This window comes from Rana temporaria, chromosome 7, assembly GCF_905171775.1.
Source record: "Rana temporaria chromosome 7, aRanTem1.1, whole genome shotgun sequence".
Classification (NCBI taxonomy): domain Eukaryota; kingdom Metazoa; phylum Chordata; class Amphibia; order Anura; family Ranidae; genus Rana; species Rana temporaria.
In genome coordinates, this window is record NC_053495.1 from 16,350,025 (window position 1) to 16,494,203 (window position 144,179).

General features: G+C 46.6%; 3 protein-coding genes and 1 pseudogene across 6 annotated transcripts in view; 3 read left to right on the forward strand and 1 right to left on the reverse strand.

Annotated features, from left to right (window-relative positions):
* Window positions 1-349: 349 nt before the first annotated feature.
* Window positions 350-79,668, forward strand: MGLL (monoglyceride lipase). Of its 4 annotated transcripts, none has more exons than XM_040358976.1 (8): window positions 350-472; window positions 10,800-10,940; window positions 29,862-29,968; window positions 65,129-65,265; window positions 69,631-69,741; window positions 71,228-71,317; window positions 74,313-74,528; window positions 78,659-79,668. In XM_040358976.1, the coding sequence occupies exons 2-8, from the start codon at window positions 10,816-10,818 to the stop codon at window positions 78,803-78,805; spliced, it is 933 nt and encodes a 310-aa protein (XP_040214910.1). In that variant the 5' UTR covers window positions 350-472; window positions 10,800-10,815; the 3' UTR covers window positions 78,806-79,668. The 4 variants fall into 4 exon arrangements, with proteins under 4 accessions (XP_040214910.1, XP_040214907.1, XP_040214908.1 ...); XM_040358973.1 differs by having other exon boundaries at window positions 363-449; XM_040358974.1 differs by having other exon boundaries at window positions 388-476.
* Window positions 43,432-43,534, forward strand: LOC120946322 (annotated as a pseudogene).
* A 1,519-nt stretch (window positions 79,669-81,187) lies between the features above and the next one.
* On the forward strand, window positions 81,188-89,007 carry LOC120946176 (uncharacterized PE-PGRS family protein PE_PGRS46-like). The gene is made up of 3 exons (XM_040360997.1): window positions 81,188-81,257; window positions 87,032-87,667; window positions 87,932-89,007. Exons 1-3 carry the CDS (start codon window positions 81,188-81,190, stop codon window positions 88,297-88,299), a joined length of 1,074 nt encoding a protein of 357 aa, XP_040216931.1. The 3' UTR covers window positions 88,300-89,007.
* A 25,048-nt stretch (window positions 89,008-114,055) lies between these two features.
* The window catches only part of ABTB1 (ankyrin repeat and BTB domain containing 1), a 49,062-nt gene continuing 18,938 nt past the window's right edge, over window positions 114,056-144,179 (reverse strand). Inside the window, exons 7-12 of the mRNA XM_040358977.1 lie at window positions 142,569-142,685; window positions 139,524-139,639; window positions 124,418-124,516; window positions 121,511-121,678; window positions 116,710-116,910; window positions 114,056-114,395 (exon numbers count right to left, since the gene is read on the reverse strand). Coding sequence (XP_040214911.1) covers window positions 114,189-114,395; window positions 116,710-116,910; window positions 121,511-121,678; window positions 124,418-124,516; window positions 139,524-139,639; window positions 142,569-142,685 — 908 coding nt within the window. The 3' untranslated portion in view covers window positions 114,056-114,188. The remainder of the gene's footprint in view (window positions 114,396-116,709; window positions 116,911-121,510; window positions 121,679-124,417; window positions 124,517-139,523; window positions 139,640-142,568; window positions 142,686-144,179) is intronic.

A 144,179-nucleotide genomic window follows, 5' to 3' on the forward strand; every position in this document is an offset into this window, starting at 1 on the left:
AGGATCTGCTTGTCTGTGTCCAGATCTTCCCACTGACGATCTTTGCAAACATATCATGATACACAAGCCTCCCCACCAGACAAGGAGAAGACATCTGAGCAAAAAAAAAAAAAAACAATAAAAAAAACGTAAAAAAGAAAGAAAAAAAAAAGAAGGACCGTCTCCTTTAAGAGCTGGAGCATGCAATTGAGAAGTCACCCGCCCCCTACTTAGCATAATCCCGCCCCGCCCCAGTGACAACCACGTGCTGTAGCCAGAGCTGTAGGAGAAGTGACAGCGGGGAGGGAGACCCCGCCCGCTCATCTGCCTATCCCCGCCCCTCCCCTCTTGATCAGCTGCACAGGCAGCGCTGGCTGTCAGTTAGAGGGCTGACACCGAGCTGGGCACCAGCTGCATCACCAGCATGGCACTCCAGGGCTAGGACACCTCACTGCTGGCTCTCTGGCTGGGTAAGGCTGCCAACCACAGCTTGGTGGGTAAGAGAGTACACCCCCCCCCTCATCCTCTTCCCTTCTTTCCTTTCCTAGGTGGTGGGTAAGAGCTGCCAGTGTTGGAGGGTAAAGGCAGCACCCTCATCCCTATTGTTGGGTAAGCAGCAGCAGCAGCATCCTTTGCAATGCTGGTGGGTGAAAGCATCCTGCAGGGTAAGGCAATGCCAGTGACCTGTCTTTACATGGGCAGTGCCAGGGGTAAGGGAAGGTACAGTACCAGGTGGTCAAGGTGCAGCCTCTCCAGCTGTGCCAGGTGCCCGGTCCTCTTCTCTTGGCTCCCCTCTATTAAATCTATTGATCCCCCAGCAGATAAAACATTGTGTATCTCTGATTTTTTTTATAATTTTTTTTCCCCCTTATCGACCCCCCCAAGAAAATATGCTTTCCTCAATTGATCGTTAGGCGAGCGAGTGAGCTAGCGTGCCAGCTGGGTGGATGAGATGGTGGTGGTGGGGGGGTAATTCAAGTGTCTGTAGGTATTTAACGCTCCTTGGCTCGATAAGGCAATATTGCCTCCTACTCTCTGTAGTAAAAGCAATTCTTGGCTCCGCTGCCAGACATGTCTTTGCTATTTTATTTTTTTTGTTGCCTGTGTTTGCTGGAATAGGTATGTGCAATTGCTCTCTTGAAACGGCAAAAGCAAGTCAGGGGTCTGTTGGTGGCACATGCTGGTGGGTACAGGGCGACCTGGGTTACCGGCGCTAGTTTCTTGGCATGCCTATGAGTCCCCCCCCCCCCTGCTGTGAGTGCAGATTGTCATCTTTTCAGATGCTGAGCATGGCTTTTTATGTTTGGAGATGGTGGCCGTTTTATTTATTTGTTTCAAGTTAGGCAACCAACCCGAAGAGCTGCGGTGGTGTGTGAAAAGCGCACACAAATGGGAAAGATGGTCGTTATTGGTTAATATAATTTGCGCTTTGAATAATGGTCTTTGACTCAGCGGACCCAGTTTTGTGTGGCTCTTGTGGAACTACAAGTCTCATCATCATAGCTCCCAACTGTCCCTAATTTCGAGGGACTGTCCCTGATTTGGATCAATGTCCCTCTGTCCCTCATTCCTCCTCATTTGTCCCTCATTTTGGTCTGATCTATAGAGTTGTATATAAAATGCACCTTTTATCTATCAAAAAGTGTTTCCCAGCGCTAAACCTTTCATCTGATTTCTAAATTGCTGCATTTTTAAATTTCAAAAGCCAATATAAAGGAAAAGTAGCAGTAAAAAAGCACTTGTGGGTTTAACCAAGCTTGTTTTATTGTACAATTCTCCTTTAAGGGGGCGTGGCAAGGGGTGTGTGTCTTATGCCTGCATACTTTTGCTGATAGGTGTCCCTCATTCCCATCTCAAAAAGTTGGGAGGTATGTCATCATGGTCTTCATCAGGGCTTCCCAACCTAGGGTTCCTGTAGAGCAGTGGTTCTCAACCCTCTAGTGCCGTGACCCCTTCATAAAAATTTTCAAGTTGTGGGGACCCCTAACAGTAAAATTATTTTTGTATCATGGGTTGTCAGCACCCAAGGCAAGACAAGTAATTTTCGCCCCTAACCTGCAGACATTTAGCGCTCCCAGAGTCCTTTTAATGGCAACTATAATCACAGGTAGTGTTACTCACTGTCTCAGGCTTCACTGTGTCTCCGACTTTGTGGTGTCTCGTAGCAGTGACACCTATGCCGAAATCAGGAGATAGGGTCTCCTCCAGCCCCTCCCACTTTACATTCCTCACCAGTCAACTGACCTCTAGTCTCTGCCCCCCAGCCATGTCATGAACTGAATGGGCGCCTGTGAAGAGGCTGAGTGGCTACAGGAACAGCCCCTGCTGGGTGGCCACAGGATCCAGGGATAGCCCTGCTGGGCGGCCGCAAATAGGCTGGGAGAGCAGTACAGGCTTCAGGAACAGCCCAGGATATTGTGACCCCTGGCGAATCTTTATTCGACCCCCGAGGGGGTCCCGACCCCCAGGTTGAGAACCACTGCTGTAGATGTTGCTAAGGGTTCCTTGAGCAATTAGAAATTTCTGCCTCTCAGATAAGTTCCCACTGACACCATTGATCCTTTTAGCTATCTATAAGGGGGGTAATTCTCCCCAATAATAAGTGTAAAGAGCTATTTTCCCAATCACTATGAGTGTAAAGAGCTATCTTCCCAATGACCACGAGTGTAAAGAGCTATCTTCCCAATGACCACGAGTGTAAAAGCATTGTTCCCAATGACCACGAGTGTAAAGAGCTATCTTCCCAATGACCACGAGTGTAAAGAGCTATCTTCCGAATGACCACGAGTGTAAAGTGTTATCTTCCCAATGACTATGAGTGTAAAAAGCATTGTTCCCAATGACCACGAGTGTAAAGAGCTATCTTCCCAATAATAAGTGTAAAGAGCTATCTTCCCAATAACCACGAGTGTAAAGAGCATTCTTCCCAATGACCACGAGTGTAAAGAGCATTCTTCCCAATGACCACGAGTGTAAAGAGCTATCTTCCCAATGACCACGAGTGTAAAGAGTTATCTTCCCAATAACCACGAGTGTAAAGAGCATTCTTCCCAATGACCACGAGTGTAAAGAGCATTCTTCCCAATGACCACGAGTGTAAAGAGCATTCTTCCCAATGACCACGAGTGTAAAGAGCTATCTTCCCAATGACCACGAGTGTAAAGAGTTATCTTCCCAATGACCACGAGTGTAAAGAGCATTCTTCCCAATGACCACAAGTGTAAAGCGCACTCTTCCCACTGACCATCACACTAATGTATCATGAGTTGCAGGTATAGTAACTGTTAGTAGGGACTCCCTGAGATCAGAAAGTTATTTCAAGGGTTCCTCTGTTTCGAAAATGTTGAGAAAGGCCGGTGGTCTACAGCCTTGGCTTGATGGCATTCACCATAATCCACTATTGAGTTGTGGAACAATAAGACCCAGCATGCCTTTGAAGGTTCTCTTTGCTATGATAAATATCCAAAAAATATATATATACATTTTTTTTCCTTAGTTTAGGCCGTATTGTACGTATTCTTCTACATTTTTTGGTAAAAAAATTGGTTTGCGCAAAAGTTATAGCGTCTACAAAATAGGGGATCGATTTATGGCATTTTTTTATTAATTTGTTTTTTATTAGAAATGGCGGCGATCTGCGATTTTTATCGTGACTGCGACATTATGGCGGACACATCGGACACTTTTGCCGCTATTTTGCGACCATTTATACAGCGAGCAGTGCTATAAAAATTCACTGATTCCTGTGTAAATGACACTGGCGGGGAAGGGGGTTAACCACTAGGGGGCGAGGAAGGGGTTAAGTGTGTCCTAGGGGGTGACTCTAACTGTGTGGGGGCTGGGCTACCAGTGACACGACGTTGATCACTGCTCCCGATGACAGGAGCAGACGATCAGTGTCCTGTCACTAGGCAGAACAGGGAAATGCCTTGTTTACACAGGCATCCCCCAGTTCTGCAGCTCCCTGACACGATCACGGGACAAAAAAACATCAATTGCAGCCTCACTGTGCCATCAAATACTGCCACTGTGCCATCAAATACAGCCACCGTGCCATCAAACGCAGCCACTGTGCCATCAAATACCGCCACTGTGCCATCAAACACAGCCACTGTGCCATCAAATACCACCACTGTGCCATCAAACGCAGCCACTGTGCCATCAAATACCACCACTGTGCCATCAAACACAGCCACTGTGCCATCAAATACCACCACTGTGCCATCAAACGCAGCCACTGTGCCATCAAACGCAGCCACTGTGCCATCAAATACCACCACTGTGCCATCAAACGCAGCCACTGTGCCATCAGACACAGCCACTGTGCCATCAAATACCACCACTGTGCCATCAAACGCAGCCACTGTGCCATCAAATACCACCACTGTGCCATCAAATACCACCACTGTGCCATCAAACGCAGCCACTGTGCCATCAAATATCAACACTGTGCCATCAAAGGTAGCCACTGTGCCATCAAATACCGCCACTGTGCCATCAAACGCAGCCACTGTGCCATCAAATACCACCACTGTGCCATCAAATACCACCACTGTGCCATCAAACGCAGCCACTGTGCCATCAAATATCAACACTGTGCCATCAAAGGTAGCCACTGTGCCATCAAATACCGCCACTGTGCCATCAAACGCAGCCACTGTGCCATCAAATACCACCACTGTGCCATCAAATACCACCACTGTGCCATCAAACGCAGCACTGTGCCATCAAATACCACCACTGTGCCATCAAACGCAGCCACTGTGCCATCAAATACCGCCACTGTGCCATCAAACGCAGCCACTGTGCCATCAAATACCACCACTGTGCCATCAAACGCAGCCACTGTGCCATCAAATACCACCACTGTGCCATCAAACGCAGCCACTGTGCCATCAAACACAGCCACTGTGCAATCAAATACCGCCACTGTGCCATCAAACACAGCCACTGTGCAATCAAATACCGCCACTGTGCCATCAAACGCAGCCACTGTGCCATCAAATACCACCACTGTGCCATCAAACACAGCCACTGTGCCATCAAACACAGCCTCTGTGCAATCAAATACCGCCACTGTGCCATCAAACACAGCCACTGTGCAATCAAATACCGCCACTGTGCCATCAAACACAGCCACTGTGCAATCAAATACCACCACTGTGCCATCAAACGCAGCCACTGTGCCATCAAATACCACCACTGTGCCATCAAACACAGCCACTGTGCCATCAAATACCACCACTGTGCCATCAAACCCAGCCACTGTGCCATCAAATACCGCCACTGTGCCATCAAACCCAGCCACTGTGCCATCAAATACCACCACTGTGCCATCAAATACCACCACTGTGCCATCGAACGCAGCCACTGTGCCATCAAATACCACCACTGTGCCATCGAACGCAGCCACTGTGCCATCAAATACCACCACTGTGCCATCAAACGCAGCCACTGTGCCATCAAATACCACCACTGTGCCATCAAACGCAGCCACTGTGCTCTACACTACGACCTGGATAAATGAGAATCTTCACAGAGATGTTGGGTCTTAAAGTTCCATAACTCAACAGTGAAACCCCGGCGACATGTCAATTGACTCATTCATCCATGTAAATCCAATGATTAACACCTACGCAGACCCCTGACAACACCACTGATAGGATTATGTAACCAGAGCGCAGCAGTTTCCCAACTCACTTCTCTCATCCTGTTCTTGGACAATCAACATCTGCCTTGACACATTACTTAACCACTTAAGCCCCGGACCTTTAGGCAGGTAAAGGACCCGGCCAGTTTTTGCGATTCGGCACTGCGCCGCTTTAACTGACAGTTGCGCGGTCATGCGACGTGGCTCCCAAACAAAATTGGCGTCCTTTTTTTCCCCACAAATAGAGCTTTCTTTTGGTGGTATTTGATCACCTCTGTGGTTTTTATTTTTTGCGCTATAAACAAAAATAGAGCAACAATTTTGAAAAAAAAAAATATTTTTTACTTTTTGCTATAATAAATATCCCCAAAAAAGATATAAAAATGTTTTTTTCCTCAGTTTAGGCTGATACGTATTCTTCTACATATTTTTGGTAAGAAAATCGCAATAAGCGTTTATCGATTGGTTTGCGCAAAATTTATAACGTTTACAAAATAGGAGATAGTTTTATTGCATTTTTAATATTTTTTTTTTTTACTACTAATGGCGGCGATCAGCGTTTTTTTTTTTCGTGACCGCGACATTATGGCGGACACATCGGAAATTTTAACACATTTTTGGGACCATTGTCAATTTCACAGCAAAAAATTCTATAAAAATGCATTGGGCTAGATTCAGGTACAATTGCGCTTTTTTTACGGAGGCGCAGGGCAACGTTTTTGCCCTGCGCCCCCGCAAATTTACTGCGCTGCCCTTGATTCACAGAGAAGTAGCTCCGTAAATTGCGTGGGCGCGCCGGCAAAATGCCCGGCGTAAGCGCGCGCAATTTAAATGATCACGTAGTGGGCGGGAATCATTTAAATTAGGCGCGTTCCCGCGCCGATCGTAGAGAGCATGCTCCGTCGGGAAACTTTCCCGACGTGCATTGCGGCAAATGAAGTCGCAAGGACGTCATTTGCTTCAAAGTGAACGTGAATGGCGTCCAGCGCCATTCACGAATCACTTACGCAAACTACGTAAATTTAAAATTTTGCGACGCGGGAACGACGGGTATACGTAACATTGGCTGCCCCTGCTAATAGCAGGGGCAGCCTTACGCGAAAAACGCCGTACGGAAACAACGTAAACTGCGTACGCAGGGCTCACGTAACGTTGTGAATCGGCGTTAGTATGCAATTTGCATACTATACGCTGAGCACAACGGGAACGCCACCTAGCGGCCATCGCAAGAATGCAGCCTAAGATATGCGGGCATAAGAGCCTTATGCCGCGCATATCTTAGGCTGCAGTCGGCGTAACGAGGTTCCTGAATCAGGAGCATTTGTTACGCCGGGGCAAGTAAGCAATTGCGCTGTGGAACCCTTTGGTTACACAGGCGCAATTGCTTCTTGAATCCAGGCCAGTGAGTAAAAAGCTGTAAAAAAACACCTCATACTCACTGATCACCGGCCGGCTGCAGCGATCGGCTCTCCTCTCCTCACCGACAACTTCTGTGAGAGGAGAGTCGGTCGCCTAGCAACCGACTCTCTGTTTACATCACATGTCCAGGTGACACAAGCGCATCGGGATCGCGCAGCTGCAGTTCCTGAACATCCACTCAGAAGGGGAGAGCGCCCACCCGGGCCGTATATGTACAGTGGCCGGGTGGTAAGTAGTTAAGCAATCTTAAGCCCCATACACACTATTAGATTTTCTTTTCGATTTTTGTCTTTTAGATTTTTGTTAAATCTGAAGACAAAAATCTGCAGAAAATCTAATATCAGTAGATACGCCGTCGTAAGTCCGAATGCGCGCCGTCGTATCTTTAAGCGTATTCTCAAACTGAGATACGCTTCACCGTTGCTAAGATCCGACCGGTGTAAGTCTCCTACGCCGTCGTATCTTATGTGCATATTTACGCTGGCCGCTAGGGGCGTGTACGTGGATTTACGCGTCGAATATGCAAATGACCTAGATACGCCGATTCACGAACGTACTTGCGCCCGATACGCTGTTTACGTAAAGGGGTTTTTCCGGCGTAAAGATAAACCACCAAAAAGATGGCGCAGCCCATGCAAGGTATGGACGACGTATTTTACGTCGTTTGCGTAATCGTACGTGAATGGGGCTGGGCGTATGTTACATTCACATCGAAAGCAATGAGTATTTGCGACAGAATGCAGAATACTATAACACACGTGCATAGCCAATTTGTACATACATAGGGGGGTATGTATAAAAATAAATAAAAAATAATTACATAACAATATGCCAAGTGGAAAAGCATGTACATCCATTCTGTGTAAATTGGGCAAAAGAAAAACAGAATGTTATTTGGCGATTTCCTGATTGATTTAAAACATAAAATACTGCATTTAGCCACTAGATGGCACTAAGTATGGTGGAAATTTCCTATGATACCTAGCGCCATCTAGAGGGATCCAATTGCAATATTTTCTATTTTAATGAAATACATTCGACCAGTACAGGAAATAGCTTAGTAACATTTGTTTGTTTGTTTTTGGCCCCATTCAGCAGGTCTTTGAAGTGTGGAAGGAAACCAGAATTTCTGGAGGAAGTACAGGGGGATGTGCCTAGATATCTACAGGTTTAATAGGGTGAGGAGCAAAGTTCAGTGGCCCGCAGCAACCAATCAGCAGTGAAATGGCTCTAATGGATGGAAAGTGACATCTGAAATTGCAGGTTGCATATTATGCGAGTTTATTGCATTTCCTTCCTGTGTACAGAGCACAGATGATCGGGACGCTCGCCGTGTTTGCGGTCAATATCTCTATTTGCATGTAGGGCAGACGTGGGACAGGTGTAAAGCGGGACCGGGGGAGCACCAGCCAGGTAACTGGGTGAGCTGTGTGTGTATATCCATCTACCAGACCCACAATGAGTGATATACGAGAGGGGGGGAGGGGGGGTGTAGCTGCACCTGTTTCCTTTGTTGTTTGCATTCAAGGCTCACATATCTCAACCAACGCCATCCGCCCTTTGCCGTCTCCTTGTAGCTTAACCCTGACTGAACCAGGAGAGTTTCTATACAAAAGAATGGCTAAAGAAGTCCTGGAACCTTTACTTTAAAAAAGCGCAGCACCTGGTATCACATGGCATGCGTTTCGGTGCGTTTCGGTACCGTGTGGTTTGGTGGCCACAAATGCGTTGCATTGCTAGGGTGCCAAGAACAATGAATGGCATGCGTCTGGCAAGGGCAGCGTGTTCCTGGGACTTTCCCACACCGCGTTCTGGTATGAAAGGGGCCCATAGGCTAGGACGGTTCACTCCTATGCAGGTTGCGGTTCGTGCGTTTTTCCTTTATTTTTTTTTAAACACACTTTTTTGATGCAATTTTTTAATGCGTATTTGATGCGTCAGGGCTGTGGACATTTTTTAAAAAGCTACTTGTCTAAGGGACTAAATCGGGGGTTCCCATCTACTTGTCCTGACTAAAAAAAAAAAAAATCCCAGGACGGAAAATATGAAGAGTTGATGTTTTTTATTATTAGGCGCTTTTAGAAATGTCTGAGGCTCTTACAATTGAAAGCTGCTTAAAAAACTTTTAGGGGCAGATCCACAGAGCAAGTACGCCGGCGTATCTACTGATACTCCGGCGTACTTTCAAATTTCCCGCGTCGTATCTTTAGTTTGAATCCTCAAACCAAGATACGACGGCTTCTGGGTTAGATCCGACAGGCGGACGGCTTCGTACGCCTTCGGATCGTAGGTGCAATACTTCGGCGCCCGCTGGGTGGAGTTCGCGTTGTTTTCTGCGTCGGGTATGCAAATTAGCGATTTACGACGATCCACGAACGTACGCGCGGCCGTCGCATTTTCTAACGTCGTCTGTAGTCGGCTTTTTCCGGCGTATAGTTAAAGCTGGTATTTTGTGGCGTATAGATAGACTTGCCATGTTAGGTATGGCCGTCGTTCCCGCGTTGAAATTTTTTTTTTTTTGCGTAAGTCATCCGTGAATAGGGATGGACGTAACTCACGTCTAAGTTAAAAAAATGACGTCGTTGCGACGTCATTTCGCGCAAAGCACGGCGGGAAATTTCTGGACGACGCATGCGCAGTTCATTCGGCGCGGGGACGCGCTTTATTTAAATGAAACCCGCCCCCTGATCGCCGATTTGAATTCCGCCGCCAGAAATACACTACGCCGCCGTAACTTACGGCGCGAAATCTTTGTGGATTTGAAAGTACGCCAGGTAAGGTACGGCGGCGTAGCGTATCTCTGATACGCGACGCAAGTGTAAATGTATGTGGATCTGGCCCTTAATGTTTTTTGTTTTTTGCTAGAAAAATTTCTAGAACCCCCAAATATTATATATATATATTTTAGCAGAGGCCCTAGAGAATAAATTGGATAGATACCAAACATGTCACACGCCTACAATGGCAACAAACAATGTAATTTTTAGCCTGTACAGGTTACCACTTTAGATTTACATGGGAGGTCTGGTGCTAGAATTACTGTCCATAATTTGACGTTCGCAGTGATACCTCACATGTGTGGGACAATCCCTGTTTGCGTACGTGACCGACGCATGCGTTCGCCTTTGCATGGGGGGAGGGCGGGGGCGCTTAAATTAATTTTTTTGCACTGTTTCTTTTGAATTTTTTTCTTATTAATTTTTTTTATCACTTTTATTGCCATCATTAGGAATGTGAACATCCCTCGTGACAGCGATAGGCAGTGACAGGTACTCTTTATGGAGAGATCTGGGGTCAATAAGATCCCAAATTCCTCAAAAGCAATGAAAACGCCAAGAACGGTGTGATCAAATTTCATTTTAAAAATGGTGCCGGGGAACCCGGAAGAGATAAATGTTCATTGCTTCCGGGCTCCTAGATCATAGAGATGGACAGAGCGGTTCTGATCTTTGTCCGCCTCTATGATCAGCCGGCCAAACCGCCGGCTGGGCAATTGAGTGTCCCAATGGGGTGGAACAGCCCACGGAAGGCGGCGGAAGAGAGGGAGGGGGGAGGTCCCTTTCTGCTGCTTGTAAAAGCAATCCAGCGGCTAGTTAGCCCCTTGGATTGCTTTTACAAGAGGGAGCACTGGAGGGATGATCTGCTTGGTATCAGCAATGGTAGGCCACCCCTTTCCACCCTGAGCACCCCCCCCCCCCCAGGTCGTATGACTCACCCCGTTTTTTCACATATTCTCTTCTTGTGATTTTAGGCGGCACCCTTCCACCATGCCTGAAGACGGCGCCCCCGACGCGAGTCCTCCGGAGGCCCCAGAGAAGGAAGCGCAGCATTATGTCAACCAGGACGGGCAGAAGATTTTCTGCAGATACTGGAAGCCGGAAGCACCGCCAAGGTACGGCCCGAAATCTTCTCTTTGTAAAATGATGGGGGACATTTGTAAAAGATTTGGGGGGGGGGGGGGGGCGGTCACTAATTTGAAAAATTTGAATAATTGGCAGATGTATTGATAAGTGTCCTCCATTGAATAAGCCGAACACCAGACACATGCAAACTCCATGCAGATAAAGTCCTGGCTGGGATTCAAACCGAGAGCTCCAGCGCTGCAAGGCAGAAGTACATAATATTATATAAAAATAAGTTGCGCTCATATAAGTGAAAGTAAGTAATAAGTGAAAAAAATTGTGATTTTTTTTTTTTTTAATGCTTTTTGTCTTTTAACAAATATGGCCCAAAATATAAAAAAAAAAATATGGCCCGGATTCACAAAGCACTTGCGCCGACGTATCTCCAGATACGCCGCGTAAGTGCAAATATGCGCCGTCGTATCTATGCGCCGGACTCACAAACTAAGATACGCCTAAAAACAGGCTTCATCAAACCGACGTAACTTGCCTACACCGGCGTAGAGTGGGCGCATATTTACGCTGGACGCATGTGGCGTTCCCATTGATTTTCGATTCAAATATGCAAATGAGGGAGAGACTGCGATTCACGAACGTACGTCCGCCCGACGCGGGAGGAGTTATGCAAATATCAAAATGCCTTGATGGGCGGGTCTCAGAGATTTCATAGGTCGAGATTTTTTTTTTTTATTACACCGGCAGATAATGGCTGGTGGGCGGGGCTATATATAGCTTCCTAAAACCATCACAGCACTCCTCTCGAGAGCCCTCAGGCTGCATTCACACCTGAGCGTAGCGTTTTGCAGCGTTTTTTACCGCGATTTTCCGTGACAAAACGCAGCATTTTTTACCGCGATTTGCCGCGACAAAACGCAGCGTTTTTTACCGCAATTTTTTTACAGGTCTAGGGTCACCAATGTAAAACGCCCAAATTCGAGCGACCAAAAAAGGGTCCAGAACTTGTTTAAGGCTTCAGGCGTTTTGGAGTGGAGATGTGAACCATCTCCATAGAGAACAATGTATTTTTTCCCCCTCTAGCGTTTTGGGGCGTCGCGCTTAAGGCGACAAAACGCTCAGGTGTGAATGCAGCCTCAGTCCTGATAACAAGCGGTGGGCTGGATCTTGGGAGGAGTTATGCAAATATCAAAATGCCTTGATGGGAGGGTCTATTTTTTTTTTTATTACACCTGCAGCGCATAGAGAAGCACTTAGGGCCAGATTCACAGTGGAGATACGACGGAGTATCTCCTGATACGCCGTCGTATCTCTCAGAGTATCTATGCGGCTGATTCATAGAATCAGTTACGCATAGATAGCCCTTAGATCCGACAGGTGTAATTGTTTTACACTGTCGGATCTTAGGATGCAATACCGCGGCCGCCGCTGGGGGGAGTTTGCGTCGTAAACCAGCGTCGGGTATGCAAATTAGCAGTTACGGCGATCCACAACGGTTTTTCACGTTCGCTACGTCGCCGCTACTCTAGTTTCCCGTCGCAATTTTAGTCGTCGTTTGACCTGCCCTAACTTTACACAGCAATCGTGTTGCTGTATAAAGTATGGCCATCGTTCCCGCGTCGAAATTTTAAAATTCACGTCGTTTGCATAACACGTCCGGGAATACGGAAGTACGCTACGCTCGTCGCCGTTCGAAAAAATGACGTCACTTCGCGCAAAGCACGGCGGGAGTTACGAAACGGAGCATGCGCAGTAGGTCCGGCGTGGGAGCGCGCCTAATTTAAATGGCACACGCCCAGCGTAGTTTTCATCGCAAGTGCTTTGTGAATCAGGCACTTGCGATGAAAACTTGCGGCGGTGTAACGTATCTACAAAATGCAATGTTTCCGTTTTTATTCCATACCTTCTATTAGACCTGGTGATGTCATCACTGGGACTATGGGCCAGATTCACGTAGACTAGCGGCGGTGTAACGTATCTACGATACGTTACGCCGCCGCTAGTCTACGTGAATCTGGCCCATAGTCCCAGTGATGACATCGCCAGTTCTAATAGAAGGTATGGAATGAAAACGGAAACATTGCATTTAATAATTTCATTATCCTGTTGATGGGGGAGGGGGGGAATTATCAGGGAAGGCACAACATATAAGCAGATTAAAGCTTATATGAGAGTTTAGTGATTGGATTTCGATCTGTAATTCACGAATATTCTTCTATAAGTTATGACTGTCTTCCTCTAAGGCAGCAGAGAAGGGGCATTTATGAAACTAGGACATCGGGGGGAAAATGTCATTGGAATTTATTGGTAAATACAAGAAACCTTACAGCTGAATCATTATGCAAATTGAATTATCATTAAACTGGGCGGGGGAGGGGCAGAAAACGATCGAAAAACAATTCCTGACGTCTTCATTTAGAAGCTCTGCGTCGTGTGACGTATTTAAATATCTGTGAGCTATGTATACATTCTATATTTATTCTACATAGGACCTCCGCCTATAATAGATTCCTTCTGTACGTTCCTGGCCGTGTCGGCCCTGCGGAATGCAGCTGGGGAAAAAAAAGGGCGATCGTTGTCTGAAAAAAGGGCGATCGGGTGGAGCCGGCGTGTCAGCATTGCTGGAATACCTTCACTTTGGAGACCGGAGCCGCTCAGGATTGTATTGTTTGCTGGGCTGTTATCGGTCAAAAGTTTCCCTGCTAAAAGCCAGGGCCGTCTTTAATATTGATTGGACCCTGGGCAAACATTTTCTTGGGCCCCCCCCCCCCCCCCACACCGACCACCAATGTTAGGGGGGGGAGGGATTTACACTGACCACCAGTGTTGGGGGGGGAGGGATTTACACTGACCACCAGTGTTAGGGGAGGGGGGGGATTTACACCGACCACCAGTGTAAGGGCAATTCTGCGCTTACCACCAATGTAAAGGGAATATACTGATCACCAATGTAATGAAGAATTTACACTAACAACTAGGGGTGCAACGGATCAGAAAACTCACGGATCGGATCGATCCTCAGGTCAGAGTCATGGATCGGATCATTTTTCGGATCAGCAAAAAAAAATCATAAATGTACACATCAGATTCCCCCATCAGAGCCCCCTTACATCAGATTCCCCCATCAGAGCCCCCTTACATCAGATTCCCCCATCAGAGTCCCCTTACATCAGATTCCCCCATCAGAGTCCCCCTACTTCAGAATACCCCATCAGAGTCCCCTTACATCAGATTCCCCCATCAGAGCCCCCTACGTCAGAATACCCCATCATAGTCCCCTTACATCAGAATTCCCCATCAGAGTCTCCCTACATCAGAATCCCCCATCAGAGTCCCCCTACTTCAGAATCCCCCATACATCAGAATCCCCCATCAGAGCCCCCTACATCAGAATCCCCCATCAGAGTCCCCCTACTTCAGAATCCCCCATACATCAGAGCCCCCATACATCAGAATCCCCCATCATAGCCCCCATACATCAGAATCCCCCATACATCAGAATCCCCCATACATCAGAATCCCCCATCAGAGCCCCCCTACATTCGAAGCCCCCATCAGAGTCCCCCTACTTCAGAATCCCCCATACATCAGAGCCCCCATACATCAGAATCCCCCATCATAGCCCCCATACATCAGAACCCCCCCTACATCAGAATCCCCCATCAGAGCACCCTACATCAGAATCCCCCATCAGAGCCCCCTACATCAGATTCCCCCATCAGAGTCCCCTACATCAGAATCCCCCATCAGAGTCCCCCTACATCAGAATCCCCCATCAGAGTCCCTCTACTTTAGAATCCCCCCATCAGAGCCCCCTTACATCAGAATCCCCCATCAGAGCCCCCATACATCAGAATCCCCCATCAGAGCCCCCATACATCAGAATCCCCCATCATAGCCCCCATACATCAGAATCCCCCATACATCAGAATCCCCCATACATCAGAATCCCCCATCAGAGCCCCCCTACATTCGAAGCCCCCATCAGAGTCCCCCTACTTCAGAATCCCCCATACATCAGAGCCCCCATACATCAGAATCCCCCATCATAGCCCCCATACATCAGAACCCCCCCTACATCAGAATCCCCCATCAGAGCACCCTACATCAGAATCCCCCATCAGAGCCCCCTACATCAGATTCCCCCATCAGAGTCCCCTACATCAGAATCCCCCATCAGAGTCCCCCTACATCAGAATCCCCCATCAGAGTCCCTCTACTTTAGAATCCCCCCATCAGAGCCCCCTTACATCAGAATCCCCCATCAGAGCCCCCATACATCAGAATCCCCCATCAGAGCCCCCATACATCAGAATCCCCCATCAGAGCCCCCTTTCATCAGAATCCCCCATCAGAGTCCCAATACATCAGAATCCCCCATCAGAGCCCCCTTACATCAGAATCCCCCATCAGAGTCCCCCTACTTCAGAATCCCCCATACATCAGAGCCCCCCAACATCAGAATCCCCCATCAGAGCCCCCTTACATCAGAATCCCCCATACATCAGAGCCCCCATACATCAGAATCCCCCATCAGAGCCCCCATACATCAGAATCCCCCATCAGAGCCCCCTTACATCAGAATCCCCCATACATCAGATTCCCATCACAGCCACCATAAATTGCATGCTATTGCTCAGTGCTCACCTAGGCTGCCGCCGCTGGGTGGGCAAAGATGGCTGCCGCTCCGCAGCTAGGCTAGGCTCCTTTCGGAGGGATCGGTGACGATCCGTTGCACCACTACTAACAACCAATGTAATGGGGGATTTTACATCAACAACCAATAAAGGGGGTTTTCTACACTGGCCACCAAGGTAATGCGGATTTGCACTGACCACTATTGTAATATTAGCATTCACAGTGACTACCAATGTAAGGAGGGATTTACACTGACCACCAATTTACTGTACATATTAATGCAGCCTCTATTTACATATCAATGCCGCCGGTCAGCAGATATGTTACATATTAATGTAGCCGCAATTTACATATCAATACAAGTTAATTGCGTGTAAACACAGGGATACACTACGCCGCTGTAACTTACAGCGTATTTCCCGGATTCTTAAAGAATTTGCGCCGTAAGTTACGGCGGCATAGTGTAACTGTGTCGGCGTAAGGGCGCGCAATTCAAATGGATGAGATGGGGGCGTGTTTTATGGCAATACATCTTGACCCAACGTAAATACATTTTTTTCTGAACGGCGCATGCGCCGTCCGTGGGGGTATCCCAGTGCGCATGCTCAAAATTAACCCGCAACAAGCCAATGTCTACGACGCGAACGTCATTCTACGCAAAGCCCTATTCGCGAACGGCTTACGCAAACGATGTAAAATTTTCAAAATTCGACGCGGGAATGACGTCCATACTTAACATAGGATACGCCTCATATAGCAGGGGTAACTATAGGCCGAAAAAAGCCTTATGGAAACGACGCAAAAAAATGCGCCGGCTGGACGTACGTTCGTGGATCGCCGTATCTAGCTAATTTGCATACTCGACGCGGAAATCGACGGAAACGCCACCTAGCGGCCAGCGTAAATATGCACCTTAGATCCGACGGCGTACTAAGACGTACGCCAGTCGGATCTAGCCCAGCTTCAGGCGTATCTTGTTTTGTGGATACAAAACAAAGATACGCCGGAGCAAACTAGAAGTTACGTGGCGTATCAATAGATACGCCAGCGTAAACGCTTCGTGGATCTGGCCCAGGGTCTGTAGATGAGCAATCTGTACACGGCAATAGGGTAGAGCTGGGCAGCATTAGTAACAGAACTTCACACTGAGATATCAGGACACAGCACGGGACTAAAACTTCAAGGGAATTTATACTGGGATAGTTGGCAAGTATGGGGCAGCTGCTTTGGGCCTCACAACAATGACATAGCCCAGGGCAGCTGCTCCTTTTGCCCTGCCTTAAAGACAGCACTGCTAAAAGCCAGTCTAAAGCTGGCTATATATGGATCAAAATTCAGGCAAACTTCGATCCGTCGATGGCGTTCCCGCTCAAGAGAAGTTGATCTAATGATCGGCTTTTCTTGAGCGTGAAAAAACTGACATTCGATCAGCGCATGCAGCCACCGTCCAGGTATTCTGACAACTGCGTCCGTGGTTACTGGAGATCCCGCCCACCTTCGGGTGCCCCCCGCTCTTCTCCCCAGTGTAATGATAAAAGGACACAGATTGATGGAAGTCGCAGATCACGTCCTACGCCGACCCACATGTACAGATTTCATCGGCCGATAAATTACTCGGATGACTTTTTGATTCAGGCAGAAATCGATTATTTAAATATAATTTGTGCCCAATGCAGATCCTGATCCGATCGATCGTTCTGCAGTTACTTCCACCATCTTCAGGCCGTTCTCATTAATGTTCAGCTGATTGTAATTACTTCTGTAATCCGAGTAACAGCTCAATGATCGTTTAAGCACATTTTTTAACAAAATCAATCTATTTAGATCAATATCTGGCCAAAATTGATTGAAAATCAATCACCTTGTGTGTCTTTCTATTTCTCGACACCTTTCTTTTTATTTTTTTTCCTTCCTCTCTTTTCACGTGATGTGATTGTATTTGCAGTGTACACGAGTCGTGTTATATTTATAGATAAGAACAGGTAGAACAGGTTCTCTATACAGGACTGATACCCGAGGAGTATTTTCATGCACACTTAGTTGGGGAGCGGTTGTGTCATCTCTCATATTTGGGGAGCAGTGATGTCATCTCTCATATTTGGGGAGCAGTGATGACACCTCTCATATTTGGGGAGCAGTGATGACACCTCTCATATTTGGGGAGCAATAATGTCATCTCCCATATTTGGGGGAGCAGTGATGTTATTTATCACATTTGGGGAATAGTAATGTCAAATATCATATCTGAAGAGCAGTGATGTCATCAATCACATTTGGGGAGCGGTGATGTCATCTCTCATATTTAGGGAGCAATGATGTCATCTCTCATATTTGGGGAGCAATGATGTCATCTATTATATTTGGGGAGCAATGATGTAATCTCTCATATTTGGGGAGCAATGATGTCATCTATTATTTTTGGGGAGCAATGATGTCATCTATCAAATTTGGGGAGCAGCGATGACATCATTGTTACCCAAATATGATAGATGACATCACTGCTCCCCAAATATTATAATATTTGGGACCAATAGTGTAATCTATAATATTTGGGGAGCAGTGATGTCATCTCTCGTATTTGGGAGCAGTAATGTCCTCTATCACATTTGGGGAGCAGTGATGTCATCAATCACATTTGGGTAACGGTGATGTCATCTATTATATTTGAGGAGCAATTATGTAATCTATAATATTTGGGGAGCAGTGATGTCATCTCTCATATTTGGGAAGCAATGATGTCATCTCTCATATTTGGGGAGCAGCGATTACATCATTGCTCCCCAAATATGATAGATGACATCATTGCTCCCCAAATATTATAATATTTGGGACCAATGATATAATCTATAATATTTGGGGAGCAGTGATGCCATCTCTCATATTTGGGGAGCAATGATGTCATCTCTCATAATTGGGAAGCAATGATGTCATCTCTCATATTTGGGGAGCAATGATGTCATCTATAATATTTGGGGAGCAGTGATGTCATCTCTCATATTTGGGTAGCAATGATGTCATCTATAATATTTGGGGAGCAGTGATGTCATCTATAATATTTGGGGAGCAGTGATGTCATCTAAAATATTTGGGGAGCAGTGATGTCATCTATAATATTTGGGGAGCAATTATCTTCTATAATATTTGGAGAGCAGTGATGTCATCTATTATGTTTGGGGAGCAGTGATGTCATCTCTCATATTTGGGGACAAGCAATGTCATCTATTATATTTGCATCAATGTAGTGCATGTTATCTCAGCGTGGAAAGCTTGGATTCGTTGAATGAGTATTGCAGAATACACAGCCTCATGCTACATAACTAAGCTCCATTTCATGCTGAATAAACTAAATTATTAATGTATCTTAAATAGCCAATTTTCTTTAGAAAGATTTTTACTCCAAAAGCATTTTATTAAAATAAATTGAATAAAAATCAAAACAATCAGATTTAAATCAAATCATTGATTTGTATCCACCTTGGTGGCAGCACACTAAGGTGCATTGCACTGCTAGAGGAATATTTCCTGAAGGTCCATTGGAAGGTGTGTTGGGTGCAATTCAGATGAATGTGGCGCCATCTTAATATAAATGGCACTGCTGTGCACCAACGCATGTAACCTGCATTGCAGGAAGGCCCGTGGTGCCGCCTGTCCGGGGCCCTTCTAATGGCGGCCTTGCATGGTGATATATATATTTTTTCCCCAACAAGGATACCTTCCTGTGATTGGTGCAGAGCAGACAATAGATCTCCTGTGCCCACCCTACACAGACAGTACCCAGCGATCTATAGTACGTTGTATATTGGGGGGTCCCATCAGTCTAACCTGGAATGCAAATTGCTTTTTATATAACGTCCAGCAAAACTGGCTGGGCGCGGTCACTGTGCCAGAGGTCGGCCATTTTTACATCGGGTCACGTGAGCGCTGGTCAGGGTAACCTGAACCCGTGACCCTTTGTCATTATTACTGAGTGACCGGCGCCCACCATGCGACTTTCCACCATCGTTTCTCTGATAGCCGAGGTGACTGACCTTGTCATCTGATATATTATCTGGGAACTGTGTGTGGGAAGCCATGGATGGGGTCAGCTCATTGAAGCGTGTCGCCGGCTCTACTGCTTTTTTTATTTTTTTTAAATGTATTGTGATTCGTTAATATTTATACTGAGAATAAATTACACAGGTGGACTCTATTTACTAATTAGGTGACTTCTGAAGGCAATTGGTTCCACTAGATTTGAATAAGTGCCGGTTCACACTACAGCGACTTGGGACCCGACTTGTGTTGCCCCACGTGAGAAATTCAATGTAAGTGAATGGAGCCGTCTTAACCACTTAAAGTGGAGGTTCACCCAAAAACGTAATTTTTAACATTAGATTGAGGCTCGTTTTGTGAAGGGGAATCGGGTGTTTTTTTTAAAATCGAAGCAGTACTTACCGTTTTAGAGAGCGATTTGATTGACAGGCTTCCGACGGTCGCATACATCGCGTCACGATTTTCCGAAAGTAGCCGAACGTCGGTGCGCAGGCGCCGTATAGAGCCGCACCGACGTTCGGCGTCTCGTGACGCGATGTATGCGACCGTCGGAAGCCTGTCAATCAAATAGGAACGCCCAGTCCCGCAGCCCATACCCGGAAGCGGCGGAGAAGATCGCTCTCTAAAACAGTAAGTACTGCTTCGATTTAAAAAAAAACACCCGATTCCCCTTCACAAAATGAGCATCAATCTAATGTTAAAAATTGTTTTTCGGGTGAACTCCCGCTTTAAGACCGGACCAAAATGCAGGTAAAGGACCTTGCCCCTTTTTGCGATTCGGCACTGCGTCGCTTTAACTGACAATTGCGCGGTCGTGCGACGTGGCTCCCAAACAAAATTGGCGTCCTTTTTTTCCCACAAATAGAGCTTTCTTTTGGTGGTATTTGATCACCTCTGCGGTTTTTATTTTTTGCGCTATAAACGAAAATAGAGGGACAATTTTGAAAAAAATTCTATATTTTTTACTTTTTGCTATAATAAATATCCCCCAAAAAATATATAAAAAAAGTTTTTTTTCTCAGTTTAGGCCGATACGTATTCTTCTACCTATTTTTGGTAAAAAAAATCGCAATAAGCGTTTTATCGATTGGTTTGCGCAAAATTTATAGCATTTACAAAATAGGGGATAGTTTTATTGCATTTTTATTTATTTTTTTACTACTAATGGCGGCGATCAGCGATTTTTTTTCGTCAAAACGACGACATGAAAAACGACGAGAAAAAATAGAGCATGTTCCAAATTTTTAACGGACATTTTTCTCGTCGAGAAAAACGCTCTGGAGACTACACACGACCGTTTTTCACGACCAATTTCAAAAATGGCATTTTTCTCGTCATGAAAAACGGTTGTGTGTACGCGGCTTAAGGCTCATAAATGGAGAGTGAAGAGAGAACCTATTGAGCTCAATGAGCAGAAGGTGAGACGGGGAGTCAAGTTCATGGTTTTTCAGCGCTGTCGTTTGACGTGACGAGTTATCTGGTAATTATTATCCTAACCGCAGTAAATTCCGCTAAGCCTGGCTGCAGGTTGAGCTCTCCAAGGTCGCAGATGCCTGTCAAGGTCACTCCAAAGCCCTCGGCCTGCTAATGGAAATTTTAGCAAAGCAGACGCTTGCCGTAAAGAAGAAGTGGACGGAGCAATCGCAGAAATCGCACATCATTTCACGGCTACTTGTGGCCGTCTCGGTGCCGCTGTGTGCGCTCGTGTATAGTGACCCCCCTTCCTGTCTGACGGTTATGGAGCCCAGAAAGGACACTTCTTTTAGATTTATATATTATATATCTCTTTCCAGCGAGCAATTTTAGAAAAACTCAGGATGAGATCAGCCGAGATGAGCGTCAGCATCGCCCCGCGTCCCCCACGGGAGAACATAACCCCAGCTGACGGTGTCCCCCTGGAACTGATAGGAGAAACACGGCTATAAGCTGATTTCCAGGCAGATATAAAAGACACAAATTAACGCAGCTCTGAATGCATGAATGCATCGCTTATGTATTATAATTTTTTTTTAAAGTGGAGTTCCACCCATAAATATAACATTACATCAGTAGTTTTAAAAAAAATGTCATTAGTCCTTTACGAATTTTTTTTTTTTAGATGCCTTCAAAGTGTTGTTGCTAGGCAGAATAGTTAATCTTCCCACTTCCTGCACCTAGGTGCTTAATGCACCGCACAGACTCCTGGGAATGTAGTGGGTGTAACTTTCCAGGAGTCTGTGCATTCCCCAGTCTCAAAGAATCATGTGACTTGGACAGCACAGGTGCTGAAACCTGATCTCACACTGCTTGTGCAGCACTGAGCATGTGCGAGATTTGCAAGGCTGAAATCCAGGAAGTCATACAGATGCCCACACTTAAGATGGCCCCAGTCAATTTCTATTTTATAAAGTGTCTAAATGCTGTAACAACCTAACAAAACGGACCTTAGTTTACAGACTAACTTTACTAGAATACATTAAGCTTGTGTATTACAGGGGTATTTATATTTAAAAAGTGAAATTGTGGCCGGAACTACGCTTTAATCCTTGAATTTGACTTATTATTAGGCTCTTGCTATCTCTGTAAAGCAGAGCTCAGACTGGGAGAGAAAGAAGCAGCATGAAGAGCCAATGGGGGAGATTTACTAAAATTGGAGAATGAAAATCCTGGTTGCATTGACCAGGTTTTATTGTTTAAAGCAGAGTTCCAGCCTTTTAGTGTTTATTGTAGCTGCTGACTTTTAATAAACAGACACTTACCTGCTCCATGGTCCAGCGACATGGCCGCCCAGAGCTCCGCTCCTCTCCCCCCCTCTACGGCCGGCGCCTCCATTCATAGTGTGGGCACCCGGCCGTGACAGCTTTTGGTTTCACGGCTGGGCACTCACTGCGCATGCGCGAGCCGCGGCTGCCCTCTATGAGTGGACAGGCGATCTCCTGGGACCTGTCACGTGCCCCTGGGTGGAAGGAGGAAGTGGGACAGGAAGGACCACTCCTACCAAAGCCCCCACTTCCCCCCCCCCCAAAACAAAATGACATGCCAAATGTGGCATGTAAGGGGGTGAGGAGTGCTTAAAGTGGAAGTTCCACTTTTGGGTGGAACTCCACTTTAACCGCCTTCCTGACCGCCCCACCCCCGCGTGTATATATAATGCAGCAGGGCGGCCCTTGCTACCTGTACGTGTTTTTTCTTCTTCGGGTCAGGGATGCGCATGTGCGCCGCCGGCGACCTGCTCCCACTGTGATTGGTCACAGTGGTCCGCCGGGAACCATCAATCGTTCCCGAGGCAGACAGAACAGCGGTCTGCCTATGTAAACAAGGCGGATCACAGTTCTGTGAGAGGGGAAGATGGAGATCTTGTGCCTCTGCTAAGCAGGAACACGGGTCTCTGTCTCCCCCAGTCAAAGCACCTCCCACACACAGTTAGCAAGCACTCACTGGATCAACTGTGGGAATAGGATTGTGTATATGGGATTGTATTTTATGAATTTATTTGGTTGAACTGGATGGACTTGTGTCTTTTTCCAACCTGACTAACTATGTAACTCCCAGGGAACACATTTAAAGCGGAGCTCCACTCTAAAGTGGAACTCCCGCTGATCGGAACCCTCCCCCCCTCCGGTGTCACATTTGACACCTTTCAGGGGGAGGGGGGTGCAGATACCTGTCTAAAGACCGGTATTTGCACCCACTTCCGGCCACACAGTCTCGGGCAGACTGCGGGCATGACGTCACCTCCCGTCCCCCGTCCGCCCGTTGTGTGCCCGATCGTGTGTAGGGCCTAGCGGACAGGTTTCCAGCAAGCAAAAGTTCCAGCGGACAGGTTTCCAGCGGACAAAAGTTTCTTAGCATGCTTAGAAACTTGTCCGCTGGAAACCTGTCCGTCGGACATGTCCGTTGGTTAGTACGTCTAACCAGCAGACCGAAATCCCGCGCATGCGTCAAATTGAGAACGTCGGTGTCTTCTACGTCACCGCGTTCTCTGTCCGCGGGGATTTTGGTCTGATGGTGTGTACACACATCAGACCAAAAGCTCCCAGCAGACATGTCCGATCAAAACGGTCCACAGACCGTTTCCATCGGACATGTCTGATCGGACAGGTTTCCAGCGGACAAGTTTCTAAGCATGCTTAGAAACTTTTGTCCGCTGGAAAACTGTCCGCTAGCCCCTACACACGATCAGACATGTCCGCGGAAACTGGTCCGCGGACCAGTTTCAGCGGACATGTTCGGTCGTGTGTACGCGGCCTCAGAGTACATGTGCCAGTGATGCCGCTGGCTGCATGCAGGGTGAATATCTCCTAACGGTGTATGTTTATTCATTTTACCTACAGGTAAGCCTTATTATAGGCTTACCTGTAGGTAAAAATGGCCAAGAGGGGTTACAACCGCTTTAAATTAAATGTAAATTTAAATAAAATGTAAAAAAGTGTATTTTTTTTAAATTAATTAATAAAAAAAAAATGAAAGTGTCCCCTCCCTACCCATGCTCACGCACAAATGCGAACGTGAATCTGGCTACTTGTCTAGTGCAGGAGACTTTTTTTTTTATAGACTGACAGGTTCTCTTGAATGCTGAGATATGTTCTGGGACCCGTTTCTGACTTTTCCTCCGTAATAAAAGGTAGTATATACGATCCTACAGGTTTACTGTCAGCAACATAAAGCCATCATATAAATTTATTGAACAGTTCCAACTTCCAGCACCATAAAACATTGCCCGTCTTATCGGAGTTTTGCAGGCTCTCTAGAAAATTTTACAGTATCTTTTACTACCTTGTTTATTCAGCGGTGATGGGGTTAAGCCTTGTATGGCAGGCAGATGTAGCACGTGCCTTTGCTGTACTTCACCGGCTGCCGGATAAATCAATATGGATGTTTAAATTGCATTGTGGAGCTGTCAGATTAGAGACGTGCCTTTGTGATTTGCAGCTTAGCGGAGACTGCTGTGCAACCTTCAATAGCTACCTGTCTTCTCAAGGGGTTTGCATTCCACGGCTGGTGGAGAACCGCAGATCCTTATTTCCCTTTCTGATGTCACAAACAGCGGAAACGAGCCGCACAGACTGCGACTCATGGTCAACCGCATGGAGATAAAGCAGGAGGTGTAGTCACGCAATTTATTTATTTATAACACAACATTTTTACATACTATAGATTCAATGACATACCAGTGGAACCTCGGATTGCGAGTAACGTGGTTAACGAGCGTTTCGCAATACGAGCGCTGTATTTTGTAAAATCCTAACTCGGTTTGCGAGTGTTGACTCGCAAAACGAGCAGGATTCAGGCCAAAGCGGTGTGCAGTACCGTGTTTGGCCGGAGGTGGGGGGCGCCGGAGCCGAACGGTGCGGTTCGGAGACATTCTGAAAGACTCAGAAATACTACGTTCACGAGTCTTTCCAAGGTTTTTCCGAGGTCAGCCGAGGTGTCCTCGGGCCTTTCCGAGGCTCTCCGGCGCCCCCCGCCTCTGCAGTATTACATGCATTGACTTCAATCACGTCTGCAGCCCCTGACCATCTCTTGTATCATGTCTGCAGCCCCTGACCATTTCTTGTATCATGTCTGCAGTCTCTGACCATCTCCTGTATCACGTCTGCAGCCCCTGACCATCTCTTGTATCATGTCTGCAGTCTCTGACCATCTCCTGTATCACGTCTGCAGCCCCTTACCATCTCTTGTATCATGTCTGCAGTCTCTGACCATCTCTTGTATCATGTCTGCAGCCCCTTACCATCTCTTGTATCATTTCCGCAGTCTCTGACCATCTCTTGTACCATGTCCGCAGCCCCTGACCGTCTCTTGTATCATGTCCACAGTCTCTGACCATCTCCTGCATCATATCTGCAGTCTGACCATCTCTTGTATCATGTCCGCAGCCCCTGACCATTTCTTGTATCATGTCTGCAGTCTCTGACCATCTCTTGTATCATGTCCGCAGCCCCTGACCATTTCTTGTATCATGTCTGCAGTCTCTGACCACCTCTTGTATCATGTCTGCAGTCTCTGACCATCTCTTGTATCATGTCCGCAGTCTCTGACTATCTCTTGTATCATGTCTGTAGTCTCTGACTATCGCCAGTATCATGTCTGCAATCTTTTTTACCATCTCTTGTATCATGTCCGCAGTCTCTGGCCATCTCTTGTATCATGTCTGCAGTCTCTGACTACCTCTTGTATCATGTCCACAGTTTCTGATTGTTTCTTGTATCATGTCTACAGTCTCTGATCATGTCCTGTATCGTATCCATAGACTTTTACTATATCCTTCTGTGTGTCTGCTATCTCTGACGCTAAGTATTCACAGAATTTTACGTTTGTCCCTTTCGTTGACGTCGGGGGGCCGCACTTGAGGCCCCCTATATCAATAAAGTTGACCACCACTGTGTAAGCTGAACTGTTAGAATAAAATACACAGTTTTGATTCCCATCACTCTGTGACCAGCGGCTGTTGGAAAAGGTTAATCTCCAAACATCTGCTGTTGATGAATGTGCATCGTCCCCAGAGATGCAAAAGCAGCGGAAGGGACATCAGACCTATCGTTATTTATTTTTCCACCGGAAAATTAGAGTGTGTGTATCTTTGCCGACATCAGAAGGGACATCTGCGTCTAGCGGGGAGGAATTTTCCTGAGCGGTCCTCGCTCTCTGCTCCGGAGGTCACATCGACGTATATAGCACATAGAAAGGAAACATTGACTGCGACCGCAAGAAAAATCACCGTGAGCCAATCAGATATTCTGGCGCCCAGGAGGTTGGAGAAATTCCTGTTCTTGTCACCGGAATATCGTTTCTCTGCTAGATCCACCCTTTGTTCCATCTCCAAATAATAAATAATGTAGAGGTGGATTGATGTATATGTATGTGTGTTTATTTATTTAGAAATATCTAATCAGTGGAAAACATTCTATACCAGTGGCGGCCCCTGACACCTTCCAGGGGGCCACAAAGTAGCCCAAAGATTTTGGTCCCACTGCATTTTTTGCAGCGTATCGCAATGCACACTAAGGGCCAGATTCACGTAGAATCGCGGTGGCGTAACGTATCCTAGATACGTTACACCGCCGCAATTTGTCATCGCAAGTGCCTGATTCACCAAGCACTTGCGATGAAAACCTACGCCGGCGGCCTCCGGCGCAAGGCGGGCCAATTCAAATGGGCGTGTGCCATTTAAATTAGGCGCGCTCCCGCACCGGACCTACCGCGCATGCTCCGTTTCCGAACTCCCGCCGTGCTTTGCGCGAAGTGCCGTAATTTTGAACGGAACGGCGACGCGCGTAGCGTAATTCCGTATTCCCGGACGGCTTACGCAAACGACGTTATTTTTTAAATTTCGACGCGGGAACGACGGCCATACTTTATACAGCAATACGATTGCTGTGTAAAGTTAAGGCACCAAAAAAAAAGGCTAACTTTGCGACGGGAAACTAGACTAGCGGCGACGTTGTGAACGCGAAAAACCGTCGTGGATCGCCGTAACTCATAATTTGCATACCAGACGCTGGTTTACGACGCGAACTCCCCCCAGCGGCGGCCGCGGTATTGCATCTTAAGATCCGACAGTGTAAAACAATTACACCTGTCGGATCTTAGGGATATCTATGCGTAACTGATTCTATGAATCAGTCGCATGGATAGAACAACAGATACAACGGCGTATCAGTAGATACGCCGTCGTATCTGCTCTGTGAATCTGGCCCTAAGTAACCCCCAGAATTAGAGTCAGTGAATGCAGTAATAACCCCTATATTGGTGTAGGTGGCCACAATAATAACCCCTAGCATCGGTGTAAGTGAGTTCAATAACCCCAAAATTGTTGCCAGTGAGTGCAATAATAACCCCCGGCATTGGTGCCAGTGGATACAATAATAACCCCAGCAATAGGGTCAGCGGATGCAAGGATAACCCGACTGGCAAAGTCCTATTTGACGTAACGCGTATGGGGGGGAGCTATGTGTTGAATGATGTCTCCCGCTGCCATCCTATTAGACAGAGATGTTACGGAGTATCAATTTTACATTTGAGACTTTTTATTGTTGGATGACACGTCCTTTACTATTTTTAATAAAGCCTTAGTTTTAAAAAGCAGATGGGGCACTTGGTTTCTTTCTCATTCATATGAGACCCCAATTAAGTACCATATATTTGTTTGCGTTGATTGTACTTGTTTTTTTAATAATAACCCCCATGTTTGGTGCCAGTGGATGCCATTATAGCCCCCAGCATTGGTGCCAGTGATTGCAATAATAACCCCCAGCAATGGTGTCAGTGAATGCAATAATAACCTCTGGCAGAGGGGTCAGTGGGGAGCAAGAATAACCCTGAATATTGGTGTCAGTAAGTGCAATAATAATCCCCAGCATTGGTGTCAGTGGATGCAATTACCCCCAACAATGGGGTCAGTGGATGCAAGAATAACCCCCAGCATTGGTGCCAGTGAGTTCAATAATAATAACCAGCATTGGTACCAGTGAGTGCAATAATAACCCCCAGAATTAGTGTCAGTGGATGCAATAATAACCCCCGACAATAGGGTCAGTGTAAGCAAGAATAACCTCCAACATTGGTGTCCGCAAGTTCAATAATAACCCCCAGCATTGCTGTCAGTGGATGCAATAATAACACACTGCATTGGTGTTCGTGAATTCAATATTAATCCCCAGCATTGGTACCAGTGAGTGCAATAATAACCTCTAGAATTGGTGTCAGTGGATGCAATATTAACCCCCCAACAATGGGGATAGCGGAAGCAAGAATAACCCCCAACACTGCTGTCAGTGGGTTCAATAATAATCACCAGCATTGGTGCCAGTGAGTGCAATAATAACCCCCAGCATTGGTGCCAGTGAGTGCAATGATAACCCCCAACATTGGTGCCAGTGAGTGCAATAATAACCCCCAACATTGGTGCCAGTGAATGCAATAATAAACCCCAGAATTGGTGTCAGTGGAAGCAAGAATAACCTCCAACATTGGTGCCAGTGAGTGCAATAATAACCCCCAACATTGGTGCCAGTGAGTGCAATAATAACCCCCAGCATTGGTGCCAGTGAGTGCAATAATAACCCCCAACATTGGTGCCAGTGAGTGCAAGAATAACCTCCAACATTGGTGCCAGTGAGTGCAATAATAACCCCCAACATTGGTGCCAGTAAGTGCAATAATAACCCCCAGCATTGGTGCCAGTGAGTGCAATAATAACCCCCAGCATTGGTGTCAGTGAGTGCAATAATAACCCCCAGCATTGGTGTCAGTGAGTGCAATAATAACCCCCAGCATTGGTGTCAGTGAGTGCAATAATAATCCCCAGCATTGGTGTCAGTGAGTGCAATAATAACCCCCAGCATTGGTGTCAGTGAGTGCAATAATAACCCCCAGCATTGGTGTAAGTACTATTAACTCCCCACCCCTGCATTGGTGGTCATGGCAGTGAAAGTGTGTTGGGTACCTGGGCCCAGATTCTCGTAGGAGATACGCCGTCGTATCTCTGAGTCTGAGCCGTTGTATCTTGGCGCCTGATTCAAAGAATCAGATACGCCAGAATCTGTATAAGATACGACCAGCGTAAGTCTCCTACGCCGTCGTATCTTAACTGCATATTTACGCTGGCCGCTAGGGGCGTGTACGCTGATTTACGCCTAGAAATATGTAAATCAGCTGGATACGCCAATTCACGAACGTACGCCCGGCCGTCGCATTACAGATACGCCGTTTACGTTAGGCTTTTCCCAGCGTAAAGTTACCCCTGCTATATGAGGCGTAGATGAGGCGTACCAATGTTAAGTATGGACGTCGGAACAGCGCCGAATTTTTCACGTTTTACGTCGTTTGTGTAAGTCGTTCGCGAATAGGGCTGTGCATCATTTACGTTCACGTCGAAAGCATTGGCTTCTTGCGGGTTAGTTTGGAGCATGCGCACTGGGATACTTTCATGGACGGCGCATGCGCCGTTTGTAAAAAGCGTCATTTATGTGGGGTCACATTAAATTTACATAACACACGCCCACATCTTCCACATTTGAATTATGCGGGCTTACGCCGGCCTATTTACGCTACGCCGCCGCAACTTTGGTTTGAGAATACTGCACTTGCCTGTTAAAGTTGCGGAGGCGTAACGTAAATAGGATACGTTACGCCCGAACAAAGTTGTGCGCTTCTACGTGAATCCGGGCCCCGGGATCGAAGTAAACGTATTCTACAAATGAATCCTAAGGATATACTGTATATAAAAAAACACTATGCATCTGTTTATTTATTTAGTTCAACATAGGTAAACATTCAATAACCAATCAGTGTTCTTGTTTCAGGGCTCTGGTGTTTGTGGTCCACGGCGCTGGAGAGCACTGCAACCGATATGACGACCTGGCGAGACTCCTGACCGGCCTGGATTTCCTTGTGTTTGCCAACGATCACGGTGAGTACCCGGAACATGCCGTCATCGACCTGACTGGCAGCCAAGTGGTTAATCTTCCCAAATGTTCTGATTTACCTTTCCAGCCAATGAGAAAGCGGTGGGAGTCATGTGGGGGTGTCTGGACGTTGCTTTATGTTGCCGAGTGAAAGGCCGTCAGATTTATGTTACTATGCAATTTTGTTGGCAGGAAAATGTTTCCTTCCAACCTGAGTCTCGTACGGCAGTTATGTTGCCTGGAGCCGCTTCCTCCTAATCAATGGGAATAAATTGGCGGCAGCTGTGATTATCGCTCTGCTTTGTCAAAGATACTTTATCTAATCTGCGTCCTAAGGGACTTCATAAATAGGCTCCTCCCACTAGTCAAACCACCGTACCTAGAAAAAGTCACATTTGGGCGCGAGGTTCACAATATTTTGGTGCGTTTTTGCAACCCAAATCTCAGGGTCACCAGCCCATGTACAGGAGGACGACCATATTCAGATCTGGAAATAATTGTCTACAGGCGCAGTGCGGCTTTGTTGGGTGCCTCCTGGGTGACCCATTTCAATCACTTTCCAAAATGGTCCCAATTTTTCCCCCCAGATACCGCCAGCTAAAGGAATTGTTTATATTTCTACTGTGTGACAAGGCCCCTCATTGTAACCTTTTATACAGATTACTGATCCAGCACTGCTTCCTTCTCCACTATAAGACCCATTATATGGAATATAGTGATCCTGCACTGCTTTCTCCTCCACTATAGGACAAGACACCTACTGACCCATTATTGTTTATATTTCTACTGTGTGAAAAGGCCCCTCATTGTAACCTTCTATACAGATTACTGATCCAGCACTGCTTCCTCCTCCACTATAGGACTAGACACCTACTGACCCATTATATAGAATATAGTGATCCTGCACTGCTTTCTCCTCCACTATAAGACAAGACACCCACTGACCCATTATATGGAATATAGTGATCCTGCACTGCTTTCTCCTCCACTATAGGACAAGACACCCACTGACCCATTATATAGAATATCCAGCACTGCTTCCTTCTCCACTATAAGACCCATTATATGGAATATAGTGATCCTGCACTGCTTTCTTCTCCACTATAAGACAAGACACCCACTGACCCATTATATAGAATATAGTGATCCTGCACTGCTTTCTTCTCCACTCTAAGACAAGACACCCACTGACCCATTATATGGAATATAGTGATCATGCACTGCTTTCTCCTCCACTATAGGACAAGACACCCACTGCCCCATTATATGGAATATAGTGATCCTGCACTGCTTTCTCCTCCACTATAGGACAAGACACCCACTGACCCATTATATGGAATATAGTGATCCTGCACTGCTTTCTCCTCCACTATAGGACAAGACACCCACTGACCCATTATATGGAATATAGTGATCCTGCACTGCTTTCTCCTCCACTATAAGACAAGACACCCACTGACCCATTATATGTAATATAGTGATCCTGCACTGCTTTCTCCTCCACTATAAGACAAGACACCCACTGACCCATTATATGGAATATAGTGATCCTGCACTGCTTTCTCCTCCACTATAGGACAAGACACCTACTGACCCATTATATAGAATATAGTGATCCTTCACTGCTTTCTCCTCCACTATAGGACAAGACACCCACTGACCCATTATATAGAATATCCTGCACTGCTTCCTCCTCCACTATAAGACAAGACACCCACTGACCCATTATATAGAATATAGTGATCCTGCACTGCTTGCTCCTCCACTATAGGACAAGACACCCACTGACCCATTATATGGAATATAGTGATCCTGCACTGCTTTCTCCTCCACTACAGGACAAGACACCCACTGACCCATTATATAGAATATCCTGCACTGCTTCCTCCTCCACTATAAGACAAGACACCCACTGACTCATTATATGAAATATAGTGATCATGCACTGCTTTCTCCTCCACTATAGGACAAGACACCCACTGACCCGTTATATAGAATATAGTGATCCTGCACTGCTTCCTCCTCCACTATAGGACAAGACAGCCACTGACCCATTATATAGAATATAGTGATCCTGCACTGCTTTCTCCTCCACTATAGGACAAGACACAATGGGGTTGATTTACTAAAGGAAAATCCACTGTTCACTTGGAAATGCAGTCGCTGTAGATCTGAGGGGAAGATCTAAATTGAGGGGAAGCGCTGCTGATTTCTATCATCCAATCATGTGCAAGCAAAAATACTGATTTTCATTTACCTTGCATGTCCCCATTAGATCTACAGCAACTGCACTTCCAAGTGGATTTGCCTTTAGTAAATAAACCCCAATGTCATCTTTTATACAGATTACTGATCCAGCACTGATACTTCCTTCATTATCTGACAAGACACACACTTACCCATTATATAGAGTATACTGATCCAGCACTGCTTCCTCCTCCATTATTTGACAAGACACACTGGCACCTTATATACAGCTTACTGATCCAGCACTGCTTCCTCCTCCATCATCTCACAAGGCACACAAGGTCACCTTATATATAGATTACTGATCCAGCACTGCTTCCTCCACTATCTGACAAGGAACACACAGTCACCCTATAGATAGCTTACAGGTCCAGCACTGTATCCTCCTCCACTACATGACAAGGCACTCATTGACACTTTAAATACAGATTACTGTTCAAGCACTGCTTCCTCCTCCGCTACAATCCTGAGGCTATTCTCTTGGCTGTCTGTCCCTTTAACATGCATTTTCAGCCCACATTAGAGTGCATGTTTATGCCCTTAGAACAGCGACAAATAGCTTGAAAATAACACCAATCATACCATAATACCAATACAATATTTATCCCGCCATGGTCAGTTTACCAGGGAAGTCTGGTGGTGATGATGGACAAGTCAGCTAAAAATGAGAATCGATCTACTGTCATCTTTACGTCTATGGGGATCTCAGATATGTAAAGCATTGAGAGTAGGATGATATTGCTTCATTAATCAATATAAGTCAAACTCATCAGGGTGGTGTGTCTTAGGAGAGGAGGGTCATGCCTCGTACACACGACCGGTTTTCAAGACGAGAAAACTGCCATTTCTTATATTGGTCGTGAAAACCGGTCGTGTGTATGCTCCCTAGCAGTTTTCTCAACGAAAAAAATACCCACAAAAAAATTGAAACCAGCTCTCTTTTTTCTCATCGTGTTTCCCGTCTTTTTTTTTTCTCGTCGCGAAAAACGGTAGTGTGTATGCTTTTCCGAGGGGGAAAAAAACGTGTATGTTCAGAATCAAGAATGCAGCCCAAAGGTTGGCGCCATTTGAAAGGAACCTCCCCTTTATAGTCCCGTCGTACGTGTTGTACGTCACCGCGCTTTGGTCGGATGTTTTTTTGCATGAACGTGTGTATGCAAGTCAGGCTGGAGAAGGATCACGTCGTTTTTTTTCCTGCCGAGAAAAATGGTCGTGTGTACGAGGCATGACAGTCCTTGAAAAGGAAATTATGTATTGTGTTTGCAGAGTTTCTATATCGGGATGACAGATCTAAAAAACTGAAAGTTAAACAGGAAATCCGAGTCATCATCTCCTAGCAGGGTGGTGCAGCTGGAGATCTCTAAAGTTGCTGTTTTCTTCCATCTGAAGGTCTTGTCCTGCCGGTAACCTTGGGGGAGGTTTGAGTCAGCCTGGTCTTGCCTTTGCCATTTCAAGAGGAATAAGTTACATAGCGCTCCCCATGCTATAATTACTGCGTGCTGGAAGAACATTTGCAATCTAAAAGTAGAATTTGATTTGAGGGTTTCATACTTCAAGTAAAACTCTTTCCAAAACTTTTTATTTTTAGTTTTGGATGGGTAGTCAGGTTTTTTTTTGCTGTCTGCGTCCCTGTCGGGTAGAATTCCATTCACTTATTGTGCTGGTGACAACAATGGTAGTGTGGCTAGCTATATTTCAGTTGTCCCTCTCCAGTGGGCTTTCTTCACAGTTTAGAGAATTCCTTTGGTATATTCCAGGGGTATTGAATTAAAATTCATGGAGGTCCGGTCAGCAGTGTCCTCAGTTTCCCCTTCACTTAAGTGTTCATCACCCCTGCCCCCCTTCACATCATTCCCCCTCCCACAGCACTTCCCCCCTTTACATCACCCCCCACACACACAGCACTGCCCCTCTTCAAATCACCCCCCCCACAGCACTGCCCCCCTTAACATCACCCCCCCCCCACAGCACTGCCCCCCTTAACATCACCCCCCCCCCCCACAGCACTGCCCCTCTTCACATCACCCCCCTCAGCACTGCCCCTCTTCACTTCACATCACCCCCCTCCACAGCTCTGCCCCTCTTCACATGGCCCCCTCCCACAGCACTCCCACCCTTCACATCACCCCCCCTCCCACACACACAGCTCTGCCCCTCTTCACATGGCCCCCTCCCACAGCACTCCCACCCTTCACATCACCCCCCCTCCCACACACACAGCACTGCCCCTCTTCACATCACCCCCCCCCAACAGCACTGCCCCCCTTCACATCACCCCCCCACAGCACTGCCCCCTTCACATCATTCCCCCACAGCACTGCCCCCTTTACATCATCCCCCTCCACAGCACTGCCCCCTTCACATCACCCCCCTCAGCACTGCCCCTCTTAACTTCACATCACCCCCCTCCACAGCTCCGCCCTACTTCACATCACCCCGTCCCACAGCACTCCCCCCTTCACATCACCCCCCTCCCACACACACAGCACTGCCCCCCTCTTCACATCACCCCCCCCCACAGCACTGCCCCCCTTCACATTACTCCCCCCCACAGCACTGCCCCCCTTCACATCACCCCTCCACAGCACTGCCCCCTTCACATCAACTCCCCCCCACAGCACTGCCCCCTTTCACATCACCCCCCCCCCCCCCACAGCACTGCCCCCTTCACATCAACCCCCCCCCCCCCACAGCATTGCCCCCTTCACATCATCCCCCTCCACAGCACTGCCCCCTTCACATCACCCCCCCACACAGCACTGCCCCTTCAAATCACCCCTCCACACTTTTTTTTTTTAAATAACAAACATGTTATACTTTCCTCCACTGTGCAGCTCGTTTTGCACAGAGTGGCCCCCGAACCTGGTCTTCTGGGGTCCCTCTGCAGCTGTCTCGGCTTCCCCCCGAAAGGACTCAACACCTTCATGCGAGCGAGCTCGCATGGTGTTGAGTGCTTGCGGGCACGCTCCCGTGATACAGCCGACCGCCATAGCGCTTACTGTATCACTCGGCCCCACCCCCCGGCCCGCCGCTTCATTTGATGTGATTGACAGCAGCGCAAGCCAATGGCTGCGCTGCTTTCAATCAACCAATGAATGAGCCGGGAAGACGGCCGAGAAGCCTGCTCGTTCACGGCGCGTGACTTTCGAGGGGTCAGGTAAGTAATCGGGGGGGGGGGGGGGGGGGCTGAATGCATTAAGGTAAAAAAAAAACATTTACCTTTACAACCCCTTTAATGTTTGCTTTTAGGTTTAATATCGCTTTAAGTATTCAGAGAATTGTAGGTCCGACAAAGAAGCAGAGGGCAGGTTGCCCGTGTCTCCCGTAGACTCCCGCACAATGTCATCCATTTACAGGCAGCTCACCCAATCACAATCATCGCTTGTTCTTTTGTTTGCAGTTGTTAATGTAATCCTGGACCGATTACAGTCTCTCCAGACCGGTTTGTTGAGCTCTCCTCTGCATAATTCATCATTGTCCTCTCTGCAAAACTGTGTCACAGTGACAGGGCTGGAGGAAAAGCCTTTCAACATTCCGCCCTCTCCTGTGTCTGAAGAAGTCTCTGCAAAGAGCCGGGCGGGAAAATGATTTCTAAAAAGGATATTATTCAGGAACAAGGGACCTTACAAGATGAAAGGAAATGGCGATACCTTAAAGTCCTGCGTACATTTACATTTTATCCCAAGCAGCCTTTTCTTTAAAGCGGAGGTTCACCCACAATCTAAACTTTATATTAATACGATCTACAGACTTAAAGTGGAGTTTCCATCCCAAAAATGTGTTTTCATTATTGTGCTCATTAGACCTAAAAAAGTTAAAAAAAATATATATATATATTTTTTTTACTCATCTGAAAATGCCTGTTGCTATGCGGTCCCACGAAATCTGCCTTTGAAAGCACCTAGGATTCTGACATCTCCCTCTAATGCTCCTGGGAAATGTGTGTCATAATTTCCCAGGATGCAGTGCGCTGTCCAATTATCACTCCCCATCCAAGACTTCCAGGAAGTAAGTGCTTGTAGGCTTCACAATGCCCACAAGCAAAATGACAACGGTGTAGACATAGTTTTATAAACTATGGCCCAGATTCAGGTACGACTTGCCCATTTCTTACGGAGGCGCAGTGTACCGTTTTAACACTGCGCCTCCGTAAATTTCCTGCGCTACGATTGATTCACGGAGCAGTAGCTCCGTAATTTGCGTGAGCGCTCCTGAAAAATGCCCGGCGTAAGCGCGCGTAATTTAAATGATCCCATAGGGGGCGTGGATCATTTCAATTAGGCGCGTTCCCGCGCCGAACGTAGTGCGCATGCTCCGTCGGGAAACTTTTCCGACGTGCATTGTGGCAAATGACGTCGCAAGGACGTCATTTGCTTCAAAGTGAACGTAAATGGCGTCCAGCGCCATTCACAATTCACTTACGCAAACAACGTAAAATTTTTAATTCGCAACGCGGGAACGACGGGTATACGTAGCATTGGCTGCCCCTGCTAATAGCAGGAGCAGCCTTACGCGGAACCCGAAGAACGGAAACAACGTAAACTGCGTACGCAGGGCTCGTGTAGGGTTGTGAATCGGCGTTAGTATGCAATTTGCATACTATACGCTGACCACTACGGGAACGCCCCCTAGCGGCCATCGTAAGAATGCAGCCTACGATATGACTGGCATTAAAGCCCTATGCTAGTCATATCTTAGGCTGCAGTCGGCGTATCGAGGTTCCTGAATCAGGAGCATTCGAGACGCCGGCGCAAGTAAGCAATTGCGCTGCGTAACTATGGTTACGCAGACGCAATTGCTTGTTGAATCTGGGCCTATCTTTTTTGAATATCTATGCGGATCAGTGGCGGATTGTAAAATAGTAAGTGACCGGATTTATATTATAAAATCGCAGGATGAAAGGACATGCATTTAAAAAATGCTAATTGTGGTTGGAACTCCGCTTTAATACATTTAAAACCCACTGTTGTTTTTTTCCGTTGGTCTCTTATTATCTTTATTCTGAGGGATTACAGTACATCTTGCTTCCGGGTATTCTTCCCCGCGGGAGTGGGCGTATCTCTCCCTTTCCCCGACGGCCCAGTGTGTGCTGGGAGCTGTGCGCAATGTCTCCTGGGAGTTCTGTGTCATGATTCCCAGGAGACGATCTGTACCTGTAATAATAGAAGTCACTCACAACAGGGCGTGTATCTGAAATGACGACACCCGTTGTCATGGTAATCAGGAAGTGTTGACGGCGCAGCTCGCCGTCAACACAGCGCATGCGCAAGATACTGCGGTGAATGATGGGAGCATAGCATCACTGCTTCCTGGAAGTCTTTGCTTGTGGGCTTCAGAATGTCCACAAGCAAGATGGAAAACACCTGGCTGAATTTTGATAAGTTCTTCTTTCAGACGGAAACAGATGCGATCGTTTTACAAGTGGCTAGCAAGTGAGTCTTAAGATGATATCTGTAACGCTATAAATTGCACCTAAATAGAAAAAAATGAGAAACCGCGGAACCTCCGCTTTAAGGATAGGCTCACACCAACAGTGAGTATAGAAAAAAATCAACCCCCCCCAACCCCCCAATTATGTTGCTTTGCAGCCTGAGATGAAGGCAGACTCAGTGCAACTTATAACATCTAAGTGAAAGATATATCAGATAAAAAAAAAACACAATCACTGAGTTGGAAAAAGGATCACCCCCCTTGTGTCAGTGTTTTGTTGGACCACCTTTTGCTTTCATTCCAGCCTTTAGTCCAGGGGTCTCCAAACTGCGGCCCGAGGGCCAGATGTGGCCCTTGCTAGCCTTTATCCGGCCCTCAGGGCTTTATTCCTCCCACTGATATGAGGCACTATTCTTCCCACTGCCTCCAACAAGGGGGCACTTTTTCTTCCAGTGATACCAATGATGGGATACAATTACTCCTACTAATAGGGGCACTAATCCTTATCCTACTGATCGCAAACTATGAGGCCATATTTATTCTCACCAATGCTGGGCCCGGGGCATTTTCTACCCCGGTAGCCACAATCCGGCCCTCCTAAAGGCTGAAGAACAATAAAATTGCCCTTTGTTTGAAAAGTTTGGAGACCCCTGCTTTAGTCTGTTGGAATTTGTCTCTACTAACATTGCACTTCTAGACTTTGCAATATTTGCCCATTCTTCTTTGCAGAACTGCTCAAGTTCAGTCTTCAAGTCATTCCACAGATTTTCAATGTGGTTTAGGTCTGGACTGTGACTGGACCATGCAAAAAGATTCACCTTTTTCTCCTCCAACCACTGTGTGCTCATTGTTGCTGTGTGCTTTGGGTCATTGTCATGTTGGAAGGTAAAACCTTCTTCCCATTGACAACTTTTTGGTAAAGGGCAGCAGATTTTCCTCAAGAATTTGATGGTAATTGGCCCCATCCATTTTTCCTTCTATCCAGACAAGTGCTCCAGTCCCTGCTGCAGAGAAACTCCCCCATAACAAGAGATTACCACCCCCAAAATACAATATTACCACCCCACCCCCCACCCCCCCATAACACGTCATTACCACCTCAATGCTTTACTGTAGGAATGGTGTTATTTGGATGGTGAGTTGTATTGGATTTCCACCAGAGATATTGTTTGTGGCCAAATAATTAAACTTTAGTCTTATCAGAATACCTTTTTCCATGTGGTCTCAGGAGTATAGACTTATGGTTCGAATCTCGGCCTGGTATTTAATGGCCCTTTAGGGTTGGCCATAGACGGACAGTTCGAATTTCGGCCAGGTATTTAATGTTCCTTTAGGGCCGGCCATAGACAGATTGTTTGAATCTCGATCTGGTATTTAATGGCACTTTAGGGCCAGCCATAGATGGACGGTTTGAATCTCAGCCTTGTTTTCAATGCCTCTTTAGGACTGGCCATAGACAGATGGTTCGAATCTCTGCCTGGTATTTAATGCCCCTTTAGGGTTGGTCATAGACGGATGGTTCTAATCTCAGCCTGGTATTTAATGCCCCCTTAATGCCGGCCATAGACAGACGGTTCGAATCTCGGCCGGTTCAGCAGGAACTGGCCATGATTCGAACCATATATGGGCAGGCTGAATGTACCCAACTTGATCGATCAATCAACTTGGGTACAACCAGCCTGCCAGATTTTACATGCAATTATCGCTAGTGGCTCTAATAGCGGTGACGGCTTGCTTTTGGGTTTAATAGCACTTTAAGCCAGGTTTCATGATAGTGTTATGTATCATTGTAAAATCACAGAACAATCATCACAAACTTGGACATTTCTAAGCCCATAAGGGAAAAAATGTCTTCTTCCTGCTTATAGTTGACTGATGACATCATCGCTGCCTAGGCAAAAGTCAGTGACTGGAGTTTAAGGGCGGCTTTTTAATGATAGAAGGCGGAGCTTTTTTTAATGCTGCCGTTGCTATATGCTGTGACATATCAGAAATGTATTTCTTAGGACGGTACAGTCAACGAAAGGGCCACTTTAAACGCACTCTTGTTTTTTTAATGTACAAATGAGGGACATTTGGCAAGGAGTATAAACACTTAAACATGTAATGAAATGATTGGCAAGGGTAACAGACCCAGAATTGTGAATGGTATGTTGGAAGCAAAGAAATTGTGCAGCAGATGGTGCCAGGCTCCATGAACCGGTTATCCTGGCACTGGCCGTCGCTGGTGCCTGTCTTCCAGCCAATGCCTTTCGCAAGCTGTGTTCTTGAAATACACACACGGGAATGAGATATTAATACGGATACCCACTTCTCACCGTCCAACAAGGAGGGACCGTGCGCTGGCACCCGATTTTTTGTATTTACTAATCTGACGCAGCTTGGCAAGCCCATCAGAGATCCTAGGACCGTGCCAGGGATAGACGCACCAAACTGCCTGTATGGGAAGGAGGACAGATTCAGTCTAGTCCTGTCTGGACCAAAAGCGTCTAAAGCTGAACTCCAGGCAGATATAAAAGACGCAAATCAATGCAGCTTTGGAATCATTAAGGCCCCATTTAAATCTGTATGTAGCGGGAACTCGCAATTGGGGTCAATAATGCGTTTTGCGTCATTCACTTAAATAGGGTGACCTACATGCGACAAACTCTTAAAAGAAGCTTCTTTGCTTTTTTTTTAAACTGAGCACGTTTTATTTTTTACCGCACTTTGGGTGTGTTGGCAGCTTGTTTGGTGCACGACAAAACACGCGGCAAACACGTGCCCGGGCTGACATTATCATTTAATGTTAAACCAATCTTGATGCGCATTTGCAGCATGTTTCTACTAATGTGCGGCAAAGTGCCTTTTTAGTTTGTGGTTTGCCACGCCAATAAGAAACGTGGATACGTGAATGGAGCCTGACAGATTATTAAAGCCCCATTCACATCTGCCCCCGTTTCTGATTGCACTGCAAACCGCGCACAAAACATGCGCTTATTTTGGAAACACGCAGCAAATGAGTATTGCACTTGCATTACCGTTAAATGTTAATGGGCGGGCGTTGATTTGCAACAAGATTTGTCCCATGCAGTGACGGCCCGTCCATATAGGGCGCAAGGGCACTGCCCCTCTAATCCATGTGCCCGGCCCCTAATCTACATGCAGGGTGCCGGACGCATTGATTTCTATGAGTTTTTTTTTTTTTTGGAAGCACATGATTAGAGCCTGAAGCTCTAATTGGCTTTTGCATCCAACTGTGTTTGGTATGAAAAAACCCTTAGGGCCTCAAAGACTATGGACTATGTACATGATACAAGAGATGGTCAGAGATTGCAGACATGATACAAGAAAGACTGGGGACATGATACAAGAGATGATCTGAGACTATGGACATGGTCTATAGACATGACACAAGAGATGGTCAGAGATTGCGGACATGATACAAGAGATGGTCAGAGACTATGAACATGGACTTTGGACACAATACAAGAGATGGTCAGAGCCTATGGATATGGACTATGGACATGATACAAGGGATCATCAGAGATTGTGGACATGATACAATAGATGGTCAGAGATTATGGACATGGACTATGAACACGATACAAGAGATGGTTAGAGGTTGTGGACTATGGACATGATACAAGAGATGGTCAGAGTGCCAACTTGATACAGGAGATGGTCAGAGACTATGGACATGTACTATGTACATACAGGGCCGTTTGAAGGAATTTGGGGGCCCCAAGCAAAATGGGGGCCCCCAAGCACCCCCCGGATGCAAAGCCTACGTTAACGCTACACTAATTTTTTTTCTATTCTTACCTCCCCTTCTTCCCTGTAGGCTGCCGCTGTAGCTTGGCCGAGCTCCTCTTCCCCCTGCCTCTTCCCCAGTCCCCTATCAGATAGTGCCCGAGCCGGGCCGGGTATCATGCGGTACAGGAGACACTCAGTGTGCACTTCCTGTCAGTCCGGCCGGGAACAGTAAACTGAATCTCCTGTACCACACGCGGTACCCAGCCAGACTGACAGGACTCCAGGTGGAAGGAAGAGGAACTCGGCCAAGTTACAGCCTGGGAAGGGGAAGTTGGGGGCCCCAGGCCAGCTCGGGGCCCCAAGCAATTGTTTGTTTTGCCTGTCCTGTAGCGACGGGCCTGTGTACATAATGCAAGAGATGGTCAGAGATTGCAGACATGATACAACAGAGACTGGGGACATGATACAAGAGATGATCAGAGACTATGGATGTGGACTATGGACATGGTACAAGATATGGACAGAGACTATGGGCATGATAAAGGAGATAGTCAAAGACTGCAGACATGCCGCAGGAGACTGTCAAAGACTGTGAACATGATAAAGGAGCTGTTGGAGACTGGTAACCTACTTCGAGAGACAGTCATAGTCATAGAGACAGTCATAGAGTGGAGACACATTACATGAGACTGCTAAAGATTGCTGCTGTAATAGGCAATAGGGGGGAACACATATATATGTCTTTAGGGGTCCCAAGGGAAGGCTGCACACACCAGAGGGCTTCATGCAGTGTCCAGGCCACAGGTAGGTCACCAGGGCATTAGACATTCCCTGAATGTCTTACAGAATAGAAAGTCTAATGACCACACCAGATCAGTCCAAACATCTGATAAAGCGGCCAACACGTTTCAGAGGCGCAAAACTATCCCCATTCTTCAGGGCTCAATTACAGTATGTGGTTAGGAGGACTCAAAAACGAGAATGAACAGTGGAAAGTGCCTAGGGTTAGTATAGCAGTAGCATGTTGCTGAGGAGCCTTAAGGAGGTTGCGGCGCTGGAATAGAGGGGAGGTAGGAGCCACAAGCCACTGGAGAGGTAGGTATGACACCTTTTCCTTGGGAACTTTCTAATATAGTAGTGGTAAAGGGTTTCCACATCTTAGATGGCTTGGCCATGTGGTAAATATGAAAGTAAAGATGGGGATGGCGAAGGAAAGAGCCCTGTGGGGGCTACAGGGAAAAAGGCATAAGTAAGGCGGAAAACTGCGCTTTATCATTCGTTTCCATTACTGATCGTTAAAAATTGGTTTTAAAATAATAATTTCTACAACCCTGCTTTCATATTTTTTTTTTTCATGGAGTTACTTGCCCATCGCTCCTTTTGCCAGCCTTCTTCCCCTTTGACAGCACATTCCCCCCCCCCCCCCATGCTCCGGTTAGGCGCAGATGCTATTTTAAGTACATAAAGGCAGAGCGCGCCGAGGCTGTTTGCTGAGACGACAAACAGATTGATCAGTAAAGTGCATTAGATAATCGTAGCCCCAGGCAATGCCCGGAACATTATTAAAATCTAAATCGCCGTCAGGCACAGTCAAGAAGCAATAAATGATTTGACAGCACAAGTGAACCACCCGTTGCGGCATAAAAGCTGTGAAGCCACGCAGGAGGGCTGAACGGTTAAAGGGACATTGACATATTTTTTCTTTCTTTTTATTGCCTAAATGGAAGTCTTTTTTTTTTTTTAAAGAAAATAATTCCTAATAATCTGTAACTCCCACTTCCTAGGCTTTTCCCCTGCAGTAACAGTAATTGGGGATTTTCTGGCTGCCCAGATGAGGTCACAGGTCCTTCCTCACGTCTCCTCCTGCAACGATAATTCTTATTGAGAGCCTTTTTAGTGCAGTTGTACTCTGAATCCGATCTGCGGGTCCATGACAACCTGGGCTCACAGTAAGTGGGTTGAATGATACTGATATGTTCATACAACCTAGAAGACGCAGGACACCTAGAGGCAAATATGATAAGTACAAAATTAACCAAACCATTTAAATCATGGAATCGCTTTTCGGCTTTTTGGCTAAGATCAAGTGTAGCATCTGTTCTTATCAGTGTCCAGTAGGGGTGTTTTGCTGCTATTTCGGACTTTTGGCAGGAACGGTTGGCTGTATAGTGTCCTTGCTTGTATGATGAGGACTCTGAAGGCTAGAACCGGGGCATCTACGGGATATATGGCACGTGAGTAATTCCCCACCGGGAAGTGCCTCCTGATTTGAATAGGTCTAACGTGTCTGGCCATGGACTGGGAAGGCAGAGAATCCACGGTGTCAGTGCCCCCTGGTAGTTGGTTGCCCCAGGGGTGCTCTTAGTAACAGTCGGGTTTGGGAACCCCACTGTGTGAAAAGGCACATGGCCTTGTCAGTAAGTTTTTTTCCTGCACCACACCTTTTAGGGCTAGGTTTTTTGGCAGGGGAATTTTTTAATTTAAAAATAAGTGAGCGCTCAGTGTACCTATAAAAAAGCCGCTAGCCCAAAAAGGTGAATATAAAATCCTCGGACTATAAATAAATATTTATATGCTGATTGGTTCAATGACAGTCCAGGTACAAGGCAGGCAAGGTTCAGGATAGTCAGGGTGAATCTGTAGCCAAAAAGGCAAGCAGAGTTTAGAGCAGTGGTCTCCAAACTGCGGCCCGAGGGCCGGATGTGGCCCTTTGCGTGCCTTTATCCGGCCCTTGGAGCACTATCCCTCCCACTGAAACGAGACACTATTCTGCCATCCGACAATGGAGCACCATTTCTCCCACTGACACCACTAATGGTGCACTCATCCTCACTATGATAACAGCAATGGGGCACTATTCCTCCCCCTAATACCAGATGCCAGGAAAATGTTCACTCCCGCTGGCCAAAGTCCAGCCCTCCAAGAGTCTGAAGGACAATAAACCGGCCCTTTGTTTAAAATGTTTGGAGACCCCTGGTTTAGAGAATAGTAGATATCCGGGCAGCACAGTGGTGTAGTGAGTAGCACTCTTACCTAGCAGTAAAAAGAGTTGCTGGTTCGAATCCCGACCAAGACACTACCTGCCTGGAGTTTGCATGTTCTCCCTGTGTCTACGTGGGTTTACTCCAGGTACTCCGGTTTCCTCCCACATGCCAAAAGACATGCTGGTAGGTCAATTGGCTTTTGCCTAAATTGGCCCTAGTATATGAATGTGAGTTAGGGACCTTAGATTGTAAGCTCCTTAAGGGTAGGGACCGATGTGAATGTATATGTAAAGCGCTCCGTAAATTGATGGCTCTATATAAGTACCTTAATAATAATAATAATAATATCCAATCTGAGGTCGTCAAAGAGGAAATTCAAATAGCAGAGCAGGGCAGACAAACCGGGAGCTTGATCAGGTATTACACACGCCATCACAAGCATGAGACTGAGAGCTTGACTGGCTTTTATCAGGTTTGGTCTCCACCCAGGGTCTGGCCACATCAATCACTTTACTGGTGGACATACAGACAAGGAAAATGCCACAGCCAAAACCAGGATGCTGGAATGAGGAGCAGAAGCGCTAGACGCTTTTGACACCAGGCCCAGGGCCCAGACCAGCACCGGCACTATTTATTTTTTTCCTCTTATGTTTTGTCACTTTACACTTTTGTCTGCTTCTCTTCTTATTAGGATGGAGGGTATGTGTCCTCGGGCCTACCATGAAGTCTAGGGGGAGGATGTGTGGCCATTACATTCCATTCTCCCCTGAACTGGGGGGGTCTCTCAAAAGACCACCTCACCTAGTAGTCGTTGATCTGCTTTGGCTGACCATGAGGACAGGGGTCCGCCAGACTTTTTGGCTAGATGGACCAAGTTGAGCCTTGCCCCATCAGAAGCCATTAGGTTCCTTTTTCCCCTGAACCAGGAAGTCTTTCTTCAGGAGAGCTTCTCACCTGGTACTCGTTGGTTGACTTTGGCTGACCAAGAGGAGAGGAGTCCACCTGGCCTTTTGGCTAGGTGGGCTAAGTTGAGCCTTGCCCGTCAGGAGCCATTAGGTTCCTTTTTCCCCTGAACCAGGAAGTCTTTCTTCAGGAGAGCTTCTCACCTGGTACTCGTTGGTTGACTTCGGCTGACCAAGAGGAGAGGGGTCCGCCTGGCCTTTTGGCTAGGTGGGTTAAGTTGAGCCTTGCCAGTCAGGAGCCATAAGGTTCCTTTTTTCCCCTGAAGCGGGAGGTCTCTCTTCAGGAGAGCTCCTCACCTAGTACTCGTTGGTCGGCTTTGCCTGACCAAGAGGAGAGGGGTCCGCCAAGCCCTTTGGCTAAGTGGGCCAAGTTGAGCCTTTCCCCTGTCAGGAGCCCAGAAGTTTCAGTGTAAGGTCCTATTCCTTTGTGGGGTGGACAAGGGACACACCCTTAGGTGCACTTTTTTTATACACTAAGAATGGAATCCATTTTAAAGAATAGTTTTCCCTCCCTGGCTTGAGTAAGCAACTAGGTAAGGAAAATACAAACTACTTTCTTTAGAGGCCCCGAGGGCGGCACAGTAAGGGCCACGGTTTGGGCACCTGGTATGGTAACGTGTAAAAAAAAATGGAAATGGTGATGGAGCTGAATGGTATAGTGGATGCGTTTTAATTATCACTGGAAGCAGGCTTAAACCCATTCTTTTAAATATAGGAAACAACCTTCATCCCTGCAATATCTTCTTCCTCTAACCTCCCTCATTGGGTATTTGCATTGAACTACATGTGCACCCCATCAGCCGGGTTTGGCATGTCTTAGTATTCTTGTCCTTCAGGCCTACTAAAAGTCTTTAAAAGCGTTCTTTCATCCTTCAGGTGTTTAACGCCCCAGAACCATTCCAGTTCTAGAAATCACCATGGGCGAAATTTGACAATGTGAGGTCTGTTTTCATAAACAGCTGCAGCACCGTTTAATTAATGTGAAATATTCTGACTTCTGCGCCAGATGGGTTTGGTTTGGTTTTCCTTTCTTTCTTTTTTTTTCATTACTGTTTTAAATAATCAACAGACGGAATGAAAAAAATAATAATGCTCAGCTATGTGTATTTCTGATTTACCTCTTCACCTGCAAGTCACTCGTTGCAGAGGACCAGGGTGGTGGTGATGGGGGTCTTTAGCCTTTTTCTGATGCGATTACTTTCTTTGGAGTGCCACATTACCTCCTAAATAATGCAGAACAGACTCCGCTCCTCCCAAGACCTCCTGCTCTCTAGCTCTGTTGTTACCACCTCCCATGCTCGCCTTTAGGACTTCTTCACAGCCTCTCTCATCCTCTGAAACTCCCTACCCCAGTCTGTCTGGTTAGCTCCTACCATATCCACCTTTATGCGATGCTGCTTGACAGCTCATTTATTCAGGAAAGCCTTCCCCGCCTTCACCTAAAAATTGTACTTTGGCCCCTGCAGGTCATGAAAACTGCTTGTAGTGCCGCTCCAGGTGCTCAAACGTGATGACAAGTCTGGTGATTCAGAGTGTAATGAAGGTGGAGACATCCGTGTATGCCAGATCCAGAAAGCGGTGTATGCATGTAGAAAATTAAACAATGCCACATACACCGCTAGCTCAACAAGTGCTGTGGAATGTAAAAGGCCTCAGCCATAGACTCCTTCTAAGCCATGTAACTGGGAATTAATCTGGGCTAATGAAATGGACTTTAGACGGTACAAGTAAATATAGTAGAAAATCTATAAGTATATTTATTCATAAGGAAGTATACGAAAAAAAAAGATAATATACAGAACTTCGTGAACACAATAATACAATATCGGCATATTTATCACAGTACATACATTAAGAAATATTACATAAAAGTTTATACTAGTGCACATATGCTAATATATCAAAACCATACAGCACCAGGAGATATATAAAAACTTTTACATCCTTGGGACTGGATTGAATATGCGGAGTAATGGATGTTGCTTTTACTCGCTTTTACTCAACATGTTTCGCGTTCAAAAAACGCTTCATCAGGAGCGTAACGGTCTAATGATAAACAGAAAATGACACGAACAAGAAACATCAGAAAGATGTCAAATTAATTACATAGTTCAAACATAACAAAATACAAGAAAGAGAAAACCAAGTATATGGAATTAAAAACTGCTAAAAGGTTATTAGTGGTGTATAGCAGAGCAAAGGTACACTTCCTTCTAAGCCATGCCGCTGACGCGTTTCCCCCTGCCACCAGGGTTTAATCACACAGCTATTACTTTTTTCAGCACCTCCCCCCTCCCTTTAGATTGTAAGCTTCATGAGCAGGGCCGTACTTTTCCTTCTGTATTGAACTGTATTGTAATTATACTTTTTCCCTTTATATTGTAAAGAACTGCGCAAACTGCTGAATAGAAATCCTGTATAATAATAATAATTATCTTGAAGATCACTGATCATAGGGCTTGTCCTCTGATGTGCCTCTGCAAGTATATACTGTACAGAATATACTGTATGTGTGTGTATATGTGTGTATGTACAGTGGGGATCGAAAGTTTGGGCACACCAGGTGAAAATTTGTATTAATGTGCATAACGAAGCCAAGGAAAGATGGAAAAATCTCCAAAGACATCAAATTACAGATTAGACATTCTTATAATATGTCAAAAAAAGTTAGATTTTATTTCCATCATTTACACTTTCAAAATGACAGAAAACAAGAAAATGGCGTCTGCAAAAGTTTGGGCACCCTGTAGAGTTAATATCTTGTACTGCCCCCTTTGGCAAGTATCACAGCTTGTAAACGCTTTTTGTAGCCAGCCAAGAGTCTTTCAATTCTTGTTTGAGGTTTCTTTGCCCATTCTTCCTTACAAAAGTCTTCCAGTTCTTTGAGATTTCTGGGCTGTCTGTCACGCACTGCTCTTTTAAGGTCTATCCATAGATTTTCAATTATGTTGAGGTCAGGAGATTGTGAAGGCCATGGCAAAACCTTCAGTTTACGCCTCTTGATGTAATCCCTCGTGGATTTTGAGGTGTGTTTAGGATCATTATCCATTTGTAGAAGCCACCCTCTCTTTAACTTCAGCTTTTTCACAGATGGCATCAAGTTACCATCCAAAATTTGCTGACATTTTATTGAATCCATTTTTCCTTCTACTCGTGAAATGTTCCCTGTGCCACTGGCTGCAATACAACCCCAAAGCATGATTGATCCACCCCCATGCTTAACAATTGGACAGAGGTTCTTTTCATTAAATTCTGTGCCCTTTCTTTTCCAAACATACCTTTGCTCATTCCGGCCAAAAAGTTCTATTTTAACCTCATCGGTCCACAGAACTTGTTTCCAAAATGCATCAGGCTTGTCTATATGTTCATTTGCAAAGTTCAAACGCTGATTTTTGTGGTGAGGACGTAGAAGAGGTTTTCTTCTGATGACTCTTCCATGAAGACCATATTTGTACAAGTATCTCTTTATAGTGGAATAGTGTACCACAACTCCAGTGTCTGCCAGATCTTTCTGGAGGGATCGTGCCGTCAAACGTGGGTTTTGAATTGCTTTTCTCACAATCCTGCGAGCTGTTCTGTCTGATATTTTTCTTGGTCTTCCAGATCTTGCTTTAACTTCCACTGTTCCTGATGACTGCCATTTCTTAATTACATTCCGAACAGAGGATATTGACATCTGAAAACGCTTTGCTATCTTCTTATAGCCTTCTCCAGATTTGTGAGCGTCAACTATTTTTACTTTCAGTTTTCTAGACAACTGCTTAGAAGAACCCATGGTGCTGATTGTTGGGGCAAGGTCAGATGAGTCCTACTAACGATCGGGTTTGACCTATCGGTTAGGAATCCATCGGTTAAATTTAAAGCAAATTGGCTTTTTTTTAACCGATGGTTAAATTTAAATAACCTATGGGGCCCACACACGATCGGTTTTGACCGATGAAAACGGTCCATCAGACCGTTGTCCTCTGGTTAACCTATCGTGTACGAGGCCTTAGACCCTTTTCACAGGACTGTGTTGCGATAACGGGGTAAAACATGGATTTTACAGTACATTACTGCAGCAGATCGACATCCCAGTGCAGGAGGCCACCAATGGACGCGCATTATAGGGTACCACAATGCATATAAAGAAATGCACTTAGGACCCTAAAAGTTGCACAAACACCGACTCCGTCCCGTACAAATCTCGACATCACCCGCTTTTGTAAAACTCGACCTGCCGCAGCACCGAATCCTTACAGCTCTGCTCACATCTTAACAGCACCGACATCCCGCCGTTCAAAGCTACAGATCCGCTGCTGAGGAGAGATAGCGCTTTATCAGCACGCCCCAGAATGAAGAATGATGTTCTGGCAGTGGGGTGCCTAGAGCCTACACACAACTAAATCCTGCCCTGAGACCCGCTCATCGTCTTCACCGTTCAGCGTATTGTGCCGAGCAGGAGAACGAAGCAAACACAGGATAAAGGTGGGGGGAAAAAAAAGAGCATGAAGATAAGCAGTTGTTACAGAGCAAAGCCGCCGATGACTAGAATAACTGTATAAGGAAGATAATGCTTTAGTCTCATGGAAATTTTTTGAAAAGCAATGTTCCTTGTCGGCACATGTGCATGGAGCACACCTGATTTGGTTAAAACAGGCAGTTGTCTTCATTTGAAGGCCACATGACAGGGCAGGGCTGTCTTAATGAGAGGGCACACCTGGGCACTGCCCAGGGGCCCCAGGTGCATGGGGGCCCCTGCACTTTCCCCAAAGAAGCTGGTCCTTGAGCCCACGCTGCCCCAAAATTGGGGGCCCCATGATGGCACTGAGAGAGATAGATGCAAAGGGGAGGAAGTCTGCCTCCTACCTACTTAATGTCTGTTTACCTGCACTGTCATCATTGTAGGGGCCCCAGAGCATTACTTTGCCCAGGGGCCCATGATGCTATTAAGACGGCCCTGTGACAGGGCCCAACTTAGGAGCACGATCAGGGCCGGTGCTACCACTAGGCAAACTAGGAAGCCGCCTAGGGCGCACTGCTACCTAGGGGCGCCCGGCCGCTGGTTTCCCTCTGCGTCTGCATGCTCTGTAACTAACTCAGTCCCAGGCAGCTGCTCCGTCCAACCAGTGGTGTAATTAGAAGCATATCGAAGCACTGGAGCCAGCGCTAGAGGAAGCAGAAACAATGCTTTTGTATAGCGCTGCTTCCTGTCGCAATGGATAGGCAAAGGTGGTGGAGTCAGGGATAGAGCCAATGGGGCCGTCAAAATTAGGTTTCGCCTAGGGCAGGGGTCTCCAAACTTTTGAAACAAAGGGCCAGTTTATTGTCTCTCAGACTTTTGGGGGGCCGGACTGTGGCCAGGAGAAGTGGAAATTTCCCTGGCATCAATGGAAATAAACATTGCCACATTTGGTATTAGTGGGAGGAATAGTGCCTCATTGTTGCTTTCATTGGGAGGAATAGTGCCCCACTGTTGGTATCAGTGGGAGAAATGGTATCCCACTGTTGATGTCAGTTGTCAAAATAGTGTCTCATATCAATGGGAGGGATATGCTTCAAGGGCCAGATAAAGGCAAGCAAAGGGCCACATTCGGCCCCCGGTCCGCAGTTTGGACACCACTGGCCTAGGGTGTCAAAAATCCTTGCAACGGCTCTGAGCACGATTGGGGGACAGAAACACCACCTAACAGGAGGTGCCTGAACAAGGACCTTCATGGCAGGATCACCAAGGATTCATATGTTCAAAGCTTCAGATTCGGAAATATTAAAAGAATATCTTTTGTAATGACATTGTGATCTAAATTCGATCATAGGAGCCTTGTGATATCGTTTAAATAACAAACACGTTATGCTTTTTTGTAATGGTTTTGCACAGAGCAGCCCTGATCCTTCTCTTCTTGGGTCCCCCGCTCCTAGACCACCTCCTCCCACCAAGTGCCCACCATAGCAAGCTGCTTGCTTTGGGGCACTCTCGCATGCTCGCTTCTGATCTGGCTCCATATGTCCATGTGTGACTCGGCCCGCTGCTACCTCAATGGCTGTGATTGACAGCAGCAGGAGCCAATGACTATGAACACAACTGTCATACTTTCCTATTAGTCAATAGGTTCAGGCACTTCCTGTTAGATGGCAACAACACTTTTTCTGTCTCCCAATTGTGCTTCAGAGTTGTCATCCTGTCACATGGGCTTCCGATTAAAAGTGGTTCTAACGGCAGAAGTTTTTTTTTCTCTGAGCCAATGAGGAGGGAGAGAGCAGGCAGAGCCTCGGCTCTTGTGCACATTGCTGGATCGAGATTGGGTTTCGGTAAATATAAGCAGGGGCTGGGGGATGCCCCCCATCCCCTGCTTATATTTACCGCTGCATGCGGAAGGTTTTTTTCCCCATAATTAATTCTATAAATTCCTTCTGCATGCAGCCCCCCCATCCCCCCAGCCCCTGCTTATATTTACCTGAGCCCAATCTTGATCTAGCAATGTGCACAAGAGCCAAGGCTCTGCCCGCTCTCTCCCTCCTCATTGGCTCAGAGAAAAAAAAACTGAACCAGGGGAGGGCTGGGCCGGGGGGCAGGGTGGCAATTGCCTCCCAGGCCGCTCTAACTTATGTTCATAATGGTCGGCAGCCTCTGCCCTTTACCATCTTTTTTTATTCTGCACTAGGAAGTTGGGCCGGGGGCATGGCCACAGCGGCTTGCCATTAGCTGTTGCATTCTGGGAGTTGTAGTCCACGCTCAAGCTCCCGGTGGGTAGAAAACAGAGCAGCGCAGAGGAAACTACAACTCCCTGGGACCGGATGGTGAGCTCATTCGACGGTTCAATGGGCCACTTGACTGGACTTTCCCCACAGGCCTAAGGCTGCCAGCCCTCCCCTGGTCTGAACCTATTGACTAATAGGAAAGTGTTCATGGAGTGCAACTTTGATGCGACTTAAATGCCAGAGAGTGTCAATTGCATCAAAATTGCATCAAAAATGCCTGACTGAAAGAAAACTAATGCAGCCACCACATCTAAGGACTGGCAAGCTGCATTATATTACATTTTTATTTTTTGGGTTTAGATACGGTTCAAATTCCCTTTAATAAAAATACAAAATGTGAGTTCAAACTTATATTTGAATGCATGCCGCTTTTTTTTTTTTTGATGTTCTGCATGGCTTAGGCGGCCTGATTTATTCTCGGCTGTCTCCATGAATATTCATTCATACCTTTCTCTCCCTGTGAAAGTCCCTTGCCATGTAGCCATCTCCGTCATCTCCACGATAATTACATTACATTATTCTCCCGTCGACCCACCGGGAGCCCCGCGAGGCTACGCAGACGGCGGCGTATTAGCGGAAAGGGTGAGCCTGGGCTTGTTTGTATAGAAAGCCATCGGGGGGGGGGGGGGGAGATTATGTTCACCGCTGATCAATGGCCCCACGTTCATTTGTGGATCTTGGTAAAACCCGTAATGGAATATAATCGCCTTACCTAAAGTTCAAAGTATGTGAATCATCGCGTTAAAGTGAAACGACCAGGTAGGAATATTCGGAGCTTAAATTTACACTCATTCCATCTTCATACCTTCCTGTGTCCGGGAAATAAGGCTGTGCTACTGATGCATTTTCGCAAATGAGGCCAAAGTTTGCCAAATGTATCTTAATAAGCAAGAGCGGCCGGTCCATAAGGGGTGCAGGGGGGATTGGCTTCAAAAAAGGGTGGGCTCTGGGAGCAGGGCACTGCGCCCTGAGCCCACCCAGTTGTCTGACAATAGCAAATTAATCTTCGCTATTGTCTTCCTGATTCTCCTCCCAGCCAATCAGGAAGTGGGTCCTGAGACCCGATTGGCCAGGGAGTCTTAGGGAGGAGAAGCAACGGCCCCCGACTCTTCCCTGGAGCAAGGAGCAGCATCGTCCACCTAATGACGTAACTTTTCACGAAACGTGTTGGGTGGAGTCCGTGCTCGTGACGTCGCCGCGCCCACCGATCCCACGAGGTTGTTGGCTTGATTCCTGGGACTGACTTTTACTGCAAATATGCTTGTTTTTTTAACCGCTGTTCAGTGAGTAGCTGGTATTTTTTATTTGTAATACATTTTATATAGTTTTACATGGAGCAGCATCAGCCTCCTAAGGTAAGGCAACTGATCGCCACTGTCCATCTCCCATGGGGGGGTGGAGCACTGATCGTTGCCGTCTGTCTCCCACGGGGGGGGGGGCGGGCTCAAAAATATTAAGCACCAGCCACCAGTGTATACTAATAAGGCCAAGTTGTTTTTTTGCTGGTCACTGCCGGTTAGCGTCACAGCCCTGGAACTAGGATGAATCATACCACCTGGTATGGAAAGACACAAAAACAAACAAAAATTTGCTGCACTAACATAAGCAAAAATGTTTTAGAAATATGTGATATCAGCTAAAAAAGACAAAGTCCCATAAGTAATACAGTCCTGTGATGAGCGTGGCTCCTATGCCCCCAATGACGTGACCTTTCACGAAACGCATTGGGCGGAGTCCATGCTTGTGACATGGTCACGCCCACTGATCCCACAAGGTTATTGGCTTGATTCCAGGACTGACTTTTACTGCATATAGGCTCATTTCTTTTAACGGCTGTTCAGTAGTAGTTGGTATTTTTTATTTGTAATGCATTTTATAGTTTTACACTCTGTTTCATCCTGCATGTATGACCTTTGGAGTGTGAGAGGAAACCCACGCAGGCACAGGGAGAAACATCCAAACTCCAGACAGGTAGTGCCATGGTTTGAACTGACGACCCTGGTGAAAGTGCTAACCACTTAGCCACCATGTTGCCCAATACACTGAGCTGGACTGGATTTAGTAAGCATTCCCCAAAACCCGAAAATTATTTTAAGGGTTCTTCTGGGGTAAAAAGGTTGAGAAAGTCTGCTGTAGGACAAGAAATGTTAATGGCGGGATCACCAGGTGAAAATAAGGGGCCAGATTCACAAAGAGATATGACGGTGTATCTACAGATACACCATCGTATCTCTGACTTACACTGGTCCTATCTATGCGCCTGATTCATAGAATCAGTTACGCATAGATATGGCTAAGATCTGACAGGTGTAACTGTGTTACACTGTCGGATCTTTTTTTCGATTTAAAAATGGCGCCGGGGGCGTTCCCGCTGATTTACGATAAATAATATGTAAATCAGCGAGATACGCAAATTCACTAACGTACGCGGACCGGACGCAGTCTTCTGTAGCGGCGTACGTCGTATACTTACCCCTGCTTTCATCAGGCGCAGCCAATGTTAAGTATAGCCGACGTTCCCGCATCGAATTTACATTTTTTAACGTCGGTTGCGTAAGTCGTTCTAGAATACGGATGGACCTCGTTTACGTAAGCGTCGAAACCACTGACGTCCTAGCGACGTCAGTGGGAGCAATGCACGCCGGGAAATTCCCCGGACGGCGCATGCGCATTTAAATCGGCGCGGGAACGCGCCTGATTTAAATAGTACACTCCCCTAGCCGCGGAATTTGAATTCCGCCGGGGGATTTAGGATCCGCCACCGCAAGTTTGGAGGTAAGTGGTTTGTGAATTAGCCACTTGCCTCCTAAACTTGCGGGAGCGGATCTTAATTCACGTAGATCGAGCAGATCTATAGATCCGCTGCGCTACGTGAATCTGGCCCAAAGAAAGCAAATTCTGGATAAGGAAAGCCTAAAAGAAATAAAACTAATGCACCCACTACATCTAAGGACTGGTAAGCTGCAATTGGATGTTTTCCATACCCTGGAGAACAATATATTATCCAGATAATGTACCCTGCAGTTGTTCTTCTAGCAATCCAGCAGGAATCATGCTGACTTTACCGCCTTGCATTCAGTTAGCTAGTAAAAGGCATGCCTTTAATGATTGCATATAGTGCCATATACTGAAAAGACGTCACAGCAGGCGTACGATCGCCGTCCTCTGCAGCTTATTATCTTGGTGTGGAATCACAGATAATAAAGATATGTTTTACTGTAAATGAACACATCTTTATTGACTCTTCTCTGGTGCTGTCACGATATTGCCGCAGCAACAAATGAAGTCGGTGATTAGGATCTGCGACTCGGGCCGCCCGCGGAACGCAGTCGGATTCACCGCGCATGTTGCTGACAGAAGGAAAAACAAAGTGAGAGAAACTGGTTTACCAGCCTCATTACCGGAGCTCATCGAATGAGCCAGAAACAGAGCATAGAGCCATTTGTGCTCCGTCAACTGTTTTATGCTAAGTTGCATCATTAGTCTTCCTGGAGAGCGGTTAACTGTTACAAGGAAGAACGCATTGGGCCTGATGTTTGAGATACAAGGTATGGGGTGGGGGGAGTGCACTGTGATGTAAGGGAGGGTGGAGGGCTCTTGAAATCTGATGATGGAGGGGCTCTTGAAATCTGATGATGGAGGGGCTCTTGACATCTGATGGTGGAGGGGCTCTTAACATCTGATGGTAGGGGGGCTCGTGACATCTGATGGTGGAGGGGCTTTTGACTTCTGATGGTGGGGGGGCTCTTGACATCTGATGGTGGGGGGCTCTTGACATCTGATGGTGGAGGGGCTCTTGACTTTTGATGGTGGGGGCCTCTTGGCTTCTGATGGTAGGGGGGATTTTGACATCTGATGGTAGGGGGGCTCTTGACATCTGATGGTAGGGGGGGCTCGTGACATCTGATGGTGGAGGATCTCTTGACTTCTGATGGTGGAGGGACTCTTGACATCTGATGGTAGGGGGGCTCTTGACTTCTGATGGTGGAGAGGCTCTTGACTTCTGATGGTGGAGGGGCTCTTGACATCTGATGGTGGAGAGGCTCTTGACTTCTGATGGTGGAGGGGCTCTTGACATCTGATGGTGGAGGGGCTCTTGACATCTGATGAGGGGGGGGCTCTTGACTTCTGATGGTGGGGGGATCCTGGCTTCTGATGGTAGGGGGGCTCTTGACATCTGATGGTAGGGGGGCTCTTGACATCTGATGGTAGGGGGGCTCTTGACATCTGATGGTGGAGGGGCTCTTGACTTCTGATGGTGGGTGGGACTCTTGACATCTGATGGTGGAGAGGCTCTTGACTTCTGATGGTTGAGGGGCTCTTGACATCTGATGGTGGAGAGGCCCTTGTCTTCTGATGGTGAAGGGGCTCTTGACTTCTGATGGTGGGTGGGACTCTTGACATCTGATGGTGGAGAGGCTATTGACTTCTGATGGTGGAGGGTCTCTTGACATCTGATGGTGGAGGGGCTCTTGACATCTGATGGTGGAGGGGCTCTTGACATCTGATGGTGGGGGGGGGGCTCTTGATATCTGATGGTGGAGGAGCTCTTGACATCTGATGGTGGAGAGGCTCTTGACTTCTGATGGTGGAGGGGCTCTTGACTTCTGATGGTGGATGGGCTCTTGACATCTGATGGTGGGGGGGGCTCTTGACATCTGATGGTGGAGGGGCTCTTGACATCTGATGGTGGAGGGGCTCTTGACATCTGATGGTGGGGGGCTCTTGACATCTGATGGTGGGGGGGCTCTTGACTTTTGACGGTAGGGGGCTCTTGACATCTGACGGTAGGGAGCTCTTGACATCTGATGGTGGAGGGGCTTTTGACATCTGGCAGTCCCAGGTTTATTGCTGGGATTACGGCTATCATCCCTTTTAGTTAATAGTACACACTGTAACGAAAAATTATTGGCTGTATCTGGTCTGCGAATTTAGGTGACAGTGATCTTAACCATATGTAAGCAAGCAACTTTGTTTGACACAACTTGTCATAATGTAACTAAAAGTGATGATAGCCGTAATCCCAGCAACAAACCCGGGACTGCTAGAGAAAAAAAAATCCACATAATTCCAAGGCAGGTGTGTAAATTTTAATTTCATTGTGGGCCACATTGGCATTATGGTTGCCCTCATAGGGTCGGTTGTATCTGTAAGAAAAGATGTCCAGAGCACCCCACCCCCCCCCCCCCTTACATCAGATGTCAAGAGCCCCCCTACCATCAGAAGTCCTCCACCCTCTCTTACATCACAGTGCAACCCCCTCCCCCCCCTTACCTTCTGGGAAGCAGAAAGTGCTGGGCAAAGGTGTGTGCAGCCTATTGCATTAGGGTGTGCACCCCAAAGCTCAAACGCACGTGGGTGTGTGTGTATATATGGTGTGTATGTATGTGTGTGTGTGTGTATATATGGTGTGTATGTATGTGTATATATATATATATATATATATATATACACACACACATACACTATAATACCAAAAGTATTGGGACACCTGCCTTTACACACTCAAAAACGTTAACCACTTCCATACCAGGCTCTTACGCACCTTCATGTCCAGGCCAATTTTCAGCTTTCAGAGCTGTCGCAATTTAAATGACAATTGCGCGGTCATGCTACGCTGTACCCAAACACATTTTTTATCATTGTGTTCCCACAAATAGAGCTTTCTTTTCGTGATATTTGATCATCTCGGCGATTTTTTATTTTTTGCACAACAAATTAAAAAAATACTGAAATTTTTCTAGGAAAACAAAGTTTTTCTTTGTTTCTGTATTTTTTTTTGTAAATAAGTACCTTTTCTTCTTCAGTGATGGGCACTGATATGGCTGCACTGACAGGCACTGATAAGGTGGCACTGATGGGCACCGATGAGGTGGCACTTATGAGGTGGCACTGATGAGGTAGCATTGATGAGCACTGATGATGGGTACTGATAGGCTGCACTGATGGGCACTGATAGGTGGCACTGGTATGCGGCACTGATGGGCACTCATAGGCGGCACTAATGGGTACTTATGGGTGGCACTGATGGGTACTTAACTGAACCACCACCCAGACGTTATTTTGCTATAGGCCGGGCGGTAAGTGGTTAATGACATCCCAGTCTTAGTCCGTTGGGTTCAATATTGCGTTGGCCCACCCTTTGCAGCTATAACAGCTTCAACTCTTCTGGGAAAGCCGTCCACAAGGTTTAGGAGAGTGGGGTAGATTCAAAGAGCAATTGCGCCTGCGTAACCATAGTTACGCAGCGCAATTGCTTACTTGCCCCGGTGTATCGAATGCTCCTGATTCAGGAACCTCGATACGCCGACTGCAGCCTAAGATATGAATGGCATAAGGCTTCTTATGCCATCGTATTGTAGGCTGCATTCTTACGATGGCCGCTAGGGGGCGTTCCCGTAGTCGTCAGCGTATAGTATGCAAATTGCGTACGCAGTTTACGTCGTTTACGTCCGTCGGGTTTTGCGTAAGGCTGCTCCTGCTAATAGCAGGGGCAGCCAATGTTACGTATACCCGTCGTTCCCGCGTCGCGAGGTTTAAATTTTACGCTGTTTGCGTAAGTGAATCGTGAATGGCGCTGGACGTCATTCACGTTCACTTTGAAGCAAATGACGTCCTTGCAACGTCATTTGCCGCAATGCACGTCTGGGAAGTTTCCCGACGGAGCATGCGCCCTACGCGCGGGAACGCGAATAATTTAAATGATTCCCGCCCCCTACGGGATCATTTACATTAGGCGCCCTTACGCCGGGCATTTTTGAGGAGCGCCCACGCAAATTACGTGGCTACTGCTTCATGAATGAAGCGTAGCGCAGATAATTTGCGTAGGCGCAGGGTTAAAAGGGTACACTGCGCCTCCGTAAGGAGCGCGCAGCTGTACCTGAATCTACCCCAGTGTCTATGGAAATGTTTGAGCATTCTTCCAGAAGAGCATTTGTGAGGTCAGGCACTGATGTTGGACGAGAAGCCTCCGCTCCGATTCATCCCAAAGGTGTTCTATTGGGTTGAGGTCAGGACTCTGTGCAGGCCAGTCAAGTTCCTCCACCCCAAACCCGCTCATCCATGTCTCTGCGCACAGAGAAGCGCAGGATCTGTATCTGCGATACCAGTTTGGTGGCGGCAAGCCCTTATATACCTTTTACAGTTACAGTACTAACAGGCCCTGTGACTTTGCAGTGAGTGGACAAGACGACAGGGTCTCTTTAAGTCCTAAAGTATCTATTCACAGATCCACAAAACAAAGCGTAAAATGCCGCCAAAGCGTAATAAAACCTCAGCCTGTGAACGGACTCCATGTAAGGTCAGACGTCCTCAGATTGCATCCTGGTTAAATAAGTATATAATTAACACCATCTGCTAACGACGTACTTTGATATGAATTGCACCGCCGCCGTCACGGGTGTCTACCGTCCAGTCGCATGTTATTATTAAATCTGTTAATCATTTTCCACAGTCCTTCGTCCTGAAGAACATTCTCAATTTTTCCATTTCTGAAGGCTTGGATCACTTGTAAACCTGACATAGATAGGCGTGCCTTCAGTCTTGGAATATTTCAGTGAAATCAAATGCACGTTTCAAACATTTTTCTATAATCAAGTCAGCATGGGTCAGATCACGGCTCCTTGGGAGGGAAGAGGATTTTTGGGGGATTTAGTGTACTTTTTACGTCATTCAGTTTGGGGTCAGATTTCGATCTTGGAAGAGGTCGTGTAGACCTGGGCCCAAGGACTGCGATTCCATAGTGACCTTGGGCTCAGCAGTTGTGCCCAATGGTACAGGAATACAGGCTTGTTCCATGTAATTATTGGGATATACTGTAAAGTTGATCATATTCATTACAATACGATTGGGAAATCTCCTTTAGATCTGGCAACAACTAAGCTGTGCAAAGGCCCGTCTGAAGTTCCTTCAGAGGTTGCTAGAGGTTCCTTGAGCTGTGGTTGATTGACCTCCCATCCAGGGCTGGACTGGGACAGAAATTTGGCCCTGGACTTCATCCAGACTGGCCCACTTTGACAGGTCTCTCCCATGGGGGCCGGACAACTCCCGCACCCCCCCCCCCCCGGCCACCCAAGCCCCCTCTCCCCCTTCACTAGCCGTTCTACTTTATTAGAGTAGAACGGCTGGTACTGGTACTCTTATAGGCAGTACCAGTGGGGAAGCTAGACATTATTTCACCCGGGGCAAAGAATCAGTTTGGTGCCCCCCCCTTATGGGACAAGATTAGGCAGAAGTGAGAAACTTCAAGGCCAAAGCTGTTGAGTCAGCTGTCTGTCCCCTCCCCCATGCTCCTCTGTCGTCCCCCCTGCTCCTCTGATCCTCCACCCTGCTTCTTTGTTCCCCCCCCCAGGTGAGCGCTGCGGGGAGGGAGAGACAGAGAAGCGGAGGGGGACAGCAGTCCGCTGTCACTGAAGCCGGCCCACTGAGCCATCGGCCCACCAGGAAACTCCCTGTAGTCCCAATGGCCAGTCCATCCCTGCTCCCATCTGATGGTGCCTACAGAGTTCCAGGGCCAATGCTACTTAACACAAGCGCCCAGAGGCGATTAAATTCGTATGTGCTGCGCTATATAAGTTTTCATTCATTCATTCATTCAAATTAGGAGTTACGGCGATCCGCGACGGATTTTCGCGTTCGCTACGTCGCCGCTAGTCTAGTTTCCCGTCGCAAAGTTAGGCTGCATTCACACCTGAGCGACAGCCGCGTTCGGCGTACGTGGCGTATTTTGCCGCGAGTGTGAAACTTTCATTTTTTTTTTTTTTTTTTTAACTCTTCCCATTGCTGTCAATGGGCGAACGCCAATGTCGCCTGAAAAAAAGGGTCCGGGACTTTTTTTCAGGCGACAGGCGTTCGGCGTCTATGAGATGTGAACCATCTCCATAGACAGCAATGGGAATTCTCCCCTCTAGCGGCAGAAGCGTCCGGCGTCGGGCGTTTTGTCGCTCAGGTGTGAATGCAGCCTTAGTCGTTTTTTTTGGTGCCCTAACTTTAGTCAGCAAACGTATTGCTGTCTAAAGTATGGCCATCGTTCCCGCGTCGAAATTTAAAAATGAACGTCGTTTGCGTAAGACGTCCGGCAATACGGAATTACGATACGCGCGTCGCCGTTCGAAAAAATGACGTCACGGCGCGCAAAGCACGGCGGGAGTTAGGAAACGGAGCATGCACGGTAGGTCCGGCGTGGGAGCGCGCCTAATTTAAATGGCACACGCCCATTTGAAATGGCCCGCCTTGCGCCGGAGGCCGCCGGCGTAGGTTTTCATCGCAAGTGCTTGGTGAATCAGCCACTTGCGATGAAAACTTGCGGCGGTGTAACGTATCTACGATACGTTACGCCGCCGCTCACCTACGTGAATCTGGCCCATTCTTCCCACTGATCACCAATATAAGGAACATTCTTCCCACGGATCACCAATGTAAGGATCATTCTTCCCACTGATCACCAATGTAAGGAGCATTCTTCTCAGTGATCACCAATGTAAGGAACATTCTTCCCACTGATCACCAATGTAAGGGACATTCTTCCCACTGATCACCAATGTAAGGAGCATTCTTCCCACTGACCCCCAATGTAAGGATCATTCTTCCCACGGATCACCAATGTAAGGATCATTCTTCCCACTGATCACCAATGTAAGGAGCATTCTTCTCAGTGATCACCAATGTAAGGAACATTCTTCCCACTGATCACCAATGTAAGGGACATTCTTCCCACTGATCACCAATGTAAGGAACATTCTTCCCACTGATCACCAATGTAAGGAACATTCTTCCCACTGATCACCAATGTAAGGAACATTCTTCCCACTGATCACCAATGTAAGGAACATTCTTCCCACTGATCACCAATGTAAGGACCATTCTTCCCACTGATCACCAATGTAAGGAGCATTCTTCCCACTGATCACCAATGTAAGGAACCTTCTTCTCACTGATCACCAATGTAAGGAACATTCTTCCCACTGACCACCAATGTAAGGGACATTCTTCCCACTGATCACCAATGTAAGGAACATTCTTCCCACTGATCACCAATGTAAGGAACATTCTTCCCACTGATCACCAATGTAAGGACCATTCTTCCCACTGATCACCAATGTAAGGAACATTCTTCCCACTGATCACCAATGTAAGGAGCATTCTTCCCACTGATCACCAATGTAAGGAACATTCTTCTCACTGATCACCAATGTTGTCACCTCATAACAGGAAGTGCTTGAACAAGGTCTTTTTAGGGCAGGATCACTAGATAATATTTTAATGAAAGCTGAAGATTTACAAACATGGAAAATGACCTTTGAAATGACGGTAACATGTTAAAGGTTGTATGAAATTTTAGCGATCGGGTTTTCATGCACTTTAAATCCGCCATCACAGATCAGTTGGACACTTTAAACAAAGCCGGAGTCTCTTTTATGGGATTTATTATCGGCATCAACATCTCCTGGCTAATCTGCAATCCCGGCCCTGAGCGAAGACTGTGTATTAATTAACACATCCTTATCGGGGCTCGTGATAGAATCTGCAGGTGTAAGCTTTGCCACTGAATATTTACAGAAGTTGTCAAAACTTTCATAAAAAAATAAAAATAAAAATGGCAATTAAAGCTGAACTCCAGCCTAACTACACACGATCATTTTTCGGCATGAAAAAAACGAAGTTTTTAAAAAATGTCATTTAAAATGATGGCGTGTGGGCTTCACAACCTTTTTTGGGTTCTGAAAAATGACAAAAAAAAAAAAATCGAACATGCTGCTTTTTTTAATGACATTAAAAGTTTTATTTTAAAATGTTATCAGCATGTTGATGAGGGGGGGAGGGAGGAACCAACAAAGGCAAAATATAAGCTGATTAAACTTCAGCTTTAAGTGGCGACTCTTCAGCTGATGGAAAATTGCACTTCCTCATAATACTGATTGCTGGAGTTATGATGACACGGCAAGTTTTAGGATGGCTATGCCCTGTCCTGAACTGAACTCAGATAGGCCAGCTGTGGGAAGTCACATTGTAAAGATAGATAAGGCCACTAATGTGTCACAGTCAATGTTGGCTGATCAAAGAAAAAACAAACAGGTTTCCCTATTTAAACAATACTTCCCAACAGTCCCGGATTGGGCGGGACTATGCCGCATTTTAACCTTTGTCCCGCAGTCCCAGAGTACAGGGGCTTTGTCCCGCATTCCCACATTACTCCATTATATGGTAACACGGTAACAGAAGAGCAGGACCTGCAGCAGCGTATAGTACATCTAGCACAGCCAGGGATTGGTGGGAAAGACCGCTGGGGTACGGCCGACTTTAATTAGACAAAGTGTAGCTGTCAGATTCTGCCTCTGATGTCGGGGATGGGCGAGCCAATCAGGTGTCCCCTCCCCTTTTGTCAGGCACACTGTGCTCAAACGGCCTCCTGACTCCCCACACACAGAGCGCCACCCTGCCCCTCCCTGTCCCCACCCACCACAGAGGGGAACCCCGCTCCTTCTCCGATCATCACAGAGAGGCCCCCTGCACGTCCTTTTAACTCCACCCACCACAGAGCGCCACCCGGCCCTTCCCTGACCGCACCCACCACAGAGGGGAACCCTGCTCCTCCTCCCTTCTCCGATCATCACAGAGCGACACCCTGCACGTCCTTTTAACTCCGCCCACCACAGAGCGCCACCCGGCCCTTCCCTGTCCCCACCCACCACAGAGGGGAACCCTGCTCCTCCTCCCTTCTCCGATCATCACAGAGCCACACCCTGCACGTCCTTTTAACTCCGCCCACCACATAGCGCCACCATGCCCCTCCCTGTTCTTGCAGAATCGCAGTATATAATAATATGCAAAGTGGTTGGAGGGAAGCTTCAGAATGGCAAAGATGTTTTTATTACAAATTGTGTGAGCAGACTGCAGTTCCTCTTTAAAGTGAAGCCATAAATGGATCAAAGTTTCAGCCTGTCCCTGCTGAACCAGACGAATATGGATCCATCTATGGCCAGCTGAACTCTGGTGTTTGCCGGTGTTCTGTCAAATACTCCAACCCGTAAGAAACTCCAACAACGTCACTTCAGGTTTCTTTAAAACATCAGAAGTTGGATATTTTTTACGAATTACTGTTTGGACGCAACACCGGCAACCGAATAGAGTCCGGTACAGGATGATTTAGCTATTTTGACACCACCGCGGCTAAAGAAGACAAAGTTGTCCCCGCCGCGGAGGCTGACATTTCATAATAGCGTGCACCGGACACTATTTGGTATCCCGGTGTTGTGTCCAAACAGGAATTCGTCAAAAACTCCGATTACCTTTGGTTTGAAGAAAGCGGAAGTTACGTGGTTGGAGTTTCTGACAAGTTGGATAATATGACAGAACACTGGGCAGCACAGAAGTGAAGAAAGGTTTCTACAACAAAGGGAAGAGAGCTGTCAAGTAAAACGGTTATTACCATGTATGGGTTCGATGCAATGCCCGTTCTTAAAGCGGAGTTCCGGCCACAATTTCACTTTTTAAATATAAATACCCCTGTAATACACAAGCTTAATGTATTCTAGTAAAGTTAGTCTGTAAACTAAGGTCCGTTTTGTTAGGTTGTTACAGCATTTAGACACTTTATAAAATAGAAATTGACTGGGGCCATCTTAAGTGTGGGCATCATGAAGCCAGACTGTATGACTTCCTGGATTTCAGCCTTAGAGATCTCGCACATGCTCAGTGCTGTACAAGCAGTGTCAGATCAGGTTTCAGCACCTGTGCTGTCCAAGTCACATGATTCTTTGAGACTGGGGAGTGCACAGACTCCTGGAGAGTTACACCCACTACATTCCCAGGAGTCTGTGCGGTGTAGGTTAGGAAGCATTAAGCACCTAGGTGCAGGAAGAGGGAAGATTAACTATTCTGCCTAGCAACAACACTTTGAAGGCATCTAAAAAAATATTTTTTTTTCATTAAGGACTAATGACATTTTTTTAAAACTACTGATGTAATGTTATATTTATGGGTGGAACTCCACTTTAACATATGATGACTGTAAATTGAGATGTGAAGATTTCCAAGTCTCATTTCCCTTTTTTTTAATGGATTTTGGCAGTTGGCCACGGGCAGAGCGAAGGTGACAGGATGATGGTTTCCGACTTCCATGTCTTTGTCAGGGACGGCCTTCAGCACGTGGACCTCATGCGGAAGGAGCACCCCAACGTACCGCTGTTTATCTGTGGACACTCCATGGTAAATATCACACCAGTATTCATTTTCACGTCAAATTTCAATTTAGTTGTTGTCATAGGGGGGTTATTTACAAAAGGAAAATCCACTTTGCACTATAAGGGGTAGATTCACATACAGCGGCGCATATTACCGCCGGGTGTAGCGTATCTAAGATACACTACGCCGCCGTAACTTACTGTTTTCTTTTCGAATCCTCATAGAATTCGCGCCGTAAGTTACAGCGGCGTAGTGTATCTTTGGCGGCGTAAGGGCGCGGAATTCAAATGGATGTGATGGGGGCGTGTTTTATGTAAATACGTTGTGACCCGACGTAAAATACTTTTTTTTTTAACGGCGCATGCGCTGTCCGTGGGGGTATCCCAGTGCACATGCTCGAAATAAAACCGGAACAAGCCAATGCTTACGACGGTGACGTCATTCTACGCAAATCCCTATTCGCGAACGACTTACGCAAACAAAGTAAAAAATTCAAAATGCGAGGCGGGAACGAAGGCCATACTTAACATTAAGTACGCCACTATATAGCAGGGGTAACTATACGCCGGAAAAAGCGAACGCAAACGACGTAAAAAAATGCACCGGCCGGACGTACGTTTGTGGATCGCCGTAACTAGCTAATTTGCATACTCAACGCGGAAATCGACGGAAACGCCACCTAGCGGCCGCCGAAAAAATGCACCTGAGATCCGACGACGTACTAAGACGTACGCCTGTCGGATCGATCCCAGATGCCATCGTATCTTGTTTTGTGGATACAAAACAAAGATACGACGCGGGAACTTTGAAATTACGCGGCGTATCAAGAGATACGCCGGCGTAATTCTTTTGTGGATCTGGTCCTAAGTGCAAACTACAAGTGCAAAGTGCACTTGAAATTGCACTTGGAAGTGCAGTCGCTGTAATCCTCCCTTGGACTACAGGAGAGTCAGGACACTCTCTACGTTGCAGATAGAGAACGGAGCTGTGTGTTAGTGGGCGTCCCGACTCTCCTGTAGTCCAAGGGAGGGGGGCGAGCACGACACTCCACACCAGGGAGAAAGCCTCGCATTACCGTGTGGAGTTACAGACAGAAGAACAGGAAGTGAGGATTTCTCAGAAGAAAGAAGGACATTTAAAAGCAAAATGGAAGGATGAGGTAAGTGAAGGAGGACTGCACTAAGGTAAGGGAAGCTATTTAGGGAAAAATTGTACCTTTACAATCCCTTTAATGTACATTGCATTAAATGTTGTCAGATAGACTCGCTGTCTCCTAATAATACTCCATAAGTGCTGTGACACCCATTTAATTTAATTGCTCACACACCCACGCTTTCATCACATTATTATATATATATATATAAATCCTGCACAATAATAATATAATGTCGTCCTGCCAATTAAACTTGTCTCTTAGTGTGATTCTATTTTTACTTCTTAAATATTTGATAACAAAAAATCGAAATAAATAAATAAAACATAAATAAATATTAAACTGTATTTAAAAAAAAGATATAAAAACATGATGAAGATAAATTGTTTTAAAACAAGTTGCACCCTGATTTAATTTATTTGCACACACACCCTTCATATTAATATTAAAGTGATACTAAACACACACTGATTCATTTACATTGTCCCTTCTATTTCTGTATGTGGATGATGGCCCTGTAATTATTTTAATTAACCACTTAACCCCCGGACCATATTGCTGGTCAAAGACCAGAGCACTTTTTGCGATTCGGCACTGCGTAGCTTTAACTGACAATTGCACGGTCGTGCGACGTGGCTCCCAAACAAAATTGGCGTCCTTTTTTTCCCACAAATAGAGCTTTCTTTTGGTGGTATTTGATCACCTCTGCAGTTTTTATTTTTTGCGCTATAAACAAAAATAGAGCGACAATTTTGAAAAAAATGAATATTTTTTACTTTTTACCATAATAAATATCCCCCAAGAATATATAAAAAAACATTTTTTTTCCTCAGTTTAGGCCGATACGTATTCTTCTACATATTTTTCGTAAAAAAAAATCGCAATAAGCGTTTATTGATTGGTTTGCGCAAAAGTTATAGCGTTTACAAAATAGGGGGTATTTTTATGGCATTTTTATTAATATATTTTTTTTACTAGTAATGGCGGCGATCAGCGATTTTTTTTCGGTACTGCGACATTATGGCGGACACTTCGGACACTTTTGACACATTTTTGGGACCATTGGCATTTTTATAGCGATCAGTGCTATAAAAATGCATTGGATTACTATAAAAATGCCACTGGCAGTGAAGGGGTTAACACTAGGGGGCGGGGAAGGGGTTAAGTATGTCCCTGGGTGTGTTCTAACTGTAGGGGGGGGTGGCCTCACTAGGGGAAACACTGATCTTCTGTTCATACATTGTATGAACAGAAGATCAGCATTTCCCCTGCTGACAGGACCAAGAGCTGTGAGTTTACACACACAGCTCCCGGTCCCCGCTCTGTAACGAGCAATCGCGGGTGCCCGGCGGCGATCGAGCCCGCCGGGCACACGCACGGGAGTCGGGGGCGAGCGGGGTGGCCGCTCGAAGAGCGGACGTATAGCTACGGGCTCTCGCCCAGGAGAGCCGACCTGCCGCCGTAGAGTGACGGTGGCTGGTCGGCTAGTGGTTAAAAAATAATCGAAGTATCTTTTTTTTCTAATCGATATACAGCTGTCACATGACCCAGATCTTTCCTAGCCTGTCTGCAGGGAAACATAAGCAGGAGACCTCTGTTGCTGGTCACAAGTTAAAAAAAAATAAAAAAAATAACAGCCTTTGGAATACAGAGTAAAAATAATTAATATCAATAAACTGTTTTAAATTGTCATACAAATATATATTTGAAATCAGATCTTTGTTACGTTGTGGAAATAACATGGTCATACCTCCCAACATTTTGAGATGGGAATGAGGGAGACCTACTAACAAACGTATGTAGGCATAGGACACGCCCCCTGCCACACCTCCTTAAAGGAGAATTAACCAAAAAAAAAAAGGTTAATTAAATCCACAAGTGCTTTTTTTTAACCACTACTATTCCTTTATATTGGCTTTTAAAATGTACAAATGCAGCAATTTAGAATTTGGATGAAAGATTTAGCCCTGGGAAACACTTTTTTGAAAGATAAAAAATGCATTTTATATACAACTATAGAGATCAGACCAAAATGAGGGACACGTGATGAGGAAAGAGGGACAGAGGGACATTGCTCCAAATCAGGGACAGTCCCTCGAAATCAGGGACAGTTGGGAGCTCTGACATGGTGTCTGTGGATCTCTGCCAGTCACAGGCTGTGTCACACTCCTCCAGCCTGCGTCTTAGAATAACAGGAAGACGAAGCCTCCATAAATCTACATGTAATATCCCACCCCCATTGTGTGCTAGTTGGCATGGAGGAAGGGAGTGGGCTGTCATTCAACCAGTGTGTATACGCCCACATGTGTGACTTTAGCATAGCTGCCAACTGTCCCTGATTTCAAGGGACTGTCCCTGATTTGGAGCAATGTCCCTCTGTCCCCCCCCCCCCCCTCATTTGTCCCTCATTTTGGTCTGATCCATATAGTTGTATATAAAATGCACTTTTTATCTTTCAAAAATTGTTTCCCCAGTGCTAAAACTTTCATCCAATTTCTAAATTGCTGCATTTGTACATTTTCAAAGCCAATATAAAGGAATTGTAGTGATAAAAAAAGTCCTTGTGGGTTTAATTAACCTTTTATTTTGGTTAATTCTCCTTTAAGGAGGTGTGGCAGGGGGCGTGTCCTATGCCTACATACGTTTGTTAGTAAGTGTCCCTCATTCCCATCTCAAAATGTTGGGGGGGGGGGGTATGCTCCAGGGATGTGCAATTAGGGGACCTCCAGATGTTCTAAAACTACAAGTCCCATCATGCCTCTGGGTGTCATGCTTATGGCTATCCGTCTTGCTCTGCCTCATGGGACTTGTAGTTCTGCAACAGCTGGAGGTCCGCTAATTGCATATGCCTGCTTTATAATCACATGGGCTGCTCAGATGTGATAGGGAGGAAATACAACACGCCCCCAACCAGCCTACTTTGAATTACGCGCGCTTACGCTGGCCCATTTACGCTACGGCGCCGTAACTTAGGACGCAAGTGCTTTGTGAATACTGCACTTGCCTCTCTAAGTTGCGGCGGCGTAGCGTGAACAAGATACGCTACGCCCACACAAAGTTACGCCGCCCTACGTGAATCTGGGCCTTAGTGTGCAATTCTGTTTTAACTTCTTATATATTTGATAAAAAAAAAATGTAAATGCATATTAAAATGTGTAAAAAATTATCATTACATGAATAAGATAAATAGTTTTTCCGAAAGTTGCAAATTAATTATTATAATTTTTTTGGCCTAGGGGGGCGCTATTAGCATTTTGATGGCCAATGAAAGGCCAACTGATTTCTCTGGCTTGATCCTGATATCACCGCTGGTGTTGCCTAACCCGGAGTCGGCGTCTTCTTTCAAGGTAAGTTCAGGGATCTTTCCAAAGATCTGTCTAATTATCTGTGGGGGGAGGGGGGCTTGTAGCCTGTGCGGCGGCAGTGTCCGGGCCATTGGCCCATGCACCCCTTGCCAAGGCAAGGATGATTCTGTATGCAGAAACAAGCACTATCAGGGCTGGTGCAATCATTTTTGACACCCTAGGCAAAACCTAATTTTGCAGCCGCCATTGGCTCCACCCCTGACTCCACCCCCTTTTCCCTGCCCATGGGACAGAAGGTGTCGCTATACAGGAAACATTGGCTCTTCTTCCTCTAGCTCCAGTGCTGCGCTGCACCGCTAATTACACTACCGGTCGGACTGAGTTAGTTACATGCTGCAGCTTGCAGAGCATGCAGACGCGGAGGGAAACCAGCCGCCAGCACCCCTAGGCAGCAGTTAACCACTTAAGGACCCCCTACCGACGCATATGGCACAGCTGGGCACAATGACGTACCTGTACGTGTCTCTTTAAGCCCAGCCGTGGGGTCGCGAGTGCGCCGGCGCTCCGTGACTGCGCCCACGGGACCCGCGGACCCGATCGCCGCCGGTGTCCCGCTCGGTCACCGAGCTGAAGAACGGGGAGAGCTGTGTGTAAACACACCTTCCCCGTTCTTCATTGTGGCAGTGTCAGTGATCGTCTGTTCCCTGATATAGGGAAAGACGATCACTGACATCACACGTCCAGCGCCGCCCCCCTACAGTTAAAAACACATATGAGGTCACACTTAACCCCTTCAGCACCCCCTAGTGGTTAACTCCTAAACTGCAATTGGCATTTTCACAGTAATCAATGCATTTTTATAGCACTTTTTGCTGTGAAAATGACAATGGTCCCAAAAATGTGTCAAAATTGTCCGTTGTGTCCGCCATGATGTCGCAGTCACGAAAAAAATCGCTGATTGCCGCCATTAGTAGTAAAAAAAAATATTAATATAAATGCAATAAAACTAACCCCTATTTTGTAAACGCTATAAATTTTGCGCAAACCAATCGATAAACGCTTATTGCGATTTTTTTTTTTACCAAAAATATGTAGAAGAATACGTATCGTCCTAAACTGAGGGAAAAAAAATATTTTTGGGGGATATTTATTATAGCAAAAAGTAAAATTTTTTAAAATCGTCGCTCTATTTTTGTATATAGCGCAAAAAATAGAAACCGCAGAGGTGATCAAATACCACCAAAATAAAGCTCTATTTGTGGGGGGGGAAAAGGACGCCAATTTTGTTTGGGAGCCACGTCGCACGTCCACGCAATTGTCAGTTAAAGAGACGCAGTGCCGAATCGCAAAAAGGGGCCAGGTCCTTAACCTGCATAATGGTCCGGCTCTTAAGTGGTCAAGTGGTTGTGGGACTCAGACAGTATTAAAGCCTTTAGAACAGTATAAGAGCCAGGAAACTGGCATTTTCAGAGGCAGGTCAGTATTTTTTTTTTTTTTTACATTACATTATTTTTTTTTTCCCTAACAGGTGTTTGCAGCTAAAATCCTAAACCACGTTCTGCCAAATTTGTCCCTCGGCGGTATTGACCCCAATTGTTTGTCTCGGAATAAACAGGAGGTGAGAAGAGTCAAAGCTTTGTACAATGATTATACTTTCACTTGCCTAACAATTGGGTCTTCCATACATGTGAAGGTAAAGCGCAGCTCCAGACAGAAGGGGGTAGATTCACGTACCTTTTTACGGCGGCGTATCTCCAGATACTGGAGATAGTATCTGTAGATACGCCGCTGTAATTTGAATTCCGCGCCCGCGTATCGTTACGCCAATTCTCAAAGGCAGATACGCTAAAAAAATAGGCTTCCTCCGCCGACGTAACTTGAATGCGGCGGCATAGAATTGTGTGCAATATTACGTTGGCCGCTGGGGGCGCTTCCGTTGTTTTCGGTGTAGAATATGCAAATTACCTAGATACGCCGATTCACGAACGTACGTGCGCCCGGCGGTAGTTTTTTACGTCGTTTGCGTAAAGGCTTTTTCTGCGTAAGGTTGCTCCTGCTATTAGGAGTCGCAGCCAATGTTAAGTATGGACGTCGTTCCCGCTTTGAAATTTGAATTTATTTTCGTCGTTTGCGTAAGTCGTTCGCGAATAGGGCTGGACGTAATTTACGTTCACGTCGAAACCAATACGTTGTTGCGCCGTACTTGGAAGCAATGCACACTGGGATATGTACACGGACGGCGTACAAAACGTCAATCACGTCAGGTCATCATACATTTACATAAAACACGGCCCCCTTCCACATTTGAAATACGCGCGCTTACGCCGGCCCCATTTACGCTACGCCGCCGCAACTTACGGAGCAAGTGCTTTGTGAATACTGCACTTGCTCCTGTAAGTTACGGCGGCGTAGCGTAAATACTATACGCTGCGCTGCCATAAGAAGAAGCGCACGTACCTGAATCTACCCCACTGTCTTTCTTGTCCTTCAATCTTTTAGGCCTCCATATGAAGAGAATGCAAAGTCCTAGTGCACATCCATTGTTTAAAGCTGGACACCAGGCAAGCAGCCAAATGCACGCTTTAATTACACAGACTGTCTAATGCGCCAAAGGATTTAGAACTCTGTCTAGCAACTTTTGTGATTTGTACACCTCTGCCAGGCAGCACAGCCAGGATGGTGACACTGCTTTCGCTGTTAGATTTAAAGTGATTTTAAATCTCTTTTTCCTTAAAAATAACAAACATACCATACATACTTACCTGCTCTGTGCAGGGGTTTTGCACAGAGAGCAGCCCTGATCCTCCCCTTCCCGGGAATAGTGTCCCATTGTTGGTGTCAGTGGGAGAAATAGTGTCCCAATGGTGTCAGTGGGAGAAATAGTGCTCCATTGTTGGTGTCAGTGGAAGGAATAGTGTCCCATTGTTGGTGTCAGTGGGAGAAATAGTGCTCCCACGCCGCCGCAAGTTTTTCAGGCAAGTGCTTTATTCACAAAGCACTTGCCTGTAAAGTTGCGGCGGCGTAGCGTAAATCACCCGGCGGAATTCAAATTCGGCGGGTAGGAGGCGTGTATCATTTAAATGATGCGCGTCCCTGCGCCGAACGAACTGTGCATGCGCCGTCTGTAAAATATCCCAGTGTGCATTGCTCCAAATGACGTCGCAAGGACGTCATTGGTTTCGACGTGAACGTAATTGACGTCCAACCCCATTCACGGACGAATTACGCAAACGACGTAAAATTTTCAAATTACGACGCGGGAACGACGGCCATACTTAACATTGGATACGCCACCTAGGGGGCATGTTTATCTTTACGCTGGCATACCTCTTACGGAAACGGCGTATCTTTACTGCGACGGGCAAGCGTACGTTCGTGAATCGGCGTATCTACTCATTTGCATATTTCTACGCCAAACTCAATGGAAGCGCCACCTAGCGACCAGCATAAATATTGCACCCTAAGCTACGACGGCGCAGGCCGTCGTATCTCAGGCAGGTTTAAGTGTATCTCAGTTTTAGGTAGATTCACAAAGAGTTAGGCCGGCTTATCTACAGATAAGCCGACCTAACTCTGAATCTAAGCCGACCTATGTTTAAGTGTATTCTCAAACAGAGATACACTTAAACATATCTAAGATAGCAATGTTTTGGCTGACTGCTAGGTGGCGCTTCCATTGCGGCCGGCGTAGATTATGTAAATGAGGGGATACGCTGATTCACGAACGTACGCCAGGCCTACGCCGTCGAATTACGTTGTTTCCGTAAGGCCTTAAGCCCTTACAGGTGTAATGACTGTACCCCCCTGATGGCGGTTCTGGATGTCTCTGTAATCGCGGCCGAACTCGGGACTGACAAGCGGGAGTGAAATCGTGTGAGTTCAGCTGAAATCGCGCAGCTTCATTCCCGTAGCCAGAGCTGTCTTAATGAGAGGGCACACCTGGGCACTGCCCAGGAGCCCAGACTGCATGGGGGGCCCCTGCACTTTCCCCAAAGCAGCTGGTCCTTGAGCCCACGCTGCCCTGAAATTGGGGGCCCCATGATGGCACTGAGAGTGATGGTTACACAGGGGAGGCAGTCTGCCACCTACCTACTTGATGTCTGTTTACCTGCACTGGCATCATTGTAGGGGCCGCAGAGCATTACTTTGCCCAGGGGCCCATGATGCTATTAAGATGGCCCTGCCCGTAGCCCAGTGTGAACCTGGGCTACCGCTCGGTACACACTGGATGCCGATGCGGCTCCCAGCAGGGGTTTTGTGCGTCCTGGTTCACCGTTTCAGGTGCGATTTCAGACCATTTAGGATGTGTAGAGTAAACATACAATGGATTCCAAGTTCCCTGCATGGTGATCCTGAAGTGCTGGAATTTTCGGATAAATGCCATCTAAAGATGCTCTCTGCATGTAGTTAGCAAGGTTTTCCACAGGATGTTCCTCACACAGATCGGCCCTTCCCTGTCTAAATGTGCTAGGAACTTTAAACTGTGAGCTCCTCTGGGGCGGGGACTTCATTGTGTTAAAAAAAAATGAAATTGTAAAAGAAGTGATATAACATAAGCTGTCTAAATTTTAAGCCCATGCCCTGTGTAAATATTTTATTGTTTGTCCATCTAGGTGGAGTGTTATGTCACCGACCCCTTGGTCTACCATGGCGGGCTGAAGGTTGCCTTTGGAGTGCAGCTCCTGAACGCCACGGCCCGGGTGGAGAAGGCACTTCCACACTTCAGGCTGCCCCTGATATTGTTTCACGGCACCGCCGACAAGCTTTGCGATTTCAAAGGCTCTCAGTTCATGATGGACACCGTCCCCAGCGAAGATAAAACACTAAAGGTAAATACTTCAACAGCAACATTATCTCCTGCTAACAAAGGTAAAAATCAGAGCAATTACAAAGAGCAACTGTGTCCTCTTTAAGGCCTTGTTCACACAGGTGTCGTATCTTAGGGAGTATATGCGACGTGATTCTGAGCATGCGCGCGCATGCGCCGTTCGTTCGGCCCTTCATTTACATGGGGTCACGCTTCATTTTAATAGATCACGCCCACTACCTTCCTACTTTGAATTAGGCGGGCTTACGCCGGCCAATTTACGTTACGCTGGCGCAACAAAGGGAGCAAGTGCTTTGTGAATACTGGGCCAGATCCTCAAAAGAGATACGCAGGCGGATCTGCTGTTCCGCCTGCGTATCCCTGTTTCTATCTTTGGAACTGATCCACAGAACCAGTTTACAAGAGATAGACAGAAGATCCGACATGTGTAAGAGACTGAGGCCCCATACATACGATAGAATCCATCCGCTGAAAAATCCCAGCGAATGGGTTTCAGCGGATAGATCCCCTGGTGTGTACAATCCAGCGGATCTGTTTCCGTGGATTTTTCTCCCATGCGATGGATTTCCAGCAGATAAATATTTGAAGACATGTCTTCAAATCTATCCGCTGGAATCCATCCCAACAGATTGATCCGCTGGTCTGTACAGACTCACCGGATCAGTCCGTCCAAAGGGATCCCCCGCATGCGTCGTAATGATTCGACGCATGCGTGGAATTCCTTATATGACTGCGTCGCGCACCTCGCCGCGTCATCATCATCGCGGCGACGGCGCGACACGTCATCGCCAGAGGATTTCAGCGCGGATTTCGATTCGATGGTGAGTACACTCCATCGCATCAAAATCCGCGCAAATCCTCGAGAGGATTTATCCGTGGAAACGGTCCGCTGGACCGTATCCGCGGATAAATCCTCCCGTGTGTACTAGGCCTTACACTGCCGGATCTTAGGATGCAGTACCGCATCCGCCGCTGGGGGCATTTCGAGTCGAAATGCCGCGTCGGGTATGCAAATTAGCACTTACGGAGATCCACAAAGCTTTTCAGCTTCGCTTTTTTCTCCGTAAGTATTAGTTTGCAATCGTAAAATTAGGGCTGCTTTTACAAAGTGTAAAGTTAGTACACCTTGTAAAAGCAGACCCTTCTTTCCAGCGACGCTGTCTTTTTTTTTTTTTTTTTCCGCCGCAACTCGTTTTTTTTCCCGACGCAACTTTTTTGACCCGGCGCGATTCACGAAGCTCGGCGTAACGTAATTTTGCGCTATGCACGTCGGGAAAATGACGTCACGAGCATGCGCAGTACGTCCGGCGCGGGAGCGCGCCTAATTTAAATGGGACTCGCCCAGGGCTGGACTGGGACAAAAAATCGGCCCTGGACTTCATCCAGACCGGCCCACTTTAATTCAATAAAATGCTGCCCCCCCCCCCCCCCCCCGAAAAATCACGCCCACCAAAAGGCCCCTACATCCATTCTTGTATATCATGAGAGGGTGAGAGAGAGGGGAATGAGAGAGGGAGGGTTGAGGGAAAGGGGGTGAGTGTAAGAAAAAGAGAGCGAGTGTAAAAGAGAGGGGGTGAGTGTAGGACCCCTTTTTACACTAAGGCGCTTTTGGACGCCTGTAAAGCGACTGAAAAACGCTTCCGCTGCAGTCCCAGTGTGAAAGCCTGAGTGCTTTCACACTGGGGCGCTGCCAGGGCGTTAAAAAAAGTCCTCCAAGCAGCATCTCTGTTTTAAAAAATGGCCCACTGAGCCATCGGCCCACCGGGAAACTCCCTGTAGTCCCTATGGCCAGTCCATCCCTGGACTCGCCCCATTTGAATTGGGAACGCCTTACGCCGGCCAGGTTTAAGTTACACAGCCGAAAATTTCTAGGTAAGTGCTTTGTGGATCGGGCACTTAGGTAGAAATTTTCAGCCAGTGTAACTTAAATGGGAATATTTAAGTTACGGCGGCTGGCTGTGGATCTGGCCCACTGTTCTTGCCTCTCTATGTTACGTCGGCATAGCGCATATGAGATGCGCTACGCCACTCTAAAGATGCGCCGATCTATGTGAATCCGGGCCATACTGTATATATAGACCTGTAACAACAGGACCTTCTGAGCCTTCTTGAACTGTACGGCCTCCCTCTATTTTGTACCATACTGTTGGCGCTATATAAATCCTGTGTAATAATATAATAATAATGTGCATATAATGTATCCATGGGACCGTGTCCAGTATATCAATATAAATTTGTATGTGCTAGTATGAATTAAATCTAGCAATATGGGAAATTGAATGTACAAGCTGCACATCATCTTGTTAGCGGGATTTATGTCTGCTTCTGATAATATCCAGCTGTCACGATGACTGCGGGCACTCGCGGTTTGCGCTGCAGCCAAGATATAAACTCTGCACTGTAGATACCATCTGTGTTGATATTAATATTGTATAGTGAGAGCTCACAGATATTGAGGCTGTCGACAGAGGCTGAAACACCAGCAAACCCTACACCATGGATTGCACAGAGTAGACCATTTTAAAGGAAACTTGTCACTGACAGTTGGGATGGGAGATTTCCCTTCGAGCCAAAACTAAAAAGTTAAAGCCAAACTATTTTTCTTTCATTTTGGATGGAGTGGGGAAGGGTTGGAAAATGTGTCGCCTTTATTTGTCTTGGTGACCATTGACAAAGAATGATGGCTAAATCCAAAATGTTGGAGTTTTTCCAGGAAGAGGAGGTTAATGGATACCCTCCAATAAGGACATCAGTTGTCCAAGAGGGTATTTACCCAGGGCTGGCTTAATGAGTGGGCACACCTGGGCATAACCCTGGGGCCCCAGCTGCACTTTCCCCGAAACAGCTGGTCCTTGAGCCCACTCTACATGAAAATTGGGGGCCCCATGATGGAACAGAGTGATGGATACACAGGGGAGGCAGGCTGGCAGCGGTGTGCTGTGCTGTGCAGGACGATACCTATTATTTCACAGCCAGAAGGGAGGGGCAGGGCCAGAGCACCAGTGATGCTCTGACCCCGCCCCATGCAGCTTGAATGATTGGGACTCGGAGGCCACGGTGAAGGAGCTAGAGTGGGAGCTGCTGTGTCGGCAGCACTGAGAGCCCACCTGTGGAAGTAGCATTGTGGATGGTGTCATGGTGAGCCCAGCTGTGCAGCACTGTTTGCACCGAAGGGCTTGGAATGCCCGGAGGGATGCTCCCTCCTCCGTCCCTCCTTCTGCCTGCATGACTTGGTTAGTATAGGTGAGTCCTTGTCACAGTGCTGAAGGTGGGCACATAGCCAAAAGTTCCAATAACATATTGTCTACATGTAGGGATGAGCTTCGTATTCGAGTCGAATTCATGTTCGACTCGAACATCGTATGTTCGATTGTTCGTCGAATTACGAACGTTTTGGGCCGTTCACGCCACATCACAGCTCACAAAAAAACGGAGAGCCAGCACAAGGGACATATCTCACTGAAGGCAATTTGTGTCTCTTGTGCTGATTTTTTTCATTTAATTTTAGCTAAATTTAGGTTTTAACCATTTCCCACATTTTTTTTTTTTTTTTGGGGCTTTGTCTGCTCTTTAAAGCGGGAGTTCACCCAATTCGTTTTTTGTTTTCTCTTTTCCCCTTCATGCTCGTTTTGTCTAGGGGAATCGGCTATTTGTTTTAAAATATGAGCCGTACTTACCGTTTTCGAGATGCATCTTCTCCGTCGGCTTCCGGGTATGGGTCTTCGGGAGCGGGCGTTCCTTCTTGATTGACAGTCTTCCGAGAGGCTTCCGACGGTCGCATCCATCGCGTCACTCGTAGCCGAAAGAAGCCGAACGTCGGTGCGGCTCTATACTGTGCCTGCGCACCGACATTCGGCTTCATTCGGAAAATCGTGACGCGATGGATGCGACCGTCGGAAGCCTGTCGGAAGACTGTCAATCAAGAAGGAACGCCCATTCCTGCAGCCCATACCCGGAAGCGGCGGAGAAGATGCATCTCGTAAAAGGTAAGTACAGGTCATATTTTAAAACAACTAGCTTATTCCCCTAGACAAAACGAGCATGAAGCTACGGGGAAAATGTGTTCTCTATGGGTGAACCTCCGCTTTAAGATGTTTTGGTGTTCATTCATCCACCTTTTTTATTTTGCAGGTGTATGAAAATGCTTTCCACGTTTTGCACAAAGAACTTCCCGAGGTGACAAATGAGGTGCTCCAGGAGATCAAGAGCTGGATCCTTCAAAGGCTAGAGGCGTCCACATCAGCTCCAGCAACAACAGAACAGGAAAAAAGTACTTAGGTGGCACTATCCCCAACAACGCCCTGGCGGACTCTTGTACCCCCCCCCCCCCCCCCCCCCATATAAGCCTACTTCCAACTAAGCCTCCATTCAAGTCACTTCTCAGCTGAGCCTCCACACCATAGTAACTCCCCTTCTGTATGGCCTCCAGCTCCGATTCCAAAGTCACAGGAACCGACGGGGAACTTTGATGGTGTACGACAACACTTACTGGACAAAGCACAAGAAAGCCACTAATGCAGCCCATGGAGCTCAGCTGGGGGTGGATGCGTAGTGAACGGTGGGGGCCGATTTCAGACAAAAGTCTCTCGGAAGGATTTGGGCATTTAAGTTCTCAGCAATAATTTTACAATGTGCATCCACCTTTCTCGGAAGCCGACTTCACAGGAACCGCATTGAGGAAAAGGCTTCCAAAGTCTACAGAAGCGATCTGCCACCGTAAAGCACAAAGCAATATATGATATCGTCCATAGGAAGAAAAACAAGAATGTATATTTTACCATTGCTTGTTTTGCTGGCGGACATCCGGGGGAAAGCGCGGCGACTGTGTTTAAAGATCAGCTATGAAGGAATCCTTTGTACATATCCCCTTTTTCCCCTTTTTAATAGATTTTATTACACATTATATAAAAATAATAATAATTTAATATGTTAATATATTTTCTGCCTGCATAGGACACGGCGGAGAAAAATGTAGTTTTTTTAGATTATTTTTTACATTCTAGAAAAAGTGAATTTGTGGCCTTTTTGCCTGCTAACCGCTAATGTATGTAAATTTTTTATCCGACCAAGACAACACAGTGATTTTTTTTTGTTGGGTAATGTGCTTTAGGTTATCTTTGGCAGTAACAAAAAAAAAAAAACCTAAAGATACACTCCAGATGAACACAAAAGGATGTCATTTAAAGTGAACCTGTCATCTTTAGATGTTACTAGCTCCCTAGTAAGGTTCATTTTTTTGCATTCCCTACTATGGAAAATTAAGGGTAAAGCCGCGTACACGCGATCAGTCCATCCGATGAGAACGGTCTGAAGGAATCCTTTGGTGCATAGAAGGCGCCATCCCAAAATCTAGATACTTTTGTTTAAACACCACTGCAATACCAATGGATAGCAATACAAGCAGGATAATCCCAGGGTTCCAGCTCTAGATTTCCATTCTCCCCCAAAAAAATCATCCATGTGTCTGAGGCTTGGTTCACACCTATGGCATTTTTAGTGCTTTTTGCAGATTTGCTCTACAGGACGTGATCCATAGGAAACCGTGTTAAATGGCATGTAGTGCAAATCTGCAAAATGCAAAAAGCACTAAAAATGCAGCGGTGTGAATTAAGCCTAATGCCGCATACACACGATCGGATTTTCCTGTCGGAAAAAAGTTCGATGGTTTTTCCAACGGAATTCCTCTTAAGCTTGGCTTGCATACACGGTCACACAAAAGTTCTCGGAACTTTCGACCGCCAAGAACCCGGTGACGTACAACACTACGACGAGCCGAGAAAATTAAGTTCAATTAGGTAGATTCAGGTAGATTGGATTCAATTTAGGGCGGCGTAGCTTAGTGTTTTTAGGCTACGCCGCCGTAAATTACCTAGGCTAGTAGTGATTTTCAATCAATTTACCTGCTAATCTACGGCGACGTAGCCGAAAACAAGCGGGCGTAAGGGCGCCTAATTCAAATGACTTGGAGGGGGGCGTGTTGTATGGAAATGAGGCTTGACCTCACGTTTTTCGCCGTTTTTTGCTACTGCGCATGTGCCGGGCGACTACATTTCCCAGTGCGCATTGCGGCTAAGTACGCCGTACGGGCCTATTGATTTTGACGTGGACGTAAACGACGTAACTCCCGATTCGCGGACGACTTACGCAAATGACGTAAAAAATTCGAACCTCGCGGCAGGAACGGCGGCCATACTTTAACATTGTTATTCCACCTCATAGGTGGAATAACTTTAGGCCGCCTAAGGCCTTACGGAAACGACGTTAATCGACTGCGGCAGGCTCGCGTACGTTCGGGAATCGGCGTAAAAGCTAATTTACATAATCTACGCCGGCCGCAATGGAAGCGCCACCTAGCAGCCATCCAAAAAATTGCAAGCTAAGATAGAACGGCTTAAACATACGGCGGCGTAGATTCAGAGTTAGGCCGGCTTATCTACCGATAAGCCGGCCTAACTCTTTGTGAATCTACCTAAATGATTCCGAGCATGCGTCGGAATTGCTACAGACGATCGGATTTTCCGATAGGAGTTTTTTAATTGGATCACATGGAGTGGCGTTTATTGTGTAAATGCATTTTACTACTTTTTACCTCTGTTCCTTTTTGGTGGGAAAACAGTGCGTCTCAAAAGCAAGCCACTTACCTTAAACGCATGCTTTCGTATGGCTGCATCTGGCTTGTTTCTTAATCTGATGCCCATTGGCACTTACCATAGAAATACAGATCAAACAGGTAGTATAAGCCACACTGTTTTGATATGTACATATCAGATCAATGCCATGTATACAGATAATATGTTTTTTTTTAATATATATATATATATATATATATACATTGGAACCTTGGATTACGAGCATAATCCGTTCCAGGAGAATGCTTGTAATCCAAAGCACTCGCATATCAAATCGAGTTTCCCCATAGAAGTAAATGGAAAGGAAGATAATAGCCCAGATTCACAGAGAGCAAGGCGCACATTACGCCGCCGTAGAGCGAGCACTGTACGCTACTCCAACGCAGCGCAGAGAGGCAAGCATTGCATTCAGTAAGCCAGTGCTCCCAACGCTGCGCCAGCATGGCGTGGGTTTCAAAGTCGCATGCCGGCGTAGGTTGAAGTGGGCGTGAACCCATGCAAATGTGGCGTTACCCCATGCAAATTATGGGACAAGCGCCAGACAGGTACGTATCACGAACTGCGCATGCGCCGCGCCTGCTCACAACTGCCTAAGCTACGCCGGATCACTGCGTACGCCGTGAACATAACGTACGCCCAGCCAGACACACGTCCAACGCACAATACGCTGGCTTGGGTTCCCTGGTGCAGACCTGTGCATGTCTGTTGCCGGGTTGCACCTCCTTTATGGGGAATAACTTTACGCCGGACGTATAACTTACGCGCATCCTGCGTAGCATGCGCCGGGCACACGCACGTTCGTGAATCGGCATATTTCACTCATTTGCATGTTTGAATGGCTAATCAATGGGAGCAGCCCCATGCGTCCAGCCTAAATCTGCATCCACCCTACGCCGGCGTGTGCAAGCTACGTCGGCGGGGTGTAGCCTGTTTTTAGGCCTATATTAGTTTGTGGGTCTGGCGCACACATACGCCGGCGCACATTTGCACTTACGTCAGCGTAACGTCTTATACGTCGGCGTAAGTGCTTTGTGAATCTGGGCCAATTTGTTCTGCATTGACTTCTATGGCATGCAATACCGCATGTGGCCAGAGGTGGGGGGGGGCCTCGGAAATACTTGGGGACAGCTCGGCTGATCTTGGAAAGCCTCGGAAAAACTAGGGAATGGAGTATTTAGAGTATTTAAAAATGGTTTGAACCGGTGCTCCCGCACCTCTGGCCAAATACGGTACTGCACACCCCATTGAATTCTGCTCCTTTGGCGAGACAACACTTGCAAACCAAATCAGAATTTTAAAGTTGCTCGTTAATCAAAATAATCGTTAGCCGCGTTACTCGTAAACCAAGGTTCCACCGTATATATAAACTGATCATATTTTTAAGGACCCCTGGCAGTGAAAAATCTCCACCACGGTGTTCCCAGCTCCGCCCACCTGACAGCTTCTATGGGGGGGTCCTGCTCTTCCTGTTGGGTTATTTTTTATCACGTTACTGAGAAAGCAGCAGGAGAAGCGAGACCCCCTCCTCTACACCTGTAGTGAAATGAGCAAGAGCCTATAGCTGTATAGAGGGGATTTCATCACTGGTATCCCTAGAAGAAATAAAAAAGATTTGGCCTGTTCTTTCTGGTGTGCATCGTATAATGCCCTGCCAGGTTACGGAGATTTCTGCAACTGTATCCAACTTGTTAACAAAGCAAAAAAAAAAAAAAGTGCAGTGTAAATCATTTTTATACATGTAACACTGAAGCGACACTGAAATTTTGTCTCTTTAATGAATAAAATTTGACTGTTATGAACTATGGCTTTGTAAAGCTTTGGGGCCAGATTCTGGTACATCGTGCGTATCACTGCGGCGGCGTAACGTATGTCATTTACGTTACGCCGCCGCAAGTTTTTCAGGCAAGTGCTTTATTCACAAAGCACTTGCCTGTAAAGTTGCGGCGGCGTAGCGTAAAACACACCCGGCGGAATTCAAATTCGGCGGGTAGGGGGCGTGTTTCATTTAAATGAAGAGCGTCCCCGCGCCGAACGAACTGCGCATGCGCCGTCCCTAAAATATCCCAGTGTGCATTGCTCCAAATGACGTCGCAAGGACGTCATTGGTTTAGACCTGAACGTATATGACGTCCAGCCCCATTCACGGACGACTTACGCAAACGACGTAACTTTTTACATTTTCGACGCGGGAACGACATCCATACTAAAAGGGGAGGTTCACCCTATAAAAAACTTCTAACACTGCATCCAGCCCAGTCCTGCCTATAAAATAACACTGACCTTTTTTTTTTTCCCCCGTAGATAGTGTGTAGCCGTGGACTTCACCGCGGCTTCCGGGTAGGTTATCCCGCGGGAGTGGGCGTTCCTAAAGACATGCCAATTGATTGACATGCTAGACGACGGCGCACACAGAGCGTCACGACTTCCCGAAGGAAGCTCGGGTCGGCTCGGCTCTATTCGGCGCCTGCACGAATAGAGCCGAGCCGACCCGAGCTTCCTTCGGGAAGTCGTGACGCACTGTGTGCGCCGTCGTCTAGCATGTCAATCAATTGGCATGTCTTTAGGAATGCCCACTCCCGCGGGATAACCTACCCGGAAGCCGCGGTGAAGTCCACGGCTACACACTATCTACGGGGGAAAAAAAAAAAGGTCAGTGTTATTTTATAGGCAGGACTGGGCTGGATGCAGTGTTAGAAGTTTTTTATAGGGTGAACCTCCACTTTAACATTGGCTGCGCCTCATATAGCAGGGGCAACTTTACGCCGGGAAAAGCCTAACGTAAACGTCGTAACTTTACTGCGTCGGCCGCGCGTACGTTCGGGAATTTGCGTATCTAGCTAATTTGCATACTCAACGTGGAAATCTACGGAAGCGCCACCTAGCGGGGAAAACAAAAATTGCAGTTACGATCCGACGGTGTAAGAGACTTAAGCCTGTCGGATCTAATGGATATCTATGCGGAACTGATTCTAAGAATCAGTCGCATAGATACGACGGCCCAGATTAGGACTTACGACGGCGTACATGGCGCTGCGCCGTCGTAAGTCCTTTGAGAATCTGGGCCTTAGTATGTAACGTAACCACAACCTCTAAGTGTCCAGACTGTGAGCACATCAAAGTTTCTACATTTTCTTTTAAGAGAAGTTAGGCCAAACCGGCAATATTGTCGGAATCCACCAGCCTGCTTGATTGACAGCCTGCCGTCAAATAATAATGATGTTGCTGTTTTCGTTTTTTTTTTTTTGCTATGTGCTGTAGCAAAAGTTAAAACACTTTGGGCTGGAAGCACGATGAACTGCTGATAAAATGTGAGTTGAGGTTTGGCTTCAATTTGTTAGCGTATCTAAATCTGCTAGTACACTCGCCTCCTCCCAGACTTACAATACTTACAAGACCCCTGACATCTCACCAAAGCCCCCCATAAAATAAAAATAAAAAATTGTAAAAAAATGTAAAAGTGTAAAAAAATTTAAAAACTGACACCACTCTCCCCTGCCCTACCAACACTGTCCACTGTCCCAACCCCCTCCCCCCAAAAAGCATTGTGAACAAAAAAAAAAAATTGTAAAAAAATCTATTATTAAAAAAAAAAAAAAAAAAAGACCTGACACTGTCCACTGCCACATACCACCCACCCCTTCCCCAGAAGCACTGTGAAAAAAATATTGAAAAGGTGATTTAAAAGATATGTTGCCGGGGGGGGGGGGGGGGGCTGGTCAGCCGCGCGGAGTGCCACCTCCCTGAAATTAGTTTTTGCAGGTTGGGATGTCTGAAGACACATGATACTATAAATTGCAACAGTGAGAACCAGGGATGAGCTCCGACGTGTTCACACAGCCCATGTGCAGAGCCCGCCAGGAAGTCTGCACTGCGCTGCGCTAATCACAGACAGTGAGACATTCCCCGATGCTCTGCAGCCGCGCATCGGGACAATTTCTCACTGCCTGTGATTAGCGCAGTACCGACTTCCTGGTAGGCTCTGCACGCGGGCTGTGCGAACACACCAGAGCTCATCCTTAGTGAGAACCAGGGCTTATAAAGGGCCCCAGGCTCGGAGGGAAGGGCCCCAGGCTCGGAGGGAAGGGCCACAGGACCAGAGAAAGGGGCTCCAGCGGTCAGGGGGCCCTTTTTCATGGTTTCTTGCACTGGGGCCCTGAAGGTACTAGTTATGCCTCTGACTCATAGAAAGTAATATACCGTATTTGCCGGCGTATAAGACGACCCCCTATTTTTCCAGAAAAAATGTTGGTTTTGGGATATACTCGCCGTATAAGACTACCCCCTTCCTACTAGTCTGTCTGGAAGCTGAGGGGTAGCCAGAACAACCGCTGACAGGAACAGGCATTTTTCAAATCTCACTGTGCCATTACATTCCATTACATGCCTCACTGTGCCATTCTATTCCATGCCCCCACTGTGCCATTCCATGCCTCCACTGTGCCATTCCATGCCTCCATTGTGCCATTCCATGCCTCCACTGTGCCATTCCATGCCTCCACTGTGCCATTCCATGCCTCCATTGTGCCATTCCATGCCTCCATTGTGCCATTCCATGCCTCCACTGTGCCATTCCATGCCCCCACTGTGCCATTCCATGCCTCCACTGTCCATCACATGCCTCTACTGTGCCGGCCAAGACGATCTCCCTACCTTATTGTTTTGCTGCGGACATCCATGTTTCAGGCTGCGGGCATCCATGATTCAAAAGCCGCGCCTCCTCCTCAAACTGTTCCGTGATAGGCGGAACACTAAATTTCCCAGCGGGGCCTCTGTTCAGTGTTCCGCCTATCACAGACGTCCTCTCGTCCGAGGATGAGAAGGCATCCGTGATAGGCGGAACACTGAACAGAGGCCCTGCTGGGAAAATGAGTGTTCCGCCTATCACGGAACAGTCTGAGGAGGAGGTGCGGCTTTTAAATCATGGATGCCCGCAGCCTGAAACAATGGATGTCCGCAGCCTGACGGAGACAGATCAGGCGTATAAGACGACCCCCGACTTTGGATGCATTTTTTTGCATCCAAAAGGTCGGCTTATACGCCGGAAAATACGGTAGTAACTTCAGGCATTCCGTCCCTTTATAGTTACCAACCTACAAGGAGAATTGAGTGCTCAGGTCCAAATAGCTTCATATATACAACACATGAGAAACCAAAGAGGTGTCGCCACTTTTTAACCCTTTCCTATAGCAAACTCTTGCTTATAAAGAGGGGATTCTTAGTTGGCATATATTGCAATATGTGTTCAAGCTGGCCAACTGCGCCAAAGGGATGCCTCTCTGGTCTGGTTCTTCTCATTTACATTAATTGGCGTTTTTAAATATATATATAAAGCATAGTATAAAGTTGCATTTCCAATCATTACGGCCAAAACTAGTCTCTGGCCCACCCCCGGTGTCATCGCATCTCACCCGCGTGGCACAGAAAGCTAGCCTGTACTGCCTTCCATCAGAGCATGCCTTTGTCGCCACTCTCCCGATACAAACCCATTTCAAGCTGTGAAATGTATTCATCGCAGTGGTTAAAATGTAAATTTCCTTCATTAACATGGATCGGCGTTCTCCTGCTCCACAAAACAACAACACAGCTGCACTGGCATCCAGAACCAGGCGCTGTGAAATGAGTCAACCTTTATGTTAAACGCCATGATGAGAGCCTGCCAATGGAGGAGATAAAACATTTGGCCTCACTGTGATCTCCAGCTAAGTCAATAGATGGTGATGTCATCCTGGCAGCCATTTTACTATCGCTCTTCTACTTCTATTTGAATTATTGACAGCACTGATCTGCAACAGTAGATGAAAAGATAAAAGATTTGTACTTAAAATTGTTAATTGTTTATGATACACAGTTCTTTAGCAAATTTAATGTAATTTAGGTTTTACATATTTAAAGGATAGCTGTACATGTAATACAGTAGATTGTAGATGGACAGAAGATTGTAGTAGATGTAGAGGTACATTCCCAAATAGCGATGGCCTTGGAGGAGTGGGGACAGTTTCATCCCCAAATAGCGATGGCCTTGGAGGAGTGGGGACAGGTACATCCCCAAATAGCGATGGCCTTGGAGGAGTGGGGACAGGTACATCCCCAAATAGCGATGGCCTTGGAGGAGTGGGGACAGTTTCATCCCCAAATAGCGATGGCCTTGGAGGAGCGGGGACAGGTACATCCCCAAATAGCGATGGCCTTGGAGGGACAGGTACATTCCCAAATATCGATGGCCTTGGAGGAGTGGGGACAGGTACATCCCCAAATAGCGATGGCCTTGGAGGGACAGGTACATCCACAAATAGCGATGGCCTTGGAGGAGCGGGGACAGGTACATCCACAAATAACGATGGCCTTGGAGGGACAGGTACATCCACAAATAGCGATGGCCTTGGAGGAGCGGGGACAGTTACATCCCCAAATAGCGATGGCCTTGAGGGAGTGGGGACAGGTACATCCCCAAATAGCGATGGCCTTGGAGGGACAGGTACATCCCCAAATAGCGATGGCCTTGGAGGGACAGGTACATCCACAAATAGCGATGGCCTTGGAGGGATGGGTACATCCACAAATAGCGATGGCCTTGGAGGAGTGGGGACAGTTACATCCCCAAATAGCGATGGCCTTGAGGGAGTGGGGACAGGTACATCCCCAAATAGCGATGGCCTTGGAGGGACAGGTACATCCACAAATAGCGATGGCCTTGGAGGGACAGGTACATCCACAAATAGCGATGGCCTTGGAGGGACAGGTACATCCACAAATAGCGATGGCCTTGGAGGGACAGGTACATTCACAAATAGCGATGGCCTTGGAGGAGTGGGGACAGGTACATCCCCAAATAGCGATGGCCTTGGAGGAGTGGGGACAGTTACATCCCCAAATAGCGATGGCCATAGAGGAGTGGGGACAGGTACATCCCCAAATAGCGATGGCCTTGGAGGAGTGGGGACAGTTACATCCCCAAATAGCGATGGCCTTGGAGGAGCTGGCACAGGTACATCCCCAAAAAGCGATGACCTTGGAGGAGCGGGGACAGGTACATCCCCAAATAGCGATGGCCTTGGAGGAGCGGGGACAGGTACATCCCCAAATAGTGATGGCCTTGGAGGAGCAGGGACAGGTACATCCCCAAATAGCAAAAGCCTTGGATGAGCGGGGACAGGTACATCCACAAATAGCGATGGCCTTGGAGGATTGGGGACAGGTACATCCCCAAATAGCGATGGCCTTGGAGGGACAGGTACATCCCCAAATAGCGATGGCCTTTGAGGAGTGGGGACAGTTACATCCCCAAATAGCGATGGCCTTGGAGGAGCGGGGACAGTTACATCCCCAAAAAGCGATGGCCTTGAGGGAGTGGGGACAGGTACATCCCCAAATAGCGATGGCCTTGGAGGAGCGGGGACAGGTACATCCCCAAATAGCGATGGTCTTGGAGGAGTGGGGACAGGTACATCCCCAAATAGCGATGGCCTTGAGGGAGTGGGGACAGGTACATCCCCAAATAGCGATGGCCTTGGAGGTACAGGTACATTCACAAATAGCGATGGCCTTGGAGGAGTGGGGACAGGTACATCCCCAAAAAGCGATGGCCTTGAGGGAGTGGGGACAGGTACATCCCCAAATAGCGATGGCCTTGGAGGTACAGGTACATTCACAAATAGCGATGGCCTTGGAGGAGTGGGGACAGGTACATCCCCAAATAGCGATGACCTTGGAGGAGCGGGGACAGTTACATCCCCAAATAGCGATGGCCTTGAGGGAGTGGGGACAGGTACATCCCCAAATAGCGATGGCCTTGGAGGGACAGGTACATTCACAAATAGCGATGGCCTTGGAGGAGTGGGGACAGGTACATCCCCAAATAGCGATGGCCTTGGAGGAGTGGGAACAGGTACATTCACAAATTGCAATGGCCTTGGAGGAGTGGGGACAGGTACATTCCCAAAAATCGATGGCCTTGGAGGAGCGGGGACAGGTACATCCCCAAATAGGGGTGGCCTTGAAGGAGCGGGGACAGGTACATCCCCAAATAGCGATGGCCTTGGAGGAGCGGGGACAGGTACATCCCCAAATAGCGATGGCCTTGGAGGAGCGGGAACAGGTACATCCCCAAATAGGGGTGGCCATGAAGGAGCGGGGACAGGTACATCCCCAAATAGCGATGGCCTTGGAGGAGCGGGGACAGGTACATCCCCAAATAGCGATGGCCTTGAAGGAGCGGGGACAGGTACATCCCCAAATAGCGATGGCCTTGGAGGAGCGGGGACAGATATATTACTTACCCAGCCATCATCATCACATGTCAGTGCAGGCCGACATGTGATGTGATTTACACTAGTAAATGGCAGGACCAGAAAATATGGAGAAGAGAACCTGTCTCCTCTCCACACCTCCAGCAAAGGTTCAGACATTGTGGGAACATCTTATGAATCTTTACAGGTGTGTGATCTAGTCGACTATTTTCAATGCCCGTGTAAATGAGGCTCAAGGCTTTCACTGACTCTTGGCTATGGCGTAGCTGGAAAGCTGTCGCGAGTTAAACGGCAAATATATTTATAGCCATGGTGTATCAGGAAAACAGCTGAGCGGGAGATGAGGCCATCGGGAGCTATAAAATGGCAATATAAAATCATCAGACGGAGAGAGGAAACCCCGGAACAGTCTTCATCTTTTGTATTTATAACCATCATAACAGAAGTCACACACAATCTCCCAATTTTACGAGTAGTCTAGCATAATGCCAACACCCTTGTACTGACCACACTGGGCCTTTATTCCTTTTAAAGAGCAACTCCGACCAAACAATTAGAGGAAGTGAATTATCTGCTTTACCTATCGAAGAATTACCGCATATACACCCGTAGTCTGCACACCTTTGCCATGCTGGATTCTATCACTCATTCAGACAGATTCAACTTTATATGGGATGTTACCCATTATTATGAGTATATCCTCATACACACGATCAGACTTCCATCTGACTTTCCGTGGATTTTGGTCCGAAGGGGCGTTGGCTGTGAACTTGGTATGCATCAGTTGGCAGCTGGTGCTCCAAATTTTTTGGGGGGTGCAAACAAACGAAAAAAAAAAAAATTGCAGCCTCACTGTGCCCATCAAATGCAGCCACTGTGCCATGCCATCAATTGTCGCCACTGTGCCATCAATTCTCGCCACTGTGCCATGCCATCAATTCTCGCCACTGTGCCATCAATTCTCGCCACTGTGCCATGCCATTAAATGCAGCCACTGTGCCATTCCATCAAATGCAGCCACTGTGCCATCATTTATCGCCACTGTGCCCATCAATTGTCACCACTGTGCCATGCCATCAAACGCAGCCACTGTGCCATCATTTATCGCCACTGTGCCCAACAATTGTCACCACTGTGCCATGCCATCAAACACAGCCACTGTGCCATCAATTGTCGCCACTGTGCCCATTAATTGTCACCACTGTGCCATCAAATGCAGCCACTGTGCCATCAATTGTTACCACTGTGCCATCAATTGTCACCACTGTGCCATCAATTGTCACCACTGTGCCCATCAATTGTCACCACTGTGCCCATCAATTGTAGCCGCTGTGCCCTGTAAATGCTGCCAGATTGCCCCCCCCCCCCCCGCCCAGCACTTACCTTTCTGGGGTCAGCCATCATCTTCTCCTGCCCTCGATGACGCTTCAGCCAATCAGGTAACCGGTAACCAGAACCAGTGAACCTGATTGGCTGAGACGCCTGTCAGTGTTAGCCAGGGAATGCGCCCCCCGTGCGTTCCCCTGGTTAACTATTTGGAAGCCGATTACACCCCTCAGACTGTAATCGGAAAGCCTATCAGAGGCGCTGGCTCTGATAGGCACTTCCAAAGCCAACTAGCTGCCGTTAGCTGCCGTTATTCAGATGGCCGGCGCTCACCAGTATTCAAATTATTAAAACTTAACGTCCACTTTTATCTAAACACGTACTTATCTAAACCTTTCTAACGATTTATCACATCTAAGTGCAGACTTATAGGGAATACATTCATTATTTTTATTTTTTATATTTTTTGCATCTAATATACTTTTTAGATATTAAATCGCTATTTTTTGGGTTATTATATTTTATATATAAATAAAAAAAGGGGGCGGGATCCTTCCCTTTTTTTTTTTTATATATATATATATATGTGTGTGTTTTTGAATTTTCTTTTTTGCATTTGCCTTGCTTCTTGTCTGTGTCTTGTTAGACACAATTTTTTTCCTTTGATGTGCTTTTCCTTTTATGTACGTTTACCACTATATTGTCAAAAGTATTGGGACGCTTGCCTTCTCACACACATGAACTTTAATGGCATACCAGTCTGCGTCCGTAGGGTTCAATATTGAGTTGGCCCACCCTTTGCAGCTATAACAGCAGGTCAGTCAAGTTCCTCAACCCCAAACTCGCTCAGTCGTGTCTTTAGGGACCTTGCTTTGTGCCCTGGTGCACAGTCATGTTGGAACAGGAAGGGACCATCCCCAAACTGTTCCCACAAAGTTGGGAGCATGAAATTGTCCAAAATGTCTTGGTATTCTGACGCCTTAAGAGTTCCCTTCACTGGAACTAAGGGGCCAAGTCCAACCCCACACCATAATCCCCCCTCCACCAAATGATTTGGACCAGGGCACAAAGCAAGGTCCATAAAGACATGGATGAGCGAGTTTGGGGGTGGAGGATCTTGACTTCCCCCACGCGGATGCCCACACTAGCATACCTCCCAACTGCCCCTGATTTCGAGGGACTGTCCCTTATTTGGAGCAATGTCCCTCTGTCCCTCATTCTCCTCATTTGTCCCTCATTTTGGTCTGATCTATATAGATGTATATAAAATTCACTTTTTATCTATCAAAAAGTGTTTCCCAGTGCTAAACCTTTCATCCAATTTCTACATTGCTGCATTTGTAAATTCCAAAAGCCAATATAAAGAAATAGTAGTGGTAAAAAAAGCACTTGTGGGTTTAACCAATCTTATTTTTTTGTACAATTCTCCTTTAAGGGGGCGTGGCAAGGTGTGTGTCCTATGCCTGCATACTTTTGCTGATAGGTGTCCCTCATTCCCATCTCAGAAAGTTGGGAGGTATGCACTAGACCACCAGGAATGCCGCCAGGACCACCAGGGAACCCCCAACATGTGGATGGCCAGGTACGTCCCCCATGGCCACCAAGGAGGACATGCACATGCTCAATATATGCCAATCGGTGCCCAGAAATGGGCACTGACTGGCACCATTCATACATAATGCCAGATCAGTGATGCCCTGCAATGCCACCCATCAGTGTCATCAGTGCTACCTATCAGTGCCCATCTGTACTGCCTATCAGTGCCACCTATAATTACCCATCAGTGCCGCCTATGTGTGCCCATCAGTGCCACCTATGGGTGCCCATCACTGCCGCCTATGAGTGCCAATCACTGCCGCCTATGAGTGCCAATCAGTGCCTCCTATGAGTGCCCATCAGTGCCACGTCATCAGTGATACCTCATTTGTGCCACCCCATCAGTGCCTGTCAGTGCATCCATACCAGTGCCCGTCATTGAAAGAGAAAACTTGCTTATTTACAAAATTTTATAACAGAAAACTTTTTTTTTTTCAAAAATGTTGGTCGTTTTTTCATTTGGTGCGCAAAAAATAAAAACCCCATCAGTGATCAAATACCACCAAAAGAAAGCTCTATTTGTGGGAACAAAATGATTAAAAATGTGTTTGGGTACAGTGTAGCATGACCGCGCAGCTGAAAGCTGAAAATTGGCCTGGGCAGGAAGGGGGTGTAAGCGCCTGGTATTAAAGTGGTAAATAGAAAAAATATGAAAATAGCAGGGCTTTTTTTCAGGGGGAACTTGGGGGAACTCAGTTCCACCACCTCTGGCTCAGACCCTTTGGCGCCTGCTCACCACAATCACTTGTAAACACAGAAGTCTGGTTTCTATGTTTACAAGTGACAGCTCTGTACTCTGTGTGTAACCCCATGAACTCTACACTCTGTATGTATTGCAATCGTGGAATTTAATGCCCCTTTAAGACCCTTCTACTGTTTGTGAAATTTAAAGGGGTCGTGGTTGAGTTCCTGCACCTATTTTCTGAGGAAAAAAAGCTCTGGAAAATAGTATAGTGGAACCGGTGACCCTGGCACCTGGGAAGTGACCCAGCGGCGCCGAGAACGCTCAGCAAGGCTTTGTCCTAGTGAAGAGTTAACAGGCTGCAACAGAACACCAATAACGTGCAGCATTATGATGCGCCGCAACAAACTCTTTAGAATTTCATAAAGCATTTCCCTTCCTGCCTTATCATCTGCATCACTGCTAATCATCTTTCTCTTTTTCTCGGGCACGGCTGTCTCAGCGATTTCTGTAGGTCTCCTTGTTTTTTGGTTTGTAATAACATGAGCTATTACCCCCCCTCTCAGGAGAGATCCCCCCCCCCCTCCTTCATTCACAACATGCAGCTGGTTCTCTCCTATTCAATCCTGCGTGCGCTCAGGCGATAGTAATTGGCTGACAAATGCGCACACACACAATTCTGTGCTATAGGCTTCTGCTCCGAAAGGAGTGGGCATGATTTTTATTTCTTTCCCCTGTGTGCTCCTTTGTTGGAAAAAAAAAAAGGACCCTTACTGTGCTCCACAGCACTAAAGAGGGGCTGGCACCGAACAACATTGAAAAATTACTTTGCCCTTAAATTAGCGCCAATCAAGCGATTCGTCCAGAATGTCTACCAGGGAGGTCCAATTTGCTGTCAAGCCCCCGATATATTTGGAATGGCTTCCTTCTACGTTTTTTTTTTTTTTTTTTACGATTAACCTTGACGCGTTATTCTCCTACATTCCATTTTGTGTTGCCATGCCGCCAGTCATGCTTATTTTACGCCAATCAGTCCTGTGTGAAACAAGCTCAGCGTCGCTTTAACTGACAATTGCGCGGTCGTGCGACGTGGCTCCCAAACAAAATTGACGTCCTTTTTTTCCCCACAAATTGATCTTTCTTTTGGTGGTATTTGATCGCCTGTGTGGTTTTTATTTTAATAAACAAAAAAAGAGCGTCAATTTTGAAAAAAAACACAATATTTTTTACTTTTTGCTATAATAAATATCACATTTTTAAAAAAAAAATATATTTTTTTCTCAGTTTAGGCCGATACGTATTCTTCTACATATTTTTGGGGGGGAAAAATCGCAATAACCTGGTTTGCGCAAAACTTATATTGCCTACAAAATAGGGGACATAATGATTTATTTTTAATTTTATTTTTACTAGGAATGGCGGCTATCTGCGTTTTTTTTCCGGGACTGCGACATTATAGCGGACACATCGGACACTTTTGACAAATTATTGGGACCATTCACATTTATACAGTGAACAGTGCTATAAATATGCATTGATTACTGTATAAATGTGACTGGCAGGGAAGGGGTTAACCACTAGGGGGCGGGGAAGGGGTTAAATGTGTATCCTGGGTGTGTTCTAACTGTAGGGGGAGGGGGGTGACTGGGGGAGGTGACATATCTGTGTCCCTATGTACAAGGGACACAGATCGGTCTCCTCTCTCCCTGACAGGACGTGGAGCTCTGTGTTTACACACAGAGCTCCATGTCCCTGCCCAGTTACTGGGCAATCGCGGGTGCCGGGCAGCAATCGCGGGTGCCGGGCAGCAATCGCGGCCACGGGGCACACGCACTGTGTTCCCAGTGACGCGACGGGTGCGCGCGCCGCGCCCGCGCGTGCGCGCGCCCTAGAGGCTTTAAATGACAGGACGTCATATGAAGTCCTGTCGGAACAATAGAGCATTCCGCCCGCCGTCATTTGACAGCGGGCGGGTGTTAAGTGGTTACGTTTATGCAGAGAGTCAATATTTGCAGTGTTGATCCTTCTTTTTCAAGACCTCTGTAATTCTCCCTGGCATGCTGTCAATCAGCTGCTGGGCACAACATTCTGACTGATGGCCGCCCATTCTTGGATAATCAATGCTTGGAGTTTGACAGAATTTGTGGCATTTTTTTGTTCACTCACCTCTTTAGGATTGACCACAAGTTCTCAATGGGATCAAAGTCTGGGGAGTTTCCTGGCCACGGACCCAAAAATTTTATGTTTTGTTCCCCAAGCCACTTGTTTATCACTTTAGCCTTATGGCAAGGCGCTCCATCATGCTGGGAAAGGCATTACATCACCAAACTGTTCTTGGATTGTTGGGAGAAGTTGCTCTCGGAGGATGTTTTTGTACCAATCTTTATTCATGGCTGTGTTCTTAGGCCTCGTACACACGATAGGTTAACCAGAGGACAACGGTCTGATGTACCCTTTTCATCGGTCAAAACCGATCGTGTGTGGGCCCCATAGGTTATTTAACCATCGGTTAAAAAAAGCCAACTTGCTTTAAATTTAACCGATGGATTCCTAACCGATAGGTCAAAACCATTAGTAGGCACGACCATCGGTTAAAAATCCATGCATGCTCAGAATCAAGTCAACGCAATGCTTGGAAGCATTGAACTTCATTTTTTTCAGCACGTCATTGCATTTTACGTCACCGCGGTCTGACACGATCGGTTATTTAACCTATGGTGTGTAGGCGCGAGGCATGAGGGTCAGGTACCAACAAGTTTTTGGTCATATAGTACAGAGGTCTCCAAACTGCGGGCCGAGGGCAAGATGTAGCCTTTATCCAGCCCTTGGGGCACTATTCCTCACACTGACACCAACAATGGAGCACTATTTCTTCCACCAATACCAATGAGAGGATACTATTCCTCCTCCTAATAGGGACAGTACTCCTATTAACCACCAAAACTAAGGCCATATTTATTCTCACTCATGCCGTACCCAATAATATTTTCTGCCCCTATTGGCCACAATCCGGCCCTCCTCAAGCCTGAAGGACAATAAACTGGCCCATTGTTTGAAAAGTTTGGAGACCACTGATATAGTATATGGATTTCAGCTACTTACCGTATTTATCGGCGCATACCGCGCACTATTTTGCCCTGAAAATCAGGGCAAAATCGTGGGTGCGCGGTATACGCCGATACCCGCTTTCCCACGCTGAATTTGAATACTGCGCCGGCATATACCGAGCGCAGTACACTCCTGTATCTTCGGGCAGTTTCGCCGCCTCTCGCGCTGATGTCCTGGACGTACAGGAGGTCAGCGCGAGAGTAGCCGAGCCTGCCCGATGATACACGAGTGTACTGCGCTCGGTATATGTCGGCGCAGTATTCAAACTTGGTGCAGGAAACGAGCGGGGAGGACGCGAGGACACCGCACCCGACGAAGAGGACACCCGAAGCCGCAGACGGGCGCCGGACCCGACGAGGCAGCCGATGGACGCCGCGGAAGACACCAAAACTGTAAGTACAAAAAATCTTTTTTTCACAGGAATTCGGGGCAAGTTTAGGGGTGCGCGCTATACGCGGGAGCGCGTTATACCCCGATAAATACGGTAATTAGTAATTAGCTACTTGCCTGGAGTTCATTTTTAGGCCACTTGGCTCTCAACCGCATTCAGTGCCCTTCAAACATCAAAACCACACAACAAGCACCCCTCCCTGGTGTATGAGGGCTCCAGCAAGATTTAGGAGGTGGAATGCAGTCATAATGAATGAATGAATGAAAAACGTATAAAGCGCGGCGCATGCGAACTGAATCGCATGGAGACCCTGATAAAGCCAAGGGCCCGGATTCAGATAGAATGCTCTATCTATCTGCGGGCGTAACGTATCTTAGATACGTTGCGCCGCTGTAACTTTGGGCGCAAGTTCCGTATGCAGAAAGAACTTGCGCCCTTAGTTACGGTGGCGTAACGTATGTGTGGCGGCGTAAGTCCGCATAATTCAAATGGGGATGTTGTGGGCGTGTTTTATTAAAATTTAAGATGACCCCGCGTTTTTGAAGTTTTTTTTTAACGGCGCATGCGCCGTCCGTGAAATGCACAGTGTGCATTGCTCCAAGCTACGCCGCAAGGACGTATTGGATTAGACGTGAACATAAATGACGTCCAGCCCTATTCGCAAACAACGTAAAATTTTCAAAACTCGGCGCGGAACGAACGTCCATACTTAACATTAGCTACGCCTCATATAGCAGGGGTAACTATACGCCGAAAAAAGCCTAACGTAAACGACGTAAAAAAAATGCACCGGCGGGACGTACGTTTCTGAATCGTCGTAAATACCTAATTAGCATATTCCTCGCGTAACTATACGGAAGCGCCACCTAGCGGCCAGCGTAAATATGCAGCCTAAGATACGACGGTGTAAGACACTTACGCCTGTCGGATCTTAGGGAAATCTATGCGTAACTGATTCTCTGAATCAGGCGCATAGATACGACGGCCCGCACTCAGAGATACAACGGCGTACCAGGAGATACGCCGTTGTATCTCCTATCTGAATCCGGGCCAGTAGCTGCTTGCATACATTGTAGGTTGACTTGCTTGTTAAGTATTTTCCTTCCACTTACATTTCTCTTTAGGACAGGTATGGCAGGGTTAAAGGGGCAGTGCTCAAAATTCCATTGACCTCTGCAATCCCATTATTATGTAGGACATAATGGCTAGAGGGTGCCCACAGAGATAGAGAGCGAGGAAAAGAAAGAGAGAACCTTCATTAGTAAATGGCCGCGTCCTATATTAATGTAGCTCTGCAGATTCCCTGCAGACCTTTTTAACACAAGATCAAAGTATCTCCCAAGATTCTTCAGCTATTTACGGTGTGCGCGGCAGAGAAAAGGAAGAAGCAAATAAACAGAACATATAAAAAAGCAAAAGATTAGAGGAAGATGTGAGCGGTAATAGCAGGGATATTTTAATATAGTAACAACTGTATGCCGAGAGGAGCCGATACAGAGGAAGCTCTCGGTAACATTTCTAATAGACATTGTCCATGAATTCTGTACCAGGGCTCATTTTATAGTAAACCCTAGCATATCTTTATGCTCACATAGCAAACATACAATGGCATGTGACTTTACATTCAGGTGCATTGCATTAGTAACAGACATAGGTGTGCACACAGGGTGTGCTGGGGGTGCCTGGGCACACCCTAATCACCTAGTGCGCATTAGCATGATCACTCTGTGTGCAGATAGGGAGATGGGAAAAATATTTCTCTTATCGGCTCTGCCATAAGAGAAGTGCTTATGCACTTCTTTTTCACTGTTCCGGCAGCAGTGGCGGCTGGTGCTTTAAATTTTGGGGGGGCGCAAACAAGCTGAAAAATTCTGAAAACGTAACCACTGTGCCATCAAATGCCGCTACTGTGCCCATCAAATGCTGCAACTGTGCCAATCAAATGCTGCCACCAAATTCCACCACTAAGCTCATCAAATGCTGCCACTGTGCCCATCAAATGCAGCCACTGTGCCCATCAAATGCAGCCACTGTGCCCATCAAATGTAGCCACTGTGCCCATCAAATGTAGCCACTGTGCCCATCAAATGTAGCCACTGTACCCATCAAATGCTACCACTGCGCCATCAAATTCAGCCACTGCGCCCATCAAATTCAGCCACTGCGCCCATCAAATTCAGCCACTGCGCCACTGTGACCCCCCCACCCACTCGCCATCTGCCCGGCCCTTACTCTGTCTCGGTCGGGCAGCGGGTGATGGCGGTGAGCGGTGTCCTTGATGCCTTTTCCTCCCGCCCTCTCCTCCTGATAGGCGTCCAATCACAGTGCCTGTCGTTTCAGCCAATCAGGTGACAGGTAACAGACCCAAGCACCTGATAGCCAGAGAGGCGGTTCAGTGTTAGGAAAAGCGAATATTAATTTGCTTTCCTAACACACCTGGGTGGACTGCAAGCGCCAAGCATGGCACTCGCAGGTCACCTTTTTTGACGCCCATTAGAGCCTATGGCTTTAATCAGGTGCTTCAAAAACACCCCCCGCTGTCATTTCCTGTTGCAATACACCTGAGTAGGCTCCAGGCGCATCCTCTGTGATGCAAGCCCATCCTATTTTGAAGCCTATTAGAGCCTCTGGCTCTAATCAGGTGCTTCAAAAAACAACCTGGCTGCTGAAATTCATGCGCCCGATGCCCTGAAAGGGGCCAGACGCATGAATAGGGGGTGGCCATGGGTAGATTCATGCATTGCTAATAGGAGGCAGCCTGAAGAGAGGGGGCGGCGCCCCTAATGGATGGGCCGCCCCTGGCCTAGGGTCACAGTCATGCTGGAACAGAAAAGGGCCTTTAGCAAACTGTTACCACAAGGTTGGAAGAGTATAATCGTCTAAAATGTTTTTGTATGCTGTAACATTAACAGTACCCTTCACTGGAAACACCCAAACTCAATCATTTGAAGGGGTGTCAACCAACATTCAGCCATTTAGGGGCAGATCCACATACATACGCTACGCCACTGTAACTTACCTGGCTTTGGTTTGAATCCTCAACTATTTTGCGCCGTCAGTTACGGCGGCGTAGTGTATCTGTCGCGGCGGAATTCAAATTGGGCGGGTAGGGGGCGTGTTTCATTCAAATAAAGCGCGTCCCCGCGCCGAACGAACTGCGCATGCGCAGTCCATAAAAACTCCCAGGGTGCATTGCTCCAAATGACGTCGCAAGGACGTCATTGTTTTCAACGTGAACGTAAATGGCGTCCAGCCCCATTCACGGACGACTTACGCAAACGACGTCAAATTTTTTAAATTAGACGCGGGAACGACGGCCATACCTAACATTGAGTACGCCACCAGATAGCAGCTTTAATTATACGCCGGAAAAAGCCGAACGGAAACGACGTAAAAAAATGCGGCGGCCGGTCGTACGTTCGGGGATCGTCAGAAATAGCTCATTTGCATACTCAACGCGGATTACGACGTGAACGCCACCTAGCGGACTACGAAAAATTGCATCCAAGGTCCGACGGCGTACGAAGACGTACGCCTGTCGGATCTAACACAGATGCCGTCGTATCTTGTTTTGTGGATACCAAAACAAAGATACGACGCGCAAAATTTCGAAATTACGCGGCGTATCAAGAGATACCCTGCGTAATTTCTTTGAGGATCTGCCCCAATGTATTCAAGGAGATTGTGGGCCAGATTCACAGAAGAAATACGCCGGAGTATCTACTGATACTCCGGCGTATTTTCAAATTTGCCGCGTCGTATCTTAATTTGTGATTCACAAACAAGATACAACGGCATTTGGCTAAGATCCGACAGGCTTACGGCTTCGTACGCCTTCGGATCTTAGGCTGCAATACTTCGGCCGCCGCTGGGTGGAGTTCGCGTTGTTTTCCAGCATCGGGTATGCAAATTAACTTTTACGGCGATCCACGAAGCTACTCGCGTGCGTTACGTCATTTTTCCCGTCGCAAAGTTAAGCAAGCTTTTTCATGGCTTAACTTTACACCAGACATGTTAAAGTATGGCCGTCGTTCCCGCGTCAAATTAAATATTTTTTTTTTTGGCGTAAGTACGTTACGCACGTCTCCATTCACAAACACGTCGGGGCGCCGTAATTTCGCACAAAGCACGTCGGGAAATTTCCTAACGGAGCATGCGCAGAACGTTCGGCGCAGGAGCGCGCCTAATTTAAACGGTACACGCCCCATTTGAATTAGGCGGGCTTGTGCCGGACGTCTTTACGTTACTCCGCCGCAAGTTTATACTCAAGTGCTTTGTGAATCAAGCACTTAGGCCCCGTACACACAACCAAACATGTATGCTGAAACTGGTCCGCGGGCCAGTTTCAGCATACATGTTCGGTCGTGTGTAGGCGCGAGCGGGCCGAATTCCAGCAAACATTTGCCCGCCGGGCCTTTTCCCAGCGGGCAAATATTCCTGGACGTGTTTTAAAACCGTCCGCTGGAATCCTGCCCGCTCGGACATGTACGGTCGTCAGTACAGACCTACCGTACATGTCCGAGCGCCCGCCGTCCCTCGCATGCGTCGAATGACTTCGACGCATGCGTGGAAGCCTTTAAATGGCAGGCCCGCCCACGTCTCCGCGTCATCGTCGCGGCGACGACGCGGACACGCCCCGCGTATTGTTTACGCGCGGACTTTTGTACGATGGTTAGTACAACCATCGTACAGAAGCCCTCTGGCAGGCATGTACGGTTTCATCGTACATGTTTGCTCGTGTGTACCGGGCCTAACGAGGAAAACTTGCGGCGGTGTAACGTAAAGACGATACCTTACGCCGCCGCATTTGTACCTGAATCTGGCCCTGTGCCTTCAGCTTCATATCAAGGAAACTATTTCTCTAACACGGGGTTGCTTTCCTGCATCACCCCAACAATGAGCTACTGAGACTAGTACCACTATGGCTTTCATCAAACATCACCCCCTTAAACATTACCCATACAGGAGGAACAGAGAATTGACATCTATTAAAAAATGTTGCTATGGTTTTTGAAGTAATTTTCAAAAGCTAGTCTGATGTTGTAACATCAGACCAGCGTTTGAAAATCACTTCTAAAAATCATAGCAACATTTTAATTGATTTCAATTTAATCAATTCCTTTTCTACGCCATAACGCATTTCATTATGAAGCTTCCATCTACATCTTGTTGCATTTAGTAATCACAATTCGGCTACAGCAGAGTGAAAAGAAAAATATGATTCCTTTTCCAGGAGATGTCATACAGTGAAACAGGTTTGAACGCAGCACAGCAGAACCGCAGGGAGCCTCACCAAGCCTTTAAAAATAGCCCTCTACTCCGCTCGCTAATTATCCTGCAGACCGCTCGCAAAATGAAAAAAAAAAAAAAAAAATGCAGAGGTGGTGACAGATTTGTATACAGATTTTTTTTTTTTTTTTTTCATTTGCTGCTTTTAAGACATTTTTACATACTGAATTTATTTTAATGAGGATATGACATTAACCGTTACGTCCTTGGAAGAGGAGGCAGGAACGAAAAAGAACAAAAACATGTATCCTATGGGCATGTAAATAGCAGATTCTGCATAACAGAGGAATTTGTTACCTAGAGAGTCATTTCGTAATGAATTAATAAGGCCGGGGTTGGGGGGCAGAAACGCGCTAGAGGGGCCTAAGTCTGCTATTAACCATGTTGAGGCTCACGCTGTGTAACCCAGTTAAGACTAGAGGGAGGATGAGACAATAGTAGGCAGGGCCGGATTTGCTCTCCCTGCCGCCCCAAGACCAGGTTCCACAATGCACCCCCTCCCCGCCAACCAAACCCCCCCCCCCCCCAAATCAATGGAGAATGTGCGGCACGGTTAGTTCAAATGTGTTTTGTTTGTTTTTTTACTTTTTTATCTTATTTTTATTTATTTGTAGCTTGTCGCTTACTTTTTTACATTTTTGTATAATTTTCTTATTATTTTTCTTATTCTTTATTCATTTAATTATTATTTCTTATTATTTATTTTTTATAAAAAAATATTTCACTTAACTTTTTTGCTATCACACAGGAGAAAACAATTTCCTGTGTGATAGCAATTGGAGGTGACATGTTCTCTTTATTGACCCTGTCACCTCCAAAACAGGAGTCCTAGCACTGTGCTAGAACTCCTGTCACAGCTGAGATGGGAAGAGCACAGCTCTCCCTCTCTCACTGTGTACATCGGCAGCAGGGACAGGAGACAGACTCGGTGGCCGGAGGGAGGACAGAGCCCCGAAGACAGAGCCAGCAGAGAGAGGTATGTGGGGTGGGGATGACGGACGGGAGCACATATTTTACAAGTGATTTCGGCGACATCACCGCAATCACTTGTTAACGAGCGAGCGGATTCCCCCATAACTTACCGCCCTTAACTGTTTGTTCCTGGGAGCGTCGGGGGACTTCATGCCACTGCAGCCCCTTGGAGCCCTGCCTCTCCAAGGCCTGGCCTCAGTGGCCTTGTGGGAAATCCGGGCCTGATAGTAGGACTTCATTTAGTCAGATAATCTTTGTGGCATGCATTAGTATTTTGGAGGAATTATTTACTGGAGAATTGGTACAGTGTAGCTTATTATTGACTATTGTGGCATTTAGACTTTTTAAACTTAAAGCGGAGTTCCACCCAAAAGTGGAACTTCCGCTTAATCCACTCCTCGCCTCCTTACATGCCACATTTGGCATGTCATTTTTTTTTGGTGGGGGGGGCTTCAGGAGGAGTGGGACTTCCTGTCCCACTTCCTCCTTCCGCCGAGGGGCTGCTAAGGCGAATAGTCAGATCGCCTTTTGGCAGCACCTCCATGTAGGCGATCGCCTGGGACACGTGACAGGTCCCAGGCGATCGCCTGTCCAATCGGATGGTGCCGCGCCGCTCGCGCATGCGCAGTGGGTGCCCGGCCGTGAAGCCAAAAGCTGTCACGGCTGGGTGCGCACACTTAGAATTAAGACGCCGGCGGAGAGGGGGGGGAGAGGAGCGGAGCCCCGGCCGGCGCGTCCCTGGAACGTGGAGCAGGTGAGTGTATGTTTATTAAAAGCCAGCAGCTACATCCATCCTGATCTGGGAATCAAATGCGTGCCCATAGAAGATAATAGGCCTGAATCCGCACCTGGGCCGATCCGCAATGCCTAGAAAACGCACACGTTTTTTCGGCAATGCATCGCACATATGTGAACCAGCCTCATTGAAATCAATGTATTTTATAATGTTATGCGAATTGGATGCGGTTTAGGCCGCAACCAATTCGCATAGGTGTGAACCCGGCCTCAATGATATTCAATGGGCTAGATCGAAGTTGGACCAAGTAAGATCGAAGTTGGACCAAAGTAGTGCAGTAAACATTTCCAAAGTCAGGACGACTTGTGTCGGACCAGTTAAAGCGGGAGTTCACCCATAAAAAAAATGTTACCCTTAGATTGATGCTCATTTTGTCTAGGGGAATCGGCTAGTTGTTTTAAAATCGAAGCAGTACTTACCGTTGTAGAGAGCGATCTTCTCCGCCGCTTCCGGGTATGGGCTGCGGGACTGGGCGTTCCTATTTTGATTGACAGTCTACCGACAGGCTTCCGACGGTCGCATCCATCGCGTCACGATTTTCCGAAAGTAGCCGAACGTCGGTGCGCAGGCGCCGTATAGAGCCGCACCGACATTCGGCTTCTTTCGGCTACTTGTGACGCGATGGATGCGACCGTCGGAAGACTGTCAATCAAGAAGGAACGCCCGCTCCCGCAGCCCATACCCGGAAGCGGCGGAGAAGATCGCTCTCTACAACGGTAAGTACTGCTCGGATTTTAAAACAACTAGCCGATTCCCCTAGACAAAATGAGCATCAATCTACGAGTATAAATTTTTTTATGGGTGAACTCCCGCTTTAAGCAGCAACCAATTCGCATATGTGTGAACCCGGCCTCAATGATATTCAATGGGCTGAAGTAAGATCGAAGTTGGACCAAAGTAGTGCAGGGAACATTTTCAAAGTCGGACCGACTTGTGTCGGACCAGTTAAGACGGCTCTCATAGGGAAACATTGATTTTCACACGTCATGCGTTTGTCAAGTGTGAACCCAGCATCAGCAGTGATTAACCCTTGTGGAACATCTAAAATTCCTATTGCAAACAATGCCTAAAATTTGACTTGCATCTTAGTGCAGACCAGTGGCAGCCCGTCCATTAAGGGCGCTGCCCCCTCTCTCCACGCCACCCCCCTATATGAATAATGGATAGATTCATGCACAGCAGTTCGGGGGTGATTTGAGAGACATCTGTGCGGGTTCCTGCACAGATGTCTATTGAAATCGCCCCCCCCCCCCAAAGTCACAAAAGGTAGTGCAGAAACTACTTTTGGAAGCCGGCGCGGCGCCGCAATGTCAGTGTTGCACCGATTCGGAAGGTGCCGTTGCGGGCAATAGGCTCAGATTTGGCAGGCGATTTGACATGTCAAATTGGCCCAATGTGAACAGGGGCTTAGGCATTTCGATTTGTTTTAACCTTAGGTGTGAAGGGGTTAATAGCTCCACACACAGAGCGGGCATGCTGCCAACACATTATGGCAGTGCCTGTTGCTCCCAAGGGCCCATTAACATTAAAGCAATTTATTGTGGTGCATTAACACATTACAGCATGCATTAATGGGTATTACGTTAATACAACCCGTTTATGACAAATGGGCTGCCAACGTGCCACAGCCGATAGAAAAAAAAAGGGGCGTGATTCTTTATTCAATACCCACCACAACACATGCGCTGTGGTACAGCATGCGTTGCACTCTACTGCACTGTGCATTGAGGCGCAACGCACAATGAAGGGCTCCACAACCCACCACATATTGAGCATTTTTAGCGGCGCTTTACCGTCGTATTTGCGGGGGGATTCACCCCCCCAGCTAGCGGCCGAGAAAGGGTTAAAACCACAGCAAAGCGCCACTGCAGCGGCGCTTTGCTGGCGGTATAGCCACAGTGCCCATTGATTTCAATGCGCAGGAGCAGTATACACACTGCTCCAAAGATGCTGCTAGCAGGGCTTTTTTACCGTTCTGCTAGCGCACCACTCCAGTGTGAAAGCCCTCTGGCCTTTCAGACTGGAGAGACAGCAGCGGCTCTTTCAGGGCCCTTTGCAGGCGCTATTTTTAGCATTATAGTGCCTGCAAAGCGCCCCAGTGTGAAAGGGGTCTAAGTTTTGTGGCAAAGAGGTGCGTTTTAGGGCACATTGCTACAATGCCTGTGTGAAGGGGCCCCTCCTCCGCCTACACAACTACAATAACATAAGACTAAATATTCAAAGTCTGGCATAGGCCCAAAACATAACTAGTTTACCTCAGAAAACAAAGGATTCCAACAATGACACCCTGTACAGTAGGGTGACCAGACATCCCCAGTTTCAGGGGACAGTCCCCTGATTGAGGACACTGTCCCCGGACCAAGTCTGTCCCTGGTTTTGTCCCCAGATTGGAATTAATTGGGGGCAGGGGCAATTTCAAAGAAAGTCAGTGCAGAATTAAAATAAAAAAAATAGAATTACACCGCTCCGCCGTGCCTACTAGCATAGGGGGGTTGTATTTTTCCCCATTATCTGTACCCCTTTCTGATGATCATGTGCTGGTCGGAGCAGAGGGAATATTTCTTCAGTTTTGGGTGCATGCCCATTCAGCTTTGCTCGCAGGTTATTCTGCCTTGGCTCAAATCCTGGCCAGCCACCTGCCTATCTCCATGCCTTCCCTGGCGGAGTGATCTTCCTCCGCTCCCCACCCAGTAGTAGCCGGGGCCCGAAGAGTAAGACTTGTGAGGCGGGCGACGAAGGGCAGAGAGTCACTGATTGTTGCCATTACTAGTAAAGAAAAAATATGTCCCCGGATTTCATTTTAAAAATCTGGTCACCTTACTGTACAGTGACATGCGGAAATATTAAAATACAAAATGGCCGCCACTCCCAGGTGGCTTTCCTGATGAAATAATCATTGTGTATCCACCTGCCTGGGTCACTACACTATCCATCTTCCCCTCCATGGCCTGAAGACAGCGATTACACTTCTCCTGAATCGCCAGCGGCACAATATCAGAATACATTCCACATCGAGTTTTGAGGGAGGAAAGAAAAAGTTTTATTTTTGCACAGCAGACTTTCACACAAAAACACAGCTGCTTATCTTTATTCAGCATGAGGTGATGAGCAGAACGTACAATGTAAAAATTAAAATATGTTTATTGGATTTCTGTGTGTTTTGAAGTACTGCATCCATTTCCTGTACAAGATGGTAACCAATAGCAACCAGGGAGATATATGTAAACAGCTTATTCTGTGGCTTGCATGATGGGCTGCTGGTGACTACCAGCAACACAGAAAGGCCGGGTTTATATCGGTGTGGTGCGGTCTTTCAGTATGTGTTTGTATGCGCATTTTACATGTGTTGGCATTAAAAATTCTATTAAAATGCGCGTTTTAGGAAAGTATACCAAAGATCCGGCATTCGAGATTTTGATGTTCTTTCATTAAAATATGTGTTCTAAGAGTTAAATGGCAGCGCGCCTAAAACCGCGTGTAAAACACGCATAATGGGGCAATTTGGAAAAACCGCACCACACAGTTGTGAATTCGGCATCCGTGTGTTGCCTGTAGTTAGCACCAAGCCATTATTTCGGCAGTGCAGGCCTTAGGCTGGGTTCACACTAGTAGCCAATGCTCTGAAAAGCAATCCATGGTCAATCGCTTTCCTAAGCTCAGTGAAGCAACCACTGTCTGGCATCCAGGAGGCGATCCTACCGCCTCGTGAATGCCCAATATTGTTTTCTGCCTAAAGGTAGTTTTTTTTTAAAACAGGGCTACTGCACTGCAACCGAGAGCTTGTGGTTGCGACGTTGCCCCATTGTCTTGAATGGCAGAGGTAATGCCGCCTGTCAACTTGGCATGTTGAGTTAAATTGGTATGTCAACAGTACCCTCAGGTTGTTATTTAACATTTAGGTAAGCAGCCAAAGGTGGTAAAACTGTGGCCAAGATGCCTGTTTTTACCGTCCCCGGTCGCTTGCGTGAATAGAGGCTTTTAGTTTCTTCAAAACACGTCTTGTAGGACCAGGTCTGACTTTTTATAAAACCAAACTATGGCCCAGTTCTGAAAGACATCAAAAGGACAATTTATCAGGATTGTAAACTGGGACACTTGGGAAATATATTTTCACCACTGCAATTTTGTTGTTTTTTTTGGTGCCATGGCAGGTCCAAAATTAGCCAAATGAATCTGCAGACACTACGATAACACTTGGGGCCCATTCACACTCGCCTACCCCACCTTGCCAGTGGACGTGTGTTGTGGTGCACTGCCGAAAATGCTGCTCATCTCCTGAGATGTCTATGGCACACATTCCAGGAGACCTACCTGCTCTGTGAGATTATCTGGGACAGCACAGAATGTCCCTTTCTCCACCCTTTCCCTTCTTTAACTCCCAGCACTTGCCCGAGGCAAGCACTGGGAAGGGGAATTCTGAGGGATGGAAGGCGGATACATCTAACCTTCCTTTGCATTCCATGTGGCGGTCCACTTGCCTTGGGCAAGTGCTGGGAGCAGGTAATCGTTAGAAAGCGGCCATCTTCTTGCCAATTGTGCTGTCAGGTGGTGGGCCCTGTCCAATATCCCAACTAGTGTTACGGGACACAGTTTTACAGTACTTTTTAAAGGAGATTTACAGGAAATATAAACGTAAGGGACAGTGGCAGGTGTCATTTATTATGCCCACCTCTAAGCTCCGGGCTCTCCAAAAATTATGCTGTTCTGTGTTTGTTGTCTGTGAGCCTTCCACTTTGTAATGTATGACAGGAGCCTCTGTAAAATGACAGCCCTATGAATTTCCTGAGACTATTTTATAAATGGAAGTAATTACTGCAATGAAAGAGGAAGCCCAATACGTGAGCCACTCAGGCTTTAGGAGGGTTCAAGCACATTTTGTATTAAGGAGCACTCTGATGGGCAGATTTTATGTTAAGTGCCCCTTCATATAAAATGTGCCCATCAGGATGTCCCTTAACATAAAACTTGTCCATTAGAGTGTCCCTTAACATAAAATGTGCCCATCGGCGTGACCCCTATTTTATGTTAAGGGGGACTCTGATGGGGACATCTGATGTAAGGAGGCACTCTGATGGGAATGCCTGATGTAAATGAGCGCTGTGATGGGGACCCCTGATGTAAAGGGGCGCTGTGATGGGGACACCTGATGTAAAGGGGTGCTGTGATGGGCACACCTGATGTAAAGGGGTGCTGTGATGGGGACACCTGATGTAAAGGGGTGCTGTGATGGGGACACCTGATGTAAAGGGGTGCTGTGATGGGCACACCTGATGTAAAGGGGTGCTGTGATGGGGACACCTGATGTAAAGGGGTGCTGTGATGGGGACACCTGATGTAAAGAAGCGCTGTGATGGGGAAAAATGAGGATTTGAGATTCGGACCTCGGCCCAAAGAAAATTTTAGTGACCGGACCTCCTTGAATTTTAATTCAAGACCCCTGGCCTAGGGCCATCTTTGGGTGTAAGCTCATGCACATAGCTGTGGTCAATTGCACACTATTGCAGTACTGTGCTATAACGCGCTGTGTAGCTCACACCACACCGGTGATTAATTAATACTTAGAGATTAATTGCAGCCAATTTTAGCAGCATGAAAATATTAAAGGTCAGCTGTAAACAAAAAGGTAATCAAAGCAGACAAGGTATATATATATATAACATTTATATACATTCTGTATGTATATATCTGCACACTTCAGGAAAGAGCTTTCATGTCTTGCATTTTCAACAGCCAACATCCTATGTGATGCTTCTTCTTTTGGGATAACAAAACCACACGTTATGTCACAAAACATGTCCAAATATCCCGTGTCGCCAACCAGCGTGGCCTGTTAGGAAGTGGTTAGAAGAAGGAAGTGGAGATCTATTAATAAGGACATGAAATAGAATATCAAGCTACAATAATTGACAAATGTTTGCTACCAAAACAAGAGAGCCATTTGCACACCAAGCCAGTGAGCAAGGAGGCCGGAGTAACTCCATGGCTGGAGGTAGTGATGGACGCAGTTTTACAGCCATTGGATGAGCCCACAGCATCTCCACTTCCCAGCTGCTGTACTGATCAACTGTAAATTTAAGTTTTTGGCTTAGATCACACAGGATGCAATGGCTAGCCCAGTCCAGAATATATACATACACTCAAAGGAAACTAAAACCTGAACTAAAAAGTCAGCTTTTCTGCCAAACAGTGCATAAAGAATATAGCCATGGGTATGCAATTCTTAGGGCTTATGTGTTTTCTAGTTTGCCTATAGTCAACCTCAAAGCCTGGTGCACACGTTAAGTTTCTTTTTCATTTAACGCAGCGGGCGGGCTGAATGTTAATGGCAATGTTAGAACAGCAATCCCCCCACCCCACTGTGCTATTGTGTTCTGACTGGGGAACCCCCCTACTAAAATACACCAGTCAGCACTCACAGCCAATGGCAGCTGGTTTTTAAGCATGCTCGTTTGACAGAGGCCGGTCATGAAACTGGTTTCTGTCGGACAGGCAGCTGCATACACGGGCTGAAAGTCGGCTGGTTTCTACTGCAACAGCCGATTTCAGACCCTATGTACAGAGGTTTATGCCTGTTTCATATATAGGCTTCATCTTGTATAAGAGCAGTGTGAACAGCAAGCTATGACAAAGCATTTGCAGAGTAAGGATGAGCTCCAGCGTGTTCGCGTAGCACACGTGCAGAGCCCGCCAGGAAGTCTGCACGGCGCTGCGCTAATCACAACCAGGGAGACAATGTCCCGATGCTCGGCTGCAGAGATCGGGAAATGTCTCCCTGGTAGTGATTAGCGCAGCGCCGTGCAGACTTCCTGGCGAGCTCTGCACGTTTACTATGCGAACACGCTGGCTCATCCTTATTGCAGAGCTTTCAGCAAGATTGTTTGTAGCTTCTAAAGTACCATTCAGCTCCAGTTTGTAAATGTTGAACACAGATCCTGGGAGTGCCGTTTGCCACTTTACCCTTCTTAGCGGTATTCCCGCGTGAGGCTCGGGGTGAATTTTCATTACCATAGGCAGTAACCCAGAGCCACACTCGGGATTGCAACGCAGGATCCATGTACAGCTTACATACCTTGTCCCCCAGGATCCTGCCATGTCTCCCCACTTTGTGTGTGAGCTGCGTCCTCCGCTCAATCTATCACAGTGCCAGGCTCTGTTCCCTGCAAGCGTCGCAACGCATTGGGGACGGAGCCCGGCACCAAATTCAAAAACATATAAACACATACAGTACACTGTAATCTCACATCCGTTTTTTGTCCCTAGTGCTTTGTCCAGTGCCCTGCATGCGGTTTTATATTATATATACACACAGTGGAACCTCAGATTGCTAGTACCGCAGTTAACGAGCGTTTCGCAATACGAGCACTGTATTTTGAAAAATCCTAACACGGTTTGCGAGTGTTGTCTCGCAAAACGAGCAGGCTTTAGGCCAAAGCGGTGTGCAGTACCGCGTTTGGCCTGGGGTGGGGGGCGCCGTTCGGAAATACTCCATTCCCGAGCCTTTCCAAGGTCAGCCGAGCTGTCCTCAGGTCTTTCCGGCTGTTCCCGAGGCTCTCTGGCACCCCCCGCCTCTGGCCGCATGCAGTATTGCATGCCATTGAAGTCAATGCAGAACAAATTATTTTCTTTTCTATTGACTTCTATGGGGAAACTCGCTTTGATATGCGATTACTATGGATTACGAGCATTCTCCTGGAATGGATTATGCTCGTAATCTGAGGTTCCACTGTACTGTTCTGCCTAGAAACCTGAGGTTATCCATGGCAACCAAAAAGTGACTTTTTACGTGAAAAGTGGTTTTAGACCAGCGATAGTAAATTAGAATCACTTGCAGAATTGAGCGATAGCGATTCGTCTGGAAATTCATCAAACACTGAAAGTAATGACAGGTACAATTCTGCAACTGAGCAAATTTCAGTGTTTTTGATTTGATTACATTATTGAATACATTTTTCTATTATATATTATAATTATTTATTATATTATAATTTTGTGTTTCAAACTTTATCATACCCGGGATGTCTACTAGACTCTGGTTTGGACAGATTTAGGGGGGGGAATTTTTAAGAATTACAGGCCTACAATATAAAACGCCAAATTTCCATGCGAAACAATGTACCGCTTTCAGCATCAAACATCTGACATAATCATACCGCCAGGGAGGTTAAACAAGCTGCTAGCAGGTTATCCAACAAGCTTCAAAAAGTGTTGAAGCCTGCTAGCAGCTTTTTTGAAAGTGGCAATCAGCACTCCTATTAGGATCTGTTTTCAACATTTACAAAATGGAGATGAATGGTACATTAAAAGCTTCAACAAAGCCTGCTGAAAGCTCTGCAAATAGCCAAAGCTTGCTGTTCACACTGCTCTTCTACAAGCTGAAGTAGGTTTGAAACAGGCCTTAGAAAGTGTTGTGTTAATGGATGTGATACCAACAAGCTAAATCCCTCTTCTCCCTCTCCAAGACTCAAGCAGCAAGGCCTCTTGACTTGAGTTCTCCAGTTCCATCACCCACCAACTGTGGCCCTTATCGTAGAAGAATACATATAGGCCTAAACTGAGGAAAACATTGTTTTTTGGGGGATATTTATTATAGCAAAAAGTACAAAATATAGCTTTTTTCCCCCCAAAAGTGTCCCTCTCTTTTTTTTTATAGCGCAAAAGCAGGAGGTGATCAAATACCACCAAAAGAAAGCTCTATTTGTGGGCAAAAAAATGTTGTTTGGGTGCCACGTCGCATTACTGCGCAACTGTTAGTTAAAGCGATGTAGTGCCGAATCGCAAAAAATGGCCCGGTCATTGGGCCGCCAAATCCTCCGGGGCTGAAGTGGTTAAATGTCACAACTGTAATCACCTGAATTTTTTTTTTCAGATGAATAAAGAAGACAGACACTTAAAAACATGCACTCAGAAAGCAAGAGATCTCGGGTTAGGGGATGGAGTAGCCAAAACTACAGCGCTGCAGCATGCTAATTGAAATACAGTGGAACCTCGGTTTAAGAGTAACTTGGTTTGAGAGCGTTTTGATGTGCGAGCACCTTTAATTTTTTTTTTTAATTCTGACTCGCAAGACGAGCAGAATTCAAGCTAAATAGGCCTGCAGTACCTCATTTGGCCTGAGGTACGGGGGCGCAGAAACCGCGCAGAGCCGAAAATAGGCCTGCAGTACCTCATTTGGCCTGAGGTACGGGGGCGCAGGAAACGAGCCATATAGGTAGATTCAGAAAGAGTTAGGCCGGCTTATCAGTAGATAAGCCGACCTAACTCAGAATCTACGCCGACTTATGTTTAAGTGTATTCTCAAACAGAGATACGCTTAAACATATCTAAGATACGAGCGGCTTGCGCCGTCCTATCTTAGGTTGCAATATTAAGGCTGGCCGCTAGGTGGCGCTTCCATTGCGGTCGGCGTAGAATATGCAAATCAGTAGATACGCCGAATCACGAACGTACGCCCAGTCGACGCAGTACATTTACGCCGTTAACGTTAGAGATAGGCCGCCTAAAGTTAGAGCTGGGCCCTAGGTGGCGTTGCAAATGTTAAGTATGGCCGCCGTTCCCGCGTCGAAATTCGAAACTTTTACGTCGTTTGCGCAAGTCGTCCGTGAATAGGGATTTAAGTAGTTTACGTCCACGTCAAAATCAATAGGCCAGTGCGGCGTACTTAGCCGCAATGCACACTGGGAAATGTAGGCACCCGGCGCATGCGCGGTTTAACAAAAACGTCAGGTCAAGCCCCATTAACACAAAACACGCCCCCTTAGAACAATTTGAATTAGGCGCCCTTACGCCCGCCCGCTTTAGGCTACGCCGCCGTAACTTAGCAGGCAAGTTCTTTGAGAATCAAGTACTTGCCTAGCTAACTTACGGCGGCGTAGCCTAAACACGCTAAGCTACGCCGCCGCAAGTTTACACCAACGTCTCTGAATCTACTTAAAGTGTCTTCGGGCCTTTTTGGCCATTTTTGGTGCTCTCTGGTGCTCCCCCACCACCTCTGGCCGCATTCGGTATTGCATCCCATTGAAGTCAATGCGTAACAATTTTCATTTCCATTGACTTCAATGGGAAAACTCGCTTTGATACGCGAGTACTCCTGGAACGAATTATGCTCGTAATCCGAGGTTCAACTGTACCACAGATCCACTGGCTGCAGATCAGAATGGACTGGCTTACGCACTGGAGCCTGCACAAAAAAAAATAAAGATCTGTAAAGAAAGTTTGCCTTCTGAATGCAAATGCATATGACAGGAATAAAGTATTTAAATGAGCCACTGCGGGTCTCTAATAAAAAAATAAAATAAAACAGGCAGATGGCAGGGCACAGAGTCTGCAGAACTGCACCCCAAGATGCCTATGACTCTCCCAATGCCAAGAACTATATAGGGTAGTCACAAGATCTTCTAGCATGTTACAATTCCTATATAGGAGTGTGCTTTGAGTAATTATTATTGACTGGAGTTGACATAAATTTATAAAAAAAAGAAAAAGCAACAGCAGGCCTCATTTAACTCAGCCCAACCTCAAATCGCCTGTATTGCTACAAATCGCAGCATACCACTACATCTGGAGTGATCAATAGATCAAGATCGGCTCCAACCACACAAAACAGCACAACATTTGCTCTTAGTTCATTCAGCAATCCAATCCCAAACTCCCCAGCAGATTCTCCAAAGCATCCAATCGCTGGTTAGCTTCTTCGATGGCGCTGTAGGTTTGTACGTTGCTGGTAATGTGGAAGCGAATGTCGTCAATCAGCGGGATGGAGTCCGTCTCTTGCCGTTCCTCAACTGTAGCGGCATCTTCTCGCACCGCGGCTGCGAACTCTTCTGAATCAACCAGCTACAAAGAGAAGGAAGATATTCATTTTATACTTAACGTAAAAATCCAGTTGAGTCGGTTGAGGGATACAGGACGGCTTAAACCTTCAGGTTATACAGCCACATACAGGAGGGTTCAACAGTGGAAATCAAAAATTATACTGTAGGGTTAGCCTGACCCAATCCACACGAATGCCTCGTACACACGATCGGAAATTCCGACAAGAAAAGTCAGATGTGGGCTTTTTCTCGGAAATTCCGACCGTGTGTAGGCTCCATCGGACTTTCCGCTAACAAAAGATTGAGAGCAGTTTCTCTATTTTTCCGACGGCAGCATCTATCCATGATGTGAAACATGTTAGCTTTTTTGTCCCCCCTGTCCACTTTCTACCATTGATTGCAGTGTTGCATGAATTTTTGGATGTTATATAGCTTTGGAGTTTATCCTTTGTTCATTTTGTTTCAATAAATCGCCTATCAGAGTGCGGCAGTCCAGGAACATTTCTTTTTTTCCACGGAAAAAGTTTCTAATCGGAAAATCCGCTCGTCTGTATGCAATTGCGACGCGCAAAAAAAAAACATGCATGCTCAGAATCAAGCAGAAGAGCCGAACTGCCTATTGAACTTCATTAATCTTGGCTCGTCGTACGTCTTGTACGTCACCGCATTCTTGACGGTCGGAATTTCCGACAGCATTTGTGTGTCCATGTGTATGCAGCACAAGTTTGAGCCAACATTCCGTCAGAAAAAATCCATGGGGCCAGATCCACGTAGCGTGGCGCATTGTTACGTCGGCGTAGCGTATCTCTGATACACTACGCCGACGTAACTTACAGCGTATTTTCCTTATCCTGAAAGAATTTGCGTAGTGCAACTTTGTTGGCGTAAGGGCGCGCAATTCAAATGGATGAGATGGGGGCGTGTTTTATGTTTATGTTAATACGTCTTGACCCGACGTAAATTACGTTTTTTTTGAACGGCGGGGTATCCCAGTGCGCATGCTCCAAATTAACCCGCAACAAGCCAATGCTTTCTACGTGAACGTAATTATACGCAAAGCCCTATTCGCGAACGACTTACGCAAACGACGTAAAATTGTCAAAATTCGGCGCGGGAATGACGTCCATACTTAACATTGAGTACGCCTCATATAGCAGGGGTAACATTACGCCGAAAAAAGCCTAACGGAAACAACGTAAAAAAAATGCGCCGGCCGGACGTACGTTTGTGGATTCGCGTATCTAGCTAATTTGCATACTTGATGCAGAAATCGGCGTAAACGCCACCTAGCGGCCAGCGTAAATATGCACCTTAGATCCGACGGCGTACTAAGATGTACGCCAGTCGGATCTAGCCCAGCTTCAGGCGTATCTTGTTTTGTGGATACAAAACAAAAGATACGCCGGAGCAAACTAGCAGTTACGCGGCGTATCAATAGATACGCCAGCGTAACTTTTGTGGATCTGGCCCATGGTTTTCTTGTCGGAATTTCCGATCGTGTGTACGCGGCATTAGGCTACATGCACACCAGCCTACACTGAAAAAAAAGAAGCATTTTGCGTTTTCTGTGGCCAGCAGACAAAACGTTCCTCAATCTCTGTGGAAAGAAATCAATGTTATGACGAGTCCTTTGCCTGAAAGGGAGTCTGGCAAACACAGCCATTTTTTTTTAGAAGCATCTACCAAAAACTGAAATCTAATCCCGCGTACACACGATCATTTTTCAGTATGAAAGAAAACGTTGTTTTTCAGCATGTTTTTCCCAACTTCATCATCAAAACGAAACGATGTTGCCTACACACCATCGTTTTTAAAAAATGATCTAGCAAAGCGCGGTGACGTACAACACGTACGACGGCACTATAAAGGGAAAGTTCCATTCGCCTTTGGGCTGCTTTAGCCGATTCCGTGTTAGTAAAAGACGATTCGCGCTTTTTTGTCTGTTACAGCGCGATGAATGTGCTTACCTTATTCAGAACGGTAGTTTTACCAGAACGAGCGCTCCCGTCTCATAACTTGCTTCTGAGCATGCGCGGGTTTTTTACGTCGTTTTAGCCCACACATGATCATTTTTGACAACCCGAAAAACGTCATAGTTTAAAACGACGTTAAAAAATGCAGCATGTTCGAAAAAAAAAAAAATTTTTGTTTTTCAGAACCTGAAAAACGATGTGCAGCCCACACACCATCATTTTAAATGACGTTTTTTTAAAAGCAACGTTTTTTTCATGCTGAAAAATGATCGTGTGTACGCGGCATTAGTTCTGGGTGGTTAGACCCTTTTCTGCTAGCAAGCTTTGCGTAGGAGAAGAATCCTCTTTGCGCGGGCTCCATACCTTCTCGACGATTCGGGCCATGTACTCCGTACACTGATCTTCCAAGCGTGTCAACTGAAAGAGTTTTGCCAACTTCCAAATTCCGATAACGCTGTCCTCGTCCAGCATCTGTGCCAATACTTTGCCGCACAGCCGCTTCAATCCTGGAAGCAGATACAGGTCGGCGACGCACAGCACCTCATATGCGTTTTCCGGACTCAGCTGAAAAAAACAAACACAGAGACAAGAGCTTCAGAAAAAGGGCCATGGAACAAAAGGTCAAAGAAGTGACCAAAGGATAAGAGATTGTTATGGGAAAAAAAACAAAACCTGAAAAATGTACTGATCTCCATCCAAAACACTCGCTTGTCCTGCTATGACCTCCGAGGACAGGAACATTCGAGAAATTATCGTTCTCAAGAGCTCTCAAAATAACAAGGTCAATTAAAAGCCATCACTTTTTAGCAAAAAAAAAAAAAGGGGGGGGGGGGGGTTTAATCCGATTGGTAGCTGTGAGAAACTTCTAAATGCTGCCACTTTGAAAAATCAGACTACGTGAGAGAGAGAACATTAACCACGAGTTCCTGAAATCTGGGCAAATTCAGCGGGGTTCAGCCGAGTTTCAAACCAGTGGCGGCTGGTGCTCACTGTGCCCATCAAATGCAGCCACTGTGCCATGCCATCAAACGCAGCCACTGTGGCATCAATTGTCACCACTGAGCCATGCCATCAAATGCAGCCACCGTGCCATCAATTGTCACCACTGTGCCATGCCATCAAATGCAGTCACTATGCCATCAATTCGCACCACTGTGCCATGCCATCAAATGCAGTCACTATGCCATCAATTCGCACCACTGTGCCATGCCATCAAATGCAGTCACTGTGCCATGCCATCAAACGCAGTCGCTGTGCCATGCCATCAAACGCAGCCAACGTGCCCTTTAATTGTCGCCACTGTGCCCATTGATGCCACTGTGCCCATTGATTGTTGCCACTGTGCCCTTTAATTGTTGCCACTGTGCCCTTTAATTGTTGCCACTGTGCCCTTTAATTGTTGCCACTGTGCCCATTGATGCCGCTGTGCCCTGTAAAATGCACTTACCTTAATCCTCCGACGTCCCTCGATGTCTTCTCCCGCCTCGGTGACGCTTCAGCCAATCAGGTTACCGATAACCAGAATCGGCAAACCTAATTGGCTGAGACGGTTGTCAGTCTTATCCAAGGAACGCACCCCGTACGTTCCCTGGATAAGACATCCGGGAGACGAGGGCTGTACTCGGAAAGCCCATCAGAGCCACTGTCTCTGATAGGCACTTCCGCACAGCCAACCAGCTGCCGTTATTCAGGTGGTCGGCGCTCAATGGCCGGCCACCTGAATAGACCAGCGGCAGCTGGCAACAATAACATACATTCATGCAATGCATGAATGTATGTTATTTTCAGTGGCGGTGCGGAGCCAGAGGGGGCGGCGCTCCAGCGCCCCCTATGGACGGACCGCTGCTGTTTTAAACCATATATGGGGCATGCTAAATGTATCCAAGTAAATCGATTGATCAACTTGGGTACAACCAGCCTGTCCGATTTTTTTATACGATTACTGCCAGCGGCTATCACTGTCTGTTCTCTCCCACTAGGACGGCTTCCCCCCCGCTGGGAGAACACAATGGCTACATGCGAGGGATTCGCCATCAAGGAAAATCTAGCTATTTTCTTTTCTGCAACCCGTGGTTGCAGGAAATAAAAATCGCTCCATCCATGGCCGGATTAAAGTGATAGTAAACCGCGCCAATTCTATACTTTTTTTTTTTTTTTTTTAACTCTACAAGGTAAAGGCATAATGTGCCAGTATGCAACACATACTAGCAAATTTTGAAATACTTACCATAGAACAAAGCCCTCCAGCGCCGTGCCGTCTGATTTTCCGCGTGCAGGAGTCACGGACCGCGGCAAAAAGCTCTGAAGGAACGGCATGAGTTTTCTGTCCCGGCGACGTCACCGGCTGCATGCAGTGTGAATATCTTCTAAATGTGCACGTTTAAAAAGATATTCACTGTACCCCCTGGCAAGTCTCATTATAGGCTTACCGGTAGGTACAAGTGCCACAAAAAGGCTTTACTTCCACTTTAAAAAAGAGCTGTAAATGTTTGTTTTTTTTCATAACAAACATGTTATACTGGCCTCCTCTGTGCATTTGGTTTGGCACAGAGCGGCCCAGATCCTCCTCATCTGGGGTCCCCCCGCAGCGCTCCTGGCTCCTCATCATCTCGAGTGCCCCCAGGGAGAGCCGCTCTCCCTGGGGGGCACTCGCGCATGCTCCCGGGTCTTGCTGCCGCATCCATTGACACAGACAGCAGGACTCGGCTCCGGCCCCCATTTCACTGGATTTGATTGACGCTGCTATCAATCTACCCAATGAGGACTCAAGACAGCAGCTGGAGCTGCTGTGCTTGTCCCTGTCCATGCTAGGATCGGGTAAAAAGGGAGGCACTGGGGGGGTTATCATCTCTGTGCATCACCTGAGGTCCGTCACTTCATGTGAGTGTTTACAACCACTTTTAAGCTCAAAGTAAAGGCTTGCATTTTATTTTAAGGCCGCGTTATTCCCCTTTTTGTGCCTACATTTCTACGCACACTTGGGGGGGGGGGGGGGGGAACATTATGTGCAATTTGTTAACATAACTTTTAGATAAGATTAAATAGCAACCCTATGTAATCGTATCTAAAAGTTATGTTAACAAAATTGCACAAATTAGCAAAGGGGCTTTTTTTTATTTATTTTTTTAACAACATCAAAAGTAACTAGGAAACTGGAGAAGTTTCCACTAACGGGTCCAAAGTGTACCTATGTGCAACCCTCTGTTGCCCCCTGCTGGGCATGTCTATCAAAAGCATAGCCCACTTATTAATGTGAACCCGTTTTTATATCCATCGCTTCTAAAAATAAAATCATTGCCCAAGAGTAACACCATTACCCAGCCAAAAAGGCCATTCTGTGCTCATCTCTGATCTAGTTTCACTCTGTGACTGGGGCCTCACTTTCTCTGACCCCCATGGCTAACTCTTTCCAATTGTAAAGGTCTCGAAAAATAAATAAAACAAGTTATACTTTCCTGCTCTGAGTCTGTTGTAGTGGATTTGCAAAGAGCAGCCTGAATCCTCCTCTTCTCGGGTCTCCCCTTCACTGCTCCTGGCCCCTCCCCTCCTGTTGAGTGGCCCAACAGAAAGCAGCTTGTTATGGGGGCACCCGAGCCTAGCTGCAAATCCGTGTGTCCATTCAGACACAGAGCTGCTGCTCGGCCCCGCCCCCTCTCTCCCCCCCGATTGGCTGTGACACAGCAGATGGCGCCATTGGCTCCCCAGCTGTCAATCAAGTCATTTAGCCAATCAGTATAGAGAGTCTCGGGCGCCGAGGGACTCGTGGACGTCGCTGGACAGAGATGGGGCTCAGGTAAAAGTATTAGGGGTGCTGGAGAGGCTGCTGCACACAGAAGGTTTTTTATCTTAATGCATAGAATACATTCAGATAAAAAAGAAAACTCCTGCCTCCTTTAAAGAGAAGTTCCAAGAAAAATAAACAAACAAACAAACAAACCACTCATTCATGAGACCTGAATACCTTATTTATTTATGTTGTGTTTTTTTTTGTACAACTTTAGTTAAAAAAAAATATATATATATATATATATATATATATATATATATATATATATATATATATATAAATATAAATGCAACTAAAAATTGTACCAAAAAAAAAAAAGTAAACAGCTCTGTGGGGGGGGGGGGGGTGGTTAAATATCACCAACCCCCACAGGGCTGTTTACATTTTTTATTTTTATTTGTACAATTTTAGTTTAAAAATGTTATTATATTTTTTTTATAACTAAAATTGTACAAAAACAAACAAAAACAAAAAACAAACACAGGGCATAAATAAGGTATTCTGGTCGCATGAAGGCGGGGCTTGTTCATGTGGCTGGAGCCGACCTGTCAGGCTTGGTTCATTGTTCTGTCACCTGGGCCTCCTGATTTATAACAGCCCTGGTGTGAACTAGAACACAACTGCATCCAAGGAAGGAGAATAATGCTGTACCCCCAACAACCAACCAATCATCTATTATAGGCCCCTTTCACACTGGGGCGGTTTGCAGGCGCTATTGCGCTAAAAATAGCGCCTGCAAACTGACCCTAAACAGCGGATGCCGTTTCTCCAGTGTGAAAGCCGGAGCGATGCGCTAGCAGGACCGCTCCAAAAGTCCTGCTAGCAGCATCTTTGGAGCGGTGAGAGGAGCGGTGTGTTTACCGCTCATTCCCATTGAAATCAATGGGAAACTGCGGCTATACCGCCAGAGGCGCATTACCGGCGGTATTAACCCTTTTTCGGCCACTAACGGGGGTTAAAACCGCACCGCTAGTGGCCAAATACCGCCGCAATTCCGACAGTATAGCGCCGCTATTTTTAGCCCCCGCCCCAGTGCGAAAGGGGCCTTAGCGTTAATGATGAACTCCAGACTAAATGGCTAAACTAAAATATGTGAAAAATGGCAGCGTCACCTCCAGTTATGCTAAAGCAGTTGTGTGATCCAGGAACATCTACCAGACAACACAGCTTTGTCCTGAACCTCCCCGCAGACTAAAACGACACTTATAAAAATTGCCTTCCCAAGACCCATCCCCTGAAACTAGACAATGAAGGAGTAGCAGCACAATGGTGAATGCCTCTGCTCTCCTTTACTCTGCACTACAGACCCACACAGACATTCTGGGGGGGGTGGGCACTGTAATATTCAATCGGTCATGGCGTTTGCGGGGTGCTCACCTCAGTGTCATCGCTGTAGATATAGTATAGGACGCGGGTGAAGGTCTCCTCGTTGATGTTGTGTAGGGTGATCACCGGGATGCTGGGCTGGCTCTGCAGCTCCTGGCTCTCGCAGAAGTGATCTTGCAGCAAAGCTTTGAAGTAGTCGCTCCGGCCGCAGAAAAACGACTGCAATGTAAGAAATGTTGGCATTAAACAATTCGTCTGCTGCGCTAAATAAAGCAGCCATGTGCAACCTCTACACTTCAGCTGTTCAGAAATAGGGATGAGCTTTGTATTCGAGTCAAACTCATGTTCGACTCAAACATTGTATGTTCGATCGTTCGTTGAATTACGAACGTTACGGGCCGTTCGCGCCAAATTCGAGTTACGTTTCTACGTGGTGTGTGTAGCGTCTGTGTCTGTGCTATTTTTCTCAGTGATTTCCATCCATATTGCAGGGACCAGACATTACATTAAAGCCGCAATTTTAATGATGCTTAAATTTTTCATTTTTTTAAATATTGTACCTGCTGGGTGTCTATAGTATGCCTGTGAAAACGTCTTTAACCACTAGCCGACCAGCCACCGTCATTATACGGCGGCAGGTCGGCTCTCCTGGGCGAGAGCCCGTAGCTATACGTCCTATCGTATAGCCGCCACTAGGGGGCGCGTGCGCGCCGCCGGAGGCGCGCGCCCCCCGCTCGCCCCCGACTCCCGTGTGTGTGCCCAGCGGGCGCGATCGCCGCCGGGCACACGCGATCGCTCGTTACAGAGCGGGGACCGGGAGCTGTGTGTAAACACACAGCTCTCGGTCCTGTCAGCGGGGGAAATGCTGATCTTCTGTTCATACAATGTATGAACAGAAGATCAGTGTTTCCCCTAGTGAGGCCACCCCCCCACAGTAAGAACACACAAGGGACATACTTAACCCCTTCCCCGCCCCCTAGTGTTAACCCCTTCACTGCCAGTGGCATTTTCATAGTAATCTAATGCATTTTTATAGCACTGATCGCTATAAAAATGCCAATGGTCCCAAAAATTTGTCAAAAGTGTCCGAAGTGTCCGCCATAATGTCGCAGTACCGAAAAAAAAATCGCTGATCACCGCCATTACTAGTAAAAAAAATATATTAATAAAAATGCCATAAAAATACCCCCTATTTTGTAAACGCTATAACTTTTGCGCAAACCAATCAATAAACGCTTATTGCGATTTTTTTTTAGAAAAATATGTAGAAGAATACGTATCGGCCTAAACTAAGGAAAAATTTTTTTTTTTATATATTTTTGGGGGATATTTATTACAGCAAAATGTAAAAAATATTATATTTTTTCAAAATTGTCGCTCTATTTTTGTTTATGGCGCAAAAAATTAAAACCGCAGAGGTGATCAAATACCACCAAAAGAAAGCTCTATTTGTGGGAAAAAAAGGACGCCAATTTTGTTTGGGAGCCACGTCGCACGACCGCGCAATTGTCAGTTAAAGCGTCGCAGTCCCGAATCGCAAAAAGTGCTCTGGTCTTTGACCAGCAATATGGTCCGGGGGGTAAGTAGTTAAGAACCCGGGTCTTGCCCGAGGGAACATGTATCAATGGAAAAAAAAAAGTTTTAAAAACGGTTATTTTTTCAGGAGTCCTGAAAAAAAACCGATAGTTTTTAAAACTTTTTTTCCCCATTGATAGTGACATGTTCCCTGGGGCAAGACCCGGGTTCTCAAAGATGCTTTCACGGGCATACTATAGACACCCAGCAGGTACAATATTTAAAGGAAGTTTTATTTTATTTTTTATTTTTTTATTTAAAGCATCATTAAAATCACTGCTCCTGAAAAAACGACCGTTTTTAAAACTTTTTTTCCATTGATACATGTTCCCTGGGGCAAGAACCAGGTTCTCAAAGACGTTTTACGACAATAACTTGAATATTAGGCTTTAAAATGAGCACTTTTGAATTTGATTGTTCGAAACCCATAGACGTCAATGGGGTTTCTAAATGTTCGCGCAAACGGTCGGTCCGTTTGAAGGTTCTGGTGCGAACCGAACAGGGGGTGGGATTGTTCGGCTCATCCCTATTCAGCAACATCGAGAACAGGAACTTTTCTGATCTGCTCCCCTTTGGTGCATTAAAGCGGAGGTTCACCCATAGCTTACACATTTTCCCCTTAGATGGATGCTCGTTTTGTCTAGGGGAATCGGCTATTTGTTTTAAAATATGATCCGTACTTACCCGTTTACGAGATGCATCTTCTCCGCCGCTTCCGGGTATGGGCTGCGGGACTGGGCGTTCCTTCTTGATTGACAGTCTTCCGAGAGGCTTCCGACGGTCGCATCCACCGCGTCACGATTTTCCGAAAGAAGCCGAACGTCGGTGCGCAGGCGCAGTATAGAGCCGCACCGACGTTCGGCTTCTTTCGGCTACGAGTGACGCGATGGATGCGACCGTCGGAAGCCTCTCGGAAGACTGTCAATCAAGAAGGAACGCCCGCTCCCGAAGACCCATACCCGGAAGCGACGGAAGAAGACGCATCTCGAAAATGGGTAAGTACGGATCATATTTTAAAACAAATAGCCGATTCCCCTAGACACAACGAGCAGGAATCTAAGGGGAAAAGAGAAAAAAAAAAAGGAATTGGGTGAACTCCCGCTTTAAATAGACAATTGGAAGCATTTTGTTAGTTCTGCAAAGAAATCTTTTGATCTCATCACAAAAACAATTAACTTTTTTTTATTTGCACCAACAGTTATATTTTTAGGACAAGCTTTTGAGGCCAACCACCCTCTTCTAAAGTCAAAGCGGTACTGATAATAATATCAGTAACAATAATATCTGTAATAGTAATAATACCAGTAACAACAACAACAATTTGTCTGCAAATTAGATTTTCTATCCAACAAGAAGAAAATAAAATTGCATCAAGTCTCTTACTTTGTGGCACAGGAAGTTGTAACCCTGGATCTGGAAACAGAGGTCGGGGTAACTGCAGAAATTATCTGTGCTATCAAACGGAAGTTCACCGAACCCCACCTATAGGAAAAAGGAAGCAGAACAGAGGTCAGGTAAATCAGAACAACAAATGTACTACTACTGAATTTTTTTATTTTTATGTTTAGGAGAAAAAAAAAAACAGATGACAACCCTTAAAAAGTGTTACTAAACCCACAACAGTAAAATCAGTCTGTAGATGCAGTAAACCAGGGGTCTCCAAACTTTTTAAACAAAGGGCCGGTTTATTGTCCTTCAGACTTAAAGCGGATGTGCCATGGTGAAAAAATATTAAAAGCCAGCAGCTACAAATACTGCAGCTGCTGACTTTTAATATTAGGACACTTACCTGTCCTGGAGTCCAGCGCTGATCGCAGCAGAGCACGAGCGATCGCTCGTCTCTCTGCTGCTCCCCCCGCCATCCACGCTGAGGGAACCAGGAAGTGAAGCGCTGCGGCTTCACTGCCCGGTTCCCTACGGCGCATGCGCGAGTCGCGCTGCGCCCGCCGATTGGCTCACACGCTGTGTGCTGGGAGCCGAGTGTTCCCAGCACACAACGGGCGACAGACGGGAAGTCAGAAAAACCCGTCTTTTGCCCGTAGCGTGTGGCCGGAAGTGGGTGCAAATACCTGTCTTTAGACGGGTATCTGCACCCCCCTCCCCCCTGAAAAGGTGTCAAATGTGACACCGGAGGGGGGGAGGGTTCCGATCAGCGGGACTCCACTTTAGGGTGGAGAACCGCTTTAAGGAGGGCCGGATTGTGGCCAGCGGGAGTGAACATTTTCCTGGCATCAGTGGACGCAAACATCGCCACATTTCGTATGGGGGGGGTGCCCCATCATTGGTATCATAGGGAGGAATAGTGCCCCATTGTTGGCGTCAATGGAAAAAATGGTGCCCCATTTTTGGTGTCAGATGGTAGAATAGTGTCTTGTATCAATGGGAGGAATAATGTTCCGAGGGCCGGATAAAGGCAAGAAAAGGGCCAATCCAGCCCCCGGGCTGCAGTTTGGAGACCACTGCAGTAAACCATGCTGGTTATACTCACTGTGGAACCTACGGGGTTAATCCTGAACATTGTGTATAGGAGGGTGCATGTGATCAGCACAGAGCCAAACCAGCATTGTCCAGAGGGGTCAGGTGTCATGCAGTCTCAAAAATATTTTTATTTTATATTTGTACTTGGATTCTGTATGTTTAAAACTTAATCTGAACCATAAAATATCTATTCAAAATAGAAAACTATGTGGTTAAAAAAGAAAAAAAGGCAGCTAAAGATCCGATTGGACGGCCAATGCATACACGTGAAAACCACAAAAAAAAGGATTACATAAACAGTGCAGATGCTGCACGCCACCAATACACGATAACAACTAAAATTAGAGCTCGGTAAATGGAGAGAGAATAACAATGAAAACATGTCTTGTGTGCGTGAGCGAGGAGAAAAACATTCTATATTCCCAGATATAACAAACCTTTATCCCCGCCATTTGGAAGTGACAGGAAAATGGAAGCATTAGGTCTGAAGTGCATTTATAACGATGAACAGCATAATTACCGACAACGCTATTAACTTGTGTGACTTTCCTTGAAACGTGACAGAAGTATTATACACACACAACAATGCCGCTGTAATCGCACAGGCAATTTAGGGAAAATGGGCTTTAATTATTTTTTTTTGTATTTTGTTTGATTAAAAATAGAAAAAGGTGGCTCTATATAACATAGAGGCACCGCTTAACAGGTAATTGAGCAGGCGGAATGAGAAGTGCAAAGTGCATTCAAATGCTGCAACCGAGTCATCGCTAAACTCATAGGACCTGCAGAAACTATATTGTTTTTTGAGTGGGGGGGCGGCAAACAACCACTAAAACCCCCCCCCCCCTACCCGCGGTTTGCCAGTCTACCAAGACTTACCCGATCAGCGGGATCATCAGGACATCAGGAAGAGGGACAGGCTGCGGCAGGCATCTTGCTCCGTGCGTCTCCTTCCCTCCTCCTAGGCGTCCAATAGAATCGCCTAACATTTCAGCCAATCAGGAAAACATACTTCCCGATACTTCAGTGTTAAAAAAAAAAAAAAGCAAATATTTAATTGCTATTCCAACACCATGCAATGCTCTGCGCTCCGAGATCACCCTATTTTGAAGCCTATTAGATGCTCTAAATCGGGTGCTCGAAAAATACACCCCCACCACTGTAATTCAGGTGCCCGGTGTTCCAAAAAGGGGCCGGACACCTGAAAATCGGGGTGGCAAGGACAAAGGGGGCAGCGCACTTAAAGCGGAGCTACACCCTAAAGTGGAACTCCCGCTGATCGGAACCCTCCCCCCCTCCGGTGTCACATTTGACACCTTTCAGGGGGGAGGGGGGTGCAGATACCTGTCTAAAGACAGGTATTTGCACCCACTTCCGGCCACACTGTCTCGGGCAGACTGCGGGCATGATGTCACCTCCTGTCCCCCCCCCCCGTTGTATTCTGGGAACACTCGCTCCCAGTACACAGCGGGAGTCAATCGTCACTCGCAGCGCGACTCGCGCCGTAGGGAACCGGGCAGTGAAGCCGGAGCGCTTCGCTTCCTGGTTCCCTCACCGAAGATGGGGGGGCAGCAGAGTGACGAGCGATTGCTCATCCTCTGCTGCGGACGGCGCTGGACTCCAGGACAGGTAAGTGTCCTAATATTAAAAGTCAGCAGCTGCAGTATTTGTAGCTGCTGGCTTTTAATATTTTTTTTTAAGCAGAGCTCCGCTTTAATGCACGGGCCGCCACTGGAGCATTTTATGGTCCTTCAGACTTTACTGCCTAGACCAGGGATAGGCAATTAGCGGACCTCCAGCTGTTGCAAAACTACAAGTTCCATGAGGCATAGCAAGACTCTCACAGCCACAAGCATGACACCCAGAGGCAGAGGCATGATGGGACTTGTAGTTTTGCAACAGCTGGAGGTCCGCTAATTGCATATCCCTGGCCTAGACTGTGGCCATCGCGAGTAGAAAATGTCCTAGCATCAGTTTGAGTATCGTGTCAGCGAGAGGAATTGTACCCCATCGTTGGTAGGAATTGTACCCCATTGTTGGTGTCACTGGGAAGAACAGAGCCCCATCAGTGGGAGGAATAGTGCCCCATCGTTCGTGTCAGTGGGAGGAATAGTGCCCCTTCCTTAGTGTTGGGGGGGGGGGGGGGAATAGTGCCCCTTCCTTAGAATGAGTGGTCCTTCATTATAAGGGCTATGCGCACCTGCACACTCAGCTGGTATTCTGCAAGACCAGGAGGCTGGGTTGGAGATTTCTTCCCTCTCAAAATTCTTCGAAATCGTCGAACTGCAGAACTCAATATGGTAAAAGTGTAGCTCAACCACAATACAAAAGGTTTGCAGATTAGGGGGGAGAGATCACGGGTGGTAAAAACAAGGCTCAACTACATGTTTTTACTGACCCCCGATTGCAAGAGAAAACCCAAGCATAAATCAAAAAGGTTATCCTGAATAAAACCCCTTCTCATTAAACAAATACAATGTTTGAAAAGGAAGTGGCAAAACATGAATACAACAGGTTGCTATAAGAAAGGCTGTCATTTTTCCAATATTGACGGTTTACAGATTTGACCTTCCACAGGCTGGTCTGTCCACATCAATGAACACCCAGACCTCCGGATCACCATGGCAAATACATTCTGTTCCCAGAGAGGAGTTATATTTGGAAGGCAGGAGGGAGAGGGCAGCCGAGGCCTGCTAAGACATTAATAGCTCCTGTCAATCCCTTTCATGTGGCGGTAAAATGCCTCCTATTCTGTAATTGCAGAAATCCCAGAGAAATCGAAAAATACAGCGTTTCTGTTTCTCGTTTAACCTACAAATGGGATTAAAGGCCATTCTTTAGAGTACGCTGGACACAAGCGGCAGACAGCGTGAAATCCAGGCAGAGAACAGGTTCAGGCTGTGTCCTCCGCCTACACGCACAGCCAGACGCTTGTCCATTTACCGCAATGTCATCCCTAAGACTCAGTGTATTGGTTAACCTTTTCACTGCCACATATCTAGATCTAAAATATATAAAAAAAAAAAAAAAAAACACACACACACACACACACACACACACACACACACACACACACACCGGCATATTGATTGTCTAGTGTCAAGCTGATTGGGAAGCCATTCACACTTGAGTCTTGTGGCAACACATGGTAAAACACTTTACTATGCATTAGCACAACACACCTTCTCTTTGTGCAGTGTGCTACAAGACCATTCATTATGTGATTACTGTCGCTATAGCCATTTGTGATTTTTATAGAAAATATAAGTAGAAGCTGGGCTTTCCTTATTCATATGCTAATGAACTTGTTGGACTGGTTCAGTAACCTCAGGACAGGAAGTGATGTAGGCAGGAAGAATAGGGAGGGAAAAATGGCTTGGATACAACCATGTGCTCAAGACAAAGCAGATGTTGTCTTGCAGTCTTGAGAAGACTGCTCCTTTGAGTCCTGCAAGACAACTTCTAGTGCTGCGGCTTTGTCTTGAGCACATTGGTTGTGTCCAAGCCATTTTCCCTCCCCCTACTTCCTGACTACATCACTTTGTGTCCTGAGCTTCATGAACCGGTCCAACAAGTTCATTAGCATATGAATAGGGGGAGCTATAAAAATCACTAAAATAGCAAGTAGAAGCTGGGTTTCCCACTATTTATGTGCTAATGAACTTGTTGGACTGGTTCATGAAGCTCAGGACAGGAAGTGATGTAGGCAGGAAGTAGGGGGAGGGAAAATGGGTTGGACACAACCATGTGTTCAAGACAAAGCAGCAGCACTAGAAGTTGTCTTGCAAGATTCCAAGGATTCCAAGGATTCTCAAGACTGCAAGACAACTTCTAGTGCTGCTGCTTTGTCTTGAGCACATGGTTGTGTTCAGCCCATCCCCCCCCCCCTACTTCCTGCATCACTTCCTGTCCCGAGCTTCATGAACCAGTCCAACAAGTTCATTAGCTATAAATAGGGAAGCCTAGGATCAAATTTTATTTATCCTGGATAATAGGAAGAAAACACCATCACCAGGAAGAACCAAGTGAAGTAACTGTTTGGTGTAGGTCCATCACATACTTTGTACATGCTTTTTTACTACGAAGGATAGATAGCTTGCGCAAGTTGTAGATATATTTTGTAAATGGTCTTGAATTGTTTTTTCCCCCTACAATTGTATCTAAAGCGAATTTTGTTTAGTAAAGCACACCAATACGCTACAGACATTTTTAATGCTTCCTTGCTTTTACCGCAAAGAGACAAAGGTCAAGTGTCATCCAGGGTTCTCATCCATGCAGGTTAAGGGGTTTCAAATTGCTTTCAAGTCATTTGGAGGTCATACAGGAGGAACCTGGATTTTAGGAGACTGGTAAAACCCAGCGTGAGTCCTGGAGCCCAGAGGCTTGTGGAAAAATTAAGTCTTCAATCCTGGGTTCTGGTTTTGCAGACAACCAGTACATAAATTGCTCAGGTGTGTGGAAGGCTTTTGTTAGAGATGTGACCATAGTTCAAGGCTCCCCTCTCCCGAGAAGTCCATGAGGCTGCTAGAGAGCAGCCAAAAGGTGTATTCTATGGTGTCACAGACAGAGGCCACAAGCCTGGGAGACAGAGGAGCAGCACTGCAAGAGTAAGCCAAGAAGCCGAATAAAGTTATGGTGTTTTGTAGCATCGGAGAAGGCATGCAGAAAACCCCAGCGAGGGCACCCCTTTTGTGACCAAACTCAACTGTTCTGTCACAGAAAGGGTACCCTCTGATCTCCGATTGGAAGAGGTGGAGAGGCAAGGCAGTTACATCACACTATCCACGTCTTCCAATTAGAGAACGCATTGCATTTAGTCAAACAATGCAAAGCAGTGTCTGAACGGCGCCCGTGCCCAGTGGTCGATTTCCTGCGTTTAAAATGCAGTAAGGTAGACACTCTGCATGGGACCCACAAACTAGTGGAGATCACCAGAGTAGTGATGTCTATACAGCGATTTCCAGCTTTTAGAGACCTGGGGCCGGATTCAGAAAGAAATGCCCATCTTTAGGCGGGCGTAGCGCATCTCAGATACACTACGCCGCCGTAACTTAGAGCGGCAGGTCCCATATTCACAAAGAACTTGCACTTTAAGTTACGGCGGCGTAGTGTAAATGGGCCGGCGTAAGCCCGCCCAATTCAAACTAGGCTGGTAGTGGGCGTGTTGTATGTTAATGACTCGTGACCCCACGTAAATGAAGCGCTTAACGAACGGCCCATGCCCAGTATCACGTCGAATTGTCTCCGTAAATTACGCCGGCTCAATGCTTAGTCGACATGAACGTAACCTATGCACAGCCCCATTCACGGACGACTTACGCAAACGACGTAAAACGTGTAAAATTCTACGCTGTTCCAACGTCCATACTTAACATTGGCTGCGCCTCATATAGCAGGGGTAACTTTACGCCGGTCAGACGCCTTACGTAAACTACGTATATTGATACGCTGGGCGCAACCACGTTTGTAAATCGGCGTATCTTACTCATTTGCATATTTTTAATGGGAACGCCGAATGCGTCCAGTGTAACTATGCGACCACGATACGCCGGCGTTAGGAAATTACGTTGGTCGGCTGAAGCCATGTTTTCAGGCATATCTAGCTTTGTGAATCGGCGTAAAGATGCAACGGCGCACATTTTAAATTACCCTTATCTTCTTTCTGAATCCGGCCCCTGGTGCCCAACCTATGGCCCTTGGACCCCTGCAGACACTGATCTGCATTTCCCCGTTGCTTTGTTATAGCAGTGATTTCTAGCAGTGTCTTGTAATGTCTCCAGTCTATGACTGTCTCCTGAAGTCTCCCCAATCTGCAAAACCTCCTATAGCATATTCACAGTCTCCGACCATCTTGTGCACCGTGTCTCCAGTCACTTGTATCATGTCTACAGCCTCCGGCCATCACTTGTATCATGTCTACAGCCTCCGGCCATCACTTGTATCATGTCTACAGCCTCCGGCCATCACTTGTATCATGTCTACAGCCTCCGGCCATCACTTGTATCATGTCTACAGCCTCCGGCCATCACTTGTATCATGTCTACAGCCTCCGGCCATCACTTGTATCATGTCTACAGCCTCCGGCCATCACGTGTATCAGGTCTACAGTCTTTGACTATATTATCTTGTGTGTCTGCTCTCCATTGAATCTTATGTGCAGCTGCACTCGAGGCCCCTCACATCAAGAAAGTTAATCACCACTGTTCTAGAGGGATTCAAACAGGTATGGTTACATTGCTCCAAGCTAGTCCAATGTAATGATGTAAAAAATATCCATACCTAGAGTTCTTCTTTAGGAATAAAAAATAAATACATTTAAAAAAAAAAAAATTAAAAAAAAATTTACTTGCAGGTAAACCGGTCACATAAAAAAGAGATTTTTAATACAGCTTACCTGTAAAATCTTTTTCTTGGAGTACATCACGGGACACAGAGCGGCATTCATTACTATATGGGTTATATGGAGTACCTTCAGGTGTAGACACTGGCAATCTCAAACAGGAAATGCCCCTCCCTATATAACCCCCTCCCATAGGAGGAGTACCTCAGTTTTGTAGCAAGCAGTATGCCTCCCAAAATGGTCCTCAAAAAAGAGGGGTGGGAGCTCTGTGTCCCGTGATGTACTCCAAGAAAAAGATTTTACAGGTAAGCTGTATTAAAAATCTCTTTTTCTTTATCGTACATCACGGGACACAGAGCGGCATTCATTACTATATGGGATGTCCCAAAGCAATGCTTACAATGAGGGGAGGGAGAACATCTCCAAGACAAAAGGATTTAATTTAGAGATATACTCAAATCATAATAAATCCAACTTAGTTGAGAAAAATTGAGTTAAATTTAAAATTTAACTCAAAAAAGAGGAGCCCCCGGAATCCGAGGGTCTCAAACTGCAGCCTGCAGCACTGCCTGCCCGAAGGCAGTATCAGTATTCCTTCTTACGTCCAACTTGTAGAATTTTGTAAACGTGTGGACAGAAGACCAGGTTGCCGCCTTGCAAACTTGAGCCATAGAGATCTGGTGGTGTGCTGCCCAGGAGGCGCCCATGGCTCTAGTAGAATGAGCCTTTAATGATACTGGAGGAGGCAACCCTTTCAAGCCGTAGGCCTGAGTGATTAATTGCTTAATCCACCTAGAAATGGTGGACTTTGCAGCTGCCTGCCCCTTCTTGGGCCCATCCGGTAGAATGAACAGCACATCTGTTTTCCGGATCTTCTTTGTAGCTTTAAGATAGGCCTTCATGGCCCTGACAATATCCAAGGTATGCAGCAACCCTTCCTTTCTGGAAGTAGGTTTAGGGAAGAAGGATGGTAATACCAAATCCTGGTTCAAATGAAAACTGGATATGACCTTCGGTAGGAAGGAAGGATGAGGGCGGAGAACGACCCTGTCCTTATGAAAAACAAGATATGGTTCCTTACAGGATAAGGCCGCTAGCTCCGAAACTCTTCTTGCGGAAACTATGGCAACCAAAAATACTAACTTCCTTGTCAGTAGAACCAAAGGAATTTCAGCCAACGGCTCAAACGGTTGTTTCTGTAAACTTGACAGAACAAGATTTAAATCCCACGGACAAAGCGGGGATTTAACTGGAGGTCTAATACGTAAGACCCCTTGAAGGAAGGTCTTAACCAGCGAGTGGGTGGCCAGCGGCCGCTGAAACCACACTGACAGAGCAGAAATCTGTCCTTTGATTGTGCTTAATGCCAATCCTTTATCCACTCCTAGCTGGAGAAAACTTAATACTCTATCGATGGTAAATTTGCGAGAAAAGCCATCGCTTGGACTCACACCAGCCTACATAGGCCTTCCAGACCCTGTAATAAATCACCCTAGAGACCGGTTTCCTGGCTCTGATTAGGGTAGAGACTACTTTCTGAGACAGACCTCTACCCCTGAGAATCAGGGATTCAGCTTCCAGGCCGTCAAATTTAGATGCCGTAAGGCAGGGTGGAGGATCGGACCTTGCGATAGCAGGTCTGGCCGTAGAGGAAGAGTCCAAGGGTCTCCCACTACCATCTTTAGGATGAGTGAGTACCATGCCCTTCTGGGCCATGCTGGAGCTACCAGGATGACTGGTATGTGTTCCACCCGGATCCTGCGCAGCAGGCGGGGTAGTAACTGGAGCGGGGGAAACGCATAAAGAAGTTTGAACTGATGCCAAGGGCAAACCAACGCATCGGTTCCGCAGGCCATCGGATCCCTTGAGCGGGATATGAACCTGTCTAGTTTCTTGTTGAGTCTCGATGCCATGATATCCACGTCCGGCACTCCCCATCTTTGGCAGAGTGCTTGAAAGACTTGTGGATGCAGAGACCATTCCCCCGGCCATAGAGTCTGGCGGCTTAAGAAGTCCGCCTGAAAGTTGTCCACTCCTGGAATGAATATTGCCGATATGCAGGGCACATGCGCCTCTGCCCATAGGAGAATCAAGCTCACCTCTCTCTGAGCGGCTTGACTCCTGGTTCCCCCTTGGTGATTTATGTATGCCACGGCCGTGGCATTGTCTGATTGAATTCTCACCGGGAACCCCTGCAATTTTGACGTCCAAGCCCTGAGGGCTAGTCGAGCAGCTCTGAGCTCCAAGATGTTGATGGGCAACTGCTTCTCTGGCTTTGCCCAAGTACCTTGGCGAGTGCAACCATCCAAAATTGCTCCCCAGCCCGTCAGGCTGGCGTCTGTGGTCACTATCTTCCAAGCCACTGGGCTGAAAGACTTCCCCTTCAGTAGATTCTGAGGGTCTAACCACCAACACAGACTTTGTCGGACTCTTGATAAGAGCGGCAACGGGATATCCAAGGCCTGTGGCCTTCTGCTCCATGCTGACAGGATGGCTGCCTGTAGGATGCGAGTGTGGCTCTGGGCGTATGGTACCGCCTCGAACGTGGCCACCATCTTGCCTAGTAACCTCATACATAGGCGAATAGTCGGTTCTTTCTTGCTTAGAACCAGTAGGATTAATTCCTTGATGGCTTTTACCTTCCTCAGAGGTAGGAACACTCCTTGTTGTTCTGTGTCTAATCTCATGCCGAGATATTCCAACTGCCTTGTGGGCTGGAAAGCTGACTTTTCTCGATTTAGGACCCAGCCGAACCTCTCGAGGTATTGGACCGTGAGGGCCACTGCTCGCTCCAAGCCGGGAGACGAGTGGTCTATGACTAGGAGGTCGTCCAGGTATGCTAGGATCGTGACCCCTTGGATCCTTAGCTTGGCTAGGATCGGAGCTAGGACCTTCGTGAACACCCGGGGGGCCGTAGCCAACCCGAAGGGAAGCGCCACGAATTGGAAGTGACGCGAAGCCACCATGAAGCGTAGATATCTTTGATGTGGCTGATAAATTGGAACATGAAGGTAGGCATCCTTTATGTCTATGGACGCCATGAAGTCGTCCTTCTGGAGTGTGGCAGCTGCTGACCGCACGGATTCCATCCGAAATGAGCGGATCTTTAGATATGCATTTACCATCTTTAGGTCCAAAATTGGCCTGACATCTCCATTGGGGATGATAAATAGGTTGGAGTAGAAACCCAGCCCCTGTTCCAGGACTGGCCGGAATCCGAGGCGGATCGTTTGGAATCCTCGACTCCTGGAAATGAGGAGGAGGAAACCTTAGGAAATCTAATTTGTAGCCTGTGGCCACGGAAGACCGTACCCACTCGTCGGGAATGCTGGCTTCCCAAATCTCTGAAAAGAGTCGCAGCCTTCCCCCCACCTTCGTGGGTGGGGGCGCCCCTTCATAAGGTTGGCTTGGGGGCTGGTTTTGCTGGTTTGCGAAACCACTGCCTTTTGCCTCTAACAGCCTGTCCTTGTGATTTGCTGTTGAAGCCGAAGTTTGCTTTTGCAGGAGGCCGTCGATACTGCTTGGCATTAGAGGGCCCCTGCCCAGGGGAATACTGTCGTTTAAACGCAGGCCCCTGAACCTTCTTCTTAGTTGGCAAGAGAGTACTCTTGCCGTTTGAAATGGTCTGAATGTATTTATCTAGGTCTTCTCCGAAGAGTCGTCCTCCATGGAAGGGGAACCCTACCAGGAGCTTCTTGCATGGGGGCTCAGCCTCCCAGCTTTTTAACCATAAGAGTCTTCTCATATGGATAAGGGATAACGATAAACGTGACGCTTGCTGGATAGAATCCTTGATTGCGTCTACCGTAAAACATATGGCCTTAGGGACATCCGAAAATTCTTCTGCCTGCTGGGCAGGAATAAGTTTAAGCATCTGCTTAAATTGATCCGATAATGCTTGAGCGACCCCAATCGCAGCCACAGCTGGCTGTACTACTGCCCCTGCAGTAGTGAAGGAGTTCTTAAGTAGTGCTTCCAAGCGCTTATCAACTGGATCCTTGAACACCTGTATGTTTTCTACAGGGCATGTTAACGATTTGTTAACACATGAGATGGCTGCGTCCACTGCAGGAGTAGCCCATCTTTTGGAAAATTTTTCTTCCATAGGATATAGGACAGAGAACTTCTTAGGTGGTAAGAAGATCTTATCTGGCTTGTTCCAATCTTGGAACAAAACTCCCTCTAATAGAGGATGGATCGGAAACACAGCATTGCTTTGAGGCGCCCTCAGTGAGCCCAAAGCTGAAACCGTCGATACCTGGAGATCTGGTACTGGCAAGTTGAATGCCCTATGGACCAAGTCCGACAATCCTTGAATCCACCAGCTCTCCCTCAGGGAGACTGCCCCAGACTCCTCTGTATCCGGATCTTCGATCCCTGAACCTACTTGGTCCTTGTCCAAGAGGTCGTCCAATTCCCCTGAGGAAAGGACCTCCTCTTCTGAGGGTCCGCGCTCGGGCGACGGAGATTTATTCCGCTTACTGCCCCGCATAGCTGCGGCTATCATTTTACCCATGCTTTTCTGCATCTCTTTTAAAGAGGTGAGTAATACCTCCTCCGTGACCATCTTAGGGTTGGACTGACCCGCGTCAGCTCCAGCCCCAGATCCCGATGGCCCCAAGGCTCCCTGTGGGGAAAGCAGCGGCATAGCATTGTCCGAGACCTCAGACTCTCTGGGGGAATCCCCACCTCTTGTACCCTTGTTTTTTGATGCCATGGTACAATACCGAGGTACACCTGCTACTTATTGGTACCTGGGACTTATAAATAGTTAAATGCCCAAACACCTGTTTGGGGGATAAAAAATGCTTCCTCTCCCCTAGATGACACTTTTTTTTTTTTTTTTTTTTTTTTTAAAAAAAATCTTTTTTTTTTTTTTTTTTTTTCAAATCTAGGAAAGAAAAAACATTCTGTCCCCCTGAGTAGTATTGCAAGAAAAACTATGAGATGGAAAAGAAACAGCCTATTTCTAGGCTTGAAAACAGTCTTTCTGAAGACTGCAATATTCTTTCTGGCCACTGTGTGTCCTCGGCGCCCCGTGCTTGCCGTTCTGGTCTTTCCTCCTCAGTTCCAAAGTATTGAATGAGCTATATGGAACAAACAAGGAAGGGCCGCCCCTTCCTTAAGCCACTGACCCGCCCTTCCCCCCCAGCAATCTCAAACAGGAAATGCCCCTCCCGACAGGGGGGGGGGTGGGGTTGGGAGGAAGGGACCTCTCTGCTCCAGAGGTCGGCGTTTTGCCTGCTTTGCAGGCCGTGAGGAGGAAGACTGAATGGAGCATCGCCTGGAGGCTTGCAGGTAAGCACAGCTCTCTGACACACACATATACTTTTATATCACACAGGCCCCACTCAATGCTTTTCCAACACTACAAGGGAGGTCACATCTTATGGGGAATAATACATATAGAGCCATCCTATCTTTATGATATGTGACTAGTTTGCCAGATGCAGTGCATAACTTTAGGCATGTCCCCTGTGACCCCCCAGAAAAAACCTGCTAAGAACCAAGTTCCGCAAGTTTTCCCCTCACTTACCTGCTCCATGCCGCAGGACTTTGCCAAGCAAGAGGCCCAATCTTCCCCCATCTCGGTGGGGATGTCTAGACCTTCAGGCCCTGGGTTCCTATGAAGGATCCACTGTCCTGGGCCCATATAGCACTCTGGCAACAGAAACATTAGGCACCCAAAGGTTTCTAAGTTCTGGGCCCAGGGTCCAGCTCTCTAAAAAGAAAAGCATTATGGGCTATACCCCAAGGGTTTGGGGTCCGGTTACTGACCACTTTAGCGCTGAGGCTTTTTTGGACAGAACCGGTTAGCTCACCTAATCCCAAGGATGTGGAGGCAAGCTAAACCATGACTAACACCTAAGACACTGGCGGAAAAACTGAGGTACTCCTCCTATGGGAGGGGGTTATATAGGGAGGGGCATTTCCTGTTTGAGATTGCCAGTGTCTACACCTGAAGGTACTCCATATAACCCATATAGTAATGAATGCCGCTCTGTGTCCCGTGATGTACGATAAAGAAATGTGGTATATGTGGCCAAATTCCAACACACACCTAATCCGACCTGTCGTCTGTCAGTCCACGATTGGCACGTTTTACCATCTCATTTGGAGTTGTCCAAATATTCAGACTTACTGGACGCAAGTTGTGTATTCTGGGGCTGTTGCCTGACGTTGAGGTGGATAAATACCACACAATTTTCATATTAGAAACATTATTTTTAGCTCGTAAAGTGATCGCCCAGAGATGGATGCAGGATTTGCCCCCCACTCTACAGATGTGGAAAAAGGCTGTTAATGACACTTTGCCTTTCAAGAAGCTGATTTACACACACAGGGGCTCCACACTAAAGTATTCCAAGGTTTGGGACAGATGGCTAGAGGATGGAGAAACGCGTGTCCGATTATGCCTTGCCCGGAGGTTGTTCTACATTAAAATGCTCCTTTTGTCCTCGTGAACATGGGAATGTATAACTAGCGGTATCTAGGTAAACCATATGAGCACGCATTTCACCATATGAAACTGTATTTTTATTGACGAATGTGCTTGACTGACTTGTACTATGTGCTTTAAATTAACCACCGGACCATATTGCTGGTCAAAGACCAGAGCACTTTTTGTGATTCGGCACTGCGTCGCTTTAACCGACAATTGCGTGGTCGTGCGACGTTGCTTCCAAACAAAATTGGCGCCATTATTTCCCCACAAACAGAGCTTTCTTTTGGTGGTATTTGATCACCTCTGCGGTTTTTAGTTTTTGTGCTATAAACAAAAATAGAGCGACAATTTTAAAAAAAAAAAATGAATATTTTTTACATTTTGCTATAATAAATATCCCCCAAAAATATATAAAAAAAAAAAATTTTTTTTTCCTCAGTTTAGGCCGATGCGTATTCTACATATTTTTCGTATAAAAAAATCGCAATAAGCGTTTATTGATTGGTTTGCGCAAAAGTTATAGCGTTTACAAAATAGGGGGTAGTTTTATGGCATTTTTATTAATATTTTTTTTTTTTTACTAGTAATGGCGGTGATCAGAGATTTTTTTTCGGTACTGCGACATTATGGCGGACACTTCGGACACTTTTGACACATTTTGGGGACCATTTTAATTTTTATAGCGATCAGTGCTATAAAAATGCATCGATTACTATAAAAATGCCACTGGCAGGGAAGGGGGTTAACACTAGGGGGCGGGGAAGGGATTAAGTATGTTCCCTGGGTGTGTTCTAACTGTAGGGGGGGGGGGTGGACTCACTAGGGGAAATGACTGATCGCTGTTCATACATTGTATGAACAGACGGTCAGGCATTTCTCCCCTGACAGGACCGGGAGCTGTGTGTTTACACACACAGCTCCCGGTCCCCGCTCTGCAACGAGCGATCGTGGGTGCCCGGCGGTGATCGCGACCGCCGGGCACGCGTGCTGGAATCAGGAGCGAGCGGGGGATGCGCGCCCCTAGTGGCCACTTCCCCTGCCGACGTAGAGCTACGGGCTCTCGCGCAGGAGAGCCGACCTGCCGCCGTGTAACTGCGGCGGCTGGTCGGCAACCAGTTAATAAAGTTGTTTTTTTCCAAGTAAAAAAAAAATGTGGTATATGTGGCCATCTACCTGAAGTTCTGCTGGAACAAACACAGGAAAAGTCATAGATCATAGACACTCACCCGTAGCTCAGCTGGCACCGCGCAGTCTGCCAACATCGCCAAATCTTCCTGCAGACGTCCGTTCCCAGACGGTTCCGCAGTCAGAACTTTTACACAAGTTCCCGGCTTGGAAGACACTGCGGAGGGAACACAACTTCACTTTAATTTTTCCTTTTCATTTTGCATGACTCTGTGATGCATTTTATTTATTACAGGCACTTATATAGGGCCATCAATTTACACAGCGCTTTACACATATATTTTACATTCACATCATTCCCTGCCCTCAAGGAGCTTACAATCAAAAGTCCCTAACTCAAATTCATACATACACATGCTAGGACCAGTTTAGGCAGAAGCCAATTACCTACCAGAGGGTCTTTGGAGCGTAGGAGGAAACCCACACAGGTACAGGGAGAACATGCAAACTCAGTGCACATAGTGCCGTGGTTGGGATTCGACCCGACCAAGGCACTACCTGCAAGGAGTTTATAAAACTGACACAATGCTGTCTAGGGGATCCCACTCACTGCAGGCCGTGCATGTACAGTGCCTTGAAAAAGTATGCATACCCCTTGAAATTGTCCACATTTTGTAATGTTACAACCAAAAAACGTAAATGTACTTTATGTGATAGACCAACACAAAGTGGAAGGAAAGTGATAAATGGTTTTCAAAACCGTTTACAAATGAACAACTGAAAAAGTGTGGCGGGCATTTGTATTCAGCCCACTTTATTCTGGTACCCCCAAGTAAAATCTAGTGGAACCAATTGCCTTCAGAAGTCACCTGATTAGTAAAATAGAATCCACCCGTGTGTAATTTATACTCAGTATAAATACAGCTGTTCTGTAAAGCCCTCAGATGTTTGTTAGAGAACCACCTTCGAGAACAAAGAGCATCATGAAGGCCAAGGAACACACCAGACAGGTCAGGGATAAAGTTGTGGAGAAGTTTAAAGCAGGGTTAGGTTATAAAAAAAAAAAAAATATCCCAAGCTTTGAACATCTCACGGAGCTTCTGTTCAATCCATCATCCGAAAATGGAAAGATTATGGCACAACTGCAAACCTACCAAGACATGGCCGTCCACCTAAACTGACCGGCCGGGCAAGGAGAGCATTAATCCGAAAATCAGCCAAGAGAACCATGGTAACTCTGAAGGAGCTGCAGAGATCCACAGCCTAGGAATTGTATCCCATCGTTGGCGCCATTGGTAAGAATTGTGTCCCATCGTTGGCATCATTGGTAGGAATTATGTCCCATCGTTGGCACCATTGGTAGGAATTGTATCCCATCGTTGGCACCATTGGTAGCAATTGTGTCCCATCGTTGGCACCATTGGTAGGAATTGTATTCCATCGTTGGCACCATTGGTAGGAATTGTATTCCATCGTTGGCACCATTGGTAGGAATTGTGTCCCATCGTTGGCGCCATTGGTAGGAATTGTGTCCCATCGTTGGCGCCATTGGTAGGAATTGTGTCCCATCGTTGGCGCCATTGGTAGGAATTGTGTCCCATCGTTGGCATCATTGGTAGGAATTGTGTCCCATCGTTGGCACCATTGAGCCCCGTAGTTGGAGTCATTGGGAGGCATTGTGTCCCCTTGATGGTGTCATTTTGTAGAAATTGTGCCCCATTGCTGGTATCATTGAAAGGAATTGTGCCCCATCATTGTTGTCATTGGGCCCCATCGTTGGTGTCATTGCGAGGAATTGGGAACCATTGCTGGTGTCAGTGAATGAAATCGAGCCCCAAGGGCCAGATAAAAAGCAAACAAAAGGCCACATCCAGTCCCCAGGCCGCAGTTTGGAGACCACTGCTATAGACTCTCATTACAAAGGCTCCATGGTAATATCCTAAAAAATTGGGCACCATTTTTCCTAGTGCACATGGATAGCGATTTTTAGTGCTTTTGTAGGCCAATTACAGTTATTTTGACTGAGTGATGACAGGGAAAATTGGGTTCTCTGAAGGAGTCTGTTCATTGCATAAATACTCTAAGTACCCCATCATCTACTCTGTCTGTACATCTGTTCTGTTATACAATAATAGTACTCTCTCTGGGAAAAGACCCCTTGTTGCTGTGGAGAAAATAATAATAATAATAATAATAATAATAATAATAATAATAATAAATATATATATATATATAAATATATATATATATATATATATATATATATATATATATATATATATATATATATATATATATATATATATATATATATATATATATATATATTTTTTTTTTTTTAAACAAAAAAAAAAAAAACACACACAAACACAAACATATATTGGTGCCGTGACCCGGGTGACGATACCTACACTTTCCTGGTACAGACTATTCTCCTGGAGCCTTTAGAGTCCTATGGGATGCTCATTCAGTTCTTTTCCAAACCTTAATGAAGGGGGAATAACCTGCACCCCACCCCCCCAAATGTGTTTGGCTACCTTTTACCTTCTGGTAGTCTAAATTTTTTATCAGCACTAAAGATTTGTAAACTCTGGCTGGTGATCTTTTTTTGTCACTTTTACAAAGTGCTCTTAAATTATAACTAAAAAGGGCAAAAAAAATTTTTGGGGATAGAGTGGAGACAGATAAGAAGCCATGTCAGGTTCATATGGCTGCCTTTCCATTAGGAAGATTGGCCTTCTCGTTTACCATCATCAGTGAAAGAAAACCCCAAATTTTGGGTTGTCACCAGAACAGGAATAGAGGGGAAATCTTCTAATAGGGACAATAGTTCTGGTGAAAACCAGGGATTCTCTCACTTCCTGTTGTGGCCATGGGACAGGAAGTGAAAAGGAAACTCCTGAAATGGGACACAAGTAGCCAAACAAAACCCGACAGGGGTTATAACTCCCACCCTCAATCTATCCAAAATTAAAAAGGGAAGTTTTGCCTTTAGTTCTACTTTAATGATAAAAGGTGGAGCCTTTTTTTTTTGCAAAGTCATACTATATATTATACCATTTTGGGTGTTTATTCATATCAATAAATGCAGTTATGCAGACATGACAAAACAAGACGGGGCCTTCTATAGTCTGGAATAAACCTACCAAATTCATAGACCTTTTTACATTTCTCCTCCAGCTCCTCAATGAGGTCCTGCAGCCGACATTGCTTAGCCAACCTTTTGCAATCCTCCACGTGCTCCACGTTGACGTCCATGCGCCCTGAACAGACACACAAGTAACAGAGAAGCACTAAGAAGCAGCGCCACATCTAGGCATCACTTAACACTACACCCAATAATTGCAATGCTAAATTATATATATATATATATATATATATATATATATATATATATATATATATATATATATATATATATATATTCCTGCCCGACCAATAGCGAATGGATGGACGGGCGTTAGTTTTGTTATCGTGACTGGACATTATATGACGTTCTGTCAGGATTCCCTGATGGCGCAGCAGCACGATCTGTCACCGGCCGTGTCCATGGGACACGACCGAGCAGACTACCGGCACCATGTGACCACAGTGCCCAAATCAGTTCCTTTCATGCCATCCTTTGGATACAACTGCGTTGCTAGCTGTGATTGGTCAATGTAATCACATGGTACAGGCAGGGCCAATCACAGCTCATCTGTACCATTTGATCAGCTCTGGCCAATCAAAACAGACTGAATGAATCAGTTTCATTCACTAAAATGTTTATTAATAATAAATAATTTTTTTTTTTTATTATTTTTTTTTTTACATACTGTTAACAGTACATTTGAGCCAAACCCCCACAATAGAAAAACAGCGTTGAAGATAAAGGAAAGCCGACACATATCTGTTAAAGAGGAGAAGGCCAAGACCTCGACCGGTTTTGCGGTAATACCGCTTCTTCAGGAGGATCTGTATGATATACAATACAGTTTACAAAAACTAGCAACAATATAAACAAAGTAAATATACAATTACAGCATTTTAATATCGTGAATACAGTCAATTGTCAGAAAGTATGTCTATCTGCTCACCAAAAGAGGTTCATGGGTGAGGAATCGGCTCGAAGAAATAGTTCCCCCTCGTTCGCCGCGGGGGCTATGCGACACACTCTAATAAAATAAATAAATTGGTTTAGTGAAACATAATCATTTAATTTTACTAAACCAATTTATTTATTTTATTAGAGTGTGTCACATAGTTCCCCCTCGTTCGACGGGGTGGGTATTTCTTCGAGCCGATGCCTCACCCATGAACCTCTTTTGGTGAGCAGATGGACATACTTTCTGACAATTGACTGTATTCACGATATTAAAATGCTGTAATTGTATATTTACTTTGTTTATATTGTTGCTAGTTTTTGTAAACTAGTAACACTAAAAGAAAGCTCAATTTGTGTGAACAAAATGATAAAAATTTCATTTGGGTAGAATGTTGCATGACCGCGCATTGTCATTCAAAGTGCGACAGCGCTGAAAACGGAAAATTAGCCTGGGCAGGAAGGGGGTAAAAGTGCCCAGTATTGAAGTGCACACACTGCATAGAATGCATTACAGGAGAACAATCTTAAGGCTTTACAACCACTTTGCACCTTTGCAGCCAAATTGGGATAACATTTTGTTTTAGATTTGTTACAGGTTTTCCCATTTATGTAATGTAAAAGGGGTGACATAGCAATTTCTTTAGCAAAAGTGCAGTGGGGCAGTGTGCAAGGG

What these genes read in the sequence shown, in the direction of transcription:
- MGLL (XM_040358976.1), top strand. Translation starts at nt 10,816, where the DNA reads ATGCCTGAAGACGGCGCCCCCGACGCGAGTCCTCCGGAGGCCCCAGAG. An exon ending in AAGCCGGAAGCACCGCCAAG is followed by an intron (nt 10,941 to 29,861) that starts GTACGGCCCGAA and finishes TTCTTGTTTCAG; the next exon opens with GGCTCTGGTGTTTGTGGTCC. An exon ending in TGTGTTTGCCAACGATCACG is followed by an intron (nt 29,969 to 65,128) that starts GTGAGTACCCGG and finishes GGATTTTGGCAG; the next exon opens with TTGGCCACGGGCAGAGCGAA.
- LOC120946176 (XM_040360997.1), top strand. Translation starts at nt 81,188, where the DNA reads ATGGCTGCATCTGGCTTGTTTCTTAATCTGATGCCCATTGGCACTTAC. An exon ending in TAGAAATACAGATCAAACAG is followed by an intron (nt 81,258 to 87,031) that starts GTAGTATAAGCC and finishes AATGTAATTTAG; the next exon opens with GTTTTACATATTTAAAGGAT. An exon ending in CGATGGCCTTGGAGGGACAG is followed by an intron (nt 87,668 to 87,931) that starts GTACATCCACAA and finishes TTGGAGGGACAG; the next exon opens with GTACATTCACAAATAGCGAT.